The sequence below is a fragment of the Sciurus carolinensis genome, chromosome 8 (assembly GCF_902686445.1).
Source record: "Sciurus carolinensis chromosome 8, mSciCar1.2, whole genome shotgun sequence".
NCBI lineage: Eukaryota > Metazoa > Chordata > Mammalia > Rodentia > Sciuridae > Sciurus > Sciurus carolinensis.
The window spans coordinates 102,405,106-102,543,872 of NC_062220.1; the positions used below are offsets into that span (position 1 = coordinate 102,405,106).

Here is a 138,767-nt window from a genome sequence, read left to right on the forward strand (position 1 = left end):
AGTTGAATGATGGTGTTGAGCTAAATATTTACTCTAAGTCTCAGTTTGCCAACCCATAAAATGGGTGGGTGTGGTGGACCTCAAATTGTGGTCTGAGGACCAGCAGTAAGTGCCTCACTGGGGAGGAAGGTTATAAGAAATATATAATCCCACCTAGACCTCCAGAAAAAGTACCTGTATTTTAAGAAGATTCTTATGTGATTTAGTATATACGGGGATTTTGGGGGAGGGGGTACTGCATCAAGACTCACTCAACAGTAGCATCAGGATGTATTAGAACAGAGTTGGGCTGCTTCAGATATGTTCCACATCAGCACTCAGTGGGCCCTCCAAAGGGCACTTTCCTCCAGTACAGAGGGGTATATGCCATGTGTACTGCCACACTGTGGAAGCAGCTCTTGAGGTTCTCACTTGAAGATCTCTTAATGTGCCTCATTCTCTTGCTCAGTTGTGGCCTGGACACTCTTGGTGGACAGGTTTGTGGACAGACAGGTGGGTGAAGAGACAGGCTGGATCTGTCAAGTTCTGAGGGCATTTTGAGAGGAATAAATAGTGTACACCTGCCCAACTTGGTGGCTGGCACACAGCAGGTCTACTGACCAGGGCACCTCACCCTCTGAAATAAATGACCACTTCTCCCTTAGGTTTGTGAAAAATGACTGTCTTAAGTGGAAATGAAGTCACTCACAGTTCATTTCAAAAGGTGTACACCCCATGGTAATTAACTTTCTTGGGGAAAAGAGGATGACATTTAGCCAGGGCACCTCCCTGCTGAAATTCAACTTTTATCAAAATTGCCTCCTGGGGACACTGCCCCTGAAAGCCAAAGTCCCACAGACAATGAGTTCCCCCAAAGATGAGTCATTTATCCTCAGCAGATGGGGAGAAGAATTAACTGGGATAGGAACACATCAGAGTCTTCTATGTTCTGAGTCCAGAGGTTTCCAGGCACACCCTGTCCTCCCTTCCATTATCACAGTCACCTGGATTGTCAGATCAAGGTGCTTCCCCTTAAAAAGCCCTGTCCTGGGGATTGAACCCAGGGTCTTGCATATGCTAGGCAAGTGCCCTACCACTGGCCTATAGCCCCAACTCTTTTAGATTTTATTCTCATTAGATTGACCAAGATGGCCTCAAACTTGCAATTCTTCTGCCTCAGCCTCCCAATAGCTAGGGTTATAGGTATATACCACCTTGCCCAGTTCCTTTCACTTTCTGTGTAGCAGGGTGTGTGTGTGTGGTCCTGGGAATAGAAGCCAGGAGTACTCTACCACTGAGCTACAGCTCCAGATCTTTAGTTTTTACTTTTTATTTTGAGACAGGGCCTCATCGAGCTATATAGTTTGGCCTTGAATTTACAATCCTCCTGCTTCGGCCTCCTGAGTTGCTGGGGTTACAGGCATCCACCACCATGACTGGTACTTCTTTTACTTTTTTAAATATGTGACTGTGTACTTCCCAAATTAAATCAAGTCACATACTTTGGTGACAACTACTCTGGTCTTTTTATCTTCAAACATGCCAGACTCCCTCCCCCTGGGAATTTGCCCCTTGCCAGAATTACTGCACACCCCCTTACATATGTGCACTGCCTATCATCTGCTTTCCATGGTGGAATGTAGGAGCCCTGAGGGCAACACTACCTTCACTCCTGTTCTCAGCCCAGTACTTGCTCCCAACAGGCTTAAGCGCTGACAGGACAAATGGCATAAGCCTCAGTGTGTGGAGTCAACTGTAGCTCAGGGCCAAGTTGATTCCTCCTCTCCATGAAACTCCTATGTGCACAGACTATGCCTTATCTGCCCAATTCTAGACCCTTGCATGTGGCCAGACATACAGGGGTATGGGTAAAACTGTCAACCCAAGGTGAAAACGACACTGAACTCCAACCTTTCTGCCTGACTGCAGGGCACCCCCAACCTGTACATTGCCTGAGCTTCTCTGCTGCTCAGCAAAGCCTCAAGCTTCAAGCATGCCCTTCCCGCCTCTTCCCTTCCAGGTCCACATGGCCCAGTGCCTTCTGGCCCCGGGACAGCCCCTGGTTCACGCATCCATCTTGTATACACCCTCATCCCATACCTGTCCTGTCCTACTTTGGACATGTTTGTGTGAGGTTAAGGATGCAGCTTCATTGAGAGCTGGAAATGGCTGGGCCTGTAGCTCAGTAGTAGAGTGCTTGCCTAGCACGTGTGAGGCACTAGGCCCGATCCTTGGCCCCACATAAAAATAAATAAAATAAAGGTATTGTGTCAGTTTAGAACTAAAAATATATTTTAAAAAAAGAGATGGAGTGCAACAGGCAGCCAGCCAATCCTGAGCACTTGTTTTCTTTCCCCCTTCTCATTTTTTCCCCATTATTGCACTATAATTATACTTAACAGTGGGATTCCCTTACTAAGCCCGTATTTCTTCATATCATCAGACACAAGGAACTGCTGGCCGTGTGGGTATTGAATGAGCCCTGTACACTTTCCCTTTAGACTCAAGGCTCATGCCTTCCCCTTTCCGTCCTCTCCACTGCCATGATCAATTTGGACCCGACCAAGTGCAGGGCCTATTGCAGCTCAGAGGGGAACACAGCACAAGCACAAGAATTCCTGATGGCACCTGCCCCCTGAGATGGTAAAACACTAAGTAGCACCAGTTACTCTCCCAGGTTGAACAGCCTGGCCAACTGGTCCTACACTGTCAGATAGGAGTCCAAATTTTGCCCATTGACTTCACTTTTACCAGGTAACTTCCTCATCCAGATCATGGAAACAGCCTCCCCAAGGGCTGTTTTGAGTTAGGAGGAAGGAATGTATGCATGGACAGTTACCATGCCTTCACCTCAGACCCTCAGCTATGGTCCAGACCCTGACTGACCCCACTAAAGAACACAGTGGAGGGCTGGGGATATAGCTTAGTTGGTAGAGTGTCTGCCTCGCAAGCACAAGGCCCTGGGTTCAATCCCCAGTACCGCAAAAAAAAAAAAAAAAAAAAAAAAGAAAAAGAAAAAGAACACAGTGGAGTGCCAGCCCCATGCTTGTCCATCTCATCCCCTCAAAAGAATCTGACTAGGGAAACCTTACTCCTCTCCACCAGGGTGGTTCTGGAACACACCCTTAACAGAGTGAATGAAGTGACAGGGTCTGAGAAAAAACCCACAGGAACCAGTTATGTATCATCTTAGAGTACAGAGTAGCTGCCACACCCAAATTTGCCAGAGCGCTTACTGTTTCCAGGGTCCCCAATAAGGCACAGTGGGAAGACTAGGCCAAGGCACTAGAAGCACTCTTTGCCTATCTCCCATTCTGTGATGTGGGCTGTGCAGTTCTGACAGTAATCTACCTCCCATATGAGACTCATGGAGTTGCTCTTATCTGCAGCTCCACTGATTGCTTTTCCTTCTAAATGCACTTGATCTACCTAAGAAAGCTGTGGCGTTGCCCTGGTGGCTCTTGCTCACTCCCACCAATAGCCTGCCACTATGCCATATGCCCTGACTTCTTAGAAATCCCCAGGAGTTAACAGAAGGGCAGGGATCACAGAGATTCCAAATCTCAGATCCTGCTAACCCCATATCACTATACCCTAACCATAACCAAAGCCCCGTCTTCTGGTTTCAGACTTGATACCTCCTTACTTCTTCCAGTTCCCACTCCTTGTCTTCACCTGCCCCAGCAGACTTGTGATGCCTCAGAATAACAAGCAGATAACTGTGAGGGTAACACTGTAAAAAGAGGAGCAATCCAGGGTGCTGAGCCCGGAAGCCAGCAGACAATAGAAATTGAGAGGTCCAACATTCAGGCTGGGAAGGCAGCTGGGTGCTCAGGCTAGGACACAGGAGGAGACACAGTAGGTATGCATGTTACACTACCATTTGTGTACCTGAAATACAGACATGAATGGACACATGAGTTGTCATCTGGGAAGGGAAAGGGAAACAGCTGCCCTGACCCCTCTGAGGGGTGGGCAACATTCTCTATCTAAATGAGCATGTGTTGTGTAAGGAGGAGTGGAAGGCTTATTGTCAGGAAAGTCTATCTCCTGGGTTGCAGGCCCATTTATCAGCCTGAACCACATGGTAGGGTTGCAGCAGTTGGGTAGAGGGCTCTAGGCGGACCCAGCCCCATGTTGAACCAACTGGACCAAGACAGGGTTTTTTTTTTTTTTTTTTTTTGTGGTGCTGGGGATCGAACCCAGGGCCTTATGCATGCAAGGCAAGCACTCTACGGACTGAGCTATCTCCCCAGCCCTAGACAGGATTTTCCTAGCAGTTGGCTTTGCACAACTGACCTCTGCTGGTCATGGGAGGCACTGCATGCAGCAGTAGCCAGGCACCACCACCTTCTGAAGCTTCCCAGTTACTGAGGTTTTGGGAAATAGTCCCTTCCCACATGCCAGAGGCACAGCCTTTATTCTGTTAAGGGGCAAATGGCAGCTTGGCAGAACTGTAGGGTCCCGTGCTGCCTCCGCAGAGTTCAGTCTCTCCAGACAGCAAGCACCAGAGTGTGCCCTTGTGCAGTGTGGGAAGCCCACTCCATCCAGGCGAGGAAGCCCACTCTGCTCTGAACTCAGACCCAGGTGACCTCAGGAGGGCATGGCTGTTGGTTTGGATTTCCTTCCTCTGTGCTTGAAGTTGTGCAGTGGGTTCTGGGTCTTCACTTTCTATATAGGCAAAGTAAATAGGTTAGTTCGAGGAATCAGACCAATCATCCAAATACATAGACACAAAATGGGTGGTGCTGGCACTTGGTAAGGCCTCTGTAGGTCATGAGTCAATAGACCACAAGTTACTATGGATACTGTGAGGAAATAGGACAGCTGAGGACAGAAAGTAGGGCCTGCAACCAGCCAGGGAAGTAACACCAGCCCACACCTCAGTTTTGGGGAGCACTCCCCCACTCCCAAGGGCAAGGCACAGGTATGTTCTAGTAACAAAGGGGCAAGGCGGGGCAACAATCCTGCTGCTGTCCCCAAGCCCTCAGGGGACATACCTTAGCCTTTCTGCAGGAGGACATCTTCTTCCGCTTCTTATGAGGGCGTACAAGGTCACGAAGAGCAGGAGGGACTAGAAGAGATGCTGGTTCTCAGCAGTATCCTCACCCAACCCACAAGCTCCAGCCTCCACAGCCACCCAAACCCCATGAAACCTGGTTCCATTACCCTGAGGGGTTCTTGGCCCTCCCTCCAGCTTCCCTAGTATTATCCCACCCCCTTTCTCAGTATTGCTTCCCCCACCCCAACTCTGTAGCATGTTCTCCAATTCTTTTTTTTTTTTTGCGGTGCTGGGGATTGAACCCAGGGCCTTGTGTTTGCAAGGCAAGCACTCTACCAACTGAGCTATATCCCCAGTCCTGTTCTCCAATTCTGATCCAAATAAAAGCCTATAACATACAGCTATTCATTATTGTATATGCATGGGGTCAGAGAATGTTAGCTCCTTAGACTTTCACTATCTAAATCACTCTTTTGTAATATTTAAATTTATTGCAAAGACTATGTAACAAGAAAGAAAAATAGGGGCTAGGGTATAACTCAGTAGAGTGTGTGCTTAGCATGTAGGAAGGAGAAAGGAAAATAGTTTCAAGAAAAATGGACCCCAAATTACAGTCTATGGATAATTCCTTCACATATGGCCCCTTACTACAAATTCACCAGCCCATACTCCTTCCTCCCCATTCCATCCAAGACTTACCTGACACCTTGGCTCTGCCTCATGCCCCCGACCCCTGCCTCCTCCTGGACTCCCAGGTAGGCCACAACTGATTTCTCCCACCTTCCCCTGGCTCTTGTGAACTCCTGGCCATATCCTCTTGGCAAGTGACTTTGTTCCTACCAGGCCCCTTAGACCAAAGCTCTGGACTCCCCTCCTGGCATTTCAGACCAAGACCACAGGTGGGGTCTCCTCCAGCTCACTGTTCCTTAGAAACCTGGTTTCTCTCCTCTCTCTGGCATTTCCATGCTCCCATCTCTCCTGGACCCTTCCTTTCCCACCACTCAGGTCTTTCTACTTCCAAGGAAGAAACATCACACCTGCCAGTTTGCTTGAGTTCAGGCAGACCAGAGCCCATGCATGGGGAGAGCCTACACTTGCTGCCCATGGCATGTCTCTGCCACTCTTCTTAAACCCAATTTAAGCATATAATACACTCTCATTACCAAAAATACATGCATGAACAATAGAAGAAAAAAGCTGTTAGTTGGAGTCTGTGTGAGATGAGAAGGGTCAACCAGGATGAATGGTTGCTCCCCATTCCTTTTGCCATTTCCTGTTTCTGCCCTGCAGTGTCTATCTCCATCATCTGCTCTTACCTAGAAACTCCACAGGTGTCCATGACTTCAGTGCCTGACAATCCAGAGTCTTCTCTAGCACAGGAAGCTCTGCTTTCCATCCAGGATGTTCCCCAAAACCTGCTCACTCCCTTCAGCACACAGAAAGCCATTCAACCAACTACTAGTTCCTCCTTTTATTCCACCCAGCCCTGCAAGACTGCCTGGCTCAAATCTTAGATGTGCCATCAACTCTGTACTCCCTATTTTCTTTTCTCCACAAAGGAGACAGCACAGCCATGTTCCCCAGTCCACTGCCTCCTAATCCAAGTGACACTCACCCAGGTAGTCAGGCACATTGCCCAGGTGAGGCTTCACGACTGCGGGGTGCAAAGGCAGGTCATGTCGCAGCAGCTGGAGATCCCTAGGGTTGTCTTCAAAGTATGTCTAGCAGTGGGCAGACAGAGTTTGGCAGAGTCAGTATCTCTTTTTTGTAACTTCACAGATTGAGGTTTTGGAAGTTTGTTTTTTAATTTTTCGGGGGGGGGGGAGGGAGTTGAGAATCAGACCCAGAACATTGCACATACTAGGCAGCACTCTACTACCAGTCAATTTTTTGTTGTTCCTGTTGGAGTCTGTGTCTTGTTATATTGCCCAGGCTGCTCTTGAGCTCCTAGGATCAAGTAATCTTCTTATCTCAGACTCCTGAGTAGCTGAGACCACAGGTATGCCACCATACCTGGTCAGATGGAGTTTTTGAAAGGACAAAATAACCCAGATGTTTTAAAATTTATAAGGCACAAGAGATTACCCAGTGAAAAAAGTTTTCCTACCATCTTTGTTTGCATCACCCTCCCTGCCCAGAGGAACTACTGATGCTAGTTCCTTTTATTCACCCGAGTCTTCTCCATGTGGACAAGGACATCCATTACTCGTTCATATTCTTACTTCTCTCTGACCACACAGCAGCACCCCATGCTGCTTTCTTTCACTTAGCATCATCTCACAGAGAATTCCCTAGCTACACACACATTCTTATGTCTGTGTAACCTTCAGCTATGGCTGCACTTTCATTTATTTGGCAAGCCCTCAGTAGTGGACTCTGGGGCTGCTTCCATCTTTTGGCTCCCTAAAAATAATGTGATAAATGGGAACACAGGTGACTGTGAACATTCACTAGTGTGCCCAGGGGACAAGAACTTGAAATGCTGATAAATAAGGAGTGCCCACTATGAGGTTGTGCCAATTGTCTTCCCAACAGAATGGTTGGCTCCTTTCAAAATCTCTTGGCCAGTTTTCCTCTCTCCCTGGCAAAAGCCAGCACACTGCCTAGTTCTGATTCTCACCACTCAGAGCTCAGCATCCAAACACAGCAGTGTCCTAAGCTTGCCCCCGCATCCCCTCACCTTAAGTTTCTCTGAGTGCAGAAGCTCCTCCTTAATCTCCTTCAGTCTTGCTTCCCGAATGGACTGCTTAGTCACTGAGCGCATGGCATCCTGTAGGCAGACACTGGTGATCAGATAGTAATTCTTCCCAAGTCCTTCTTACATATGGATACACATCCATAGGTGTCATCCCTGTATCACAGCTCTATCACAGCCCTGCACCAGTCACTCCCCATCCACTCCCCACAGCGTCCGGCTCACCCTGCAGCGATAACGGAAACCCTCGATCTCCTCCATTCGGAACTGGTAGGGAAGCAGGACCGGGGCCTCGCCTTCTGTGGAGGAGATAGCAATGGGAACTCAGGACAGGGTTCGTTTAAGACCTTCACTGGCAGTTTCCTGTTCCTCCTTCCTGAGGTGAGACTGATCCCTGAGATGCTAAATACACAATTTCATTGTCTCATGGGCAGCCTAGTGATGGTATGGACAGGGGTATATATTCCTAAGCCCTGTATGCCATCACATCAATCAGTCTCAAGACCCACTGCCCACTCTGCCTTCCTCTCCCAAGGCTACTGTGGCCACAAGGCTTCCACAGTGATGGTCATGGAAAGCAGTCCAGGCACAGTTAGCACCTTGGAATAAGATGCTGTTGTGATCTGTCAGAGCAGCATGTCAAATCAGTCAGCAGTTGTAAGGCAGACAGTAAATGTGACTTTGATTGGCCACATTTACTCATCTGTAAAGGGAGACAACATCTGTCACACAGGATTCAAAGAGGATGAAGAGGATGCCTGTTGTCACTATTATGAGTTTTAAGATGTTGTGGTAGAAGCCTGGCTCTGACCCACGCCCACACCAACAAGAGTCAGGGCTCTTACCTCCACGAAGAAGTTCCTCGATCTTGCCCAAGTGTGACTGCTCTGTGGGTAACACAAAGGTCAAAACTATGCCTGGGTTGTTGGCTCGCGCTGTCCTGTAAGGGAAGATGATCTAGACTGCATCTCTGGCATTTAGGCTCTATCCAGCCCACCCTGAGTCCTTCAGCATGTCTATTATCCAGATTCCAGGTTACCACACTCCTCCCTACCTGCCAGCTCGATGGATGTATGCCTCTGGGGCGGAGGGGAGATCAAAATTGAGCACAGCAGACACATGGTGGAAGTCTATGCCCCGCGCCACTCCTGACTCTGGATCAGAGGCCCTGTGAAGATAACCCTGTTAGCCAGACCCTTCTCTAAGAGGGCATTCTCAAGCTTAAGCAATAAAACCTCCTCTAAACAAAGGCTGAAGAGTACAAGACCCTGGGATATGCTGGACAATTCTACATCAGAACTATTTCAGGAGTTGCAGCCTTGTGGATCAATCCAACGCTTTGAAATGTGGCCAAACCCTTGCCCTGACCTCAGCTCTGGGGCAATGACAAAACTCTCTGCCCTATACAGTGACCTGAGAACCACCTCTGGAACAATCATATCTCCAGATGGACAAACTAGGGTACTTTCCTTTCCCTTCAAAAGCATACTCCCGAGCTGGGGATATAGCTCAGTTGGTAGAGTGCTTGCCTTGCAAGCACAAAGCCCTGGGTTCAATCCCCAGTGCTGTTTAAAAAAAAAAAAAAAAAAAAAAAAAAAAAACATACTCCCTGCAAGGCACATGCACTTCAGGATGAGCTGTCTTCCCTGTAGGATAGCACATGCCAATGTCCCAGGTCCAACCAGACCCTTCGTGCCCTTCACTCCTTGTTATGATTTTGATATGAAGTGTCCCCCAAAAGTTCATGTGTGAGACAATGCAAGAAAGTGCAGAGGTGAAATGATTGGGTTATGAGTCTTAACATAATCAGTACATTAATCCCCTGATAGGACTAACTGGGTGGTAACTATAGGCAAATAGGGTATGGCTAGAAGAGGTGGGTCACTGGGGTTGTGCCTTTTGGGTATGCATTTTGTCCCTAAAGAATGAAATTTCTCTGCTTCCTGGGTGCCATGTTCTCAACTGCTTTCATCTACAACACTCTTCTGTCATGAGGTTCTGCCTTACCTTGTGCCCCAAGGAATGGAGCTCTATGGACTGAGATCTCTGAAACCATGAGCCCCATATAAACTTTTCCTCCTCTAAATTTGTTCTTGTTATGCCTTTAAGTCACAGTGGCAAGGAAGCTGACTAAAACAATCCCCTTCTCCATACCTAGGTAGGTAAGCAAGGGCCAGTGGAGCTCTCTGGGCTATGCTACCAAACATGTAGAATGTTTGATACCCTGCTCTATGTACTCTGGCTTCAATCTTCCAAAAAGCTGAAAAACAGGCCTCTCTAGGGAGGGGTCAGAAAAGAAATGCAAACTCACTTGTTTCCTTTGGGCCCTCGTCCTTGTCGCTTGCCCTTGGCTGGGGCTCCCAGGACTTCAGCATCTGTTGCTATGACACAGTCATAGAAGCCTTGGTTGAACTGTGAGATGATGTGGCACCTATAGACCAAGAGGAGGGATCAGCCCAACAGGGTACTCAGAAGCCCACTCCCAACCCTGGTCATCATCATAACTATTGCCCTTTCCTACTTTTTCCTCCTCTCAGTCTCTTTCTCCTTAATCTTTGTACCTCAATTTCCTCAGGTGAAAATGAAGCAGCAATAGGTATTTCAGAGATGTGAGAAATAATTATCAGTCAAGCTCAGAGCCCAGCCCCCATTACCTACTAAAGAAACATGAACATCAATTGGGTCCCTTTTCCATCTGTATCTTCAACTCATCTCCACCAAGACATGGGCCATAACAAACCTGGAGCGCAGGGGAAGTTCTCCATTGAGCACGCAGGTGGGGATGCTGAACTGCTCCAGGAATAGGCGGAGCCGGTAACTTCGCTCTAGAGTATTGACAAAGAGCAGGGACTTGCCTCGAATCAGTGACAACTTGAGGAGAGCATACAGCAGCAGGAATTTGTCTTCCTCTGTCTCACAGACCACCTGAAACTGCTGTAACTGGTCTGGTCCTGGAAGCTGAGACTCCTGTAACTTGAGGGTTATCTAGGGAGAAAACAGGCCTGTGGTAAGGAAAAAAAGCAGATATACTATGGCCACTGACTCGCCAACAAAAGTACCATTTTAGTGCAGGGCATGGATGCCTTTACGGATTTCTGGCACGCTAAGATTCCTGTAGTGTTACAACCTAAAAACTCAAAGTGCCCTAACTGTTCTGGTGTATAGAGAAAACATAAACAATCCATGAAAGACCTGGTGCACAGAACAAAAAAAAACAAATTGGTGAATTATAATAGTGAGTATGAAAGGCCTATAGTAACAGGTTTTCTGAAGGGTAAAATTCAGGTCTTCTGAAAGGTAAAATATAACATTAAGAGCTTTGGTCTTAGAATTTTGGCTCTGCCATTCAAAGCAGATGGTTGGGGGTGGTGGCTAAGGAATGAGCCCTGTTTAGGCTTTCAGGCAAAGTAAAGTATGAACTGGGGACCCTGAAAATATGTAGTGATTTTTATATATTTTAGTTGTTGACAGACCTTTATTTAACTGATTTATATGCAGTGCTGAGAATTAATCCCAATGCCTCACACATGCTACACAAGTGCTCTACCACTGAGCTACAACCCCCACCCAATGTAGTGAGTCGTAGATGACTGTCTTTCAATGCCTCAGAACCAGGGATGACATACCCAATGACAATGGTCCCACCCAAAACACCAAAGGACCTCAGAAGGAGCATCAGATCCTCCAAGAGTTCCCAGGTCTGCAGCTCCAGATACTCCCACAGTATCCCTTACCGGGTTATGTAGTACCAGTTCCTTTAATGCTTGTACATCCTCATTAAATGTAGCTGACATGAGAAAAGCCTGGTAAATCCGGGGCAAGTGACTGAAAGAAGAGAGTCTGGTCAGGCTCCCACTCCAAGGACCTCTAATTGTGGCAAGTCAACTTCTACCACCCTGCTCCTGGTCCAAGTTTCTACTCAGGCATTTCCACTAGGAAACAACCCAACCACCACCACCATCTCTTCCTTACCAGAGAAGACTCTTCAGTTCTTCCTCAAAGCCAAAGGAAAAAAGAAGATCAGCCTCATCCACCACCAACAGCTCCAGGGAGTCACGCAGTTTCAAGTTGTCTTGTTGCAAGTGGCTTAATATACGGGATGGAGTCCCTACCACTACATCTGGTTTCTCCATCAGTACAGCTCTACAGGTGGCAAGACACGGGTATCAAGAAGAACTTAGCAACTGGAACCTTACCCTGGACCTGTGCTCTCTCCTACTACATACAAACCCAATCCCACATTTTTGGGTAACTTCATCCCTTTCACTCACCTCTGAGAAGCTGAGTCTTCAGCAGCTGAGACATTGGCCACCCGCACATCCCGAGCACAGTAGGCAGACAGCTGCTGAATCATGAACTGAGCCTGTCGTGCCAGCTCCTTGGTAGGAACAAGGACAAGGCCCCTCACAGCCTGTTCCACCACAGGACCTGTCTGAAGACCATGAATTACAGGTTATAGCCAGCAGTGAATATCACTGGATCCAACCAGTACTATTATCTATCTTTTCCAGGCAATCTGGTCCAACCACAATCCTGCCCATACAACAACCTGTGTTCTGATCAACCCCTCACTCTGCCCACCTCTGAAAATAGAACGGAGGGCTTTCCCTGGATACTGACAGAAGAAAATAACTTCCTCTATGTGTTATGAAGTTACTTTAAACGTGCTAGGAATGAAGCTGCACTCTCACAATAACACTGTAAGTAGAAGAGGTGCCTGGTCCCTTTTCATTGAAGGAAATAAAGTGATTTATTCAAGATTACACCAAGGCTGGTAGTAGAGGCAGCAGGTCCTGGATTAGGATCCAGGTAACCTACACTCCAACCCAGAGAGTTTACCACAATGGGTCCCGATTCTATGATCCAAGAGAAAACCTCGTACAGACTCTGACCTCCCTTTCCCGCCTCCCATCTAACCTCCGGCTACCCACCGCCTTCCTGTGGAGCAGCAGCTGTAGCATCGGAATAGCATAAGCGGCTGTCTTCCCGGAACCAGTGCGGGCCCGAGCCAGCAGGTCCTTCCCCTCCAGAGCCAGCGGGATGGCCTTTTCCTGAATCAACGTAGGTCGCGACCATCCCAGGTCAGCGACAGCCTAAGAGAGACGAAAAGTGCGGTTCAGGCGGTACAGAGGGCAGTGGCGTGCCCTCAGAGTCCTTAAGCCGGATTCTCGGGTTCCCAGCTCTCCCTGGTACCTGCAAGAGCCGCGGATCCAGGCCCATGTGTTCAAAGCCCAAGGATTCTGGGTCCGCCATGGCGTGGCTAGGTACTGACAGCGAGCAGGCGCAGCAGGAAAAAAAGCGAGGACGTGGGCGGGGCGACTCAAAGCAACAACCAATCAGCTTCGTAGAAATCGCCACTTTCCGGAAGTTCAGGCTCCCAGGTTTCCGGCGTTCGGGTGGAGGTCTGAAGCTAAGCGGCTGGTTGCTGTCTGCTCGGATCTCCGGACGCAGACGCTCACCCGGATTCTTTCTGCACTCTCCGGTTCCCGCGAACCTCAGGAGTAGCATCAGCAGGACATTTTCCGCTTGGGTGCTGTTGGGATCCAGCCGTGGGGTGACTGAGAAAAGAGCAGTGCCACGGGGCGCACGATAGTCACGGAGCCTCTGAGGCCAGTTGATAGGCTGCGTGAAGATCACTGTAGTAGCTGTTCTCAGGGGAATGGTGGTGGTCTGGAGATCCCAGACTTTTCCTGCCAGTCGGGCCCTTAACAGAGATTACAGTTCTATGGATCACTAGCCTACACAAGTTTTACGGGGCTAAAATCAAGGTATCGGACTTGTGACCTTCAGAGATACTAAGATGTTTGTTGTTTTAAGCCAGTTTGGTAACTTGTTACAGCAGCAGTAGGAAACATACAAGAGGTAACTAAATCCTTACCACAAGGGTCCTTTAAAAGTGGAAAAGCAGCCGGGCGTGGCGGCTCAGGCCTGTAATCCCAGCGGCTGGGGAGGCTGAGGCAGGATCAGGAGTTCAAAGCCAAACTCAGCAATTTAGTGGGGTCTTTAAGCAATTTAGTGAGACCATCTCTAAATAAAATATTTATCAAAGGGCTGTGGGGGCTGGGGTTGTAGCTCAGTGGTAGAGCACTTGCCTAGCACGTGTGAGGCATTGGGTTGATCCTCAGCATCACATAAAATATGAATAAAATAAAGGTATTGTGTACATCTACAACTTAAAAAAAAAATTAGTTAAAAAAAAAAAAAAAAAAAAAAAGGTTGAGTGCCCCTGGGCTTAGTCCCCAGTACCAAAAGTAAATAAAAGTGATAGAGGCAAGCTGCAGATAAGATTCTAGGATTCAACCCACTACTGCTGGCTTTGAAAATGGAAAATGGGCCACAAGACAAGGGCAAGGGGATGGATTATTTACATCATCAGACCCTTGTGATCATATTAGGTCCCAGATGGTCCAGGATAATCTTCCTATTTAAAGTCATCTGATTGGTAACCTTAATTGGTATTAATATTCACAGATGTCAAGAACTAGGATATGGACATATTGGGGGGGGGCATTATTCTGCCTACCATTACACCCAAATACAAACCTGCTGAATCAGACTGGATTTTAGTGTTCAGGAGTCTATGTTGATGAGTTTCCAGGGTGATTCTGTGCATCCAGCTGGCTTGACCCAACACCTGAGTACTAGAGGCTAAGCTGTTGGTTGTTAGGTTGAAGAGAATAGCTCATGTATCACAAGTAGTGAGGCTGAGACCAAATGATGCAGATAGGTACTGCCAATTCTAACATACAGGGAACCAGGCTAGGATAATAGTGAATGTTAAGAGTGATTGCTCCCCAACCCACATTTTCTTTTTTCTGGTAAGAAGGGGAGAAGGTCGTTTGGTGAGGATGTTATAAAGTTTAAGAAAGCAAGAATTTTAGAATAAAATCAAGGATCATACTGGGGGAAATCACCAAAACCTTTTTTAGGACATAATGTATTTGTGAGTATGTGACACCTGTATGGAAATCTTTTTGTTTGTTTGGTACTGGGGATTTAAACCAGGGGCACTATACCACTGATCCACTTCCTGGCCCTTTATATGTTTTTTTAATTTTGAGACAGGGTCTTGCTAAGTTGCTTAGGACCTAAGTTGCTAAGGCTGTGGAAATCTTTATTCTCCCTACAGCCACCAGCTGTTGGTCCATTCTCTGGCCATCCCAATTCACCTGTCCCTTCAGTGTAAAGGTGTAGTGAAAACCACCACTGTCCTCTTTCTACTCCCCTTCCTATCAAAAATTAGCAAGAGGAGAAACTCTCTTGACCAGCCTCATAGTTAAAATGGGCACAGTTGTCTATTACTGGACAAACCTGTCAAGGGCCTGGCCCAGCCCTTATCTTTCTTGTCCTCTCAGCCCAAGTTCCAGTTTCTGCTTTGATGGCTACTTTTTTTTCTAGTAACAGCTACAGGGCAGAGATGTGTCCCTAAAAGCCTAAGGCCAGGGATCTACACATCTAACTAGTTCAAGGGAAATCTGGTTTCCCTTGTGTTAATTCTAATATGAAAACTGGAAAGCTATTTGAAATGTTTTCACTGGACTGTTATGTGGCTGCCCAAAATTAGAAACAGATTATGTGGAATTCTTTTTTATTTCTTTGCCTACCTCTTTGCAAACTAGAATTCTTAAAATGAAAAAGCCAATAGAACTAATAATAAATAATAAAAATAACTGTTGAATAGTATGGGACACAAAGAAAAATAACAAGGGAAGAATTTAGTTCTGTAGGTCAGGTAAAGTAATTTAATAAATAATCCAAATATATTTATAATAAAATTATGAAATAAAATATCAAGAACGGGCAACTAATCATAAAGTTTTTATACAGAAGGGCATAAGGTGTTTAAATTTATGATTCAAGAACTAAGAAAACCAAATACTTAAGTTTCCTCACATGTCCATGTTCTCTATTTGGTCAGCCTGAGAATGATTAAACAACCACTTTGTCCCCCCCCCAGTCTCCCAGAAAGAGGTTCATCCAAGCAAATCCTAACACAAGTCCACACTAAAGTCCACACCAGATCACCCACTTGGGCAGACCAAGAATTTTTCCTCTTTCCCTTTTTGCTTCCCTTCTGCCCACAATCTCTTATTTCATCTCAAACACAGCTACTATAAGACATTTTATTTCATTGGAAAAATCTGAATAAAGAACCAAATTTGGTTCCCTTAAAGAAAATATTACCACAGCTTAAATAAATTGGGGTGAAGAGGGAAAGTAAGAGTGCACTGCCCATACTGGATCTACCACTACCTGACCTGACTCTGAGGCCCTATCAGATGGGAATCACAGGTGTCCAAGAGAATTGTGCTAGGCCTTCTAATATGGCCTTGAGAGCAGCTGTTAACATCTGCTCTCTGGCCCACAGACTGCTGAAATCCTGAGAGCTGCCATGGAAGTTATTAAAAATGTCTGAATAAACAGAAAGCACAAGGACTAGATTGGTGTTTTTAGCTAGTTACAGGCAGTAACACTTCAACTAGGAAGGAAAATATATAATTTATCAAAAAATAGTTCTAATATATAGAAAAACATCTCGATCCACTGGGGCCAAGATCTGCCCCTATTTACATTCAGAGAGCCATTGAGTGAACCCAGAACTGGCTAGGGAGCAGTGAGGCAAGGCCTCCTTTGTGGGGTATGCATCACCTACTGTGTAATCAGATGAAGAAAAGACAGAAGGTCATTTGCTCATTTTGTGAAAAGACAGGAATTACTGGAGGCAAAAGAGACAAGACTTAGTCTTGGATTAGTTCCAATTCCTTATAAGCCCTAAAATAGAATTTGAAATCTTGGACCAATGTCCTGTGTCCTTGAGATTCAAGGTTAAACAAGTTACTGATCTGAATGGTTTGTTGCCGTAGTACCAACATATCACATTCTTTTTCATTCCCCCCGCCACCCAAATCCAGGTGGTTAAGGGATTGGTTGGGGAAAGTACCAAAGAACTAAAGTGAACAGGATCATAGGGAGAGGGCACTACACCAGTTTCTTGGCCTCAAAGAAGCTCTTGAGGTGACGCATCTGCCAAATGCCAGTGAGGATAAGGATGACGGTCTGAGCGATGGACCACCACAGGACCCTCTGGTTGGTACTCTCACTGGTCAGACGGAAGCGTTCTTCACGATACTGTATCGGGCAACAGGCACAGGGTTAAAAGGTAGGAGAAATTATCCTGAAAATTGTGAGGTCCCTCCCTGTGAGTGACTGCTTAATTCCAAGACTATATACCTTCTGGAATATCATCTGTGATTCTATTAAGGGTGCCACAGTGGTGCTGGGGATATAGCTCAGTTGGTAGAGTCTTGCCTCACATGCACAAGCCCCTGGGTTCAATCCCCAGCACCACACACACACACACACACACACACACACACACAAAGGGTGCCACAGTCTCCTCATTAAGACTGCCTTAAGGAAGGAACAGTGCTGTCTCCTCCCACAAGCATCTCTGTTGGGACTGAAATCATGCTACTATCATTTCAAATAAGAATCCAAGGAAAACAACTAGGCAATGACTATTACTAGATTGAGATCTGTCCTCTCTTCACTTTATTTTATAGAACTTAAAAATATCTAGCCAGGCACAGGGACCCACACTTGTAATCCCAGCAGCTCAGGAGGCTGAAGCAGGAGGATCTTGAGTTCAAAGCCAGCCTCAGCAACTTAGTGAGGCCCTAAGCTACTCAGCAAGACCTGTCTCTAAATAAAATATATTTTTAAAAAGGACTGGGAACATGGCTCAGTGGTAAAGCTCCCCTGGGTTCAATCCCTGATACAAAAAAAAAAAAAAAAAAAAGGGAGTCAGGCAAGGTGACACACTGTAATCCAAGCTACTCAGAAGACTGAAGCAGGAGGATCACAAACTCAAGGCCTGCATGGGTAACTTTTTGAAAGCCTGTGAAACTAAAAAGGGCTGGAGATGTAACTCAGTAGTAGAGCACTTGTTGAGCATGTGTGAGGCCCTGGTTCAATCCCCAGTACCACAACACCTCCAAAAAAGCAAAATCAGGTCATATATGCAAATGAATATCATTAAAGCTTAAAAAGGAAGGGAATTCTGACAATGCTACAACATAGTTGAACCTTGGAGACATTATAAGACAGTCACAAAAGAATACTCTATGTTTCCACTTATGTGAATTAGAACAATCAGGATCATAGACCAAATGGAACAGGAGCTAGGGGAGGGAAATGGGGAGTTAGCATTTAATAGGTAGAGATTTTCTGTTTTGGAAGGTGAAAAATTCTGGAGATGGATGGTGGTGATGGTTGCACAACAATATGAATCTACTTTATTTTTTGATGGTACAGGGATTGAACCCTGGGGTGCTCTAACACTGAGCTATATCCTCAGCCCTCTTTATTTTTTGAGACAGGGTCTTATGAAGTTGCCTAGACTGTCCATGAACTTCTGAGCCTCTTGCCTTGGCCTCCCAAAGAGCTGGGATTATAGGCATGTGCCACCACACCCAGTCAATGTGCATCTACTTAATGCCATAGAGCTACACACCTAGAAACAGTTAAATGATAAGTTTTACATTATGTGTATTTTATCACAATTAAAAAGTGAAGAGGGTGTAGCTTCATGGCAAAGTGCTTGCCTAGTATGCAAGTGAGGGCCTGGGTTCAAACCCCAGCACTTTAAAAAAAAAAAAAAAAAAAAAAAAAAAGTGAAAAACAACCCCCAACTACCTAGACTGATATCCTCCATTCCATTCTCTGAAAAGTTGACCTCCCAAGTTGAGAAAGCAGAAACTTCAAGTAGGTATAATCTCCAAGTACAAAAAGACAGGCCCTTACCCTCTGGTAATCCTGCTCCTTCTGGATCTGTTCCACTTGATCAAGCAACTGGCGGGCACGGAGCTGCAATTCCGTCAGCTTATCCTTTGCTGCAATCTCGGGGTAGTTGTTGGCATGCTCCCCAACTTGGATGTCCAGGTGCACGCGCTACAAGGGAACACAGGGTATCTGAGTGGTAGACACTCGAGTGTGTTCCAGGCTATGGAACCCACTCTTGTCCATGGCTATGGGACAGAGGGGCAACATCTGTATTCCCAACATTAATGGTGCAACAGTGTCACAAATGACTATGGGAACAGATCAGAAATCCTCTTACCAGTTTGCCACCAGCGAAGAGGGCCATTCTGGTGGAATTAGAGTGCAGACAAATCTGATGTTCACCAGGAGTGTGGGAGGTGAACGTGAAACGACCCTCGGAGCCATACTGTCGGGACAGTACCACCTGCAACATCAGTGAAGTTCCCATCTTTACTGCGACCTTTCAAGGTGCAAGGTCCTTTTCCCTAGGGCCTTGATTCAGAAACAAGGCAGCGCCTTATATCCCCACCGGCACAATGATGAACGACTGACACCGCTAGAGCCCTGCTAGCGGTGACCTTACCTTGCCATCGGGGTCCTTAACCTCCACGTGCATGCCCAAGCCAGGGGTCGAGGGAAGGAAGACCTCTTTCTGCTTGTCCCACATCTGGGTTCGATAGTTGCCTGCGGGGCAGACACACAGTCATAACCCAGACCCCAGACGTGCGGCCCGGGGCGCTGGGCAGGGGGCCTGGCGTCCTCGGGGCACCCACAGGCCAGGTCTGGGGGTATGACCTGGCCAAGCTCGGTAACAGGGGCACTTCCGAGGGCCGGGCGAAAACAAAGGGCCTCTCCACCCTCAGCCCGCCTGACCGATGACCATGGTCTCGTCGGGGATTTCCTCGATGAAGCAACGCTTCTCCGTCTCGCCGATGTGGAAGTAGAGCCCCTGGGCACCGGCAGCACACATCACGAGCAACAGCAACGCCCGTAGACCCATAGCCGGCAGCCCCATACCCGCGACACCTGCCATCGCGCCAGGTACCCGCGCGCGTGCGCACGTTTGCGGATTGCTCTGCGCTTGCGCGCCGCACTGCGAAGAACTTCTGCGCGGTGACGTCTATCCTCCATTTCCCTGTTCCCTCTCTGTCCTCCGTCCCCTTGGTGGCATACCACTCTGCGCCTGTGCAGTTACGCCTAACTGCGTCTGCCTGATACAGTCTGCGCCTGTGCACCGCCCCCGCAACAAGGCGCCTGCGCGATGACACCTGCCCGCCTTATTAGGCGGGGCACTCTTCCCAAACTTTTATTTTTGTTTGCGGGGATTGAACCCACGGGCACCTAACCACTGAGCCACATCCCAGCCCTTTTCTGTATTTTGGGACTGGGTCTTACTGAGTTGCTTAGGGCCTCGCTAAATGCTGAGGCTGGCTTTGAACTCAGGATCCTCCAACCTCAGCCTCCCGAGGCGCTGGGATTAGAGGCCTGCCCCACCTCACCCGGCTTCCCGAACCTCCTCACCTCGCACTACTCTGCGCTTGTGCCAGCGCCCAGCCACAGCAATAAAGTGCCTGGGCAGTGATGCCTGCTGGCTGTCTCCGCGGGGTACCCTCCCTGCACCGCTCGGTTCCTACCTGCTGGTGGAGTGTGAGAGGCGCGTGCCTGGGGTTCTTATGGGTCTTAGAGTTCGGTGGGGATAGTAGGGACAGCGCCCATACTGACCAGGTGACTCCCACGGCTTTTCAGTCGTGCGTGTGACGCTCCCAACGAGGGTTCCCCGTGCCTTCTGTACCAAAAAAGGCAAGGTCTGGAGATGTCTTTCTTGTTGTATCTGTTGTGTTTGGGGCCACCGGTTTACCCCGTAAGAATGAGAATAAGCAGCTGGGAAGTGGCGCACGCCTGTAATCGGAGACTGAGGCAAGAGTATTGCAAATTCAATACTAGCCTCAGCAACCTAGCTAGGTCCTAAGCAATTTAACGAGACGCAGTGTCAAATATTAAATACTGGGGATGTAGCTCAATGGAACCGGTGAGAGAGAGAGAGAGACTGAGCGGACACTGCCTGACTTTTAGATATTAGCATTTAGCTCAGCTTTTGTCTGGTGGAATACACAACAAAGCACGGTGTAAGCCAGCCTTAGGTGTACCATTTGTGGCTTGTTCACATAAGATGGGGAGACTCCAGGCTTAAGCTACTTGACCGCCCTGTGAATTCTTGCCTGCTCATTTCACAGCTAGCTTCTGCCTCATTCTCAAAAAACAAAAAACAAAAAACAAAAAAAAAAAAAAAAAAAAAAATGCAAGATGGCACTGAAAATATGAATTAACAGGAAAAGAGAAGTAATGAGAATGAGTAGGGTCATGTGAAGTGTTTACACACCCTGCTTGTATACAGTGGAAAATGAAAAGCTAGCTAGTTACTTATTGGGCAAGAAGGAAGGTTGGCACTGTTTTACAAATAGGATTTTCAAAAACAATAGTCACAATTAACTTTCATATATTATTAGCTTCAAAAGCAACTTTCTGCCTTTCTTGATTCATCTGTCCTATCTGGGCATTTTCCCCTGAAGTATATTATAGCAAATCATGTATCAGGGGTCCCTTTCTTGTAAGTAGAGTCCACTTCATGCTTTGACTATAAACCTTGCTGCTCAACCACTGGTGGCTTATTTGAAAAATGATTTTTTTTTCTTTCTTCCTCTTTCCCTCCTTAATTAAGGGGGAAGTAAGATTAACATTCTTCCTGTTCTACTCCGAGTTATGTCCTTCTGCTCACAACCCATAAGAATAAGGACTCCAGACGAAACTGGAATAACAGAGCTTTTATGGATATAAGTTGAATATTAATTAGATCTACTAATAAAGATACTTGGAAAACAGCCCTTGTATTTCCCCTTTTAAAACTGTTTCCCCCTAGCAATTAGAATGGCAGGCAGCCTTTGCGATATGAATCCTTTACTTTCTCTTGCTAGCAAATCAATAAAATTTCTTTCTCCTTTTTCTCAAAACCTCATCCTTGTTATTGGATTGACATCAGGGACAAGGACCATATTTCACCTATAAATACTTCAGAATGTGTCTCCAACAGATAAGGACTTTAAAAAAATAACATTAGCACAGCTGGGCATCCGGAAGCATGCCTGTGATCCCAGTGACTTGGACTTTGTCATTGTTGTTCATGCCACTTGCTTATAAAAGAACCTGGGTCTCTGGGTGTGGTGGCATGCACCTGTAATCCCAGCAGCTCAGGAGGATCCCAAGTTCAAAGCTAGCCTCAGCAATTTAATAAGACTCTTATCTCAAAATAAGAAAGAATAAAGGGCTGGGGATGTGGCCCAGTGGTTAAGCACCCCTGGGTTCAATCCCCAATACCAAAAAAAAAAAAAAAAAAAAAAAAGGAAGGAAGGAGGAAGGGAGGGAGGGAGGGAGGGAAACTGAATCATTTGCAGCAGAATTTCCCACATTCTACATTTTGCTGATTATCTCTTATCATATAACATATTTCTCTGTCCCCAGTTCTCCTTGTGTCCTGCACAGCAAGGGAGCTGTTAACTGAAGGAGACCGTGAGCCAGCTGAGAAAATAAATGCCTGAAGTAATAATAAGAAATAAAGACAAAAGACAGGAAAAACAGTTTAACAGTGGGGGCTGGGTGGGTGGGTTAGACCTGATGGGTCTGATCCCTAACAGAGAAAAAGCCCACGAACCTTTATTTTATAGGCAATCACATCAAAGGGATTTACTGTGAGAAAGAGTTCTTCAAGATAAACAAAAAGCAAAGTTGAGCAGGACAGGTTAATCTGCTTGTCCGATATCTTCTCTAGGCTCTGGACAGCTGGTGCCTCAAGGCTATGAGCACCCATATTTCTTTCACCCCAGGGCAGCAGGCACCTGAATTCAAAGTGATCAAACCATAAATTCCATGTCAGGCAAGGAATCTGCCCCATTAACAGCAGTCACCTGCAAATGGGCATGTCTTTCAGCACCATCACACAGAGATTCTCAGAAACAGTTTCACTGTTCAAGGCTATGGAGTTCAAAGCAATGATTTATTTGGTGCTCCAGACACCTGGTATATCCTGTAAACTGGGAGTTCAGTCTAAAACCAAAAAGGGTTAATAGTGAAACCAGTGAAGTTTAATCTTCAGGCCTTTACCTGAATAGACTCCTATTCTTAATTTCATATTTATAATTTTGTTTTTTTCTTAAAGAGGGCCCTGAAATTTGAAGTTTCAAGACCCCCAAAACACTGGATCCACCCCCACGTCACAGACTTGAGTAGGTTCAGGCTTAATTGGGGGCCCTCCTTTTGTTTTTTGCAAGAATCCTTCATGACTGGTGCTGTGTACTCCTATTGTGACACATCAGGAGGTCCATGATGAGTGGTTATCTCCCTCTTAATAGTGTTGGAATTTATCATTCAATTCACAGGTCGTTGGCCTGATCTATCCATCATAAAGTTTACCCTCAGTTTTTCTCTAATGTTGCAACAACCAATGATGATCATCAGATTAGTGATCCTCAAACAGGAGCAGTTTTGCCCTATCCTATCTAGAGGAAGTAGGCAACATATTTTGGATTATCAAAATTGGGGAGTGAGGGTGGTGCTACACAAGAGCACCTGAATTTACCACCATCATCTAGTGAGCAGAGGCCCGGGATGCTGGTAAACTGTGTGTGAAACACAAGCAGTGCCCACACAAGGGAAAGTATTATCCATCCCAAAATGTCAATAGTGCCAAGATCAAGTGCCTAGTCTACATCTGTTTTTTTTTTTTTTAATAAACCACTTTTTTTGTTTTAATTAGCGCTAAAGTAGTAATTTCTAATGTTCTTATTGCAGAGTTGAGAATCTGCAAAGGGGAGCTTGTCCTCATCTGCCATCTATATTCTGAAGTATAATAACTTCAGGAAACAGGATATGTGTATTCTTTCCCCTTTATCAATTTTAAGAATGATGGATTGAAGGACCTGAATTGAGGCAACATGGCGGTCTCCTGCAGGAATAAAAATTGGTGTGCCTAGAAGCAGATTTTAAAGGTGGTTGCTCCTCAGAACATCTTGCATCATATCAGCTGATCATTTTATAACACAACAGCAACAGCATTAAAATGGGTGATATCAAAGAGAATTTTCTTGAAGTATTTATTTCCAGTTCTAGACGGTTTATCTGGTGTTTATCATAAATCTACATTTTCTTCTCTTCCAGATGACTATAATTGCAAAGTAGAGCTTCCTTTGACTTCTGATAGCAGGACAGTAATATGCTACCATATGAACACACACAACCTACCCCTCAACCAGATCATATGCACAATAATGAAGAAACACATGATCAAGTGCTAAAAACCAGATTAGAAGGAAAAGATGAACACTTTGATCAAGGACCCATGATAGAAAAACTTAGCAAAATGTTCTTACTACTAAGCATCATTGGTATCCTCATGGACAATATCACAGGCATTGTAAGAGTTTGAATTCTCCAAAAGATGGATGATATGAGATTCTTGGGAGAATCAAAGAAAAGTGTTATCCAGTATATAATTTGCCATTTGAGAAAATGCAATCTGGTATGTTCACTAATATGTTATATGTAAAGTAATAATAATAATGTCTTTTCATGTGTTAAAAAAAGAATAACGAATTGATGCCGCAGCAACCTCTAATTGTAACCAATGTGAGTGTTTTTTTCCCCAGGAGAAGGTGCAGTATTATCATGAATGTACAGATTTTTAAAATGTCTGATATGTTTTAATCCATCATAGTCATTATTCTTTTTTTTGTCATTATTCTTTTTTAGATGTTTATAATGTTTGTCTCATCCAACATCCAGGTGCTTTGATTCTTTTGACACAATTCTAGTAGATTTAGGACCTTCCTTACTTTCACTTTGTACATTTTCCCTAGACACCAAAATAGCCATTTCTACACGTTAGTGAGAAATGATATTTGTGTCAGTAACTTTAAGAGAACCCTGAAGTAATTTATCCTGATGGAGACACTTCTTCTTTTTTTTTTTTTTGAAACAGGGTCTTACCATATTACTCAGGACCTCACTACACTGCTGAGACTGGCTTAGGATCCTCTTGCCTCAGTCTCCCAAGCCACTGGGATTTCAGGCGTGCACCACTGCACCTGGCTTGATAGCATTCCTTACTATAGAAAATTTACTTTAAGTCAGGCATGGTGACACATACCTGTAATTCCAGTGGCTTGTGAATTCAAAGCCAGCCTCAGCAACTCAGTGAGATTCTGAGCAACTTGGTGAGACCCTGTCTCAAAATAAAATATAGGGCTGGGGATATAGCTCAGTTGGTAGAGTGCTTGTCTTGCATGCACAAGGCCCTGGGTTCAATCCCCAGCACTGCAAATAAATGAATAGGGCTGGGGACTTGGCTCAGTGGTTAAGCATCCCTGGGTTCAATCCCAGTATACAAAAATTTTTTTTAGGTAACCTAAATCCCCAGATCCAGAAGCTTTTCTTCTTAAAAGTGTTAGGGAAATTTCTGCCCATGTTTATCAAGGCTCTTTGTCTCAGCTGGCCATCCCTTTCTTTGCTAGTTCAACTGATATGTGGTGTACAGCCATTTGGTGGCATATACTGTTCTAAGGGGAAAATAATGATAACCAAAACATGAAAATCCTTGTTCTCATGGTTTTTCTGTTATGTCTGCCAATAAGCAAAGTAATTATACAGCAGGTCAACTGGAGATAACTATCAAAGAAAAAATAAGGCAGGGAAGAGAGGGAGGCTGGTGGGTTAAATGGTGTCATCTGCCCCAACAAGATATGTCCATGAATAAATCCCTGGAACCTTCGAAAGTGACTGTACTTGGAAAAAGGGCCCTGCATTAAGCTAAGGATTTTGAAATGTGATAATCCTTAACTGACTAGCTAAACCTTAAATCCCATGACACATATGCTTGCAAAACACACAGAAACACCTCACACCAATTATGATGGCTACTATTTTAAAAATTAAAACAAAAACAGAAAATAAAAAGAATTAGAAAATTAAAAATAAAACTACTATATGATCCAGGAGTCTCACATCTGGGCACATATTTAAAAAATTGAAGTCAGGATCTAGAAGAGATGGGAGTGGCTTTCACAATCTACCATATGGAGGTCCAATAAAATTCACCTGTCTTATTTGGTATTTCACATCTTTGGTCTCTTTTAAGCTTATACATTTCCCTACTTTTTCCGTTTCTCATCTTGCTTTTAGTTTTTGAAGGGTTAAGGCCAATTTATTCCATATTCTGGATTTACCTTTTTGGTTCCTCTAACTTTGTCCTCTGTCTCCTGAATTTCCTATAAACTACAAGATGGGACAAAAGACCTCCTATTTTCATAGCAGCATTACTCACAATAGCCAAGAGGTGCAAGCAACGTAAATGTCCATTGATGGATGAATGGGCAAACAAAATTGTGTGGGAGCATGCGTGTGTATATACATACATTCATACATGGGATTCTTACATGGACGTATTTTGTGGGAGCCACCATTTAAGTAATTACCCACCTTTTCCTTGCCTTATTTTTATCTTTGACAGTCCCCCTATGCCCACCACACACAATGGAATATTATTCACCTATAAAAGGGATAAAGTTCTCATCTATGCTACAATATAGATGAACCCTGAGGACCTTGTGCCAAGTGATGTAAGTTAATCACAGAAAGACAAATACTACTTGTGATTCCATTTATATGAGGTATTTAAAGTAGTCAAAATCAGAGAAGCAGAAAGTAGAATTGTGGTTACCAGGGTTACAAGGTGGTGTTGTTTAATGGATACAGATTTTCAGATTTGCAAGATAATAAAATTCTGGAGATCTGTTTCATAACTGTGAATATACTTAATTATGAACTATATACTTAAAATAGTTGATGATAATTTTTATGTTATGTATTTTTCACTATAATAAAAATTTTAAAGTAAAAGAGAAAAGAAGTCATGGTGACCATGGAGATAGACAGTGGAGTCATATTTCCGCAAGTTAAGGAACATCTGGAGCCACGAGAAACTGGAGGAGACAAGGAACAAAATCTCTCGACCTCTTGGTTTAGGGTCTCTGCCCTATAGAACTACTAGAGAATGTCTGTTGTCTGTTTTAATCTGCCATGTTTGTGGTAATCTGTCACAGCAGTCATAGGAAACTAAAATAGGGAGCATCTGGAGATGAGTCGAGTGGTTTTAGATAAAGTGACCAGGTAAGCTTTGCTGAGAAGGTGCCCTTTGAGAGATCCCTAGGGAGGGGGGCAAGTCACCTGAGCAAAGGCTAGCTTGTGTCTGGTGAGTAGAGGGAAGACAAGGGAGCTACTGCAGCAGGAGAGTTAAGGGACAAAGTTGGAAGAAATAGGTTGTAGATGGCAGTTGGAGGTTTAAAGTGGTCTTTTGCACCATTTTAAGGACTCCTAAAATTATCCTGTCCAGGCAAGACATGATGGCTCTAAAACATAAAAATCATCAAGAGATGCAAAGTACTTTTCACAAATAATGTTTAATGTGAATCTAAGCAGGTCTTTTGTCTCATCTCTCAGCTTATAGGAAATTCAGGAGACAGAAGACATAGTTAGAGGAAACAAGAAGGCAAATCCAGAATGTGAAATAACTGACCTTAACCATTCAAAAACTAAGGCAAGAAGAGAAAGGGGGCCAGGCGTGGTGGTGCATGCCTATAATCCCAGGGGGTCAGGGGGCTGAGGCAGGAGGATCACGAGTTCAAAGCCAGCCTCATCAACTTAGCAAGGTCCTAAACAACTCAGCGAGACCCTGTCTCTAAATCAAATACAAAAAAGGGCTGGGGATGTGACTCAATGGTTAAATGCCCCTGGGTGGTTCAATCTCTGGTGAGAGAGAGAGACAGAGAGAGACAGAGAGAGAGACAGAGACAGAAAGAGAAAGAAAGGAGGACAGTGGGGAAATGAACTAGCTTAAAAGAGACCAAAGATGTGCAATACCAAATAAAACAGGTGAATTTTTATTGAACCTTGATGTGCCAGATTGTGAAGGCTACTTCCATCAATTCCTCCAATTCCTATTAACACACACTGTTCCCCTCACTGAGAAGTGTATTCTGTTCTCCACTTCCATATACATAAATGTGAATTGCTCTGGTAAATTCAATAAAGTTGGTGAGAAGCTGTGTAGCTTCTGGGACCTGGGTCATAAGAAACCTTGCAGGTTCCATTTTCATTCTCTTGGAATCCAGTTGACATGAGGTGTAGACCACCTAATTGGACCAATCATTGGAGTGATACCACTGTGGATTCTCCAGTCCCAGAAGAGTTTCACCCACGCAATACCAAATGGAACACAGATGAACTATCCTCACCGAAAACACAATGAAGTTATTCAGCTGGGAAAAAAAAGTGAGGAAGCTCTCTATGATCTGACATAGAAAAATTTCCAAGAATATTGTGAAATGTAAAAAGCAAGGCACAAGTCAGATGCAATGGCACATGCCTATAATCCCAGCCACTTGGGAGGCTGAGGAAGGAGGATTGCAAGTGTGAGGTCATGAGCCTGGGCAACTTAGTAAGACCCTGTCTCAAAATAAAAAATCAAAAGAACTGGATGTATAGCTCAGTGGTAGAGCACTTGCCCAGCTTGTATGAGGCTCTGGTTTCAATTTCTAGTACTGTAAAATAATATTAACAACATTAATAATACTGTTTTTTAAAAAGCAAGGCACAGACATAGAAAACTGTCTTAGGTGTTTGTATTTGCATGAAAAAACACTGAAAGAATATTTAAGGAACCAAGTGAGTATTTATAGACAACATGAATATTTAACTGATGTGGTTGTGCTGAATTTTTTTTTTTCTGGAGTGGTACTGGGAATTGAACCCAGAAGTGCTCTACTACTGAGCTGTATCTCCAGTCCTTTCTACTTTTTTTTTTTTTAAATCTTGAGACAGGGTCTCATTAAATTGCTGAGGCTGACCTTGAATTTATAATCCTCTTGCCTCAGCCTCCTGTGTTGATGGGATTACAAGTGTGTACCACCATATCCAGCCAGTTGTGCTGATTAAAATGTAGAAACATTCCAGTCTTGGTTAGTAAATGGCCCCTACCCAAGACCCTCAATTCCCTATCCACTTCTGCTCTCACTTCAGGATACCTGATTGCTGCAAGATCCATCAAGTAAAGTCTTAATCTCAGCAGGGAAGAAGTCTATCAGGTCAGCATAGAATGATGCAGGAGGTTACCCAGATGCGAGTCTTTGTAAATAAGATCTTTAAATGTTTCAGAAGGCTGGGGTTGCAGCTCAGTGGAAGAGCACTTGCCTAGCATGTGTGAGGCACTGGGTTTGAGTCTCAGCACCACATATAAACAAAGTCCATCAACAACTAAAAAATATTTTTAAAATGTGTTAGATCTCTGAACCATGTGACTATGTTGCACATTTAATAAAATAAAAATTAAGGACTAAAGCAGTGCTACTGCCATTCTCTATTACAGTACCCTGCTTTATGGACTTTTTTCTTTTTTTTTTAGTCATAGATGGGCACAATGCATTTATTTTTATGTGGTGCTGAGAATATAACTCAGTGCCTCACACATGCTAGGTAAGTGCTTCACCACTGAGCTACAACCCCAACCCTGCTTTATGGATTTCAAATCATCAATTGCCACCTTGTTTATCCTAAGATGTCAGCTCCATTAGAGCACCAACCCTGCCTGTCTCTTGTGTTCACCCCTCTGCCCTCAGCACCTAGAATTAAACTGGTACAAATATCTGTGGAATTAAGTTGGGTGCAGTGGTGCATGCCTAGAATCCTAGCCACTTGTGGGGGCTGAGGCAGGTGGATTTTGAGTTCAGAGCCAGTCTCAATAACTTGGTGAGGCCCTAAGCAACTTAGACAGTCTAAATAAAATATAAAAAAGGGCTGGGGATGTGGCTTAGTGGTAAAGGGCCCTTGGGTTTTAATTCCTGGTACCCTCCCCAAAAGAGATTTTGTGAAATTAATGTAGATTGTACCCTTTTCTTTTTTCTTTCTTTTTTGCAGTGCTAGGAATCAAACCAAGGACCTCATGCATACTAAGCACACCCTGTACCCCCGATCTACACTCCAAGCCAAGAATGTATCCTTATTTATTATTATTATTTTGTGGTGCTAGGGATTGAACCCAAGGCCTTGTGTATATGAGACAAGCACTCTACCAAATGAGCTATATTCCAACCCTATTTTTATATTATTTTTTGAGATGGGGTCTAACTATGTTGCTCAGGCTGACCTCAAACTCCTGGACTCAAAGCAATCTTCCCAGAATGCATACTTAAATGAAAAAGCACAACAAGCAAAAGTTACAGGATGTAAGGAACGTGGTTCTTAGGGAAAATTTAGAGTTGTAATCTACATTTAAAGAAGAAATGTACCAAGTCAATAACTTAAACTTATACCTTGAATAACTAAAAGATAAAAAAATTAAAAAGAACAAACAAAGCCCCCAAATAGCAGAAGAAAGGAAATTGATTAAATAGAGATACAGAGTAGAAAAACAAGCTGGTTCTTTGAAAAGATCAACAAAATTGACAAAATTTTAGCTAGACCAACAAAAAAGAAAACAAAAATAAAATAGAAACAAAAGTAGAAGCATTACCAACCTTATAGAAATAAAAAAGATGGCCAGGTGTGGTGGCACACACCTGGAATCCCAGCTGCTGGGGAGGCTGAGGCAGGAGGATCTCAAGTTCAAACCCAGCCTCAGTAACTTAACAAGACCATCTCAAAAAATAAAAAGGGTTGGGGATGGGCTGGGGATGTAGCTCAGTGGAGTGGTAGAGTACCCCTGGGTTCAATCCCCTGTGCAGGGGGGGGAAAAGAAAAAACAAGGCAGAAAAGAAAAAAGAATAAGAATATACTATGAACAATAGAAACTAACAAATTTACATGAAATACACAAATTTCTAGAAATACATAAATCACCTAATATGACAATAAATAAAAGTCCAGCAACAAATGGTTTCTTTATTAGTCCATTTTTCATTGCTATAAATTTTAAAAAGAGGCTCATTTAGCTAATAGTTCTAGATGTTCAAGGGCATGGCACTGGCCTCTGTCTGGCTCTACTAAGGACATGGATGGTGTCACAACGGTAGGAGCACATGTGAGAGAAATCACATCTTCAAGCAGGAAGCCAGAAAGACTGCTGTCCCAAAATTCTTTCTGAGGGCAATGTCCACAGTTGATCTATGGAACCTTCCACTAGGTCCTACCTCTTAAAGTCCTACCTCCCAACATTGTGACCCACAAAACCAAACTCTGAAACTTTGGGGAACAAACTACATCCATGATGTAAAAGCTTAACTGGCGAATTCTAAAAAACATTTAAAGTGGAATTAAATATCAATCCTTCCACTTTTTCAACAGAGAAGGAACACTTCCTAACTCATTCTTTGTGACCAGCATTACCCTGACACATAAGTCACATAAGGACATCACAAGAAAGGAAAGACCAATATTCTTATGGATGTATATGCAAAAATCCTCAACAAAGTAGTAGTAAATAAAACCCAACAGCATGGTAAGAGAATTACACATGATGATCCTGAGGGATTTATCCCATGGACACAAGGGTGGTTCTGTGGAGTAGACCTATCATGCACTGGTTACCACATCAGCCAACTACATCTTGGGGGGCTCCTTTACTACTTGCCTGAACACAGTGAGGCAGAATAGTACAGAAATAAGTTTCACGAAGCAGGATTATTATTTATAGAGGCACCAAGCAACAACAGAAGCTGTGTCTTTGGGGCAAGCAGGCCCACCAAGGAAAACTGTCTGGGCTAGACTGAATCTTATCTACACTTGCCCCACTTGCATTGTGGCTGAGGAGGCCAGAAAGCAGTCTGCCCCAGGGATTTATATCTTGGGAGCCATGTGACCCACTTGGCTAAGCATTGAAGGACATCCTGTTTCTAGGGAGGACTGGAACACAGCCCAGGTTGTTCCCTCTTATCTCAGGTTGTTGCATTCTCAGCACATTCTACAGTTATTCTTGAGAATTGTGAGAATAGGGAGAGAACTAGGCCAGTTCAAGGTTGCCTGTGTCAAAAATATTTTTTGTGGCTCAAGGGTAGAGTGCTTGTCTAGCATGTGTGAAGCACTGAATTTGATTCTCAGCACCACACACAAATAAATGAATAAAATAAAAGTCTATCTATGATGGGTTGACAGGTCTGGTTCCATGAGAATGTTATAGGCCAAGACAGACTCCATTTTGCTCTGAGACTCCATGTTATGTAGGAAATAAGCTTCTCCCATGGGAACACCCCACCTCTATACCAATCAACAATTGCTTAGCTTCTCCCATGGGAACACCCTGCCTCTGTCCCAATCATCAGTTACTTAGTATGACAAGTTTAGCAATACAAAATGACAATTCCTTTTTTTTTTTTTTTTTTTTGCAGTACTGGGGATCAAACTCAGGGACTTCAAGCACTCTACCAGCTGAACTATCTCCCCAGCCTGACAATTCTTATGTAATGAAAAATTGCTCTTTTGATTCCTATTGCTCCTAAACAATGTGCCATGTGAATCGTGGTTGTGTGGATGTTAGTAACCATTCTTTAGTTTGTACCTAGGTAAGGGTTGTTTTGATCCACTTCCCCCTCTGTTGATGATCTCATGATGTTAGTTTGTAATTTCAAATCATAGCAACAGACACTTATGATTGATGTGATTTTTGATATAAGAGCCCCTGCAACCCTTTGGTCGGGGCTGTTCTCCCAATAGACATTTTTTTGGGCATTGTGTGAGACAGTCAGTCAGCGGGTTTAATAAAGACTCTCAAATTTGGACTTCTCAGTGGTGATCGGTCTGTTCTTAAGTTGTACCCCATAACACTATCAACATCTAAAAAAATTTAAAAAAATAAAATTCTCAAGGCCACCTGGAGACCTGTCCTGTCGACTCAATGGTAAGAAAATTCATCAATGTAATTTACCAACTTAAAAGAAGGAAGAGTGATAGACAAGATTTTCTCAACTAATGAAGAAAAAGCATTTGACAACAAACCGACGCCCATTCTAGTCACCCCACCCCGCCACCCTGGGTTCTGGGGACCAAAGGCACAGCCTTAGACATGCCCGGCAAGCATTTTACCACTAAGCCACACCTCAGGTCCTCCAACACCCTTTCAATACTGAAAAATACTCATAGCTGGGCAAGGGAGTACACACCTAAAATCCCAGCTATTTTTTTTAAAATTGTAGATGGACTCAATACCTTTATTTTATTTATTTTATGTGGTGCTAAGGATTGAGCCCAATGCCTCACATATGCTAGGCAAGTGTTCTACCACTGAGCTATAACCACAGCACCCCAGTTAACTCTTAAAAAATGTATATTATATATATATGTATAGATACACACATATATATATATTTAATTGCAATGGATCTTTTTATTTTATTTATTTATATGCAGTGCTGAGAATCAAACCCAGTGCCTCCCCCATGCTAGGCAAGTACCCTGCCACTAAGCCACAACCCCAGCCTCCCACCCCCACAGCTACTCTTAAAACCAAAGTAAGATGATTACAAATTCAAGGCCAGTCTGAGCAACTTAGCAAGACCTTGTCTCAAAATAATAAATAAAATGGGCTGGGACTGTATGTAGCTCAGTAGTTGAATGTTCATGTGCGAGAGCCTGGGTTCAACCCCTATTCTCACAAAACAAAAAACAAAGAACAGGGGCTGGGGTTGTGGTTCAGTGGTAGAGTGCACACCTAGCATGTATGAGGCACTGGGTTTGATCATAAGCAACACATAAAAATAAATAAATAAAAATAGCAGATGAAGTTAAAAAAAAATCAACAAAAAACAAAAATAAAACCCACTCATAAACCTAGGATTAAAAGGGAATTTTAGCCAGATGCAGAGGTACATATCTATCATCCCAGAAACGTGGGAGGCTGAGGCAGGAGGACCACAGGCTTGAGGCCAGTCTGGGCAATTTAGCAAGAACCTGTCCCGAAATAAAAAGGGCTGGGGATAGTTCAGTGGTAGAGTGCTCCTGCATTCAATCTCCAGTACTGGGGGAAAATAAAAAGGAATTTCCTTTTTTACTCTTTTGCAGTGCTGGGGATTAAACCCAGGGCCTTGCACATGGTAGACAAGTGTTATATCACTGAGCTACACTCTCAGTTCAGAGATTTTCTTAACACGTTAAAGGATATCCATCACTTCAGAGAAAACAGCATATTCTATGGTGAAAGACTGAAAGTTTTCCCCCTATATTTGAGAACAAAATGAGCATGCCCACTTCACCACTGATATTCAACATTGTACTGGATGTTCTAGCCAGAGCAATAAGATAAGAAACAGAAACAAAAGGCATCGAAACTGGAAAGGAAGAACAAAAACTATTTCTATCCACAGATGACATGATCCTATATAAAGAAAATTTAAAGACTCTAAAAATAATCTACTAGAACTAATAAATTAAGTGCAAGGTACAATTTTAATTATTATTTTTTTTAGATGGACACAATCTTTATTCGTTTTTTAATTAAAATTTTTTTATTTTTTACAGACTGCCTTTTGATTCATTGTACACAAATAGGATACAACTTTTCATTTCTATGGTTGTACACAATGTAGATTCACACCATTCATGTAATCATACATATATGTAGGGTAATACTGTCTGTTTCATTCTACTATCTTTCCATCCCCCACCTGCTCCCATCCCATTTTCATCTACACCATCCAAAATTCCTTCACTCTTCCCCCCCCCCCTCCGGTGATATATCGTCATCTACTTATCAGAGAAAATATTCGGGGAAGGTACAATTTTATACCCCTAAATCAATACACTAATGTGATAGTTTGGATTTAGAATATCCTCCAAAGGTTCCTGTGTTCAACATTTGTTTCCTAAGGCAGCAGTGTTCAGAGGAGGGACTTCTGAGAAGCAATTAGATGATAAAGGTTCTCATCTCATCAATGGATTAATCCACTGATGGATTCTTAATTGAATGAACTATTGAGAAGTGGTATAAACTATAGGAGCTAGGGCCTAGTAAGAGAAGTATCTCACTGGAAGTATGACCTGGAAGTGTATACCTTGTTCTGGGTCCCTTCCTCTCTCTTACTTCCTGGCTGGATGCAGTGAGCAGCTGTTCCAACACATGCTTCCCACCATGATATTCTGGGACATGGCCAAGTGACCATGAACGGAAACTTCTGAAATTGTGAGCCAAAATAAATCTTTCCTTCCTTTAAATTGATTTTCCTTCCTTCCTTTCTTCTTTTTCTTTCCCCCCGACCCCCTTGCTGGATTGGCCCAGAGTCTGACACAGGTCAGGCAAGTGCTTCACCATTGACTTACATCTTTAGCCCTTTGTTTATTTTGAGAAGGGGTCTTGCTAAGTTGCCCAGGCTGGACTTGAACTTGCAAGTCTCTTGACTTGGTCTCCCAAGTAGCTGGGATTACAGGGATGTGCCACTTCACTCAGTTTTAAGCTGATTTCTGCTAAAGTATTTTGTCACGATGACAGAGAGCTGACTAAAACAATTAGTGAAGAGTAAAGAGCAACCCAAAAGGGAAATGAAGAGAACAATTCCAACTACAAATGTATTGGAAAGAATAAAATATCTAGGAATAATTTTGAGGGGGGTGTTCTGTGTTCTGGGGATTGAACTCAGGGGTACTTGACCACTGAGACACATGGCCAGCCCTATTTTATCGTTTATTTAGAGTTGTTTATGGCCTTGTTTTTGCTGAGTGTGACTTTGACCTTGTGTTCCTCCTGTCTCAGACTCCTCAGCTGCTAGGATAATAGGCAAGTGCCACTGTGCCCAGCATTTTTGTGTGTGTGTGTGGGGGGGGCTGGGGGGGGGACCAAACCCAGGGCCCAGTGCAAGCTAGACAAGTGCTCTACCACTCAGCTATACAGCCCCAGCCCTACTAGGAATAAGTTTAACCAAATAGGTGAAAGATGTGCCAACTGAAAACTACCAAACATTGCTTAAAAAATGAAAAAAAAAATTGAGAATCTAAACAAATGAAAGTGGAAAGACATGTTCGTGGACTAGAAGACTTAATATTGTTACATATAACCCCTGTCAAAAAAAATTTCTTTGTAGTACTGGAGATTGAACCCAGAGGGGCTCTACTACTGAGCTATATCTTCTTTTTTATTTCTCTAGTTTTTTTCCCCCCTGAGACAGGGTTTCACCAGGTTGCCCAGGCTGATCTTGAATTTGTTATCCTTCTGCCTCAGACTCCAGAATCACTGGGATTATAGCAGTGTATCATTATCCCCAGCTCCTGTCAAAATTCTAACAACTTTTTTGCAAAAATGGAAAAGTTAATCATCAAATTCACAAGGAATTTCAAGGGGCCCTGCATAGCCAAAATAAAATGAAAAAGACTAGTGGAGAACTCATGCTTCCCAATTTCTAAACTTACTATAAAGCTACAGTAATCACAAGAGTATGCTAATGGCAAAAGGACATATAGACCAATTTAATAGCTTCAAGAGTCCAGAAATAAGCTTAATGTCTACGGCCAGTTTATTTTCAAAATGGGTACCAAGTCCATTGAGTAAAAGTAATAGTCACTAAGATGTCTAGAGATGTCACTGAGATGGCTAGAGTCCAAATGCAAAAGAATGAAGTTGGATTCTTACTGCATATCATATAAATAAAAAAAAAAACTTGAAATGGACATAAGCTAGTTGTGGTGCCATGTATCTACTTAGGAGATACATGGTACCAGCTACTTAGGAGACTGAGGCAAAAGGAAAGCTCAAGGTGAGGAGTTCAAAGTCTGCCTGGGCAACATAGCAAAACCTCATCTCAACTAAATTAATAAATAATCTAAGTATGGGGTAAAACTATCAAACTCTTATATGTGGGGTTAGATCTTCATGATTTTGGATTTGGCAATGGATTCTTAGAAATGATATGAGCAATATCAGAATTATAAAACTTTTGGCCTTTTGTGGATGAGATCAAGTGCAGAGAGGCCACAAAAGCTCTAGAGTGAGTAGAAAGAGGTGGATGCTTTCTGTTCACCTCCAAAAGCCACAGACCAATCCTCTACTGTGAATCTTTGCAACTCTGATCTTTATATCTCAACCGAAGATGAATAAGTCTTCCAAGAAAATTGACTCCTGAGGGCAGGTGTCGAAGAGTCTCCTGTGATAAAGAACTTGGGTATCTGGCTGTGCTCTCATGAAGCAGCAGATACAACCCTGCACCTGCAGTCACAGCCCATTGACAGGTGTCTGGTTCAGTCCACCCAGATCATGAAAGACAGAGATCATCATCACTAGTCATGGTTAAACAGTTCCACTACTATACCATTATGTTCCCATTGACCCACTGGTCCTGTGATACCAGCAATGTTATGCTTCACCACCAAGAGAACCATTAGTTTCTTCTAGGTGCAGGGCACTCTTCTTTCTTGGGATGTCCAAATAAACTGCTCAAGAACAAGAGCAAATTAAAAACTAGCTGGGTATGGTGGTGCATGCCTGAAGATCTAGTTACTCAGGAGGATCCAGGAGTTTAACGGCAGCTTAGGCAACAAAGTGAGACCCCACTTCAAAAAAATCCAACAAAACAAAACAAAAAACCACTTTGTTCATCAAAGAACATTAGCAAGAAGGTGAAAAAATAATATATAAAAGGGCTGGGGATGTGGCTCAGTATAGAGCACTTGCCTTTCATGCTTCAAGCCTGGGGTTCAGTCCCTAGCACCAAAAACAAACAAACAAAATAACAAAAACCAAAAAACCCATAACATACAAAATGGGAGAAAACATTTGTAAATCATATATCTGATAAGGTTTGATATTCATAACATGTAAATAACTTCTACAATTCAACAACAAAAGGACAAACAACGCAATTTAAATATATGCAAATGACTTAAAATAGTTCACAGAAAATATACAAATGGTTAAGAAGCCCATGAAAAAATGCTCAATATTTTAGTCATTAGGGAGATGCAAATCAAAACCAAAACAAGATACCCACTTACACTCACTGGGATAGCCATAATAAAATTTTATTCTGATACTCTATTTTTCTTTTTCTTGCAGTGCTGGGGATTGAATCCAGGGGCCTCTCACATCTAGGCACACCCTCAACCACCTCAGCCAGATAGATAAAATAAAAGTTTAAAATGAAAACAAGTGTTGATGAGATTATACAACGATGGGACCTTCATTCTTAGCTGCTCTGTAGACATTTATCACTTCCTCAAAAGTTAGACAGAATTCCCATATGACCTGAAATTCTACTCCTAGATATGCAAAAGCATTATAAACAGGTTCTCAAATATTTATACACCAGTGTTCACTGCAGCATTATTCTCAATAGCCAAAAGGTAAAAATGACCCAATAGATGAATAGATAAAAAGTGGTATGTGTATATATATATATACATACACACACACACACACACATATATATATGAATGCTAACAGCCATAAAAAGAAATAAAGTTCTGATTCATGCTACAACATGGATGAATGCTGACATTATGCTGAATGCAGTTAAGTTAGATGCAAAAGGACAAATACTGCATGATCCCACTTACATGATGTAACTGAAGTATTCAAATTTATAAAAAGTATAAAGAGCTGATAAGGGAGAGAAGGGGGAAAAGGGAAATTTAATTACTTTATGATTACAGAGTGTGTGTATGTTACAGAATGTAATTAATGTCACTGAAATGGATACTTAAAATTAGTTAAAATTCCAATTATCTTCCTAATTCTTAAGGACTGAATCCAGGGTTACTCTACCAGTGAAGTACATCCCCAGCCCTTTTTATTTTTTTATTTTGTGACAGGCTTTCACTAAGATGCTTAGGCTAGCCTGGAAACTTCAGTTCTCTTGCCTTGGTCTCCCAAGTTGCTGGGATTACAGGTATGTGGCTCTATGCCTGGCTAAAGTGCCCAATTTTATATATATATATATATAAAATGCCATGATTTCTTATAAAAATTGGGAAAATAGCACATCGGCGTTTGTTTCTTGGTCCTTTCACATTATCCCAGTTTCCAGATCTTTGATTCACAGATCTTCCCTACTTTGCTCTCACAAGTACTTACACTCCACATTTAAATACATAAAAAAAATTCTTTTCCTTTTAAAAATTGTTCTAAATCTATAACACTAATACATGGTTAGAATACTGGCTCAGAATCAGATATTTGTGTCCTCCATGGAACTATTATGTTGGTCATAGTCCTGCGCTTTAAGATTCCAACATCTGCTACTGTGCCACAGGACACAGTCCTTTAAGTTGTTCATTATCTTGTGGGCAAGTGTACCTAAGCGAACATTCAAGACAGTCTGCAACAGTGTTTTCCCTGTTTGTCATTTGGTTGTGACCTTCCTATACTAATATATTCTTTAAATAGAACCTTTTATTACAAAAGAAAACTTTATAATTGATAAATACCAGTATCATTTGCCACATATATCAAAGATAAATTGTCAAAAATCAAAAGACAAAGCACTTTAAGGTGTAGCTTTATATTATTGTCCTCTACAATCTTGAGCCCAAGGTCTGATCTGTCAAAAAGGAAAGAAGCTTGGAATTAAAGACATAGGCATGAAATGAAGTTTTCCCAGGCTTGTTGTAGTGAAAACGAACTGCAAGGGAAACATTATCGGAAATTCAACATAATTTACTGTATCATCAATTCTGCAACACACTTTTTCCAAACTTCAACACTTTTAAATTGGGAGCATCTTACTATCAACAGATTACAGGTTGCGCTAGATTAATGAGCGAAATTTTCCCTCTCTCGTAGTTGGGTCTGGAACCAGGGCAAACCGGACGGGATCCCAGCACCACCTCTAGTCACGTGCGGACTGCGGCTGTTACACAATAGTGCAGGTTAAGCGCTCGTCACAAAGCTTGACGTAAAATGATGGGTGGACGTATAGATTCTGATATTCAAATTATTTTTGTGCAGTGATAAATTTCACACCTACCTCACTGTCATTTAGCGGGTTCCTAACAGACACTGAAAATATCTTACTTTCATATAACGCTAACCACCAGGGAAGAACTGGAATTCTCTAGGCCAGCAAACAGGTAGGATCCGACGCTGCAGCTTCCTTAAACGCGTCCTCGGCGTCGTGACGCCAGTTTGGTATTGTAGCGTCACGACCACGCCCACAACGAGGGGCGGGCCTCCCCGGAGCCGAGCTGCGTGCTGACGCCATACGCTGGGGCGGGGCCGAGAGTTTGGTGCCCCGGAGCGGGGTGTCGGTGTCTCATTCGGGTGGAGCTGAGCCGGAGACAGGTAACTGTACGCTGCCACTGGGCCCAGTCCCGCGCCGGGGACCAGGCGCTTGCCAACCGTGGGTCGTGGCCGAGGGCGAGGTCGCCGAGACCTTGGAACTGCGGGAGCGAAGGTGCCCGGAGCGGAGCGGACGAAGAGGGCTGACGGAGGGCGGCGGTAGTGGGAGGGGACGGCGCCTGACGGACGGGCGTGGTAGCCAATGACGCGGCGGGGGCGCCCGGCGGGCGGGGATTGGCGGGCCAGCCCGGCGCCGGGGTCGCGCCGGGCGCTGAGTTGCGCGCCATTGGCGGCGGGCGGTGTCCGGGGTGACCTCAAGGTCGCGGCTCAGTCACGTGCCGGTCAGTGTTGGCTGTGTCCCCCAGCGCGCTCTCCTTTGTCCAGAGACGCTGGCTTCGCGGCACTCAGAGTTCTTTGCGGGGCCCACTGGCCGCCAGGTGCTGTGTAGATCTGGCGGAAGTTCGGTTCTGTAGAAACAGCGTTCGCGCTGCTTACCTCGGGAAAGGTGTGCTACGAGAACTGGGGTGTTGCCTGCGGAGAGTTAACGGGACGCCTGCCGCGGTGCCCTCGTCCTGATTGCTGCAGCTCCAGGCCCCTTTTGCCCACCTTGTAGTCTGCCATTACTGAAGTGACACGTTTTTCAAGAGTCTATTCACGTGGCGGCCAAGCTATGATGACAGGAAATCTGGCCTCAAACCTGTTCCTTGGGAATAGGGGTTAGGTACTTATGGAATAAAGAAGCAAGTTGGTTTAAGCGTGGGGCAGTTGGTTAGAGGTAATGGAAGTGCAGTAACCAGCGATTTGCACTGGCGTGATCAAACTTCCTGGCTCTAAGTAGGACGCACATTCAGAAAATGGCGGCGTTAGCCTTATCTGAGGGCGGAGATTTCTTCCCTCTGACGTCAAAAGGTCACTTATCGGACACCTCTAGACTCAAGGGTCGATGCATTTAGCCAGTTTCAGACAAATTCCTGAAAACAGTGTAGGCGTCGTGACCCATATGTCAGGTGTTATCTATAGCAAAGATGATGGGAGTATATTGCTTAGGCTGCATGACCTTTGAAGTTGATGATGAACGCATTAATTAAAAAAATGAAGTAAAGGGTTTGTTCAAGTTTTTGCTTGGTTTCATGATCTTGGCACGCCCCACCTCTGTGGGCCCCTTTACCTTGACACTAGTCAGAGGGAAGAGTTATAGGGGTTTCCTTGTGCCTGGTCTTAAAGTCCTGCACTTGGAGCGTGATCCAGTTGCTTTGCTCTCAGGAGCGCGCATTAGGATGAGTGACACCAGGTGCAATAGTCAAATCCGCTTCTTATGTAAACCCTCTTGACAGGGAAATAGTTAACACTATAGTAGCTTTGCAAATTAGTTCATGACTGGATCTTGGGAAGTTCGGACAGATCAGAGTATCCTCGTTATTTTTTTGATAGTACTTTTAACATTCCCCCTCCCCCTTAAATAACAGCTTTACTGAGGTATTTATTTGAGATGTAATTTACATTTAATACATTTTACCCATTTAAAGCGTACAGTTCAGTAGTTTGTAGTAAATTCAGTTATGCAATCACTGCAACAATTCAGTTATTTTTGTCTTAAAAATTTATGTTTAGTTGTAGATGGATACAGTACCTTTGTTTATTTATATGCAGTGCTGAGAATCAAACTCAGTGCCTCACACATGCTAGGCAAGCACTCTACCCCCGAACTACAACCCAAGCCCCCTTTTAAACCGTTTTGACACAGGGTCTCCTTGGAGTTCACGAGGCTGGCCTCAAACTTGAATCCTCCTGCCTTAGCCTCCCAAGTCGCTGGGGTTACAGGCATGTGCCACCACTCCTGACCTTCGGTTGTTTTTAAAGACTAACTTGAGTCTCAGAAATTCATACTCATATTAATTTTCGTTGGCTGTAAATTTGAATGCACAATTTATTAAATGCCATATGTTTACCATGTTTATATGTCTATTATGTGCCCTTGTTAGGGCACTGAGGGGTGGGATCAGTCAACAGTGGCTCCTTTGAGTACCATTTTACAGTACCATTTTTAGTTTTGAGATAATTGAACCAATTATTGAAAAATTTGAGTACTGTGAAATTTTAAGAAATTATACATACAAATACATCGTACACAGTCATAACATATAGTGCAGAGAGCTTGTGTTCCTTTTCCCACTTTTCTCCAGTGGTAATATTTTGCAGAATATAAAAAATATTTTAAGCTGATTTGACATTAATGAAATTCAAGATACAGAACATACAAAGATTCACCCTGTTCCCTTTTTATAGTCACTTCTACTTTTCTGCTGCCTTCAACTCCTGGTAACTAGTTTACCATTTCTCTAATTTTGGTGTATCAAGAATGCCAAATAAAGGGACTAATAAAGCCTTTTGGGATTCTTTTTTCTCTCAGCATAGTTCCCTGGAGTTTCATCCACATGATTGTGTTATTGGTAACTTCCTTTTTCTGGCATCCAAGCTGTAGTTATACTGCAGTTGGTTTAGCTATTGAAGGACCTATGGGCTGTTTCCATTCCTTAACTAGTACAAATAAATCCACTGTAAACCTTCATGTACAGACATTTGTGAATGTAAGTTGGCATTTTTCTGAGATTAAAGTCCCTGGTTGCAATCACTAGATCTTAGTGCCTGCTTAGTTTTCAAAGAAACAGTTAAATTTTTTCAGAGTGGTTGTACCTACCTTCCTTCTTTTATCTTTCCTTTCCTTTTTTCTTTTCCTTTCTGGAATTGAACCCAGGGGTGCCCTACCATTGAGCTATATCCCCACCCCTTTTTATTTTTATTTTGAGACAAAGTCTCCCTAAATTGCTGAGACTGGCCTGAAATTTGCAATCTCTTTGCCTCAGCTTCCCAGGTACCTGGGATTATAGGTGTGTGCCACTCTGGCGCCATTTTCTATTTCTGGCAGGCATGTATGTATAATCCAGTCCATTTTTTCACAACCTTGCCAACATTTGGTGATATTACTATTTTTTATTTTAGCCATTCTAATATATGTGTAGTAATGTCTCATTTTGGTTTTAATTTGTGTTTCCCTGATGGCTAATGATATTGAACATCTTTTCAGGTGTTTATTTGTCCATCTGTATATCCTTGGTTGAAATGACTGTCTTCTTTTATCTTTTGCCCGTTTTGTGATTGGAATTTTTTTTCAATTTTTAAAATGCTTTTATGAGTTGCATTATAGTTGTATGTAATAGTTGGGTTAATTTTGATATAATCATACATGTATAGAATTTAATTTGCTCCATTTCAGTTCCCTCTCTTCCTTCGAGCTCTCCTCCTATTTCCCCACCTTTATTCTACGGTCTTCCTTCTATTTATTCATTTATTTAATTTTAATTGGTGCTTTAAAGATATACATAAAGGTTGAATTCACTGTGGTGTATTTGTACATGCACATAGAGTAATTTTGTCACATTCATTTTGCATTTCCTCCCCTTTCCTGTCCTTCCTCTCCCACTAAATGTCCTTTTTCTACTCCAACTAATATTCCCTCCAGCCTTATGAGATCTGACCACCTCTCCTCCCTTTCTTTTTTCCCTTACTTTGCTCTAGCTTTTGCATATGAGAGAAAACATTTGACCCTTGATTTTTCTGAATCTAGCTTATTTCACTTAGTATGATGTTCTCCAGTTCCTTCTATTTACTGCAAATGCCATAATTTCATTCTCTTTTTATGACTTAGATCTGTAAATAAGATTTTTTTTGTTTTTTGGGTTTTTTAACATAATACCTTTATTCATTTTTATGTGGATCGAACCAAGTGCCTCACGCTTGCCAGGCAAGCACTCTACCACTGAGCCACAACCCCAGCCCAGATTTTTTTTTAACTGTTAAGTTTCGAGAATTCCTTATAGTCTAGATACTAGACTATATAATGGATAAATGGTTTATAGATGATATTTTCTCCTACTCTGTATGTAGCTTGTATTTTCACCTTAACAGGGCATTTTGCAGAGCAGAAGTTCTTGATTATCTTTGTTTTTGTTTGGTTGGTACTGGAGTTTGAATCCAGGGATGCATGTGACCACTACTGAGCTATATCCTCAGTCCCTTTGTGTGTGTGTGTGTGTGTGTGTGTGAGAGTGTGTGTGGTCTTTGGGGTTGAACCCAGCGGTGCTCTACCACTGAGCTACATTCTTAGCCTTTTTTTTTTTTTTTAAATTTTGAGACAGGGTAGCCTTGAACTTTTGATCCTCATGCTTCCCGGGTTACTGAGATCAAGTGTGTGCCACTGTACCTGGTGTCATAAATTTTGCTTCAACTATCAAACAGCTTAGGAAACTCAAGGATAATATAGTTATCCATGTATTTGTTCTTTTCACTGTTCTTTCTCCCTTCATCAGTGTTCCAACGTGGTTCTTTTTTGTGTATGTGCATGTTTGCTTGTGTGTGGTACTGGGAATTGAACTGAGCTGTTCCTTATCACAACCCGTTTTATTTGTTTGTTTGTTTATTTATTTTGAGAAAGGGTCTCACCAAGTTGCCAAGACTGAAGATTCTTTTATGAATTCCTTTCTGTTTAGAGCTCACTTCAGCCATTCATTTAGAGTAAGTCTGTTGATGACAAATTTTAAGTTTTTCTTCATCTAAGAATGTCTTGATTCCTTTTTCATTGATGAAGGATATTTTGATGGGTACATAATTTCAGGTTGACAGTTCTTTTCCTTTGGCCCTTGAAAAATACTGTGTCAAGCTGGGTGTGGTGGTGCTTGCCTGTCATCCCATGACTTAAGGGCCTGAGGCAGGAGGATCACAAGTTCCAGGCTAGCCTAAGCAATTTAACGAGACTGTCTCAAAATAAAAAGGGCTGGGGATATGGCTCAGTAGTAAAGCATCTCTGGGTTCAATCCCTAGTACAAAGAAAAAAAATTACTGTGTTAGTTCCTCTTGGCCTCCATAGTTTCTAATGAGAATTATAGTCATTCAAGGTTTTTACTTTTTATTTTCTGGTATATAATGCATTCTTTTTCTTAATTCCTACAAGATTTTTCTTTGAGTTTTCAAATTTGGTTATATGTGTCTTAGTGTTTTTTTTTGTTTTTTGTTTTTTTGTTTTGTTTTTATTCTTTTTGGAGTCTGCTTCTTAAAACTCTTAAATATGTGCCTTTTGCCAAATTTGGGGAAATTTTAGCCATTATTTCTTTGAATACTTTTTTAGCTTCTCTTCTGAGACTCTGATGATGCAAATATTAGACGTTCTGTTTTAGTCCCACGTTTTCTGAGACCTTGTTCATATTTTTCCACTCTTTTCACTGATCTGTCCTCTCCATTTTGCTGTTTAACCCATCCATCAAGTATTTTTATTTTCGTTAATTCTGTTTTTTTAAGTTGTGAATTTCCATTTTGTTCTTTATGTCCTCTCTCTCTTTGCTGAAACTATTTTCCCTTTGTTTCAAGCATGTACATAGTTGCTCATGGAAGCACTTTGGTAGTGGCTCATTGAAAATCTTTGCCATATGATTCTAACAGCTTAGTCATCTTGGGGTTGGTGTCTGTAGCTGGTCATTTCTTTAAGTTGAGATTGTTCTGGTTCTTTATTTATTTATTTTTTAGTTGTTGATGGACCTTTAATTTTTAATTTATTCATACGCGATGCTGAGGATTGAACCCAGTTCCTTGCACATGCTAGGCAAATGCTCTACAACTGAGCTACAGCTACAGCCTCAACCCCTTGTTCTGGTTCTTGATGTAAGCTTAGATCTTTGATTGCTGCTGGGACATTTAGAGAGTCAAGTTTTGATTCTCAATCTTATTTAAATCTCCCAGCAGAGAACAGAATCCTCTGCTGTGGGGCAGGAGTGGTGCCTCATTTTTGCTTTATAGGAATATCTGTGAGCAGGCACTCCTTGTTACTGCCCTGGATGAAAGTCCCCCACTGATACCCACCTGCCTGGGAGGGCTGGGTGTGGTCTCATTACTCCTGGGCAGGGTTGGAATCCAGGCTTCACTGATAATATTGTGGGTGCAGGGATGGGGATGAAAGTCTCTGGTTTCTACTTGACATCACCTGAGTGGGTGCAGGTGGGGCTCCAGTGTTTTCTCTGGTGTTGGAGCAGTTAAATTTTCCACCTTGCTATCCCTTTCCTGGTACTTTGGCTAGAGAGAACAGGCTTTTGTTGTGGCCGTTTCTTCACCTGTTGGCATTTCTGGATCGCAGTCTTCTCTAGTACTCAGTGTGGGACATGAAATAAAAAGAAAACTGGGAACTCACTGCTCGGTCCTCCTCTAGGGTCCTACAGTCCTTAACCAATCTGTTTCCTTCTGTCCACCTTCTAGAGTCTTGTTTTGTTTTAAATGTAATATCTCACTCATGTCTTTAGCTGTATTTATCAGGAAGCAACTGTCTTGTATATGCTTTAATAAAAGGTTGACAAATTATCTTACTTTACCCAAAGATTTAAAAATTTGTACTCTTTCAGCACCTTTAAAAATTACCTCTATACCTCCCTCCTCACAAATCAACCTTTTCAGACTCCTGCATCCCTTGGCACCACTAATGCTGCAGGACCATAGACCATACCCAGGTACTGAAACTCACTCAGGGGATTGACTTTGGAGGTCTTCCTGTGATAAAGGAATGTGATTTGGTGATCGAGGTAGGCTTCTGTGCTGAACGATGGAGATAGACTATGAATGTTTCAGAAATTAGAGTAATTGGTACACCAGATTAACTGATAGTTAGGTATCTTAGAACTTTTAACTTTTTATATCACTGATTGGGCCTTTTTTTCTTAGAAATTTATAATTCTTTAGTCACAGAAATCTGTTGAAGCTTGCAAAGTGTTTTCATGTTTGTGTTCTAGTTTCACACATATACACACACACAGTATGAGTTATAAGATTAAAGTAATTGCTGTCTCTACTTGATGACTGAAGACACTGAGCATCCAGGCCATGTGGCTCACACACTGAATTGGTGTCACACTTTTGCCATTAAAAAGTAATCCTTACTATCTCCCTATCCCCCCACTTATCTTTAATAAGAGGTGTTACTAGCAGAAGATGTTAAATTCCTTGAGATTCTTGCTCTGTAAGGGAGAATTGATAGTTATACTCTGACTGTACACATAATATTCTTTGTATCTCTGCTCAAACTATAGTAATTGCAAGCATGGAATAACAGCCACAGGTATGAAGCAGACATTTTGTTCTTGAATCATAATAAGAATGAATCTGAAACAAAAAAGAAAATGGAATGTTTTCAAATTTATCTTTAAAATGGTTGCCAGCCAGTACACATAGGTGGTAAGCTTGCATACTTTTTTCCTCTCAAAGACTCAGATGGTAAGACACTGCCCAAGCTGTTTTTGATAGACATTGCTTTTCCAATTATCCCTCTGCCTAGTCAGTGTTATATTGATAGGCATCAACATATTTTTCTTATTCCCCTATTCTGTAGCAGGGACTTAGAGGTGGCCATTCGGTATAGGGGAAATTCTAGACACAGATCTGGAGGGCTTCATACTTCAAACAAAATTACATTTAAGTATATAATTTCTTAAAGATAAGGCATTTAACACTTAAAAACAAAATTTCCTTTAATTTTTACTTTTTTCTTTTTACATCTTATTTTTTCTGAATGTATAGATTTATTCTTAAATCTTGAAATCAAGAGATTATAGCTTGCATCATTTTGTAGACTTTATTGATATTGATAAGTTCTCTTGGATTTTTTTTCTTAGACATTATTCTTTAAAACAAGTTGATTGAGATATAAGCCACGTACCATACAATTTATCCACTTAAATTTTTTTAATTAAAAAATTTGTTTGGTACTGGGGATTGAACCCAGGGGTGCTTAACCACTGAGCCACATCTCCAGCCCTATTTATTTGTTTATTTTACTTAGAGACAGGGTCTTATCAAGTTGCTTAGGGGTTCAGTGATTTGCTGAGACTGACTTTGAACTTGTGATCCTTCTGTCTTAGTCTCCCAAGCTGCTGGGATTACAGGTGTGCACCTTATAATTTGGGTGCCTGGCTACACACACAAATTATAAGGTCGAGGTTGTGGCTCAGTCGAAGAGCGCTTGCCTAGCACTCATGAGGCACTGGGTTCGATCCCTAGCACCACATTAAACAAACAAAGAAACTAAACAAAATAAAGGTATTTTAAAAAATTGTGTGGTTGAATATTTTTTAGAACATTAGATGGTTGTACAACCATGAACACGATTAGTTTTAGAGCTTTTCATCTCCCCTGGAAAGATACTCTCATATCCAAGAAGAGCCTATCCTCATTCTTATCTCTTTCTCCTGCCCATTTAAGCACTTTCTGTCCCTGTGGATTTGCCTCTTATGGACATTTCATATAAATGGAGTAAAAATATATGGTTTTTACTGAGTGTAATCTTTTCAGAGTTCATCCACATTGTACCATGCATAAAACTCGTTTGTTTTTATTACACAATATTACATTTGTGGATATCCCACATTATGCATTCCTCAGTTAATGGATATTCAGATTGTACTTTTGGCTTTTATGAATAGTGTTGCTATTTATAAAATAGTGTACCAGTTTTCTTGTGGGCATGGAATTGATGGGTCATATGGTAATTTTATGTTTACGCATTTGAGGAACTGCCAGACTTTTCCAAAGTGATTGCACCATTTCAAGTTCTGGCCAGAAATGTAGGAGGGTTCCAATTTCTTATCCTTGTCAAAACTTGTTATTTTCTTTTTAATTATATCCAGTCTAGTGAGTGTAAAGTGGTATCTTGTGGTTTTGATTTTCCTTTCTTTAATGATTCATGATGTTAAGCATGAGTATTTTTTCATGTGCTTATTAGTCATTTGTATATCACTGGAGAAATAGCAATTCCAATCCTTTTGCCTCTTTTTTGATTGGGTTATTTTTCTAATATATTCTGTGTATAAGTTCTATATCAGATAAATGATAAATGATTTTCAAATATTTTCTCTTAGTCTGTATTTTCTTTCTTAATGGGTCTTTTGAAATACAAAGATTTATTTTGAAAAAGTCTATTTTTTTCCTTTGTATTTTTGATGTCATGACTAATCTATTACTAGAAGATTTACTAGAAGATATACTCCATCATAACTTGAAAGTTATAAAACTTGCAAGTTTCTTACACTTTTATCTCTTGCACTTAGGACCTAGATCCATTTTTAATTAATTTTGTATGTGATGTGAGTTAGGGGTCATTCCTTTACACTTGGAACTCCAGTGTCCCAGCACCATTTATTAAAAATATTTTTTCCCATTGGATGGACTTGGTACACTTCTTAAATGGAAGTGTTTTTTTAAGCAGGTGCTCTACCACTGAACTACATCTCCCACCCCTGATGTGTTATCCTTAATGTTGAACCTAGTATTACTCAAAGAATGCTAAAATTGTGACTTAAAACCTAAAGTTGATTGGTAGTTTCCTTTCTTCTTGTAGCTAATGTCTTCTTACCACATTATATAAGAGAGAAAGGTGAAAGTCTGTTTATCAGAATTGTCAGTGTAAGTCAGTCTAGTGTCAGCTCTGTGGGTCTGTCTGTGTAGACAACAAGCAGCTGTTCTGGCCATTTCTGGATAGAGATGGGATATTGCGCCATCTGCTGAAGGGCAACTTTCCGATGAGTCATCGAAAGGGAAGTTGAAGATCTGTAGCTGTCTTGTTGACTGTGCTGGGTAGCACCAAACTGTCAGACTCAATGGCTGCAGATAGCTAGCTGTGCATCATGATTTAGTTACATGTTAAAAAGATAGTTTGGGAAGAAGAGATGAAATTCACATTTTATGCTTGTCAATTCAGTGCCTGTTCATTGGACTATTACAGCTGTATTCTAGGGGAAAAAACCTGCCTCAGAGGCAGTTGGATGTCTCTTGCTGCCTAGATAATAAGGATGTTAGAAGAATGAGTGTTTTCTTCTGCATCTGAGTAATTAAAAAATTAGCATCAAAAGCAGCAACAGTGGTATTTTTGCTGCTAAAATTAGTAGTGCTCTTTGCCTTAAATTTATTTGTTTTTGTTTTGTTTTTTTGCGGTGCTGGGGATCGAACCCAGGGCCTTGTGCTTGTAAGGCAAGCACTCTACCAACTGAGCTATCTCCCCAGCCCTGCCTTAAATTTATTAGAGGGAAAAATTAGAGTATAATTGAAGTAAGAAGAACTACTGAATTAACTTAAAACTTCTGACTTCTAAAGTGAAGGAAAATGCAGGAATTAAAAGTTGCATACTGTAGTTACAGCCAGAAATATATTGCTTATCCACCATTAATTCATGAGGAGCAAATTTCATTTGCTTGTTTAGTTTGTTTTTACACAATCTGTTCTGTTTTCACTTTTACTGACCTTTTTTGTATAAATCTTTTAATTTGTTCTAATTAGTTGTATATGACAGCAGAATGCATTTTGTGACACATTGCACACAAATGGAGTACAACCTCATTCCTCTGGCTGTACACGATGCAGAGTGACATCGGTCATGCAGTCATACATGTACATAGGGTAATAATGTCTGTCTCATTCCACCGTCCTTCCCACCCCCACTGACCTTTCTTTTCTCAACACCGGAGCAACCAGAGAAGAACATGTGATATCAATCATCATTGTCTCTATGCATAGTCTGAGCGTATCTGGGCCAGGAGGAAGGCTCTAATAAAGAATACAATTTTGGGGGTAACATTTATTTCCATGCATTTTATAACATGCTTCAGAACTTGAATTACATCAGGTACATGTGAAATGGGGTATGGGGTATATTTGTTATTGTTTTGATGCTGGGGATCAAACCCAGAGCCATGAGTATGCTAAGTGCATGCTGTACCACTGAACTACACCCCAAACCCTGGACATGGTATGTAATTTCAACTTTACTGCTAGGGCATCTGCTTTGGGGCAGATTCTAAGCAAACAAGCAAGCATTGAGGCCAGTAGGACCACCCCCCCCCCCAAACACACACACCCCTGCTTCCCAGCCCTCTTTGGCAGTGTCTTCATGGAACTTTCCTCTTTGTACATTGATGGTTCAGCCTTTTGACCCTGAGGCCAAAGCTCTCCAGATGCCCTTTTGCCTGAACTGGTTGCTTATTGACAGCTAGAACTCAGAGGAAGAGAAGCAGTCTTCATCCTCCTCCTCTTCTGGAAGAGAGTCACTGGCTAAAGGCAGCAATATTTCTAGGAGTGACTGGAAGAGGTTTTTGAGACCCTCTGGGAACAGTGTAACCTCTCTAAACTCTTTCAAGTTCTGGTGGACATTTAACTACTTTTATAAAATGACTATTTTGATAGAGAATTATAAATTAGATCATGCAAATCAGTAGATGAATCTAAATCTCTACTTCCTCTCTGCTCCTTTCTTCCTAATTCAGACCTCCCTTCCCCTTTGACTCAGCTTCTCCCTCTTTCTAGTCCAGCTGATATAAGAGATTGATGAGTCTGGCAGGTCATTGTAGAGCAGAAGAGGATTTTACTGTTAAGAGGGTTGGCTCGGGATCCTGGTTCTACTTCTGGTAGTCCCATGACCCTGGCAAGACAGAAGGGAACAGACACTTGGCCTATCTGTAAGGCAGAACCTTTTAGAGAGAGTGTGCATTTATGCACAGATTACTTAATTGCTGTATGATTTCAGTCTTTGCAGAGCTGTTGTGCTCGTTTGCTTAGACAGGATGCCCCGGTTTTTTGACAGGCTAAGTGCTATCACAGTCTTGTTTTTCCTCATTCTTCTTTCCTAGCACCACAGATCTGGCTTTTCTCTCAGTCTCTTTCCACTTTTTTACTTGTCTTTCTGCCTGCAAGCCCTGAGTCCTTCCACGGGCAGTACCTCTTCTTCCTTCCTTCTGGTTCACATCCTTCCTGTCTGAGACACTTCTACCTGGAAGGAGCCCACCTCTCAGAGGGTTCTCTTGGCATGTTCTGTACCACTCAAGCACTCAAGGCTTTCTTTTCTTTTTTTTTTTTTTTTTTAGTGTTTTTTTGATGTTGATAGGCCTTTATTTTATTCATTTATTTATATGTGGTGCTAAGAGTTGAATCTAGTTCCTCACACATGCTAGGCAAGTGCTCTACCACTAAGTCACAACCACAGCCTCTCAGGGCTTTTTTTTATGGCATTTTTGTATTTATTTCTTGGGAGTACTCAAGTATAAGCACAATATTTTTCTAATTTCTATGAGTTTTCCAGAGTACTGTGAGCATAGCAAGTATTCAATAATGTCTTGATAGATTAAAAAGTGTCTTTCCCATCTGCAATTAATCCTAATACTAAATTAAGGAATCCTTGTTGCCTTTTTTTTTTTTTTTGTAGCAGGGATTGAACCCAGGGACATCTAACCACTGAACCACATCCCCCAAGCCCTTTTTATTTTTTATTTTATCAAGATAAGGCCTCCTGAAGTTGCTGAGACTGACTTTGAACTTGGTGATCCTCTGGCCTCAGCCTCCCAAGCTGCTAGATTTACAGGTGTACACTGCCACACCCTTCTTGCTTTTTTTGCAATTGTTTTATATAATATATAAACATAGAGAAAACTCATGTTTGTCAAACCCCTCAAACTAGTTTTGAACTTTTTAAATGCAGATGATAATGTCTGCAGCTGTGCACCCACCTCCGTTGGCATCCTAGTAGACATTGCAAGCATGTGTGTCAGTTTGACATAGTCTTGCTCTGTCTAGCTCTCTGGTAGACTCAGGCATTGATTAGGCAGAGTGCTATTGCAAATGCATTTACAGATCAGGATCTTTCTCCAAAGTAGGGTAGGGGTTTTTGTTTGTTTGCTTTTGTAGCCTTATCTTTTACGATGCTGTTTTAAAACTTTCCTTTCTTGCTTTTTTCCTACAGGTAATTGGGAAAGATTTCAGGACAAAAATGTTTCATTTAAGGACTTGTGCTGCTAAGTTGAGGCCATTGACGGCTTCTCAGACTGTTAAGACATTTTCACAAAACAAACCAGCAGCAATTAGGACGTTTCAACACATTCGGTGCTATTCTGCACCTGTCGCTGCTGAACCCTTTCTGAGTGGGACTAGTTCGAACTATGTGGAGGAGATGTACTGTGCTTGGCTGGAGAATCCCAAAAGTGTACATAAGGTAAGGTTTACAGGGTGGTCTTCCATATTGGTATGTTGTTGTGGTGCTGACTGGATGCCCAGGTAAGTGTGTGCATCCTGAGCAGTCTTCAGGCAGACAGGCAGGTACTGGAGCCTGGTACTGACCACCACACCATCCGCATTAAACCAGTGTGGCCTCAACAGAATCAGTTCCCTTGCTTGATGTACAGTACTAAACAAAAGGATCAATCCAGCTAGCACATGAAGAAGCACACGTATGGCCCTGTGAGGGTAAAAGGATGCATATGTGTAGTCCTGCCAGGATGTGAAGAAGCACACATATGGCCCTACAAGGACAAGAGGAAGCATGCCTGAAGCCCTGTGAGGACATGAGGAATTACGTACAGACAGGAATTCTATAAAGACTCGAAGCGTGCATGTGACCTTGCAGGATCTCCCCAATGGCTACTTCAGGATGAAGCCTCTGAGGAAAGAAAGTACATGGGAAAGAATGGGACCTCAGGAAGCTCCTCCATCATAACTGAAGAAGACACTTATGTACGACATGCCTTTAAGTCGCTTTTTGCAATTTCTGTATAAATGACCTTTTAGATCATTGTGTTCCTGTTTCTTTCTAATTTCTATGTTACTTATTTGGGCACTTCCTTCTTAGATCCCTTTCTTTACATGATTACAGATAAAAATCACACCTGAAACAGTTTGTTTATTCAGTTTGTGGCCAGTGAATATTTATAGGTGGCAGTAGCCATCTCTTTGTTTTTGAATAAAACTGCCAACTTGATGGAAGGGTTACAGTGCAGTGTGAATGGAGGTTAGATTCCATAGTTCCTCACCTGTGTCTCATCTGTCTGGTCTGTGGAAGAGTAGAGGAAACGAGGGTTAGGGTGTTCAGCATCTGCATGGAGGGCATGGTCAGCCAGTATTGTTTCACATTGTGAATTGGGCCTTTATCTCACTCTGGAGTCTTGAGGTTATCTTACCAATAGTAAGTGCCCATTGGCATTTGCATATGTTTCACCTTCAGGAGTTAGTGACTTTGAAGAATGAACTGGAAATAGCTGGAGCCACCAGGCCCTGTTTGGCAGCAGGACCGCTTGCTCAGCCCTTTCCCCAGAAAGAAGTGCCCTGTGAAAGTGCCTCTGCTTTAGTTATGTTGAACCCTGGAGGTTCCTGATGATAGCAGGTACAGATTATATTTGGCATAACATAGCCCAGATATTTCAGTCAAAGACTATCATCTTGTGCCAGTCTTTTCTCATACATAACCTTTGCCTTTTCTTAAACAACCTTTTTGTGACCAACCAACTCATTATAAGTTTTGTTCGAATTTAGAGACAGCAGCTCCTGAATAACAGCACCTTGAATGTGGGAGGTAAGGAGCACCTGGCTATGGGCTCCTGATGCCCATTCCTGAATGGCCTCTGGGTGGGAGGACATGCAGTAGCAGTGGCCATAGTGTTCCCCACATGGAACTGATGCTAGTGTAGCTTTTGAACAGGGTTTTTGTGGGGGCATGGTGACTCTGTGTTCCTTGGACGTGTAAGTAACTCTCATTCTCCTTGAAAATTCTTTTTATCACATGGTATTAGAGAAAGCAGAATGTGATGGTTGGAGAGTAAGGGAACCTGCTGTGTCCCTGAGGTAGGGTAAGAGTACCCAGTTTCCACTAACTTGAGCCAAGGGGCCCCCACAGATATAGCTGCTCGGGAAAGGATCACATTCAGGAGAGGTCCACTGTAGGGGTGGTGTGTATAAAGGACTTTGTTCTTTAATCAGAGGTGTGTGCGCACAGGTTGAAGGTCCTTCGCAGATTTTATGACTATGTCTATTACCAGGAGTCTCTGAGGAACTCTTTCAGAATCAGGTGTGTGCTCTGCGCTTCTTAGCCTGGGAGTGGAAGGAGGGCTGATTCAGGGGATCCACCCTCCAGAGATACTGGTTGTGATATGGTGGGATTTCATTTCTCCTCTACTTTGCAAGACAGCAAGGTGGATCCTCTTCAAGTTGAATTAAACCCATATATGGTATGTGCGTATTTTTCAAGCGAGATGGTCCATAATTTCTGTCATATTTTGAAAAGCATCTGTGACCCATAGAAGGTTAAGATTCACAGCCTAGAAATGCTTCAGTTTATCAAGAGTGCTTAATTTGTGTCATTTTATTTTTTTTATTTTTTTATTTTTTGTGGTACTGGGAATCGAACTCAGGGCCTTGTGTTTGCGAGGCAAGCACTCTACCAGCTGAGCTATCTCCCCAGCCCAATTTGTGCCATTTTAGAACATGTAGCTTAGGTAAAGATAATAAAATTAGAAGCGCTATAAGATTTAAATCATCTGTCCCACCTCCACTTCAGAAAAGTCCAGAGGCCAGATTCCATATACATTTTCAGAGAGCTCATGCTGGGATTGAACATTTCACATCCAGTAAAAGCAGAGCAATTTCAGTGGCTCCTCCTTCTGCCCTGCATGCTTTCTTATTACTAATTTTTGAGCTTCATATCACAATGTCTATCATAGGTAATAGAGAGGAGTACAAAGAGAAGCTCCTGAGGAGACCCATCTTCCAACTTTAGTAGCTGCACTCTGTGCTGGTCTGTTAAAACCTAGTCCCTGACCCACTTTCTTTTTGTTGTTTGGTTTGTTTTGGGTGGGGGTCCCACTAGAGTTTTTGTTTGTTTTGTAATAGTGGGGATTGAATCCTGGGTTGGGGCACTTTGCTACTGAACTACATCCCCAGCCCCCTTTTTTTGTTTTGTTTTGTTTTGTTTTGTTTTGTTTTGAGACTGGGTCTCACTAGTTGCTGAGGCTGGCCTCGAACTTGGAATCCTCCTGCCTCAGCTTCCTGAGTAGCTGGGATTATAGGGTGTGTCACTGTGTCTGGCCCACTGGAGCATGTTAAGGCCAATCCCAGACCTGTGTCATTTTTGGCATGAATATATCACTTTAACTGACTGACAGTGAGGTATTTTCATAACCATACCAAATAAAGTTAATAGGATAATTCTCAAATTGAATTTCATCTTTGGTCTGTATTTAAATTATTGTAGTCTTAAAACTGCCCCTACCCCTTGTTTGTTTTTTTTTTTTTTTTTTTTTTTTTTTTTGGTACCAGAGATTGGATCTAGGAATGCTTAACCACTGGCTACATCCCCACCCATTTTTTTTTTTATTTTTTTATTTTAAGGTAGGTTCTCACTAAATTGCCTAGGGTCTCCCTAAATTGCCAAGACTGGCTTTGAATAGGTGATCCTCTCTCCTCAGCCTCTTGAGTCGTTGGGATTACAGATGTATGCCACCATACCTGACTGAAAGCTGCCATTTTCCATTTGGTTTTATACTTTATAGTTGGTTGTTATATCCTTATTTTCTTATATATATGCATATATGTATACATTTTGTTTTAAAATGGAGTCTCACCTATGTTCCCCAGGCTGGCCTCTAACTCTTAGGCTCAAGTCATCCTCCTAGCTCAGCCACTTGAAAAGCTGACAACAGGCATGTATCACCACTCCTGACTTCTATCCCTACCCCCATTTTTATTATTTATTTAATTTTAAATTAAAAAATATTTGGTGCTTAGGATCAAACCTAGGACCTCATACATGCTGGAGAAGTGCTCTACCACTGAACTACTCCCCTAACCCATTCTTATTTTTAAAGAAAACTTATTTTAAAAATATTTAGGGATGGAGATGTAGTTTAGTGGTAGATGTTTACTTAGCATCCTTGAGGCCCTGGGTTTGATCTCCAGACTGCTAAAAGAAATAGGAAGGAAGAAATAAAAAAAGAAAATGTTTACTTGCAAGAATTTTATTTGTGGTAAAGTATTAGAGCAAAACAAAGCTGCACATTCCTTCTTCCTCCTGTTCTGCTCTCTAGACAGTGTGTGCGGTTATCTGACTGAGTCTTCCTCTACACTTGACCCACCATCCTGCCCCTCCTTTTGATTCTGAATTTGGTCCTCTCCAAGACTGTTTTCTCTGTTCTAGGCTGGCATCTACACTTCTTACTGACCCCTCTCTTAAGAACCTTTGGGGGTGACCTGTGCTGTCAGCAGATCAGGTTCTCCTTTTTGAGGGTCTCAGCATATTGAGGACACATAGAATGATGACATTTTGTGTTCATATCTTAAAAACAGTTGAAACTGCCAGGCATTGTGGTACATGCCTATAATCCCAGCTACCTCAGGAGGCTAAGGCAGGAGGATCATAAGTTTGAGGTCAGTCTTGGCAACTTAATGATACCCTATCTGAAAATAAAAAATGGAAAGTGTTCAGGGATAGCTCAGTGGTAGAACATTTGTATTTGTGAGCCCCTGAGTTTGATTCCCAGACTGCAAACCGCTCCCCCCCCCAAAAAAAAGTCAAAATGAAACAGTTAATGTTTAAAATAAACAGTTCAGATACCTTAAATTCCCATTGGTCTGGATATTGGTCTCATTTTGTTTGGTAGAGACAGGGGCCTACTCCCAGGTTTTTTATGGTATCTAGTTATTCCCAGTGCATTGGTCAACAGGTTCTGAACTTTCTAAGGAGGATTGAGGTTTGGTCCTGAGAGAGTGGAAGGAGCTAGGGCAGTTGTCCTCTCTGCTATACTCCAGCACCTGCCTTGAGAATTTCAGCCACTGGCTCCACTTTCCTTCTGTGCCTGATTGTTTGGCTCTCCCATAGCTTTTCCTGAACTGCAAAACTCTTTCCCTGTTCTGTGTCTTCTTGTTGGGAACCATTGCCCACTTCTTAAGGCCTGCCTTCTGGTTCTTGTTAATTGATGCCCATTTTTTGTTGGCTTTTTCTTGTGCCTTTTGCTTGTCCTCTCTTAAAGTGTGGTAAGAACTCTGGTTCGTATGTGGTTGCTGCATGGATGAGGGGCTGTGTGTGTATTCAGGTCATAGCGGCAGGCAGGGCTGTCAGTCTCACGTCAGCTCTTCCTCCTATGCTCATGAAACATAATCCTATATTCTGTGAATGAATCAACTGAAACACACACACACACACACACACACACCCCACTGTCCCCATCATGGAGTGATATGGGTCTTTTCACTCTGTAGTAGTAAAACTGACTTGGCTACACTTAAAATAGGAGCCTGGTATACCCTTTTCTGTGCTGATCTGGGGCTTCTCCCATGGCAGGGTCCTTGCTCCAAGTTACCCTCACAATGACTTTGCCCCTGGTGCACAGTGGTGACTTTGATTTGCTCAACATGACAAGGAGCAGCTGTGTTGAGAAATCTGTGGAACACTTTGGTGCTACTTCAGTGATTTATTTTTGGTAGAAATTCAGAAGGCATTTTTGTTACAGACAGTGTAGTGCTTGGAATACATTTTGGAAAGTTTTTTTTTTTTTTTTTTTTTTTTTTCTTTTGGTGATGTTAGGGATTAAATGCATGAGCACCTGCTCTAACACTGAGCTACATCCCCAGTTCAATTTTGTATATTTTAATCTTTTTAATAGCTGATTTATTTATTTATTTACTTATTTATTTATTTATTTATTTATTTATTTATTTATTTATGTGGTGCTGGGGATTGAACCCAGGGCCTTGTGCTTGCAAGGCAAGCACTCTACCAACTGAGCTATATCCCCAGCCCTATAGCTGATTTATTTTTTTTAAAAATAAAATCCATGGTCAACTTAAATGGAATTTAAATATTTAAGAATTTGAAGTTGCTTTTTTTAAAAAATATTTTTTTAGTTGTAGATGGGTACAATATCTTTATTTTGTTTTTATGTGGTGCTGAGGATCCAACCCAGTGCCTAACATGTTCTAGTCAGGTGCTCTGCCACTGAGCTATACTTCTAGTCTCTGGAGTTGCTTCTTGATGATATTCATTTTCCTGTGTCAGGAGCAGGCTCAGCAATTGTGACTTTTTGTGTTGAACCAACTAAACCAGCCCCAACTTTAGCACAATATTTTACTCTTGATGGGTTTACATTTATGGTTCAAATTAGTGAGATAAATTAAACACTTCGAAAGCAACAGCATGAAGCAGTACATCTACCTTTCTAGTATAGCACTTTGCAGCATTTGACATTTTTGTTTGAGGCCTGCGTTGAGTGGTGACTGTGCACCATTGATGTGCAGTGTGGGAGGGAAAGCAGCTCTGCCTCTGCTCAGGATGGCAGTGAGGAGAGGTTTCTAAAAGAGCCTGCCATGGGGCACAGGGGCAAATGCCTGTAATCCCTGTGACTAGGGAGGCTGAGTCAGGGGGACTACAAGTTCAAGGCCAGCTTGGGCAACTTTGTAACACCACTGCCTCAAAACATAAAGAGGGTTGAGGATGAAGCTCAAGTGGTAGAGCATCTCTCGGTTTAATCCCCAACACCTCAAACAAAACAAAACAAAAAGCCAGTGCCAGTGCTTTAGAAGAATGAAGTCATCACGTTGTAAAGACACCTTGTTTAGCTTCTAGATTCCCTGTTCTCTGCCTCCCTTCTCCACCCTAGGCTGTCTTGAGGGAGATCTTAGGGCCCTTGGAACTCTTGACTAGTGCTGTGCATCTATGCTTTGGCTGTGAGGTGAGATGTTGTGATTGGAAGACCGTGGCATTGTACTTGAAACTCTGAAGCAGCTGCTTTGTGGAGCTGGACTAAGGCTTCCCTTCAAAGGGCTGCTGAATCATTGTAGTGGAGGATAAGAGAAGGTTGATACTTGCTCAGGTGATCCCCAGTCAGATGACCCCAGGTGACTACTGTGGTTCTGCTTGGCTTCCCTGGAGTGTTACCACTCTGAGAATTGGCGAAATGTGCAGATCCGGGCAGAGGTAAGTGCTCTCCTTTCCTGAGGAATGTAACAAGGCTGCTTAAGAGAGTGGTCACGGGGTATCTTGGATGTTTTGTTTTCATACAGGAAAAGCTTGGTTCCTGAGAGTGTTGGTGAAACAATCCACCCCCAAACTTAAAATGGCACCAGTGTGGTGTCTCTATTTCTTTGATTCCTCCTATTGACTCCCAGGGCACCCCTGTACAACTGAGACTTAGCTGGGCAGGGGCTGTGAAGGTCTTTGTTGTGTCTGGCAGTTGGTGCTGGCTGCATAGTTGGCCCTGCCATCCTCTGGGAGATCAGAACTACCCTTGTGCATAATCTCAGGTTAGCTCTAGGAATAAGAAGTGACTGCAGGGCCTCTGAAACCTAGGCCCAGATTGCATGTTGCTGCCTGTTCCATTGGTCAGAGCAGGTTACAAGCTGCCTCCAGACTTTACCCCTGATGGAGAGGCAGGGCATCTGTATGGAGTGGGAGACAGTGTAGAACTGGATGGCACCCCCAACCTCTTCACAGGGATCTGATAGTATGACCACCTTTAGTTTACTGCAGCAGTCCTGATACTAGTGAATTCCATACAGAGGTAAGGCAGGTTTTCTATGCTAATCTTGGGTATTTATGGTTGCAATTTGTATACTCATTCAAAGAGAAGATAGTAGAAATTGTTTAGAAATATCCTCTCACTAATATTGTACTGTGCTTTATAAATGACAGCATTATTGATAAGGGAGCATGCTTTCATTTGGTTTCTTTAATTTAGAAATACCTAAATAACCCCCCAGTTTTAACTGGCTCAGTGTAAATGGGTTCACAGTGACAAAGCAGTGCTTGTGAAGCAAAACCTCAGCTTCATTGGAATGGTACTGGGCAGTGGTCTGACCCAGACCATGAAAAAGCAGGTCTATCTGGGAAGAGTCTGGATAAGGCCTGTGTGGATAGATCCAAAGTCTAGCTCTCCCATCCTAAGCTCTGTCTTTGGAGACTTGTGTTTACCCCTCTAGCAGGAGTTAGTCACTGCAGGCTTTGGAGGCAGGCAGTCCAACCACAGGCCTTCCATGTGGGAGATGATGGAGAAAGCCAGGGCAATCACAGATTCAGACTTGAAATTTATCTCGGGCATTTTTAGGAAGGACTTGGGGCTCACAAGTCAGAACAGGTTTATGGGCAGAATTGGAAGCGGGAGAGAGAGGGTGACCATACTGCTGGCACTGTGTGTGTGCAGGAAAGGAATTGGAAAGCCGTGTGCTGGTTGACTCCCTGCCTTTCAGAGCAGTGCCAGCCTCCCTCCCTCCAGGCAGGGTGGTTCCAAGGTATCAGACTGCTCAGGAAACAACTGCCTTTTCATTAGTTTTGCTGGATCAGAAAGCCTAAAGGAGGACTGTGCTATTTGTTGTTCTTGGTCATTGTCCTGTAGTTCACATTTATAGCAATCATAAAGCATTGTCGGTATCAAAATTTAATAGGTGAGGTAACTTGTGATAGTTCATCATCAGTTTAACAGCTGCTTATGATGGCCTTTGAGCCTGGGGTGTGGCTCCGTGAACTGAGGAGACCAGAACCTTCCCCACCCTGTTCCCTTAGATGATTGTCACATGTCCTTGTTGAGTCCTGGACTAGTTCCAGCTAGAGACAAGGTGGCATTAGCACAATGACCAAGAGTGGCCACATGGGAAGGAGAGGCAGGACAGCTGCAGGATTGGGTCTTTTGAACAAGAAGAGGTGGCCAGTTGATGAGGACCACCATAATCAGAGTCTGGGACCTAGAGTAAACTTTAGTGACACATGACTAAGTTCTGTCACCTCTTCATGTTCACCATCCACTTCTTAAACAGATGTAAGTATAGACTCAGGTGCTTTTTATTTTTTCTTTTTATTTATTTTTTAGTTGTAGAGGGACACAATACCTTTATTTATTTATTTATTTATTTTTGTGGTGCTGAGAATTGAACCCAGTGCCTCACAAGCACTCAACCATTGAGCTACAACCCCAGTCCCCTTTTTATTTTTTAAAATGCTATTTATTTATTTATTTATTTTTGGGTACTAGGGATTGAACCCAGGAATGCTTAACCACTGAGCCACACCCCCAGCCCTTTTTGTCTTTTATTTTGAGACAGGTTCTCACTAAGTTGTTTAAGGCCTTGCTAAATTGCTGAGGTTGACCTTGAACTTGACTCTTGCCTCAACCTGCTGAGTCACTGGGAGTACAGTCACATAACACCACCTGGTGCCAGGTGTTTTTTAAATTTGAGAAGCTGAAAAGATAGATACAGTCTTATTAAACAGCTATGCTCCTTGCTCTTATAGAATAGGAAAAAGGTCAGAGAACTGAAGTGACATCCTGATCTTCATACAACCTGAGGGGAGCAGACCTGGGACCTGCCTGTGACACCTAGTAGAACAATCATCAGGAACTGGAAAGGATCATCCCACAAGGTCTGTGTCAGAGACAGTTGTGGAAAGTTGTCAGATGCTCTGTTGGCTGCCCCTCAGTAGAAAGCCATGAGTGTTGTCTGTTGGAGACTTAACAACTGAAGACTTAAGGGGAGCTTGGCCCTTGAGACTCCCAAATCTTCAGACTTAGACATGCCTTCCTTGAGCTGTGGATTATAGAAACACACAAGTGCCCCTTAGAAGCCTGATGCCTGCTGAGGTCAGTGTCGAGGTGAGAGGGGAATCCCCTGGAATCAGATGTCAGTGGCCCCATTCCTAAGACACATCCTTGCCAGGCTTTTCCTCCAGGAGGAGGTTGGGTCTCATCTAATTTAATTTGGCAAAGATCAGTTGAGCACCTCTTTCATGCAAAGCACCAACATGGCTTCAGTCTTAGAAGAGCATTCTCTATTTGGGAGAAACAGCCCTACCACTGAAAAGAAAGTCAAGGTTAGGGTTTGTGGGAAGCATGGGCAGTAAAAACTTTTGGCAGGAAATGGTTAAAAGCTTCCTGTATTACAGTTAAGTGCTTTTAGTTATTTTCAATTAAGTAGGAGTTCTGATTTCATTTCCATCAGTGTTAAAAGTATTTATGTTTGAAATCTGTTGTTTTGATTGAAGTCATCTGGCAGTAAGATGATGACCTTAAGTCCACTGTGGGAAGTTGGCAGGGGACAACTCCCTATCCGTGAGCCTCCCTCCTCCTGATGCCATTGGGTAATAAAGGTTAACCACTTTTCTGTTTCTGGTCCCCAGGGGGTGGTTAACCAAGTTCTTCCCTGATCCCAGGCTACCTTCCCAATTTGATTCTTACCCATCCTACACATTCTGCTGTAACCACACTATGGTCACTCATCCTGGTGACAGGATGGGCTGGGTGCTCTTCTGTCCTTTACTCCTCTCACTCCTGTCCCACCTGCTCTTGAGATCTCAGGCCGTAGGCCACCTCTTCTGAGTGCCCTTGCCTTCCTTAGCACATGTGTCCATTCTGTGAATTTATTTGTTTTGTTTGTCTTACCCCCCTGGAGAGTAAGAAGCTTATTTTAGTTGCCTTCCTGGTCCCAACCCTTATAAAATGCTATGTATATTTAACCTTTAATAAATTTTTGTTGAATTTAGGCAGATCTGGCTTTTGAGAAATAATGACCTTTATTTTTTCACATGATATATCCTGCTTTCTTGATACTCTTTTAGGAAAAATATTTTATGTTTGGTAAGAACTTCACTGGATTCCCAAAACCCCTTAGCAGGTACAGAAATTGGTGCTCAGGACCCCTCTCTTCCAGGCCCTCCTTCTCTGGCAGCTATCCCTTCAGGGTCATTTGCATCCTTGTTCACCTACTGTAACATTTTAACCTTTTTCCTCTTATCAAGGATTTTATCCTCTGGTGGGCAGAGAATTGAGTGTGTATGCTTGACCTTTTTGCATTCAAGTCTAGGTAAGGAGACAGAGGTTTTCCTCATTAGTTGTGTAACAGAAGCCAATTAAGATGTTGGAGAGGCTAATGACCTTAGTGATGGGTGTGGTGGAACTGGGAACATAGTGTGGGTCACTGTAACTCAGAAATCCTCGCCACCAACCTACTTCCCCCAGAAGTCAAGAGTCCAACTGTGTCTCTGTGCTTCACCAGTGAAAAACTATTCCTATTCCTTAAGATTTTCTAAGGAAACTTTTGTCTCTTGTACTGTTTAGTTTGTTTTTGGTGGTGCTAGGGACGGAATCCAAGTCCTTTCTAGGCAAGTGCTCTACTATTTACTGTATCACAGCCCGTTTAGATTTTATCTTGATACAGGATTTGGCTAGGTTACTCAGGCTGGTCTTGAATTTGGAATTCTCCTGCCTCAACCTCCAGAGTAGTTCGAATTACAGGTGTGTGCCACCATGCCAGGCCCTTTCTATGTTGTTAAATCATCTGTTTCCCCCATGAGCCAGTTCCTGCCCTTTTTCATTCTGCCTTGCCCCTGGAAATATTTCTGTTTCTTTTCTTTTCTTTTTTTTTTTTGGTGGTACTGAGAATCAAACCCAGGACCTCACACATTATATGCAAACAACATTCCCCAGCCCTGGAAACATATCTGGAAGTAGAAGTTGCTGCCCCTGTCCATATTGACCATGGATTCTGGGAGACTCAATAGCAGGGAAGAGTTAGGAGTAAATTTTACTTGGAGAAACAGAAAACTCAGGTTGGCAGCTTAGACAAGCTTATTTCCGCACCCACCAAGAGATTGGGGTTGCTCAGATTCTCAGTCATGCTGCCAGTGCCAGGTGCTACCTTCCTTAATGAGTGGACTGTTGTCTCCCAGGTGTCATCTCACACTTAGCAGGAGCCAGGGAGTTCAGGCACTGGCATTCTTTTTTGAAGCTTTTCTTTCACTTGCTGGGGATTCCCCTTGTGCTGGTTGGTCACTGACTTGTCTTAGCCTAGACACAATTTATCCCCCAGGGTGGGAATGGATGCTTAGTTCTGGTAGTAGGGGAAAGACCAGTGGGGAGTACACAAAATCTCAGCCTGAGATAAGTATAGGAGGAGACAAATAAGCACTGGGATTACAACAGGGGAAACTCTTTCTTAGTGACAAAGCCAAATGGTAACAGTGACAGGGGCTAACCATTTTGGGGTAGGGCAGACAGGCCAAGGGATGAGAAGGGGAAGAAAGGCAGCTGTCAGGCCTTAAGAGGAGGAAGGGGGGGCAGAAGGGAAGAACAGAAGCAGGTGGTCAGGGAGGGCTATTTAGGGTCCAAAGAACTATAAAACCGGAGGGTCAAATGGTGGAAGGCAGACAACTCCCAAGTAGATAGGGCTGCAGGTTGAGAAGCTGGGAGTAGAGATGTTTCCTGGGGAATGGGCCCCAGGAGAGATGCAGGATTGCAGTAAAACAGGAGGAGGGAGAAATTAGGATGGGTTATTGCCCCTTGGCCCTGCCTAGAAAGAAATGGGTTCAGTTCTAGTGGGAAGGCTCAGCCATAGGTGGGGTGGGGCAACTGTTTTTGGCTTCCTGTTATCCATGCTATTGGGAGAAGTTTGCATGCCAAAAAATGATCACTTTTATAGCCCTTTTTTAAAAAAATCATCTTTTGTTTTGAGGTCTTTCATGCATTTAAATTTAATCCACTTCAAGTGTGCAGTATGATGAGTTTTGCCAAATGTGAACAGTTTGCTGGATACAGAACTTTCTATCACCTGTCAGAAAACCTTTTAGTGTGACACCAGATCAGGAGCCACCCAGTCAGCGTGGGCCCTTTTCTGTGCCCTGGGCTGACTCTGGGGTATGTGGGCTAGGGTTAGAGAAGGGGAACACCATGGAGCTGCATTCCCTGCATGTTCCTTCATAGGAAGCTCTTGGTACTGGTACGAACCAGTTTTTTCTGACTGCCTTCAGCACTAGCAGAATTTCCATCTGTGCTGTTGTCCTCAGCCAATTGAAAATCACCTGGAGTTTTATTCCAAGCACAAAAGAAGGTCAGAGAGAGGAGGCCCGATGATCATGATCGCTGCCCACCCTCTCTTCAGGACCTGGACTGAAGAATCTTGCAGCTTTTATACTCTCAGGGCTGGTGGGCTGCCCTTTGCCTTGACCTCAGGCCTGGGCTTCAGTGGGTGCAAATTCCTTTCATTGTCAAGTCCTGAAGTTTACCAGTGTTTTTCCAGCTTGTTTGGGGGGTAGGATAAGAGGTCTGTGGCACCTTTACTTGAGAGACCAGAGTTCTTTATCTAGGAATTGTTCTGCCATTACAACTTAGCCTTGTTAACACTGTCTGGCAATTGCTGCCTGAGTTGAACCTTCTATCCCACGAGAAGTTGGAAATCAGTTAGAAAAGTCTGCCCACAGAGACCATCAGTGCAATTGTCTGATTATTTTATCATTTTTGTTATTCAAAGCGAATTTTATCAGAGAGTGAAAGTTGTGATTTTTTCCCCCCCATGATTTTTTTTGGCTCTAGATCTGTAAGTGCCATTGCTCCCCAGGGTAAGAAATCAATCACTATGGCCCAGAGGAACCCCCCCCCCCGCCCAGTCCAAGGTTTTTATTCTTGGGTGACTTTGTCCTGTGTTTCTGGACACTTTTTAGTGTGTTCATGGTGTTTGAAGAAAGATGAAGCTGAGCACAGTGGCTCACACCTATAATCCCAGCAATTCTGGATGTCGAGACAGGAGGAATGCAAGTTCAAGGCTGTCTTAAGCAACTTAGTGAAACCCTGTCTCAAAATAAAAAGATTGGGATGTGGCTCAATGGTTAAGTGTCCCTGGGATCAATCCCCAATAGCCCCCCTTCCCCCCCCACACACACACACAAAGGAGCAGCAGCAGAAGAAAGATCAATTTTAAGAGTTTAAGAAAGTCTGGGTTGTTTTTCTCCAGGAGTTACTTGGTTTCAGGATCATGCCCTCCCTCTACTCTTTTGTTTGCTTTTTGTTTTGTGCAGTATAGGATATTGAACCTGGGGTGCTTTATCTCTGAGCTACATCCCTAGGCCTTTTTATTTTTTATTTTGAAACAGAGTCTCAGTAAGTTTCCCAAGCTTACCTTGAACTTGTAATCTACCTGCCTTAGCCTCCTGAGTAGCTGTAATTATAGGCGTGTACCACTGCACCTTACATATGCCTTTTTATTTTATTCTGAGACGTTGTCTTGCTTAGTTTCCCAGGCAGACCTCAAACTTGGAATCCTTCTGCCTTGGCCTTATGAATAGCTGGGAATACAGGTGTGTGCCACCATACCCAGCTTCCTGCCTATTTTTTTTTTTAGCTGCAGATGGACACAATATTTTTTTAATTTATTTTTTTTGTTGTGCTGAGGATTGAACCCAGTGCCTCACATGTGCTAGGCAGGCGTTCTACCACTGAGGTACAATTCCAGCTCCTCCCTCTACTCTTTTTTTTTTTTTTTTTTTTTTTTAAATTTTTTTAGTTAGTTGGACATAGTACCTTTATTTATTTTTATTTGGTGCCTAGGATTTAATCCAGTGTTTTACACATCCTAGGCAAACGCTCTACCACTGAGCTACAACCCAGCCCCCTCCTTCCACTCTTGATGCAGTCTTAGAAGCCATGAGTGTCAGGATTAGACTGAATGGGGACGCTAGTGGTAGAGCAAGTTTATCGTAAAGAATCTTAATTTGGGTTTTATGTAGCAGGAGCAGTTTGCTCTTGGTTCTGCTATGTAAGGGTGAGATATGGTTGGGTTGACTCCTGTCTAGTTTGATGGTGTTTTAGAGGAGCTTTTCCCTTCAGGCCAGGCCTTCAAGCACTGGAGATCAGGGAGAGTTTCAAATGCCATGTGTTTGAGAATGGATGGCTAAGATGTATGGTCCCTGGTCACCTCTGCTTCTAAAACAAGAATTGACAGCCAACGCGTGCAGTTCCTGATCCTGTCTGCTTTGGGAACATGGATAGACATCAAGGTGTGCGGTCTTCCATTATCTGTACCTTCAGGAGGATGGACCAAGGTGCGCTGTCCTTGATCAGTGCTGCTTACAGAATGTAGGGAACTCCCTTGAACCTGATGAAAAAGCTCCATGAAATCAAAAGTACCTGGAAACATCAAGTGCATGCACAGACATCTTCTAGATCCTTTGTCCTTGTACCTGTTAGGGACTGAGTGGGAGGGAGGCAGACCTTTCCTAGTATGTCAATACTTAAGGGGTCTTCTGTTTCCTCTCACAAAAGTAGTAGTTTTTTCTCTGGTGAAAATACTGCCATGGGAGGTAGAAGAAGACAACCTCAGATTCCTCTTCTCCTGTCAACTGGCACATTGAAATTTAACCAGAAAGGTTAATGATGGTTAGAACATTTAAAAATTGTCACTGAGATATAATTCACATAATATAAACGTCACTATTTAAAAGTATACAGTTCAGTGATTTTTAGAATATTCACACAGTGCTGGGCAATCATATCCCCAGTGATTTGATTTTTAAAAGCATTTTATTTGAATACAAAAGTTATGTTCTTATTGTAGAACACTTTTAAATTAATACAGAACTCCTTCACAAAGAGTTTTCAGTGAGAGGCCAGACTGCCCTGGATGGAGCTGCGTATGGTTGTAGCTTTCTAGTTTGTGGCTGGCTGCAGCATAGTTTGCAAGAGTTCTCATTCTCCCATGTCATTCCTAACACTCAGTATTCTCAAGTCTATAATTTTAGCCAATTTTAATAGACATGTGGTGGTATCTCATTGTAGCTTTAATTTGTATTTCCTAAATAATTAATGATGTTTCACATGATTATTCACGTGCTTTATATTTGGGGGCAGAATATACCTGTTTGTATCTTTTGCCTAACTTGTTCTTGGGCTTTTGTTTTTTTACTAAGGTTTGAGAGTTCTTTGTGTATTTTTGGATACAAGTTCATCAAATACATGATCTAAAAATATTTATCAAATATATTTTGCAGTTTGTCTTTTCAGTCTCTTAATAGGGTCTTTGAGAGAACAGAAATTTTATATTGTGAAGAAATATAATATGTAAATTTATTGTTTATGGATAGTGCTTTGGGAGTTATGTCTTAAAAAAGCTTTGCCTAATCCAACAAATAGCATTGTAAACAAAAATTTTCTTCTGTTTTTTTCTAGAAATTTTATAATTTGGGATCTTATATCTTGGATTAGTATCCACTTTTAGTTCAATTTTTGTATAAGATGTGAGATATGAATCCATATTCTTTCTTATTCTTTCTTTTTTTTACTTCTTAGGTGTTTATTCAAAAGTTATTTTAAAAACTGCCAGACATATGCCTTTAATCCTAGCTACTGGGAGGCTGGGATAGTAGGACTACAAGCCTAGGACCAGCCTGACCATCTTAGCAAGACCCTGTCTTTAAAAAAAAAAAAAAAAAAAAAAAGGTGGGGCGGGGGGATTGGAGTTAGTAGCTGAGTGAGAAACTGCCCCTGTGTTCAATGCCTCCTTCTAATTCGTCAAGTACACTCTCCAAAATATACTAATCTTCACATATTTTTTAATGAAAATTTGAGAATATACATAAATTTTGAAAGAATTGTACAATGCACACCCATCATTCCACTCAAACTTCATAATTTAAGTAGTGATACGTTCCCCTTATCACATATATTAGTCCACCTAAGTTTTAATGCATTTCAAAATAGATTGCAAACAGTAGTATATCTCACTCCTAAACCTTAGAGAACACATTTATCAGGACGATTTTTTTTTAATTTTTAAAATTTTATTTGTTCTAATTAGTTGTACATACAGTAGAATTCATTAATACTTTTTGATAGATCATACATAAATGGAATGTAATCTTTCATTTTTCTGATTATACATATTGCAGGATCACATTGATCATGCAGTCATACATGTACAGGAGGTAAAGATATCTTTCACTCTACTATCATTCCTTCCCCCAAACCACTTACCTTCCCTTCACTCTCCTCTATCTAATATAAAGTAACTCTGTTCTTCCCTAGCATCCCCCCTATTGTGAATTAACTTCTGCATATCAGAGAAAACATTCAGCTTTTTTTTTTTTTTTTTGGCTTATTTCACTTAGCATGGTATTCTCAAACTCCATTCATTTACCAGCAAATGCCAGAATTTCATTCTTCTTTAAAGCTGAGTAATATTCCATCATATATATATACACTACATTTTCTTTATCCATTCATCTGTAAAAGGGCCTCTAGTTGATTCCATAGTTTAGCTATTGTGAATTGAGCTACTATAAACATTGATGTGGCTATGTCACTGTAGTAGTTGATTTTAAGTTCTTTAGGTATAAACTGAGGAGTGGGACAACTGGGTCAAATGGTGGTTTCATTTCTAGTTTTCCGAGGAATCTGCATACTGCTTTCCATAACAGTTGCCTCAATTTGCATTCCTACCAGCAATGTATGACTGCACCTTTTTCCCCAGGAAAGGCAATCATGAAATTCATTTAGAAATATAAGAAACCCAGGGTAGCCAAAGCAATCCTTAACAAGAAAAGTGAAGCAGGAGGCATCACAAACTGTACTACAGAGCTATAGTGTGCTCTAGTAAAGTTCCTCTGAATTTTTCAAGACAGTCTAATCAGAGTTCATTGATGAAAGAATCTTAGAAACTGAAAAATGTTTCATCTTTCAATTTTTTTTGCAATGTAATAAAATTTTATGTCTTAGTATGTGATCTCAAAATATTAAAATTCATCTTTGAATAAACTTATAATTCACAGTGTCTATGCAACTTATAGATCAAATCATTTAAACATGAAATAACCAAAAATAGAAGAAATTCAAGGAAACTAGTCAGTTTTTAGTGGCACAGAGGAAATTGAAGCAGATAGTAACACCTGGCTTTCCTCAAGTACTTGTTACCTACCAGACTTTGCTTATGGTTTTAATTTATACTGTTTAGTCTGTACAGTACACCTGTGAAGAATATATATTTCTATCCTCATATTATGGGTGAGAAAACTAAGCACAAAATATTAAGTAACTTGTCAAGGTCACAGAGCTTCAATTTGAATTTTAATCTCTGACCCCACATAGGAATGAGATTATTTCTCTGAGGAACTGCCTTTTATAAAGGATCAGATTCTGGTTTGTATCCAGAGGGCGAGAGGGTGTGACCAAGTGACCCTGGACCCCCAAAGTTTATGCTGAGACCCTGGGATATTGAGGGAGGTGCTCAATCCCATTGGTGTTCCTCAGGTGCTATGTTGGTATGTGCGTATCTGGTACCCTTAAAGAAGAACTGGCAGGGTTTGCAGAGTTATAGACAAGTGGGGCAGGAAGCAGGTACCTTCTTTCTGAGTTCTTCTGTCTCCAGGCCTCAGTACCTGGCCCACAAGACCTGTGTGTATCGTGGAGGAGAACTACATGGTTTGGGGCCTTTGCATCGATAGAATGTGCACTCTGAGAGCAAAGTGAAGGGGTAGAAAATTGGGATCCAAACTCAGAATCCACAATTTTGGGGTAGACAGGGATCCAGGCTGTCCAGAGTCGGGGGAGATGAGTTTGGCCAACTTATAGTAAATATGACTAATTTTGGAGGGCAGCTTTCTGGCCACCTAGGGGAGCAGCAAGGTAACTGTACCTTTTTTGTCTTTAGTCATGGGACATTTTTTTCCGCAACACCAATGCTGGAGCTCCCCCGGGCACTGCCTACCAAAGCCCTCTTTCCCTGAGCCGAGGCTCCCTGGCTACTGTGGCCCACGCACAGTCCCTGGTGGATGCACAACCCAACGTGGACAAGCTTGTGGAAGACCACTTGGCAGTACAGTCTCTCATCAGGGCATATCAGGTGAGCAGGATCTGACCATCCATGTGGGAAAGGATGCAGTGTTTCTTAGGCCTTTGAGTGTTTGTTGTCACTTACTTTTACTTCCTCCAGGTTCTAGGTGCTTTCTTCCTGATTTTGGGTCTTAGGGAGGCAAAAGTCAAATATGCAAGGGAAAGGGAACCAAACTAACCATAGTTAAGCAAGTCTGCTGCCACCTTTAATAACTGCCTCATAATAGCTCCTTATTTCTTTTCATAAATTGGCAAGACATTTTTGGGCAGAGAAACCAAGTCAGTACCTGGGCATTGAAAAGAAGTGCTTCTTACTCTGAAGGAGGCATTGGCTTAAAGGGGCAGTGTTGTTGAGTGGGTTGATGCCCCCTCTCAGTTGCTAAAAACTTAATACTATAAGAAAATAAATCTGTAGAGCTTAGAGACACAAAAGGAGGGAGGAATGGGGAAGAGCAGTGGAGCTCTTATCTGGCATGTTGAGCAGAACTAAGCTTTTCCTCCCATATTTTCTCTGAGCACAGTAGCCAAGGTTCTTGCAGCATCCCCCTCATGTCAGGGAAAGCCCATAAAACTTGATCTATGAATAGTTTTAAGGATAGAAAAGAGACTTTTGAGAGCTCCCTTTGGAGCCCAGGCTTCACTGTCTCTTACATGGCTGCAGCATTAGAAACCAGAGAAATCATGCCCTGAACTTTCCTTTCTGCCCTTGTCTCTGTTTTCTGGAGATGGTGACTCAGATGTATCCTGAAGACTGGTCTAAGGTGTATGTGCATAATAAGGCAGAACAGGGAGGACCCTGAGTCTTCAGGTCCTTCTGGCCTGGAGCACATGTGTGCTGCCTCAGTAAGGAGATGGGCAGGATGCTGTTAATGGCATAGCCCCAACCTCTAAGGTACTGTTCACAGCAGACCTGTCCATAGGTAAGAGGCACACCTGGTCCTTCCTGACCATTACCTGCATATAGTTGGCCTCAGTAACATCTTTACCCTGGTCTTTTAGTGACTTCTCAGGATCTGCTTCCTTCTCAGATTGCTAACAAGACATTTGTGAGTAAAATATCCAAAACTGAAAGAAACTTAAAATTGGAATTGCCTTCTTTTTTTTCTTCCTTTTTCTGTGGTGTTGGGTTTTGAACCCAGAACCTCACATGCTAGGAAAGTGCTCTACTAGCTACATCCTGAACTCCTCCTTTTGTTTTTTGAGCAGTTCAGATCAAATGCTTTAAGTCCGTGTTGTGGGCTTTTTTGTTCTGACTACTGTGTGTGTGCTGACCTGTGTACAGCATCAGGGCCAGTGTCCTCACTCCCCGTGTAGATATAATAAAGGCAAACCTCTTAATAAGATGCCTCTTCTGTACCCTTCTCCAGCTTTATCTAACACCTAAGCATTCATTTCCTCTTCAGGGAAATGTTTATCTTCTACCCTAAGGAAACCTTCACTCTGGGTCAACATTTTCTCAATAATTTTTGTTGAAACCACAGGATCCCACAAAATGATCTTTTTCAGACCGTTCAAGTTTATCATAACCTGAGAAGCTTATTCCTCCGCCCCCGCCCCACCCCTTTTTTTTTTTTTACATAAAAGTGAATTTAGGCACAATAGTGCTTTTAAAGTAAGCTATTCTAAGATTGACTTTTTAAAACTAATTTTGTTTTATGGGTTTATTAGTGCTATGTTCTCCTCTGGGAAAGATTTGCATGAAGTGTAACTCTTTTTACCCCTCCTCACAGCTCACTGGATCTGCTTAATGACTTGCTTGTGTTATTATTCCAGGTCAGGGGTCACCACATTGCAAAACTTGATCCTCTCGGAATTAGTTGTGTAAATTTTGATGATGCTCCAGTAACTGTTTCTTCAAACGTGGGTGAGAATTAATCTGTAAATGCTAATTTTAATGTAATTTTACTTTTTTTTACCCCTTCCCTCTTTTTTTTCTCCTGTCCTTTTGTGTATGTCCTTCCCTCTCATCTTTGGCCCACTCATAGATACGAGGGCATCATGTAGCACAGCTGGACCCCCTGGGGATTTTGGATGCTGATCTGGACTCCTCCGTGCCCGCTGACATTATCTCATCCACAGACAAACTTGGTGAGGGTCTGAGAGCAGTCAGCTGCGTTGCTTGAGCTCCTCTCGCTGTGCCACAGCTTGTGGCAGCCAGGACATCCAGGCAGGAGGGAAAGGCTCTTAAGTTTCCTTCGTTCTGATCACTTGAAATTTATCGGTAATGCAGTCTTAGTGTGTTTTGGGCATGCCATTTTTATCCCATTTTTTTAGCCAGATTGTCCATGTCTCAATCTGGAAAATAAAATCTTCAATGAAAAGGGCTATAGCACAGAGAAAAAAAAACTGGCCCACGTGGGGCAGGTGGATTGGAAGCTGCTTCAGAGAATAGCTCTTTCGGCTTCAACTTTCCATATACCTGTGCAGTGCTGTCTTCCACAAGGCCACTGGTGAGCCTTGCAAGGGAGCTGCTATAATGACCATTCTATTCTGATGCACAGAGGGGGCCTGCCTGTGGCCAGAGGCCACTTGCGTCCCATAGAGTGAATTTTAGAGCAAGGTGTATAGTTGGGGTCTCCGAATTCGTAAATGCTGGTGATCACACCGAGGAAACTTTGGAAGGCGTTCCCACAGCGTCCGGAGGCCAGGTCCTTTGGGAGGTGCATGTGTGGAGCACAGTTGGGTTTTTGTCACAGTTACCAGTTGTGCCCGTCTGCACCCTGTCCTCCTCGAGAGGTGAATGGGTGTTGTGACTGGGCACTCACCTGCAGTTGCTTCCAGAGTTAATCTGCTTTACATCACCATGCTGCTAACCTGTACTAAAGAAATGATGATGTGACTAATTGTGAAATGGCCAGGGTGTTCACAATAGGCACTGTGCATGCTAATGAAATTGATGATCACCTATTTCTAATATTGCTTTTGGGGAGGGAATGGAATTAGCCTTCTTGCAGGCACTCTGTAGAGGGGATGCAGAGAAGTCCCTAAGGCCTGTAGTTGTCCCATGCCCTTAAAGGCATTACTAAGTTGTGTTTGGCATTGATCAAGTAAAGTTAGATTCAAGTAAAGTTGATTCTGGAATCAATGTTAGCAGTTTGTAATTGCTCTTAAAAAACACTCCTGGATAATGTAGGGTTTCCTCTACTTTGTAGTACCAGCTCTTTGGCAGATTTAGGAAGTAATTTAGGAAGTATCTAAGGGAAAAAAAATTTCCCCCGCTCTCACACCGAAACAATCAACATAGGAGACTTCTGTGACCCCAAAAGGTGTGGGGATTTCTCTCCACCACAAGCAGTCAATTGCTTATTTAGTGCTGGCTACCCGGTGGATTTCCTCTCATTTAATTCATTTCTGACACAGTCTACTTGGAGATAGCATCAGATTCCTCAGGTTAAGCACTCAGTTCCCAAGACTGCCCCCACTTCAAACCCAGTTGCAAGTGTGGACCTCCAGAGCTACCAACCAATTGACTACAAATTGAGGTTCCTACAACCTTCTCCTTAGTTTTGGCTAATTTGCTAGAGCAACTCATAGAACTCAGGGGTTTACCAGTTTATTTTAAAGGATATTTTAAAGTATACAAATAAGTAGCCAGAAGAGATTTATAGGCCAAGTTCCATGAGGGTCCTGTGCAGGAGCTTCTGTTCCCCTGGAGTTAGAGCCTTCTACCCTCTTTGCACGTGGATGAGTCTTATTCACCTTCCTCTGAGCTTCCACATGTTCAGCTGTCCAGAAGCTCTTAGCACTCCATCCTTGTGAGTTTTTATAGACTTCATTCAGAAGCATGATCAAAGCATGGACATTCATGTAGAAATGTGATTGGACTAAAAGGGTGTGATCTAGTGCTAATAGACCGAATGGAGAAACACAGCAAGGCCTGTCTGTCCACATTCTTTAGCATTCTTTCTTCTTGAGTATGGGGCATGACCCCTTTTGAAATGGGAGTCATATCATCTGTTATCAGACAAGGTAGGTCAAAGAATTTCTTTATGGCCAACTTTAAAACAGAAAATTCTTCTTCCTTGAGGAAGAATTCCAGTTTATATGACTTGCCTTAGGGAGGAAATTATGAAGCAGGAACAATGGTGAAATAAAAAAATATATATGTATATGTATATATCATAATATCAGAAGAAGTCTAGAGAAACCCTTTGAATCTTAAAGGCTGGTTGGCATGAGTTGAATGAACTCCGTTTCATTATTCAATGGTGAAAACTTTGTGCTCCCAAGAAGTGGACCTCTCTTTATTGTGTTCTCAGGAGATCTTGGAGCTTTTTTCCTTTGCCTCATCCTTGGTATAGAAACCCTCCCTTCCCATCCCTCGGTTCCATCATAGCCTGATGACTCCAAGCCTGTCCAACGCCCTATTCTTGCTGTTCCATCAGTACAGTGGCTTCTTCCAGAACATTCCAGATCATTGGGTCTCCTATAGATGCTTAGGACAGAGTGAGTGCCTGACTGCCAGGCATACTGTTTCCTCATGAAGAGGTTGGGAACCTGCCAGGAGCCCATTCTTGTGAGAGGAGCACCTCCCATAGCATCTTTCAGGGTGGAAACCACAAAATGCTAATTTTCCATATGCAGGAAAACTTTTGAACCAGAGTGGAGCAGGTGGGGGGACCCTATCCTCTCTCCAAATTTGCATTGTCTCAGCTAGTGACATCACAAGTTATCAGTTGTTCAGTATTTTTAAATGGACCTTTTTCAGTGGTTTTCACTCTGCACATTAAAGTTACCTAGGGAGCACTAAAACTATTCCCTGTCCTGTTCAGACTAATTAGATCAAGGCAAGCCTGAGGGGACACCCCAAGGGCTTTAGGCAACCCAGCCTCTCAGTTTCATCTGATTAGTGGCTGAGGCAGGGCCAGAATCTGGGTATCCTGTCTCTGTCATTCTTCTAGGCCATCCTGAGGCTTCAGCTTATACTCTACCATGGGATAATGTTCCAGACAGTTGTGCTCCTTTGAGGTTTGTGGTTCCCAATTATGTCAACAAAGAGATGATGAAGGTGATGATCCAGAGGACTTTATAAACCATGAAGGTAAAATGCACAAGGTGGCTCTGAAATCCTTTGAAGGATCCCTCTCTGGTCAGGATCACTTTGGAACCACTAAGGAAGAGTTAAAACACAGTCCCTATTGTAAATTTGAAATACTATGACTTAAAAATAATAAATTCTTTAATACAAAAGATGGGAATAGTATAAACTTGGTAGATGTTTGATTTCATAGGAAAATTGATCTTGAGTGTTTACCCTCTATGAGTGCAGGTCAGTGTGACCACTTGAAAGTTTGTGGAGCACCTCTGCATCAAGTCTTTGCTCAGTGAACCTGGGCTCTGAAGACATAGTCTCTGGGTTGGATTCCCAGCTCTGCCACTCCTGACTTTGTGACCTTGGGCTAGTTGCTTAATTAACCTCTCTGTGCCTTAGTCTCCTCAGAAGGCAGAAGTGATGGTATCACTTCCTAAGGTTGTTTAAAAAATAAACCTTAGAATAGTGCTGGAATTTATTACCAAGCTCTGTGTATGAGCTATCTGTGCTTAGAACAGTCTTTTTAGATGGGTAGCTGCTTAACTCACTGGTAATGAAATGAACTCAGAAACTGAGAGGTCAGGCAAGGAACCTAGGATCACACAGGAGTTAGTAGTGAAGAAGCTGAGCTGCACCTGAATATAAGAAGCAATGGAGCATCTAATGTAGGAACTTAACAACCAAGAAGTGAGGACTCAGGCACCATTGGGGAGTTTTGGGGCCCAGGAAAACTACAGCAAATTCCACCCCCACTGCTCAGAAAGGGGTGGGATAAGGGGCCACACAGTGAATGTGTGTGACTGGGTCAGGGATCACTTAGTGAGTTGTCTTGGGACCATGCAGTGTGCATGACTGATCAGGAACCATGTTGATTGCATCTTGTATCATGAAACCATGTAATGCAGTGAGCATATGTGACTGGGTCAGGGTCTGTGTGAGAGGTGTCACAGGGCCATGTGGTATGACTGATTAAATTAGGGACTGAGTGCAACATGTCCTGCATGCATGCTTTCCCAGAGCTGGATTTACTCCCATTCCTCTTATTAGCTGCCTTTCCCTGCTTCCTTTGCAAAGTTTCTTCTTCTCTTTGGGAAGACTGAGGCTTACAGCAGCAATCACAACCTGCCCTTTTTTGGCGGGGTGTGGTACCAGGGATTGAACTTGGGGACACTACCACTGAGCCACATCCCCAGCCCAATTTTGTGTTTTATTTAGAGACAGGGTCTCACTGAGTTGCTTAGTGCCTCACTTTTGCTGAGACTGACTTTGAACTCACGATCCTCCTGTCTCAGCTTCCTGAGCCACTGGGATTACAAGTGTGTGCCACTGTGCCCCACTCACAATCTGCCTTTGAATGTGGTTCGTTATGCCCCTGTGGAGCATGTTGTGCATGATGAAGAAAGGAGGATTCCACTCCAGAAGCCCCCTTGATCAGTAGAGCATCCAGTAAAGGTGGTACAAACAGGGCTGTGTCCATCCTGAATTTTTTTAATCAAGTGGAATGTGTTTATTTTGAGTTTTTGACATTTTTAAACCAATTTTGAAAAAACTGGGAGAGCTTAGGGCATAGCATCTAACCTCACTTCTCAGAAATTCCCCAAGTTTCCAAAGTAGCAGAATTAACAGTCACTCTTAGAGTTTCAAGAACCTCAGCAGACTTGGGGCAAGATGGCAAGATTCACCATCAGATAATTGTGTGCACACAGAACTCAATAATTTGTGCCAGGTTGTACTGTGGACCATACTTCCCTTGGGAAAGAGGGCTGCATTCTGATATGAGATGCCTTAACTTCACGTTTCCCATCACCCACCAGGGGAAGTTCTGTAGATTCTCCTCCAGTATCCTCTGTGGGCCCTGTTGAGATAAGTATTGGGCAGCTGAAGGTTGTCTGGTAGGAGGGCTCCTCAGGAGGCTTTTGCCAGCTGTCCTTAGAAGGGCCAGGGTGTCAAGTTAAGAGATGAGTGTATATTGCAAAATGCCAGATTTGGAGTGTTAGGAACGAAAGTTCTAGACAGACCCACAGGTTCATTACCATCTTTGCCATGGTACTGCTTGGTTAGAGACAGATTGACTTGTAGACATGATTATATACTGTGTTGCCTTAGGGTTTGCATTCTATGCTAGTCATCTCTTCTTCGCTCAGTTTGAGGCAGAAATGGGTGGTGTCTTATTCCCATTAATTCTTGCTTTCAGTTTTCTTTATCAAGTGAAGCATTTGAATTAAATTTCCACTTTAAAATGCCATAATTTGTGGTTTCTATGTAATTTTTCCCAGTGACAATAAGATTGAGATTTTCTTTTACTGTGAGACTCAGACATAATTAAACAAGAATCCCAGATAACAAATTCTGTAAGTATATGTGAGGAAAATGAATCTTCTCTCTTTCCTAAAACAGTTTTAGGAAATGATTTTTTTTTCTTTTAATCTTTTTGAGATGGGTTCTTGCTATGTTGTCCATGCTGGCCTTAAACTCTTGATTCTCCTTCCTCAGCCTTTGGAATGACTGAGAATACAGGTGTGGGCCACTGTACCCACCCAGTTTCAGGAAGTAAATTTGAATTAAATATTTAAAAGTCAACTTAAAAGTTCAAAAATAAGGCAGAATTTCAGTTACTTAAATGGATTAGTTCCTGCCTCTGTGTCATTACCAGTATGTTGAATAATGACATTTACATATATCTTCTTGACCTTCTAGGGCTCTCTCATTTACTCTTTGATGATCAAAAGTCAGCTAAAAGTGAAGTTTTTTTGTAATTTCAGTGATAGCAGTTCGTAAAGCAAACATTGCCTGCTGCGTGCAGCATGCTGTGCCTTAGAGAACTGGTGAGGAGCACCTGGGGAGCTTTCCTCAGTGTCTTGGGAGACAGGCCAAGCTAAAGTCATACCCAAAGGGGTTGAAATCATAGTGCATGATGGGTATGGTAAACCTCAGGTGAATGAGTCCTGGCCATGAAGACACATGATTTTTTTTTTTTTTTTTTTTTTCTGATTCTGGGGATTGAATGCAGTGGTCCTCTATCACTGTGTACCACCCCATTCTTCATTTTGAGACAAGATCTCTCTGAGTTTTCTACACTGGATTCAAAACTTGACAATCCTCCTAACTCAGCTTCCTGAGTTGCTGGGATTACAGTGTGTGCCATCAAACTCAGTAACTCCTAACATTTAAGAGGATCTTTGACTTAGATGCCAGGAACTGGTAAACCTTGTCACACTAGCTTCAACTTCACTTCCCTGTGCTTCATTTGGAGCTGCCTTACCCACATCCCCAGCAGCTCCGTCTCCTCCAGCTCTTACACACCCATACTTTTCAACTGTTGTTCACCACCAGCGTGAAAGGAAGCATTTAACTGGCCTTTCTCTGCATGCCCAAAGCAGAGAGCATTCACAGTGACAGTGACAGTGACCATGGCTCAGTGCTGAACCATCAGTCCCTTTGTGCATCCATTACCACCTGTGTTCCTGACCCTTAACCACCAAATTCAGGCTATGGGTTAGGTATTTTATGTATCTAGATAAATATCTTGACTTTCACTAATGTTCAGGAAAAGTATGGATAGGGTGGAAATGTACTGAAAAGCTCACAGGTAGAAAGAAAATGTGCAGCTATGTTCAGCTGTGTACAGCTGGGACTCCTGGGATATTCCCAACTCCCAAGCTCTCTGTTCCAGTTTTGCCATCTTGTGAGGCAAGACTAAGGACTGTTCTTTTATTCTTTAGAATCCTTCAGAATCTTAAGGTTTTGCATCTAGACAACTATCTGAATTCTGTTCTGATAAATGGCTACCCTACAAATCAGTCCTTTTCATTTTCTTTTCCTGTTTTTCATCCCACAGTTGCTAGATGGGGGTGTATGTAACTTCCCAGAAGAGCACTGTGTTTGCACCTTCTGCAGGCTAGGAGAGGAGATCAAATGACGCTGCCTGATGGCTTCCCAGTGTTAGGGGAGGGGCTGCCTCTCCTAATTCACCTTATTCCAGCTGTTCTATGAACAAGTCCCACATTTACCAAAACAACTTCCAATGTTTGATCCCCTGACTACATAACCCCTCCTTGTCTCCTTCAGTGTGTGTGTCCATGTGACAGTGTCTGTGCTACCTGTTAACTGTGATAATGGTGTAGGGTTTTGTTGTTTGGGTTTTAAACTAACTTTCACCTGTCTTTTTCCTTCTGCGCTCACCCATGCTACCCCACTCTGCCTCTCAGATCTTGCAGTTTTCAAGGAACGACTTCGAATGCTAACAGTAGGAGGTATGAAAATAATGAGCCTTTCACCTTTCTGGAGTTCAGGACTTCATTTGAATAGGATGTGCAACTTTTCCTAGCATGTCATTTGGGGAAAGTTGACACAACTTCTATCAGCATTTTAAAGTTTGTTAATTGTTTTGAAATACCTTTTTTCCCTTCATTTAGTTATTAACCAATAAGTAGAGCTATGTATCTAGTGTCATTTTATCTCTGTTAAATTTGTGTTTTGAAGAACATCCTTCATCTAAACATGCATTTCTTCATTGCTTCACTATGAACTTCCATCTTCAGCATAGTTCACCTTTAGCTCCTGCTGCAGCCAACTGGAAACCTCAGCCCATATCAGCTCTGCATGGTGGCTTGTCCTGCCCTCCACATTGTGTACTGTGGCTTTGGCTAGACTCTGGATTCTTCCAGATTCTGTTTTCTGGGCATTTTAGACAAGATTTCCAAAATGTCCCATGTTTGAAGGACAAGAGAGTATTAATAAAAAAACTTTCTGGGAACTCTTTATGTCCCCTTGGTTCTGGGCAGAACACCCTTGAGGAATCCAGAGTTGAAGTGCTGGAGCCATCGGCCTCCTGTCATCTCCTCCCATCCCCGCAGCCTGTGGCCAGTTTCTTCCTTCCACTCCGGGCTTTCCTTAAGATGTTCTTTTTTCTTCTGTCTTAGACAAATGTCTGTGAGATGCTACTTTTTAGTTCAACTTTTTATTTTGAGTTAATTGTAGATTAATGTGCAGTTCTAAGAAATAAGAGAGTGATCTTAAGTGCTTTAACCAGTTTCCTCAGTGGTGCCAGCTTGTAAAACTGCAACACATATCGCAGCAGGACTCCACAGATCCCTTCCTTCCCAATCCCATATACCACACTTAACCTGTCACAACCATTGTTGTGTTCTCCATTTCTGTAATTCCATCATTTCAGGACTGCCATATAAATAGAAAAACACAGTATGTAACCTTTTGGGATTGGCATTTTTCAATCAGCATAGTTTTCTAAAGATATCCCCAGATTGTTGGTATGTATCGGTGGTTTGTTCCTTTTTGCTGCTGAGTGGAATTCCATAGAATGGATGTAGTGCGGTTAAGGTTTAACTATTCACACACTGAAGGACCTCTTGATTGTTTCCACTCTGGCGAATAAGGTCTTTGCAGAGCAACAATTTTTAACTTTGATGGCATCCAGATTATCAATTTTTCTCTTAGGTATGGTGTTTTGTTGTCAAGTCTCTTTTCTTAGCCCTAGATCCCAAATATTTTTCATTGAGTTACTTTTGTATCATTGTCAGAAATCAGTAGGACTCATGTAGATCTATTTCTGGGTTTTCTATTTTCTCTTAATCTTGTATCTGTCCTTCCATGGTACCACACAGTTTTAATTACCATAGCTACTGAACTTTTATTTTCCATTTTTAAAGTTGTTTTGACTATCCTAGGACTGTTCTCTTTCTATGTAAATTTTAGAATAAGTGTCTACTTAAAAACTTGTTCACATTTTGATAGGAAGTGTGTTAAACTTATCCATTTAGGAGAAGTTGAGAAGTGTTCCTTGTTTTCTGAAAGACATTATATAGAATTGGTGTTAATTCTTTGAATATATGAATTTTCCTGCAAAACCCTCTGGACTTAGAGATTACTTTTTCAGTAAAAAGTTTTCAGGAAATTTATGAATTAAATTTACTTTTAGTCATATGACTATTGATATCAGGAGATTCTGTGGGCACATCCTCTTTCATTCCTTATGTTAGTTATTATATCTTTTTCTTTGTCAGTCTTGTAAGCAGTTTTTCCATGTTATTTTCAGGGGACTTGCACTTGCTTTCATTTGTGCTTCTGTGTTGCTTTGCTCTTTTCAATTGCATTGATTTCTGCTCTTTATTAGTTTTTAGTTTGAGTCTGTTGATACTTCTTATTTGACTTGGGTTATTTAGAAGTGTGTTCTTTAGTGCCTAAGTATTTGGAGATTTTCTTGTCATCTGTTACTAATTTCTAGTTTGATTTTTGTGGTTGGACAGTGTGCCCTGTATGATTTCAGTTCTGCCACATTTGTTTGTTTGACCCACTATATTGGCTGTTTTGTCATATGTCCATGGCAACTTGAATGTTACTGTTAGTTGGAGTGTTTTATAAATGTCAGAGCTGGTAGTATAGCTCAGGGTAGAACACTTGCCTATTGTGCATGATGCCCTGGGTTTGATTCCCAGTACTGAAAGTAAATAAATGTAGATATGTCAGTCAATCAGATCTGTTTTAAATCTTTTTTTTTTTTTTTGGTTGCGGGGAGCAGTACTGGGTATTAAACACAGGGCCTCAGGCATGCTAGCCAAGTGCTCTACCACTGAGCTAGATCACCTGCCCTTTTTATTTAATTTTGAGACAGGGTCTTGCTAAGTTCCCAACTCTGGTCTCAAACTTGGAATCCTCCCTCCTCAGCGTCTTGAATATTTGGGTTGTGCTCCCTCACCTAGCTGTTAGTTAAAACTTGTTGGTTGACAGTTACTGAGTTTGCCTATATCCTTGCTGCCTTTCTGCATAGTTTTTTTAAACATTTGTTGAGAGTTAGGTATTGAAGTCTTCAACTACAAATGTGTAGTTTGTCTGTTTTTCCTTTTGATCCTATCAGTTTTTGGTTCACATATTTTATAGCTCTCTTATTTGGTGTATGCATATTTTTAGGTTTGCTATGTCTTATTAGATTGATCATTTTCATGATGTAATGTCTCCTATGTCTCTGGTAATTTTTATTTGACATTAATTGTTCTTTCATTTTATTAATGTTTACATAGGATATTTTCTCCATTCTTTTTTTTTTTTTTTTTTTTTTTGGTGGTGCTGGGGATCGAACCCAGGGCCCTGTGTTTGCAAGGCAAGCACTTTACCAACTGAGCTATCTCCCTGGCCCCTATTTTCTCCATTCTTGTATTTTCAAACTGTCATATTTTATAGTTTTATTCTTTGTTATCTTTAATATTTTATTTTTTGTTTTCTTTTTGTTGCTTTTCATTTTTTTGTTTTTATTCCCAGTCCTATGAACTTTCATATTTGTTTTAAAAACATTTCTATTTATTTACAGATAGTGTTTTTTAAAATAACCTCTTCTCTATATTTTCTGGTTGATGTAGGTATTACATTACATAAATATAACTTATCACTGTCTACTGATGTTAGTTTTACCAGCTCAGATTGTGTAGAAACCTCACCTCTTCTTATAGTTCTTTATCTTCCTCCATATAATATTGTCTTAAATAGTTCATCTGCATGCTTTTAGATCCACACCACTCTTTCTACGTTTGCTTCAACCACCAAACATAATTCAGCACTCCCGAGATGAAATTTGTATTTACTCACTTTTTTTTTTTTTTTTTTTTCTTTTTGTGTTCTTTTATCCTTTCTACGGTTCCTTTTATCATTTTCTTTCTGTCTAAGTAATTTCTTTCTATTCTTTTAGGGCAGACCTAACTTTTCTTCATCTAAGAATTTCTTGATTTCTATTTCATTCCTGCAGGATATTTTTGGATATAGGATTCTGAGTAGACAGAATCCTTTTCTTTCATCTATTGAAAAGTGTGCTGCTAGTCTTGTGTGATAGCACACACCTGTGATCTAAGGTGCTGTAGAGACTGAGGCAGGATGATTGCAAGTTCAAGGACAACCTGGGCAATTTAGAGAGACCCTGTCTCAAAATAAAATAAAAAGAGCTGCAGATGTAGCACAGTCGTATAGAGTGCTTTCCTTGAATGTGCAAATCCCTGGATTTAATCCCTAGTACTGCAAAGAAAACAACAACAAAAAAAACCCCACCATATGTAAATAAAAATGGAATTATTAAAAAAAAAAGTTTAATTCACACATGCCTATAAGCACAGCAGCTCATGAGGCTGAGGCAGGAGGATTTCAAGTCAAAACCACCCTCAACAACTTAGTGAGACTGTCTCAAAATAAAAAATAAAGGTGCTGGGGATGTGGTTCAGACGTAAAGCACCCCTGGGTTCAGTCCCTGGTACAAAAAAATAAAAAACAAATGTTTAACCCACCAACATAAGGCAAGAGGAAAAGCATAGAAATGAAAAAATGGAACAAAGAATTAAAAATAAAATGGCATATTTAAGTCCTAACATAGTATCAACTATATTAAATATATAAATCATGTGAATACATTAATTAGAAGGCAGATATAGCGTGTTGAGTGTATTTTAAAACTATATGACCCGGGGGTTGGGGTTATAGCTCAGTTGATAGAGTGCTTGCCTCGCAAGCCATAAGGCCCTGGGTTCAAATCCCCAGCCCCTCAAAGAAAAAAAACCTATATGACCCAGACATATGCTATCTATAGTCTAAAGTCAGTCACTTTATTTATTTTAAGATAGTCACTTTAAAAATAACATGTTAGGGGCTGGGGAGATAGCTCAGTTGGTAGAGTGCTTGCCTTGTACCCTGGGTTCGATCCCCAGCACCCAAAAAAAAAAAAAGAACAAAAAATAACATGTTGAGTGGCTGGGGTTGTGGCTCAGTGGTATAGCACTTGCCTAGCATGTGTGAGGCACTGGGTTTGATTCTCAGCACCATATGTAAATAAATGAATAAAATAAAAAGGTCCATCAACATCTAAAAAAGTATTTTAAAAAATAAAAATAACATTTTGAGGTTGGTGGTATAACTCAGTGATAGAGCACATATTTAGTGTGTATTGGCACTGGGTTCAACCTCCAGTACTGAAAAAAAAAAAAAGAAAAAGAAAAAGAAAAAACTCACCATAGATAAATAAAAATGGAATTATAAAAGATGTTTGACCCATAGGAAGGTGGTGGGGGGACACATATAAATGAAAAATGGAGATCCTTCTCTCCTCCTCACTTTCTCTATCCTCCTGGCTTTCACTCTCTCTCTAGCGCACGCCCTTTCTCATTCTCTTTCTTTTCCTCTCATTTTCTCTCTTACCCCTGCAGGGAGGCACTCTGTTTGCTTAATAAACTCCCTTATGTGGAAAAAAAGAAAAAGAAAAATGGAACAGAAAACAAAAAATAAAATGGCATACCTTAAGCCCTAACATAGGAACAATTATATAAAATATAAATTATCTAAATATTTAATTAAAAGGCAGATATTGGAAGAGTAGATTTTAAAAATATATGACTCAATCACTTGTTGTCTTTAAGACAATCACATTAAAAATAACTTGAGGCAGCAGGTGGTATCACTCAGTGATAGAGCATGTACTTAGCAAGTACAGAGGCACTGAGTTCAGTCCCCAGTATTGCCCCCACAAAAAGGAGAAGTATGCCACTTCCTTTTATCCTTCAAGGTTTCTGATAAATCTTCTATCATTTAAACTGCCTTTTTCTTGTAGTTAAGATATCACTTTATGATGACTGATTTTAAGATTTTTTTCTTTGTTTTTAAGTTTCAGAAGCTTTGACTATGATGTTTTGGCATGGATTTTTGGGGGGTTTGTCCTGTGAATTCACTCGACTTAAAACTATGGATTTAAGCATTTTGCTGGGTCTGGCAAGTTTTCATCCATCATTTTCCAAGCACATATAGCCACCCTTTCTTTCTCTTTTGCTTCTAGAACTTGATCCATATGTGTATGAAATCTTTTATTATAGTGTCTTATTTCTTTGAGACTGTTCATTTTTTGTTTTCTTTTTATTGACTAGTTTCTAATCTTCTGACTTTACATTCACTGTTCTCTAACCCTTCATTTTTCTGTTGAGCTTCTCTAGTGAGTTGTTTTTTATAAAGTTGAAATTTTTCCCAAGACTTTGTTTTGTGATTTGGTATCTTTTTGTCACTATTATGTTTATAAGTTCTCATAGAAGTCATTTTATGATGGCTCCATTAAAATCTTAGGTAATTCTAATATCTTCACCATCATGATGTAGTTGTTTGTTGGTTATCATTTCTCATGCAATCTGAGATGTTCCTGATTCATGTTGTAACTTTTTTTAAAGTCAAAATTAGGATATTTGGGGAGTTACACACATTAGGATCTTATTTAAGTCTTCCATTAATAGTAGTCCTCTGTACATTGCTCTGCTGGGGGAGGAGGAAGGCACTACCTTGTTCCTGTAGGTGTGGTTGGAGCTAGTGCTTTATCTCCTAAGGAGGAAATTTTGGACTAACTCTTGAACCTTCTCTGAAACCCTGGGGTAAAGGTTGGAGGTTGGGCTCATAAGAGCCTGGTGAGTGTAGCTACATAGTGTTTTCTGTGAGGTTTTGACTGGTATAAAGCAGTAATTGTCTAAATGGTTTCTGTATTAGTAGGCTGTCCCACTCTTGGCCCTTTGGCTAGAGAGCAACTTTTTTGGGTGTTGGTTATCTGCCCCTCTGAGAATTTCTGAGATGCTGGTTCTGCTCCATTTCTGGGATATTGGAGCAGAAGGAAACCCAGGGACTTCCCTGGCTATTTTGCCCCTTTCCACCTTTCAGGGGATTGTTTTTTTTTTTACATGTAATATCCAGGGTTTTTAATTGTACTTAAAGAGGGGATAGGGAAAAATATGTCACCTCCACCTTCCCAAAGCAGTTATCTGTAGGTTTGATTTCTCAAATGACTGAAACACTAGAAATTGAACCAGTGGTTCTGAGGCTTAGTAGTGCAGCCCAGAAACTGTGAATTCAGAGTGTTAAAAGAATATTGTCATTTGCTGAGTCCCCTTCTTCATTGTTTGTTTATGCTGAGAGAGTGAGCACATCAAATGCAGTTCTCAAATGCAGTTCTCGTCTGGTGGCATGTGCTCGACAGGTTAATTTCATGATCCAAATATTTTCTCAACAAATTATGCACTATTTTAGCTAGGTGCCATGGGGCATGCCTGTAATCCCATCTGTGGGATTACTGGAGGCTGAGGAATGATGATTGCAAGTTCAAGGTCAGCCCCAGGAACTTCTCAGGACCCTGGTGCAGAATAAAAAAGGCTCAGTAATAGAGTGCTTGTGGGGGCTGGGGAGATAGCTCAGTCGATAGAGTGCCTGCCTTGTAAGCACAAGGCCCTGGGTTCGATCCCCAGCACCGGGAAAAAAAAAAAAAAATAGAGTGCTTGCCTAGCATACAGAAGGCCCTGGGTTAAAACCCAAGAAAACAAAACAAAAAACACTATTTTGATAATCCCTGGCCTGAGTTTTTTTCATCAGCTTGAAGTTTCTCAAAAACAATTTTGATTTTCCTCCATAAATACCATGAGACTCTTCCTGGCAAGCTGGGCTCTAAGTGGTGAGAGGTGTTTGCTTCACACCTCTCACACTCACATTGTTGTGTCCTTATTGTCAGTAGAGTTAACAGGAGGAAACAGGTGGGTAGACTTAACTAAGCCATTTCTGCCATCACCATTCTCCAGGATAAAAAAAGGTAGATTTGCTTTTGTTTTAATTAAGGGGCGAAAAAACTTGAAAAAGAACTTGCTTTTAGGACTTAACATCTGCTGTAAAACTGGGCATGGTGGTGCCCATCTGTATTCCCAGCTACTCAGGAGGCCTGGGCAGGAGGATTGCAAATTTGAGACCAGCTTGGGCAATTTAGCAAGACCCTGTCTCAAAATTTTAAAAAAAGGGCTTTATGTAACTCAGTGGTAAAGCACTTGCTTAACATGCATGATGACCTGTACTTGATCCCCAGTAAGGCAAAAAGAGGAAGAAGGAAAAAAAGGCTGTTCTAATACGTTAAATAAACAAAGGATGTAGTTCCCAAACTCAAATTGAATTGGAATCACCTAGAGAGATTCCTGGGTCATTCTTGATCACCTAAGTCCATACTAGCGTTGGAACCTGGCAACATATATTTTCAGTGCTAGGGCTTGAATCCAGGGCCTTGAGCATGCTAGGCAAGTGCTCTACCACTGAGCTAAATCTCCAGCTCCTGCAACATACATTTTCACAAACTCCCCCCAAAGATTCATGTCCATGGTTATGAATGTTTATGTTTCACAGCAGCTCTTATTTACACTTAATTAAGGAAAAGAAAATTTCATCTCATCTAGTTAGAGGTTGGAGACTCTGCTGAGTATTTATTTACAGGTTCATCTTTCATTTCTTGAACCTCCTGAAGTGCTGGTGTGAGGTATTCAAGTGCTCGTAATCTTATACTGTGTTCTTGCCCTTTTCCAGTCAATAGATTATTTCAGAGTAGGTGTCAAACTGGCAATAGAACCTTCAGTACCCTTTTATATTCTCTTTCAATAATGATTTTGAGATGAAACAAGCTTGGAATGCCAAAAATAGAGCCTTTCATTGTTGTTCTTTATCAGAAAAAAATGTTCTTGGTTGAGGAGGCATCTTCTCTATAGAGAGTGCTGCTGTGAACACTTTCTGCAGAGCACCTTTAGGACTGCAGTTTGGGAATTCCAGGAAGAGGCCTATACTTAATGTGAGGTGGGGACTATTTACCCCTTCACTGATGCCCAGTGTGGCAGCGCCTGGTAGTTCTTCCATAGGCTGTTCAGCCCCTGGTTACTGTTTCCCACTTCTTAGTCCCCCAGCTCTTTGTCTCTCACCACATACACATATTATTGTTATGTAACTCATATATGATCTGCTGTTCTCTATCAAGTCCTCATTTCTACTTTAATTCCCTTTTTAATTCTGCTTTTTGATTGACTTTCACAGTGCCTTCTGATGGCTCTTTCTTCCCACTCCCAAAACTGGTTTTTATTTTGGGGACCTTGAAATAAATTTATCTCTAAATTATAAATAATTGGTACACTAATTATAAATAATTGGACTAATACATGCATAATAGGAGCTTTATTCTGGTTTACCTGTGACACCCAGTAATAATCTCAGCTCCCACTTTCTGCTAAAGTTTGTTTCTGGCTGTAAAATATTATTTACTTTCATATGTATCAGGGGTTTTTTTATGATTTTTTTTCTTCTCTTTTTGCTCCCCTGGGGCATCCCTTCCCCTTCCTTTGTAAACTGTGGTCTCCGCATGGCTGTTCCCTGTCCCTCATCGTCCACAGGGTTCTATGGCCTGGATGAATCTGACCTTGACAAGGTCTTCCACTTGCCTACTACTACGTTCATCGGGGGACAGGAGTCAGCACTTCCTCTGCGGGAGATCATCCGTCGACTGGAGGTAAGAATGCCATACAGTTTCTAGCAGTTTCTAGGAGAATGCAGCAGACTTGCTAAGAGCCTGCATTGACTGGGCGCCCTTAAGACTAGTTCCCCTCCTGTATTTTTAAAAACTGTGAGGGAAAAGGGCCACAGTTTTTTACTATTTTATAGATAGAAACCTATGTGTTTTTGTTTTGTTCTGTTTTTTTGTGTGTGTTTATTTTTTGTTTTTTGGATTAGCTATAGAGGGCAACAAAGTTCTGTGTTTACAAATCCAAATAGGGGTGTATTTCAGATGTGCAGTACTTCCTAGAGCGTCCTTTTCACCCAAGAAACAGGCCTGGAGCCAGAGATTACTTCCCATACTGACTGGTCCTAGGAGAGCAGTTGGTGATTCCCCATTCTCCCCTCACTCCATTTCTCTGGTCCCTCACCCCCAGTCTTTCTGGACTTTGTTGGTATTTTTGCCTGCTCAGGGACTCCTTTAAATGCTCATTATAGACAGCAACTGAGAGTCTGGCTCTGGCATCAGGCTGCCTGTGTCCTGTCCTTCCCACCTGGGCAAGTCATTGCCACTCTCCTGTGTATGAGGGTTAACTGCTGTGCCCATTCGAGAGGGAAGAATGAATTGGATGAGAGGCCCAAGCCTAGTGTTAGCCATTGCTGTTACTTAGTGCTGGCCCTGGTGTTCATAGTTCTGAACACATTTATGGCACCTGATGTCCTTAACATTCCAGTTTGAATCACACTTGCCAGCCTGGCTCCCTGAGGGGCTTCTGCCATGGCTGATATCAGAATCAGCCAGGGTCCCCTCTGTCAGAATTTTTCTACCCCACTGATTAACCCCTGCTCCAGCTATTGAGATTTGATTTAAAATTCTAACCAGAGGTTACACACTTGGCTACAAGAGTTGTGCGTAAGATCTGAATGTCAGATGAGGCACTTAACTGTGGTTTGTGACAAGCTTTTTACAACTGTACAAGCAGCTTAGCGGTGCTTTACTAGCTTCCAAGTTTGTGGGAGAGAAAGGGCTAAAAACTGTACTTCAGTGCCAGCATCAAGAGGGAGTAGTCATCCAGACGGAGTGGTCAACTGGAGGGAGAGGGTAAGGCTTGGCTGAGGTGAACTGACTTTGAGTCCTCCCATTGCCTCTGTACTGTCATCACTGCGCTGACCTTACACTCTGGTCCTGCCCTGTTCAACATGGGTGTCACAAACCACCTGTAACTATTGAGCACTTGGAATATGCAAAATATATGAAGAACTTTTTCAGTATTGAAAAGATAGCCAGGTGTGGTGCATGCCAGCAATTCGGGAGGCTTGAAGCAGAAGGATCTTGAGTTCAAAGCCAGCCTCAGCAAAAGTGAGGCACTGAGCAGCTCAGTGAGACCATGTCTCTAAGTAAAATACAAAATAGGGCTGGGGATGTGACTCAGCGGTTAGGCGTCCCTGAGTTCAATCCCCAATACCAAAAAAAAAAAGAAAGAAAAGATAATATGTTTAATATATTGGGTCAAAAAAAATATTCATCCCTCTTAATTACTAAGGTTTATTATTAAGCAGTATGGCTAATGCTATTGCTAATCTGGAAGTTCTCCTGTTACCTAGACCGCACAGATAGTCCCCCGTACTGACCAGTCATCCTCCAAGTAACCCTGTCCCCCAGTAGCTTGGCTGCACATGTGTCCCACCCTATTTCCTGTTGTCATTCCTGTTGATCTGGTCCTCTCAGGACAGCAGTCAGATGAGAGCCATCTACACCAAGAGTCCCCTTCTCTTCCCAGGAATCTCTGTGAGAAGCCCAGCAACTGCTCCTTAGGTATGCTCTCTTGTTGGAAAACTGTATCCCAATACAAGCCACAGTGTTCCCTTTTCCTTCCAAGGTAAGGAATGGAAGGTTGTAAAGTCCCCTATAGTCATCTTCCACTGCGTCTTGAGTCCTGAGTAGTTCTGATTCCATAGTGTGAAGTGGTGGAGATCAAATAGCATGTTCAAAGAATGCCTTCCAGAACAGCTGATGACAGAATCCTGGTGATAAGCTCTTCCTGCTTGTGGCATTCAGCCTATACTCCAGAAGATCCAAATCCTGTCCCCAGAGTACCCTCAGCGTAGATTATGGATATGTGTGCGTGCGTGCACATGTATGTGTTAGGTTGTGGTATAATTAAATAACTTAAACTGTTGATCATATGATATATATTGGTCATCTTGCGGCTCTTGAAAAAAATTAGAGGAAGTGCTACTTCTTGGCTTCCTAAATTTGTCTTACTAGAGAGTAAAAGTAAGAATTAGCATCCACCACTTGCCACCCTTGTCTCCAGAGGATTGAACCAAGGACAGTGAAAAACATGTGATCCGCTGGCTAGAATCTTTTCTAAGTTAAGAAAAGTGATGCTGATAATGTTGAAGAAAAACCACTTTCTAGAGGTGTTTTTTTCTTTTTCTTGCACAGTATTGGGGATTGAACCCAGCCACATCTACCACTGAGCTGCAGTCCTACCCTTTTTATTTTTTTATTTTGAGAATAGGGGCTTGTAAAGTTGCTGAGGCTAGCCTTGAACTTTCGATCCTCCTGCCTCAGCTTCCCGAGTAGCTGGGATTATAGGCGTGCACTGCTACACTCAGCTAGAGATTTTAAATGAGTAGTTTCCTCTGAACTTCTAATTGTTCAGTAATGGAAATCTTGCATGTCGGGCTTAAGAGGAAGAAAGTAGTAGCTTAAGCAGTACCCCCAGCATGATTCTGTCTTTTCTGTGAGGGTGGATGCAGTAGTGACAAAGGCAAGAGTCCTCCTTCCGCAGCACTCCTCACCACCTGTCCACTCAGGATGAGAAAGTGGACAGGAAGCTACTTGCTAGGTGTGCCACTCACATGGACCACAGCAGAAGAAAGCATGCCTCTGTGACAGTTGGCATTAACAGCCCCTGTGGAACTGGTTTCTACAGAGGCACACTTTCTTCTGCTGGGTCCTCTCATGTCTGCAAAGATTGGATAGTGGATTGATGTCAGCTCTGAGATTAGGGATAGCGTCTCATTCAATCTAGAAGTTTCCAGTTTTATCATCTTAGGTGTCATTAAAAGATATGGTTTGGGATTAATCAAAGTCCCTTAAAAGCTATCCACTATGGTACATACCTATAATCCCAACAACTCATGAGGATGAAGCAGGAGAATTCCAAATTCCAGGTCAGCCTGGGCAATTAGTGAGATTCTGTCTCAAAGTAAAAAGAACTAGGGAACGTGGCTTAGTGGCAGAGCACTTACCTGTCGTGCATAAAGCCCGGGGTCAATTTCCAGTACCAAAACAAACACCTTAAATAACCAGGGTCTTTCCCAACATTTTATTTCTAGGTGTGATTTTCCTTCTTTTGACTTTTGACTAGGATAATGACTTAAGAGTATTGTAGGTGGCCTTACTTGTGAGTTAAGGCCATCTGGGTTTTTTCTGTTTTGTTTTGTTACTGGTACTGGGCATTAAACCCGCAGGCTCTTTACCACTGAGCTACACCCCAGCTCTTTTTATTTTTTATGGCATGACAGGGTCTTGCTAAGTTGCTAAGTCTAGCCTAGAACTTATGATCCTCCTGCCTCAGCCTCCCGAGTCACTGGGATTTATAGGCCTGCACCCCTGCACCCTACCAGGCAGTCTGTTTTGACCTCCACCCTGAAGAGAACAGGTACCTGACCGCCTATCCAGCAAGTCTTTTAGCTGCCTGTGCCAGCCAGTTTCCTTGTCTGTTTAATGAAAACCAAATAGGGTCACAGATGTGAGCCCCTGACCAGGAGTTGGAGCTGTGAGTGCTAGGACCAGAGTCGCTATTATGAAGACAGCCTGGAGTCAGGGGTTCTGTACACTCTCTCTGACCACATTAGAGTCTGTTTCCTTTGCTGCTCAATGGCTACACCCACTCCACCTTTGCTTTCATGATCATACCAGCTCTGGTGCATTGGAGGAGGACGTCTGCTCCTCCCTGACTTTCTGGGTGAGTGGGCTGTTGTTACTCATCATCCAGCTTTGCCTGGTTAAACATGCCTTTGCTAGGGTGTAGGAGGGTACACAGATGACCTATTGCCAGCACAGTGGTGTACAGTTCATGTTCATTAATGCCTGTGTATCCCCTATTTTGGGCGGGACACAGATGGCCTACTGCCAGCATATTGGAGTGGAATTCATGTTCATTAATGACTTGGAGCAATGTCAGTGGATCAGGCAGAAGTTTGAGACCCCTGGGATCATGCAGTTCACCAATGAGGAAAAGCGAACTCTGCTGGCCAGGCTTGTGCGGTCCACCAGGTATAGTATAGAGCATAAGCTCTCAGGGTATCTATGGCCCATCTGTGGGATGTGGGCCTGTGTGGGCCTTTCCACCAGGGTGGGCAGATGTGGGTATAGTAGCCACAGCTGCATGTATGCTGAAAGGAAAGCCAGGCAAGTATAATCAACTTTTGAAGCATTTTCTGATTATTTAGGAAGGTCTGACTTTGGGACTGGGGATGTTGCTCTTCAAGGTGCTTGGTTCCCTGTCCAGGTTTGAGGAATTCTTGCACCGGAAGTGGTCTTCAGAGAAGCGCTTTGGTCTAGAAGGCTGTGAGGTGCTGATCCCTGCCCTCAAGACCATCATCGACAAGTCAAGTGAAAATGGAGTGGACTATGTAATAATGGGAATGCCACACAGGTACTACTGGGCTCCATGGTGTGTTGGAGGCACAGGAGTGGGGAACCTGAATGAGCAGCTGCTCCCTCCTCAAGTGCTTGTCAGTGAGCTGAGGGTGCACAGGGTACATGAGAGTGCCTTGATTTGTAGGGTTCTTCCACCCCTTTGTCAGTATGACTAGAGAATCACTCTCACAGCCAAGGCCACATGTGGTTCAGACTCATGTTGGTTTTTTTGTTGAATTTTTTAAAAATTAGACTCCAGTGCCCTTGTCAGGGTCTAACTTGAAGGAAAGACTGTTCTTTAATATAAGGGTAGAAGGGAAGGTGGCCAGAGGCCAGTGGCATTTGTATACTTCCTGCTGCCCATGTGTTGTGAACTTGCATGCCTAGTAGCCAGGGGCTCAGTGCACATATTGGCTCTGAATCACAACTGTTCTTGGGCTGCAAACCAAGGAGGTGTGGGGTGTTGGTGAAATGAGGAGGTGGAGTAGCTGTGTCCTAAGGATCTGCTCACGTTTCCCTGTGTGCCAGGGGACGGCTGAACGTGCTTGCGAATGTCATCAGGAAGGAGTTGGAGCAGATTTTCTGTCAGTTTGATTCAAAGCTGGAGGCAGCTGATGAGGTGAGATTCCTGTATGACAACACATCCAGCATGGTAGCCTGAGTCCACATGAGATCTCCTAGCTCAGGCTTAGCAGAATCTTAGTTCTTTGGGACAATTTACAGTTTGCCTTTTTCACTGGACCAATGCTGCCAACCCACCTAACCCTCTGACAACCCCACATTCCTCTTGCTGAAGGTGAGAACATCCCCGCTGACTAGGGAACCCTCTCCTTGTGCCCTGGGTGGGATGATCTTGGGAAAATGCTGCCTCATTCTCCTGCATTAGGGTCCAGGTTGTAGAAATGCATCTGAAGGGCTTTCATGACAGGTGACCATCTGGCCAGCATCAGACATATTGTTTGCACCGTCAGGGTTCCGGAGACATGAAGTATCACCTGGGCATGTATCACCGCAGGATCAACCGTGTGACTGACCGAAATATCACCCTATCCCTGGTGGCAAACCCTTCCCACCTGGAGGCTGCTGACCCTGTTGTCATGGGCAAGACCAAAGCTGAGCAGTTCTACTGTGGGGACACTGAAGGGAAAAAGGTAAGGACCCCCTGAGACCTAAGAGGCATGTCCCTTGAGCCCAACATTCTACACACACACAGCTTCACTCACTGCTGCAGCTGGAGACCTGGACATGTCTCACACATGCCCAGGTCTCCAAGAAACACAAGTTTCTGGAGTTTAAAAATACTATAAACCAATTTTAAAAGAGTAGCAATAGTAAATAAAGCACGACTTATAGACCTGCTTTCTTCCAAATTACAAGCATCAAACTTGGCAAGAAGTTGGCTTATGTCTTCACCATGTCTAGAGGAGTCAGTGTTAGTTACCATTGATGGACAAAGACATTTTCACTGAAAAGGAAAGTCTTTGTAAGGGAAAAGTTTGGGTGAGCCTAAAGGAGAAAGCATAAGACTGACAGACATCAGAGTGCTACTGTGATTGGGGCAGGAATTCACAGTGGAGGTGGGCACAGCCCTAAGGGTAGGTGGAGGTCCTGCCTTGGCTTTCCCATGGGTGACAGTGAATACTGAATATTGACTGGCCAACTCTTTTATTTTTTTCTTAAGTTGTAGATAGACACAATATCTTTATCTATTTATTTTTATGTGGTGCTTAGGATCAAACCTAGCGCCTCACATGCGCTAAAAGCAAGCACTTTATCATGAGCCACAACCCCAGCCCTAGCCAACCTACTCTTGTGAATCCTCCACAGATTGCAACTGTTTGCCCTTATTTAAACTCAGGATAAAATTCTTATTTGTAACAAATTGTATAGTTCTTATTACTTAAATGATAAGCTGAAAACCAAGTATGTTAGTCAGCTTTCTGTTGCTGTGACAAAATACCTGAGATACACAACTTATAAAGAGGAAAAGTTTATTTTGGGTCATGATTTCAGTCCATCATCACATGAGGTAGATAGCATGGCAGGAAGCAAAGCATGTTCACGGCAAAGAAAAACTGTCAAATCATGGCAGCTAGGAAACAAAAAGATAAAGGAAGGAACCAGGGTCCTTACATACCCTTAAATAGCACTCCCACAATTACTTCCTACCACTCCTAAAGTTTCTACTGTTTCCCAGTAGCACCATCATCTGAGAACCAAGCCTTTAACATGTGAGCTTTTGGGGAACCTTTAAGATCCAAACCATAACATCAAATAGTCAGAAAAATCAGATATTTGTTATATCTACTGTGTGCTTTTTGGGGATATGTGAAGTAGGTACCACCAACCTGCTGTCAAAGATCTCTTGTATTTTTAGAAAAAGAATGTGTGTTGTGAAGCTAATAGTATGCAGTGTAAACATGCACATATCTCTACACACATACACACATAGATACTCACGTATATGAATCTACTTGCTCTTGGGTGTAGGATAATGGGGTTTTTACTTTCTCATGTATGCCTTTCTGTATTTTAAGAATTGTTCACAGCTTTAATATTGCTTTTTTAATCAGAAATATATATATATATTTATATATATGTATATGTATATGTAATTAATGCTGGGAAAAGAAAAGAATGCAGTGTGAAACAGTGTGAATGAACTGAAAAGAACTTAAGAAGACACAGTCATAGCAGTGGACTCCAGTTGGATAAGGAATAAAAGGCAGTCAAATTCCTTATTGACAGAATAGGTGTTTGTCCTATTTAGTTGAAGCAATGACAGGATTTAGGTAGGAGGGAAGGGCCGAATGTTCTGTTGAGATGGAAGGTGTGAGCAAAACTGAAGGGTATATTGAGCCAGAGCAAGCAGGTCAGTCTCTCAGGGTCCCCAGGAGGGAACACAGGTCTTTTGATACAGTGGAACCAGGATTACTTTCCTAGGTTCTACAATTTAAAATACTGTAAGTCTACTAATGTTAAACTTGGAAGTTTAGAGGATGGAGAATAGAGCAGGCTGAGGTGATTTTGTAGAAGCAATTCCTCATTGATGGTATTTGCTATCACAGGAACTCAGAGGTTATTCCATGGCTTCAAGGTTACTCATGGTCTGAATGAAGCCACAGAAACATGGAGACAGAGAGGCCTCAGCTCTCTGCATGTGGAGACATGCAGCCCCCATATCCACTTTACAACACTGGGGTGTCAGTGAGGGGCTGATCCCAGTAGAGATTTGCGTGGCAGACCAGCATTGCGGTGACCAGTATCATTTCCATGACGTTGCTAAGCATGCTGAGTAGTGGGACAAAGGTTTCAGAAATCCTTGTGTGCTGGAGATATCTTGAAGAGGAGGGCTGGAATTGTAGCTCAGTAGTAGAGCGCTTGGCTTGCACTTATGAGGCACTGGGTTTGATCCTCAGCACCACATAAAAAATAAATAAAATAATAAAAGGTATTGCATCCATCTACAACTAGAAATATTTTTTTTTTAAAGAAAGAAAGAAAAGGAATCAAATAACAGAAGAAGTGACAGGGGATATTTAAAATTGCCCCCTGTGGTCACAGTAATGGTCCTTTTGTGATGCCAGAACAAGGAGGATGGCCAGCCCCCATTCGGTTGCACACCTACATGTACCCAAGTCTGAGCCATCAATATCTGTGTTTTAGGATGTAGTACTTTCTATGTGCATGTTTTGTCATGTTTTCCCTGGCCTCAGTGCAGTTGACCCCAGCCTATTTTCTGAGCTACTGCCACCTTTTCCCAAGCCCTTACATGTCTTCAGTAGCATCAGCAGTCTCACCCTCCTGCCTGTTCTCCTAAACACTAATAATTCAATTTCTGTTAAATCTAGAAGTCAGGAAACTAGTGTGTGTGTGTGTGTGTGTGTTATATAACCCTCAGTGATTGTGAAAAATTGTATACGTTTTGTAAATGGGGCCTAGGTTGTCCCATAACCCTGTGCAATATTATGAAACTTACCTGATATGACTCAATGCTAATGTGACCTTGGAATGTGTATCTGCAGAAGCATTTCTTTAGTGCAATAGTGTGACCTATGCAAAGGGAGAATCCACTCGTGCCAGAAGTATAAGTCAGGCCTCTAGACCCAAGGAGAGTCCTCACCTGTGTACAGGGTGATTCTGTTTGGTTGCTGCTGCACAGTATAACATCACATGCAGGAGACTGACCTCAGGTGCCCTTGTCAGCAGAGGTGGAGTTTATACAGAAAAGTATCTTCAGAAGCAAACAGCACTCTTGGGGACCAGGAGCAAATGAAATTTAATATCAACTGCTTTTCCTCTCAACAAGGCAACAATCTGGGTATTGTGGCAAAGCTACAAGCTCTCAAGGGCCCCCTGAGAAAACCATACACTGTGTGCATTGTCCAGCTATCTTGTAAGCATCCCCCACCTCCACCAAAAGGTAGGACATGTGCCATTTTGCTTAAAAAATTTCTAGATTTTGTCCCTGAAAATCAAACTGTGGACCTTCCCTTCCTGGCATGGAGGACTTGGCACAGTGCAGATGACCAGGGTAGCGATGGAAACTTGGAAGGCACAGATCAGCAGGCCCATAGGCAGAGACACAGCATGAGAGGGTGTGAGGGGCAGTGTCATGTGTCACCTATTGACCATACAGCCATCACTCCCTTCCCATACTCCACAGTGCTAGGGATTGAACTCAGGGGCTCAAGCATGCTAGGCAAGCATTATACCACTGAGCTACATCCCCAGCCCAAGATTCACATTTAAATCACCAAACTTTTAGTGAAGCAGATGATTCTCCACAGTGTAGGTGGGCCTCATCTGCTCAGCTCATAGTCTATGAAGAAAGACTGAAGCTCCAAAGAAGGAATTCTGCCTCTAGCTGGCAGCCTCCAACTGTATCCTCACATGGGTCTGTCCTTCCCGGTAGAGTTTGAATATACCTGCCTAATTCCTTCAAGTCAGTCCGACAATCTCTCCGCCTGCCTACAGCCCCACTGACTATTTTTCTGGAGAACCCTCACTAGTATAAAGGGTTGGGAAAGTCACAGCCTGTGTATCCAAGGAGCAGGGGTTCTCAAGGATACTGAGCACATTTGTTACAGGCAGTGGGAGTTAAGTCCCTGGCAGCTGGAGATGCTGATAATCATGGAGAGAGGCAGCTTAGAAAACTGTTGGAATTTGGAGGTAATGGTATGAACTCCGTTTTGTATTATATATACATACAGATATAGAAAAAAACCCATGTGTGCACACATGCATACACACCCACATACTTTCTAACTCTGTGCTCACAGGACCTAGTGAAAAACACACAAGTATTGGTCCTCAATCCCAAATTCTGATGTAGTAATCAGGACTAGACAGGGACAGCATAGTGTAAGACTGTAGTGCCATTGTTCCAGAAAGCAAGGAGGTACCCTGAAGATGGGCTGTCTAGAGCACACGGAACCAGCTGGAACAACCCAATCATCTGAATAACTAATTGTATTGATCTATTACATCAACCTGTCAAAGTAGGAGCCATCAGTATGTATTAATATAGATAAGTATATGAGAGAGAAGGGTAAACTCTTCCTTACAGAGAATGCCAATACTTGTAGGAGTAGCAGAAATCAGTGGTCACATCTGTCAGCCACCCAAGGAGCTGGCATAAATAGACAGTCAGTGCTGCTGAAGCTGGGGTTCGGAGTATGAGGTGTGAGGAGGACACATCCTGTATCCTGTTTCCTCCTTACAAAGTACTACCACTATACTCACTGCCAAGAAGTTGGTTAGTTAAGGGGAAATGGCAGATAGTGACCTGTTGATAGTGATAGTGACCTGTCAGGTGACCAGGATTAACACACCTGATGCAGATGCTGCTCCAGATTGGAGCAACAAAAGAGATGTAACAACTGAGGTGGCCTATCTCCCATGGGGTCTGAAGTGAGTGGGTGTGGGCAGTGTTGCTCTTGGGAATGGGAGGGTCTAGTGGTGTGTTGGAGAATGTTGTGAGGGGGTGCTGAGGGATGGTGGGTTGGATCTGTGGCTCTTCCCATGTTCAGAATAGGTGATGACAAGATTGAGGGTTCTGTGGATGTGGAATAAATATACCAAGGTGTTAGCAAGCGGGGTAAAGAAGGGACTGGAATCCTTTGTACATTTCTGCAACTTTCTAAGTTTTAAAATATCTCAAAACATTATTTTTGAAAAGCAAATTATGACTAGTATCCTCCACTTGCCTTGTGTCTTATTGGTCAAGATGTGTTACATTTGGTGTCTGCTTTCCAGGTGATGTCCATCCTCCTGCATGGGGATGCTGCCTTTGCTGGCCAGGGCATTGTGTACGAGACCTTCCACCTCAGTGACCTGCCATCCTACACCACCCATGGCACTGTGCATGTGGTCGTCAACAACCAGGTACCTCCCAAGGATCGAATCAGTCTCTCCTGAGGGTTCTCTTGGTTGTTTAGAATATTCACTATTTCTAATTATAAAGATATGTCTGTTGCTAAAAATGGGTAACACAGAAAACAACTTTTTATTTTTAAATTAGAGAAATTTTGTTTAAGATGACATTATTCTTTTAAAATGTTTTGTTTAAGATGGCATTTTTCTTTTAAAATGTTTCCCTTTAGACCTATAGGAACCCAAGTAGCTGTTTTTCTCTTTAAGGAACTGGGATCCTATAATAGCTTATTATCCATTCTTATTTACCGTAGTATATGCTGTCTTATTTCACTAAGTATGATTTTTTCTCAAGATCCACTCATATTGTAGCATGTGTCAAAATTTCCTCCCTTTTTAAGGCTGAATGATATTGTAGTATAAATATACCTTATTTTGCTTATTGAGTCATCCATCAATGGATACTTGGGTTGTTTCTATGATTTAGTATTGAAAATAATGCTACTATGAACATGGGTATACAAACATCTCTTCAATATCCTACGTTCAGTTCTTTTGGTAATACAACCAGAGATGGAATTGCTGTGTCATATGATAGGCCCATTTTTAACTTTTTGAGAAATACTATACTATTTTCCACTGTGACTGTTCCATTTCACATTCCTACTAACAGTGCAGAAGGGTTCCACTTGTCCATATTCTCAACCTTTTTATTTTAATCTGGTTATTTTTTTCTTTGAGTTACAGGACTTTTCTATATTTTCTAGACATTAATCTTTATCAGATATACAATATACAGACCTCTTATTCTGTGAACTTTTTACCCTTTTAGTACCTTTTGTTGCACAAAATTTTTGTCATAAAATCCATTTGGTTATCTCTTTTATTGCCTGTCTTTAACATCGTATCCAAGAAATCATTGCTATATCTAATGTTATGAAGTTTTTGCCCTATTTTCCTCTAAAAGTTTTATAGTTTTAGCACTTAGGATTAAGTCTTTGAACTATTTCCAGTTAATTTGCTTGAGAGCAAATTCCATCCTTTTTAAAAATTTATTTATTTATTTGGTAGTACTGGGAATTGAATCCAGGAGGTCTCTACCACTGAGCTGCACCCCCTACTTTTTTTAAAATTTATTTTGTAAAAGGGTTGTGCTCTCTAAGTTGCCCAGGCTGACATCAATCTTGGGATACCCCTGTCTCAGCCTCCCAGATCACTGGTATATATTATAGGCGTACCTTTCTATTCCAGGCTCAAATTCTATTTATCATGTGGATTTTCATACTTTTTTATATGTGTATTGAACTATATTTTAAAGAAATAAACAAGAATAGAATAGGTAGAGATTGAAATCTTAACAGGAGAATGTTTTAATCTGGAAAAAAATTTTTAAAAAGCCAGACATGGTGGTGCATGATTATAATTCCAGTGACTCATGAGGCTAAGACAGGAGATTGCAGGTTCCAGCTAGTTTGGGCAATTTAGCAAGACCTGTCTCAAAATAAATTAAAAAAAAAAAAATTAAAGGGTTGGAGATGTGCCCCTGGGTTCAATCCCCAGTAGTTAAAAAAAAAAAAAAAGTAGTAGTCAAAGAAGAAAAAAGAAAAGACAATTCAGATGGATTGGAAACCCTAGATAGAAAAGTAAGTACAGCTGAAAAAGAAAGAGTTTTTCATGAGTCTCTAGACTCACATAAATCCCAGCAAAGTATGATAGCAGAATCTGTTCAGTAATCTCTTCAAGTCCAACAAATAGGAGAGGCACCAAAAACTTTAAATACTTATTTTAAGGAATAGGAATATGCATTCAAAGACCAATGAATCAATCCCTGAAAAAGGTTTGAATAAATTCTTGGTCTGGATGAGCAGGTGCCCCGGGGTTAATGTGTAATCCAGGCCTTGGCCATATCCTTATTATACCTTTGGCTTCTACAGTGAAGAAATGTGATTTGGTCATGGTATAGTTATGTGGTTTCTTATATAATTTAAAAATGCCTACTCAGAACTTTGCCTCACAGGATGGTGGTTACAATATGTGGTTCTCCCTGTGGTCCTGTTAACCTCAACAGTTTCGCCAGTGACAGAGGAAAGCACTCAGAAAGCCCCATCTATAGATGACCCAGAGTGTTGCTCAGGTGGTCTTAAACTCCTTGGTCTCAAGAGGTCCTCCTGCTTCAGCCTCCTGAGTAGCTGGGACTGCTGACATGCTAACCATGCCCAGCGTCTTTGGTTTTTGTTTTTGTTTTCATTTTTTGAGAATACTTTGGTATTTTTTATATAGATAATCATATGGTCTCAAATAGTTATATTTCTTATTTCCAGTATAAACTGGAAATAAAAATATGCTCTGTTTTTCTGTTTCATACCTTTTTGCACTGGCTAGGGACCTCAACACATTAAAGTGGGTGAAGAATCAACAATCCTTCCTAGTTCCTAATTTCTGGACAAAGTATTCAGTTTGTATTATGAAATATGGTGATAGCTATAGGATTTTTGTAGATGTCTTTTACTAAGCTTTTCCTAATTTGGACAATATTTATCATGAATGAAAGGTATATATTTTTTAAAATATATTTTTAGTTGTAGATGGACACAATATCTTTATTTATTTTTATGTGGTGCTGAGGAACAAACCCAGTGCCTCACACGTGCAAGGCAAGCACTCTACTACTGAGCTACAGCCCCAGTCCCACGGAATTTATTTTTGTCAGATGCTTTTTGATTTGCATTTCTCTAATGACTAATAATGTTTAACATCTTTTCATGTAGTTTTTGGCCATTTGTATGTGTTCTTTGGGTAATTCTATTCAGATATTTTGCCTTTTTGGAGGGGCATGTCAGGTACTAGGGATTGAACCCAGGAGCACTGTGCCACTGAACTATATCTATATCCTCAGCCCTTTTTATTTTTCATTTTGAGACAGGGCCTCATTAAATTACCAAGCCTGACCTCAAACTGGCAATCCTTCTGGCAATCCCAAAGTGGCTAGGAGTACTAGTATGCACCGCTGCACCCAGTATATGCCCATTTTTAACTTGGATTGTTGTTTTATTGTTGTGTTGTAGGAATATTTTATATAAATTGGGCATGGTGCATGCCTGTTAATCTCAGTGACTTGGGAGGCTGAGGCAGAGAACTGGGGATATAGCTCAGTGGTAGAGCACTCGCCTAATGTGTAAGTTCCTGATTTAATTTCTAGTTCTCCTGGGGGCTGGAGGGGGAAGAATTCTTTATTCTGGATATGATCCCATTATCAGGTATATGATTTGCAAATATTTCCTGCCATTCTTATAAGGGTTTTTAGTGTCCTTTGAAACACAATAGATTTTGTTTTCTAGTACTATGGACTGAATCCAGGGCCTTGTACTCTGCAGTTTTATTTTTTATCAAGCCCAGCTTATCTCTTTTTCCTTTTGGTGTCATGTCTAAAAAAGGTGTTTCTTGACCCACCATCACAAAGATTTACGCTAATGTTTTCTTCTAAGAGCTTTATAGTGTTTATCTGTTACGTCTATCTTCCTTTTTTATTTTTAATTTTTTTTAGTTGTAGATGGACACAATATCTTCATTTATTCCTTTTTTTTTTTTTTTTTAATTTTATTGTGGTGCTGAGGATTGAACCTAGTGCTCCACACATGCAAGGCAAGTGCTGTACCACTGAGTCCCAGCCCTATCTTTCTTTTTAAGTTAGTTTTTGTGTCTGGTACAAGGAAAGGGCCCAACTTTATTCTTTTGTATATGGATACCAGTTGTTCCAACACCATTTGTAGAAAAGACTGTTCCTTCCCCCAGTGAATTGATTTGGCACCAGTCACCTTCTTAAATAATGTAGTTTTAGGTCTTCATAAATGTGGAAAATTTTAGACATTTGTCCCCTCTTTCTAGAACTCTAGTGACTAGAACATTAGGTCTTTCGTTAACAGTCCCACAGGTCTTGCAGTTCTATTCATTTTTCTTTCTTCTAATCTGTAGTTTGATTTTCCATTGCTATGACAAAATACTTGAGGCTGGGTACTTATAGAGATAATAAGTTTATTCAGCTCACAGTTGTTGTGGTTTTTTTTTTTTTTTTGGTAGTGCATTATAGTTATATATAATAGGTTCATTTTGACAGTCATACATGCACAGAATTTGATCTACCTCATTTCAGTACCCAGTGCCCCCCTTTCTCCCTCCCCTTTTCCCTTCCCCCATTCTCCTTTCTCTACTCTACTGGTCTTCCTTTCACTTATTTATTTGTATATTTATTTATTTTTGTGGTACCCAGAGACACTTAACTATTGAGCCATATCCCCAGCTCTTTTTTATATTTTATTTGGAGACAGTGTCTTGCTAAGTTGCTTAAATCCTTGCTAATTTGATGAGACTGGCTTTGACTTTGTAATCCTACTGCCTCAGCCTCCCAAGCAACTGGGATTATAGGCATGCACCACACCTGGCTTTCATTTACTTTTGATTGATTAGATGCACATAAAGATGCTGTTCTCCATGTGGCCTCATTCTGCTAGGCAGTTGTGCAATCTCTCCTCAGCCTACTATAATAACACTCATGCTGTTGAGGGGTCTGGGGACCTAATGACCTGATCACCATTGGTGTAGGCCACAGTTGGCCTTAATTGTCAATGGTAAAACCAATTTGTTGAGGAGGTTTGATGGTTGTGTTTTGTTTTTGTCATGCTTAGTTGAAGCTTGTTTATTGTCTAAACATTCCATGTCTAGACAGGCTGTCTTTTCCCTGGTCCTTTGTTCCTGTTGGTGTTTTCAAGACACCCACTTTTCTAGCACTCAGTGGGAGATAATGAGGCAAAAAGAAAACCCAGGAAACAGATTCCTAATGATCTGTCGTCTTCTGTCCAACATCAGAGTATTATATTTGTTCTCTATATGATGTCCAGGGGTTTTAGCTATACTTAGCAGGAGGGATAGGATAAGTACATCTGCTTCTTCATCTAACAGCCATGAAGGGTCCCTGTGAGAACTTTATAAGTTCAATTTCTATAGTAAATAACAGGATTGTGTAGACTGGCTGTTTCTTTTTCTTCCCCCCCCCCCCCCCCCCCCACTAAACTCTGATGGTTTTTATTTTTTAGGAAGTGTATCCTTTTCCTTTAGGCTGCAGGATTTATGGGCAGAAAGTTTGTATTAGCCTGTTAAGTCTATAGGATCTGTATGTATTAGTATCCCTTCTCACTCCTGATTTGAGACATGTCTTTGTCTTTTCTTTGTTAGTCTGTTTATAGACCCATCTTTTCCCCCAGGAACAATCTTGGTCTCATTGCATTTCCTCCTTTGTTTTCCTGTTTTCTATTTTTTTTATTTCTGCTCTTTGTTATTCTTTTCCTTCTATTAGTTTTGGGTTTGATTTTTGTCTTCTCTGAATAGTTTCTTAGATCATTGATTTGAGACCCTCCTTTTGCAATATTAACAATTAAAGTTTCTGAAGTCAGACTATGCAAATACAGTGGAGGACCTTGGTTTGTCCACCTTTTTATGATAACAAGTCATGTCTTTTAGTTGGGTATAATTGAGACTGCATGTTAGGATGGCATAATGTCCACAAAATATCTGAGTAGGAATGACAGAAGCTGGTCATATGTAGCCTAATTCCTGGGACACACAAAAGCTGTTCTCAAATGCTAATGATTCAAGTAAAGAATATGATGAACAAGGTCATTGCCAGTGAGTGACAGATACTTCAAAGCAGATTTCAGTTGAATGAAAGTAAGAACCTCCAGCAGTCAGACCTGTTCAGCAGGAAAATGTGCTCATCCTCCTTGGAAATGTTTAGTGAACAAGTTGTCAGAGTGAGGTAGGTGGAGCTTCAGCCAGGGTTGAGAGGGTAAGTCATTTGGTTCTAAGGTTCTTTCATGTCCTGAACCAGCAGTTCCACTTAGCAAGGTTTTCCTACCAGCACACCTCAAAAGTATACTAAGAGTTTTTAGTAATGTACTGGTAGTGACAGTCAAGGACAGAGCAGTATTTAGAGGACACTTCCCATTATCTGTGTGTGTGTACCTACCCATAAATATATGCTTGAAAACAGCTCAGAACAGTAGTAGATATTAGAGAGGTGTTCTGGGGACTGTATTCTCACCCTCTCAGAGCTCTTTTCTTTTCTCTTATGCGCCTGATGTAAGTAAGGCATATTGTGACACTAACTCTCCTGTTGTAGGCCCTCCTTTCCCTGAGTACCAAGACCTAGATGAACAATGGTGGCTTTGGTACCATTGACTGAGACTGTTCAGGCTCTCTTACATGTCAGGCTCTTTACATTTCTTAATGTACTTATCAATGTGTGGTTATTGCTAATCTTTTCTTCACTCAGTATGAGAAAGGAGAGTATTTAAAAGCAATTGACATGACTATAGAATTCATAGACCTTTCTAAAGAGTAGTTTTGTTAATATAGCCTTTTTTCTTTTTATGCAGTGCCAGGAATTGAACCCATGGCCTCACACATGGCTAGGCCAGCACTTTACCACTGAGCTATCCCCACTGCCATACCATTTATATTTTCTCTGTCTCTTGCTTTGACTCATTGTTTATGCGATTGTTTGGGGTTAGGAAGATCCATACAGGAGAGGAAGTGACTGCTTTGCTGAGGTTCTTGTTTTTCTAAAATCATACATAGAAATTTTCCTTCTAGAAATCTGTTCAAAGGAAGCTATCAGATACTCAGTATTCTTGTAGAAGACTGTTGGTCAAAACCATAATTGTATTACCACAAATGTGGTACAATAACATTGTTTGTGTTAACCACTATTTTACTATGTGTTAATCACTACTTTACTACTAGGCTATTTTGTTTTTTGTTGGTATTGGGGATGAACCCAGGGGCTGTCAACAACTGAGCCACCTCCCCAGCCCTTTTTTACATTTTATTTAGAGAGAGGGCCTCACTAAATTTTTGAGGCTGACTTTGAACTCATAATCCTCCTGCCTCAACCTCTGGAGCCACTGGGATTACAGGCATGTGCTACCACGCCTGGCACCAGGCTACATTAAAGAATATAGAGCTAAGTTTCAACCTGAATGAAACATAAATACAAATGTTAAGCAAAAATCAAGTTGCAAAGGATTTATACAATATGCAGAATGTGATATCATATATAAGGAACACAGTGTGTATATCTGTATGGTTTTAAAATATGGAACTACTCTTCAGAAATGTCAGTTCTGCGAAAGAACAAAGGCAGCAAAGGAGCCTTTAGCATTTACGTGAAGTAGAGAGATGTGACAACTAAACATCTTTTTTCCTCTAGATTGAGGAAAAGTAGCCAATAATGCAAACATTATTTGAAATGATGGAATGTATGATACCACATGAGACTGGATTACGTAATGATATTATATAACATAAATTGCTTGAGGCTGAGCTTCTGGCTAGGTAAGAGAATGTCCTTATCCTAAATGGTTCAGGGAAAAGGAAGGTGTATGTGTGTGAGAGAGAGAGCATAAATAATAAACAAAGGGCAAAATGTAGACTTTGGTAAATCTAATGAAGAATATATAGGAGTTCTTTGCAGTATCTGTTCAAGTTTTTCATGAGTGAAGCCATAAAAATTTTAGACTTACCAACAAGCCAAAGAAGATGCTATGTACTACTTATGTACATATGAAATATAAAGAGCAGCTCATGGAATGTCCTCCAATTTCAGCAGAGGAAGTCCTGTGGCTCAAGCTCCAGCAGAAAGGTATAAGAAAGGCCCAGAAGCCACTATGGCAAAACTGTTAAGATTTATGTTGAGCAATGAGTTCACTGGTGATCAACATAGTATTATCAACTTTATATTTGAAATAAAATTTTTAAAATGTAGTTACAAAATTATGAATATATAATTAATTTTTAGTATATCTGAGTGGTAGTGAGTATTATGAAGCCTATATGTGTTCTTTTTAAAGAAAAAAATGTTCATAGTATTAAATGAATCAAGTACAAAATTATGGAAACAAGATTCAAAACTTTAAAAAGTGTGTGGGTGTATATGTGTGTGTGTGTTTACTTACATAATTATGCATTCAGAGAAAATAATCTGGAAAGGACAATGTCCTCTAACCTACAGAATTATAGGTAACTTTAAGATTTTACACTACCTTCCAAATTCTTTATGTTGAACATATATGAATTTTGTCATCCAAATAGGGAAAAACAAACAACTTAAAGTCAATGGCCATTTGGTCTCACTCAAACTTACCAAGCAGGAAATGCAGGCCATGCCCAGCACTATCTGTCACCCATGCCAGATGTCCTCTTGACAGGCCATGTGTTTCTTACAGATTGGCTTCACCACAGACCCTCGGATGGCCCGCTCCTCCCCATACCCCACTGATGTAGCACGTGTGGTGAATGCTCCCATTTTCCATGTGAATGCCGATGACCCCGAAGCTGTCATGTATGTGTGCAAGGTGGCAGCTGAGTGGAGAAGTACCTTCCACAAGGATGTGGTTGTCGATCTGGTAAGTGATGCCAGTGTGAGAATGTCTAAGGAAAGCATCACCTACCCACTTTCTATTAGTACCTGAGTCACCTCAGGGCTCTCTAGTACCAGGCCTCATATGGGATCCTTCTAGCACCAGAGTGTTCGTGCCAAGCCCCATACCCAAATACTCTCCAGGTAGGAGCTTTGGGGGTGAAGAGGACCATTAATGGGCCCATCTGGTCCTTTCAGGGGACTGCATGGTGAATAAAGAGTTCACACTCCCAATCATTCTCCTTTTATGTCATTTGATAGTCAAAGAAACTCTACTGTGTGAAGAAAAGGCTCCTAATTCTAGAGGAAACAAACTGAGGGAGCAGACACTTGGCTTATTGGTATCACATAGTAAGATAGGGCAATTGCCCCTCTAGTGCTTCTTCCTGAGTCTAGCCCTGATATCTCAAGTCTTCTCTTTCTACTTTAACCAGGTATGTTACCGACGCAATGGCCACAACGAGATGGATGAGCCCATGTTCACACAGCCTCTTATGTACAAGCAGATCCGCAAGCAGAAACCTGTGCTACAGAAGTACGCAGAGCTGCTAGTGTCCCAGGGTGTGGTCAACCAGCCTGAATATGAGGTGTGTCCTGGCAGGCCAAGGCAGTCCCTACTTTAGGACCCAAGTGAAAGCATGTGAAATATATTACCACTGTAGATTTCAGTGCATAACTTCTTGGAAGGTCTAGAGAACCAAAATGCTTTACAAAGGAGATGGGCCTTCAAAGGAGTGTTTTGAGGGTAGAGAAGGGTGTTCTGGAGATGAGGTAGTGGCTGCCCAGTAAGTTTTCTCAGTTGATACAAATTATGTGGGGCGAGATGTAAGTAAAGGGTTCACTTTGGTGAAGGGCCCACTGAGATCTAGACAGGAATTCTGGCAAAGTAAGTGCAGGCCATATGAGAAACTGTGAGATGATGGAGCAGACCAGGGCCCATAGAGGACAGTTGCCAGCAACATAGATCAGGAGCCCAGTCCTACCAGGGCAATGTAGGAACTGTGTGAATTAGACCAGTTCTTAAGAATGTGGGTGTCAGAGCTGGGTGTAGTGGTACACACCTGTAATCCCATCTGCTCAGTAGGCTGAGGCAGGAGGATCATAGGTTTGATCATTCACAGCCTGGGAATTTAGCATGACCCTATTTCAAAATTGAAAATATAAAAAGGACTTGGGATATAGCTCAGTGCTAACACATCCTGGGTACAATCCCTAGTACTCAAAAACAGCAGCAAACAATGTAGAGTCGGGGGCTTAGAGTCAGCAGGATCTTCAGCCAGCAAATACAGGGAAGAAACTATCAGGAATGAGAAGAACAGAATGTTGTAGGTTGCCCACAGATCTTAGAAAGGCTGTGCATTTTGTGGAGGAGCAGGCTTGGCAACTGGTGAGTATGAGGATATGCAAGGGTGTGTGGACAAGGTGCAGGGGTGCAATGGGCATGTCAGACTGAGATGTGGTGGGCCCGTGCAGTGGGTGTGTGCTGTGCTCTTGTGACTTCCTGTGCCTGACTCTCCAGGAGGAAATCTCCAAGTACGATAAGATTTGTGAGGAAGCATTTACCAGATCCAAAGATGAGAAGATACTGCACATCAAGCACTGGCTTGACTCCCCCTGGCCTGGTGAGTGAGGAAACAACCCCCACAGATAGACTCCTTTGAGAATCTGATGGGACCATTAAACCTCTTCCCAGCAAAAAATAACTCCCACTCTCCCTGTGACTGTAACACACAGTGTATGTACCATTGCCACAAAGCCCCCTGTGCGCCCCAGGGTACTCTCTGGGGAACATGGTCCAGTCTTCACTGTCTCTCACTCTGGGTCTCTCAGTAGTCTTGTGCTTGCCATAATTTATTTCCTGGAAAGGAGCAGCACTTCCTCTGATCTGTTCTACAGATGTTCCTTCCAAAGCAGGTGTTGTGCCTCAGCCTGTCCTTGCTCTCCTAGGCTTCTTCACCCTGGATGGGCAGCCTAGGAGCATGTCCTGCCCCTCCACCGGCCTGGAGGAAGATGTTCTGACCCACATCGGGAATGTGGCCAGCTCTGTGCCTGTAGAGAACTTCACCATCCATGGAGGTAAACAGTGCTACACTTGGCCCAGGCAGCACCTCTCATGCCCTACAGAGACCCACCGCATGCAAGGCCTGCATGATATAATTTACCCACTGCTCTCAGCAAGGTCCTGCACTTGCTAAGTAGCAAGGTAGAGACTGTGAAGTCACCAGCAAATCAGGAAACCTTGACACTGCAGGTGAAAAAGGTTCTGTGCTTATTGGAGCATAGAAAGTGAGGTGGCCACATGGCCTGGGCCTGACGTTCTGTGAATACTATATCTCGCCAGGGCTGAGTCGGATCTTGAAGACTCGCAAGGAGCTGGTGACAAACCGGACTGTGGATTGGGCTCTGGCAGAGTATATGGCATTCGGTTCACTCCTGAAGGAGGGCATCCATGTCCGGCTGAGTGGCCAGGATGTGGAGCGGGGCACCTTCAGGTACCATTTAGAGGCTTTTTTACCTTTCAGTGTGAGAGATGGAATGGAGGGGCTCTGGTGTTTATTCTCCAGAAGAAACTTTTTTCCAGTAAAGTTACTGAGTCCTGGATATTTAGTCTGCCTTACCTTTTCCCTGATGTGTTATGGATACTCCTGTTAAGTACTAGGAGGGGTGCCACTCTGCAATAACCAGCAGACACCAGGTTGTCACTGATGGGTCTGTTAGTGCTGCATCTGTCAGTTGGCTGACAGAACAGTGTTCCTGCATATTAATCCTACTGTTCTGTTTCAGCCACCGCCACCATGTGCTCCATGACCAGAATGTAGATAAGAGAACCTGCATCCCCATGAACCACCTCTGGCCCAATCAGGCACCATACACTGTGTGCAATAGCTCACTGTCTGAGTATGGTGTCCTGGGTGAGTGCCCACCACCCGCCTCTTCCACAGTCCCCCTTGCCTGGTGGCTGATGTCTAAGTCATGTCTTTCTTTTGTCTCTGCATTACAGGCTTTGAACTGGGCTTTGCCATGGCTAGCCCTAATGCCCTGGTCCTCTGGGAGGCCCAGTTTGGTGACTTCAACAACATGGCCCAGTGCATCATTGACCAGTTCATCTGCCCAGGGCAGGCCAAGTGGGTACGACAGAATGGCATTGTGTTGCTCCTGCCTCATGGCATGGAGGGCATGGTAAGTCCCAACTCCTTCTCACCAGACCCAGAACCTGGGAGGGTCATGCTTAGGACCCCCTAGACTCAAGTGCTCTTCTGGCATTTTCCACCCATCTTAGTTGAAAATGCCACTTTGGAAGGCAAGAGTGTCTCATCTGGATGCGAGCAGTATATGTGTCCATAGATGAGCAAGACCCTTCCCTGCAAGACATGCAGGCATCCAAGGGGTGCTTGGGTTCCTCCCCATCCCCACACCTGTGCTTTACCAGTAGGAGGGAGAGGAATTGAATGAACTCTGCCCTCAGGAGAGGAAAGAATCAGAAATAAGCTGATGAAGGAAGAGAAACAACAAGTACAGCAGATGTCAGCATATGAGAGCTCCCAAACTCACTTGTGTGTCTGGTTCCAGGGTCCAGAACATTCCTCCGCCCGCCCAGAGCGGTTCCTGCAGATGTGCAATGATGATCCAGATGTCCTGCCAGTGAGTATAGTAGGGCCTATTGCTCTGGGGAATTTGGTGGGGACCTTGGGAAGGAAAGTTAATCTGGTTGTCCTGAGGTGTCAGACCTTGGTTTGGTTGTCCCTTTTCTGAGTTTAAGTAGGTGAACCAGTGTGGCCTCATGCCTGCATGTCTCCCTGAAATGAGAAGCTTTCTCAAGGCACAGAAAATAAAGGTGCAAGGGCAACTTTCCATTTGCCTCCTTCTATTGCTGAAAGCACAGAAATTGCCATGCAGATAGACTTCAAAGGAGAAAACTTCAGGAGAGCATTTTAAAAAGCTCAAAGAAAGGGCTGGGAGTGTACTCAGTGGTAGAGTGCTTGTCTAATTTTCATGATATCCTGGGTTCAATCCCCAGTACCACCACCCCCAAAAAAAGGTGCTCAAAGAAAATTATTGGAAGTCAGTTGTCAGGAATATTAGAATTGTCTCCTAAAATACCATCAGTTCCATGCTTGGCCTTCAGATGGCTACAGTTAAATGGGGCTAAGACTTAGGGTGTGGAGATAGTCCTGCTGAGCTTGCTCCACTGTGCTCATTAGTGTCTCCTTGAGCCTCCAGGTGAGTTAGGTACCTGAGAGTGGAACTGTGAGGCCTCCTTGCCCCCATGAGACCCCAATCCCCACAAGTGAATATGCAGTGCTATTACCTGACCTCTGACCATTCCATCCACTCTGCAGGACCTTACAGAATCCAACTTTGACATCAATCAGCTATATGACTGCAACTGGGTCGTTGTCAACTGCTCCACTCCTGGCAACTTCTTCCATGTGCTGCGACGGCAGATCCTGTTGCCCTTCCGGAAGCCGGTCAGTAGCGGAGTTGCCCTCCTTTAACCAGGTCTGGCCTCAGAATGACCCAGGGCCCTAGCCCAGCTGTATTGGCATATTACTCTGGGTTGGTTAGGTGGTGCCTATAAAGGGAGCATGAACGTGATGTGGTGTCAGGGACCCAGACCCCCTTGTTACTTTCTCTCTCTCTCTCTCTCTCTCTCTCTCTCTCTCTCTCTCTCTCTCTCTCTCCCTCTGACCCAGGCCCCCCCTTGTTATTGCAACCCAGAAGAAAAACTCTCTCTCTCCCTCTCTCTCTCTCTCTCTCTCTCTCTCTCTCACACACACACACACACACACACACACACACACAGAGCTGATTCCTCACATGCTGCTGAGCACAACATGCAGAGAAATCAGAGCAGGGTATAAGGCCCAATGCATTGGGGAGAAGAGATGTGTGAGCAGGTCTCATAGGTATATCTTGAGTGCTGAAGAGAAGTGAGCTCCTGTAGGGTCCAAGGGAATAGAGGGGCCCCAGGAAGCAGTTCCGAAGCTGGATGTCAAGGGTGAGTAGGAACTACATGGGGGCCAGTGGAAAAACTGATCTAGGAGGAGAAAAGAGTGTGAAGAAAGGTCCAGGGAGAACCCTGCCGTCCTAAGATACTGTAAGGGTGAGGAGTGCAGGTCTGAGGCTTGCAACTCAAGTGTCACCAGCAGCCTGCAGAACAAGGGATAGGACAGCCTGATGCTGGGCCTCTCACAACCTTAAATGAACTGAGGTACATTTGTTCTGTGATTACTAAGCAGAGGCTCAGAGCTTTTTCCTAGAGTCCTGGGGGCTCAGGACAGGCTCAGTACTGCCCTGGAGAGAATGAACACCCATTGAGGGGAGGTGAACAGCAGAGAAATGGGTTGTCTGTTTTTCTCTCCTCTGCCTCTTCTAAGTGAGGCTCCGTTTAGAACTGGGAGACAGATTGTCCTGTGGATCCTGAAGGTCATAGCTTAGGTGGCCTTTGTTTTTTACTTTCCTTCTAGAATTTTTTGGAGGCCAGGAGACATTGCTGGGAATTGAATCCAGGGGAACTTTACCACTGAGCTACATCCCCAGCCTATCTTTTATTTTTATTTTGAGAGAAGGTCTTGCTAAGTTGCTTAGGGCCTCACTAAGTTGCTGAGGCTGGCCTTGAACTCGTGATCCTCTTGCCTCAGCCTCTGAAGTTGCTAGGATTACAGGTGTACACCACCATTCCCAGCTTGCTTCTAGAATCTTTACGACCCAGTGCATCATGAGCCTATTCTGTCTTTCAGTTAATCATCTTTACACCCAAATCCCTGCTACGTCACCCCGAGGCCAGAACCAACTTTGATGAGATGCTTCCAGGTAGGTGTGAGGGGAATGGGCATTTTCGGGGAAGGTTCTTTGCTGTTCTATTGGACTTGCGGAGCTTTTATTTATGAAGCTCCTTGAGGTTCTTGATGCAGTTTTGGTCAAGGGGTGAAGACTTAGTGCCCCAGGACTGCACTTAAGTGAGTCTAAGATTATAAGTTAGGGCTGCTGTGCATGGCCTCCTCCATCAGCTCAGCCCAACTCAGAGGTCCAGATCTCAAAGCAAGCCCTGTCAAACAGGAAAAGACATGGGAGGTGGGTCTGTGAGTAACACACCAGCAGTTCTGGGATTGAACTCGGGCACTGGACCACTGAGCCACATCCCCAGCCCCATTTTTTATTTTATTTTATGACAAGGTCTCACTGAGTTGCTTAGCACCTCACTTTTGCTAAGGCTGACTTTGAACTTATTATCCTCCTGCCTCAACCTCCTGAGCTGATGGATGGGTTTACAGAAGTGTGCCACCATACCCAGCCCAAGTCTGTCTTTTTTTTTTTTTTTTTGAAGTATGTGTGTGTGTTTATATAAATATGTGTATATATATATATGTAAATATATATATATATATACACACTTTTAAAAAATTTTTGTAGTTATAGGTGGATAGGTGGACACAATACCTTTATTTTATTTCTACGTGGTGCTGAGGATGGAACCCAGGACCTCACGTGTGCTACGAGAGCGCTCTACCACTGAGCCACAACCCCAGCCCCTAAGTCCAAGTCCTTTTTTATTAAATTTTTATTGCAAGACAAGATCTTGCTAAGTTGCCTAGCCCTCAAATTTGCCATCCTCCTCCCTTGCCTCCCTAGTAACTAGGGATATGGGCATGCACAATTCCTTTTCTATTTAAGGGTAAACACTATTCCATTCTATGGATATATCACATTTTGTTTATCTATTATTGATCAATGAATACTTGGGTTGCTTTCATATTTTAGCTCTTGGGAATAATGCTGCTTTGAACATGAGTATACAAATATTTCTTCAAGACTCTGCTTTCAGTTCTTTTGGGTACATACCCAGAAGTGGCATTGCTGGACCATATGGTAATTCTATTTGAGGAAATGCCAAACTGTTCCACTGTGGCTATGCCATTTAGCGTTTCCACCAGTAGTGTATAAGGAGTCCAATTTCTCCACATCCTCCCCAATATTTCTGTTGTATATGGTTAATTTTTGGTTTATTTGTTCATTTGTTGTTTGATTTTTTTTTTCCCCCCAGTGTGCTATATACTTGTTACACACAGTGTGCTTTGCAAAGTACTTATGGTCTGAGCAGATCACAGGTATCAGAGGCTGGTGAAGTGGAAGCATCTCTAACTCTCAGAAACCATCTGGGCATCACAAGCATAGCCCTATCTCATATACATATGGCTCATATGAATCTCTCTTCATATACAGTTGGACATGCCCTGGAGAGGGGACCAACCTGTCCATGGGAATTCTCTTACAGGAACCCACTTTCAGAGGGTGATCCCAGAAGATGGCCCTGCAGCTCAGGCCCCAGACAAAGTCAAGAGGCTTCTCTTCTGCACTGGCAAGGTGTACTACGACCTTACCCGAGAGCGCAAGGCAAGGGACATGGCAGAGCAGGTGGCCATTACAAGAATTGAGCAGGTGAGGGCAGGGGACATGGCATCTGGGTGCTATTGTCGGTCCTCTGGGCTATCAGGGATCTGGTGCCTTCACAGAACATTATTTAGTGAGATGGGGAATCCTTGGTCCTTGACCTTGCTCACCTAGAACACTGACTGCCCCTTCTGAACATCCAGCCTCCCCTTGCCTGACCCTGCCTGCTCTCTGAACATCCCTTTTTTTCTTTCTTTTCTTTTCTTTTCTCTTTTTTTTTTTTTTTTTTTTTGGTACCAGGGATTGAACCCATGGGCGCTTAACCACTAAGCCACATCCCCAGTCCTTTTTTATATTTTATTTAGAGATAGGGTCTCAGTGAGTTGCTTAGGGCCTTGTTAAGTTACTGAGGCCAGCTTTGAACTTGCCATTTTCCTGCCTCATCCTCCGGAGCCACTGGGATTATAGGCATGTGCCACCATGCACAGCTGAACATCCCTTTCTTGATCTACCTTGCTCTCTCCCAGCTGTCACCATTCCCCTTTGACCTCCTGCTGAAGGAGGTGCAGAAGTACCCCAATGCTGAGCTGGCCTGGTGCCAGGAAGAACACAAGAACCAAGGCTACTACGACTATGTGAAGCCGAGACTTCGGACCACCATCGATCGCGCCAAGCCTGTCTGGTGAGCAGGAAAGCCTATAGGACCTTCCCTCAGGCTGGTGGGCAGTTAGCCTGGGAGCATGCTGGAGAGGGAAAAGTGGGAGGGACCCACTGGTGGCCACTTCCTTACTGCTCCCTATCTCTCAGGTATGCTGGCCGGGATCCAGCAGCTGCTCCAGCCACTGGCAACAAGAAAACCCATCTGACAGAGCTACAGCGCTTCCTAGACACAGCCTTTGATCTGGATGCCTTCAAAAAATTCTCTTAGACGCTCCAGGGGCTTCTTGGGCCACAGACCCCCCCACATCCATGATGCCCATTGCTTCTCAACTAAAGAATAGTGCCTCAGCGCTGCCCACACCTCTGCCCCTCTCGCTGTGCCGCACACCACCACCCCTGCCCTGCTCTCATAGGAATTAGGCTGTTGTCCCCCTTGAGTGCTTTGCTACCCCCCACGCCAGTTGCTGTCCAGCCTGTGCTAACCTCTCAAGCTGAGCAGCTTTCGTGGAGGCAAGGGGAACAGGAGAAGGAAAGGGAACCCCCCAGGATGTCTTAGGGAGGGTCAACTCTAATCATGCCCCTCCCTACCATATCACCTCCCAGGGCAAAAGCAGGACCTCAGGTGACTTCCCAGGGTGCTGGCAGTCTTGGTCACCCAGCAAGGCACAGATCCTACACTGGAACTTGGAGTTGCTTTGCTTGCTGGGGCCTGGCCTAAGAAGTCACAGAGAAACCATAGCTGGCAGAGTTTTTCAGGGTGGGCCTCAGCTGTGAGATGAGGATAACAGGGCAGTGGGGGAGGCCTCAACCTGACCTGGCACAGTGGGGTTCAGTTGAGCTGTGCAGTGACCATCTCAGCTGCCCTTCCTTTCAAAGGTCATGGGCTGTGCATGGGGGCCATGTCCTACCCACCCTACCTGGGGCCAGGCAGCCCCTGGAGCCCACAGACTCAGTGTAAGCCCCAGAAACCCTCTTGGGTCCCACAGTCAGGGCGCTGGCTGCTGCTGCTGGTCTTGCTGACTCCCAACTTCCTCATCTGACCCCCTACCCAAGCCACTCCACTTTCTTTGTGCTGTTTCCCTTAAACACAATGGAGACTTTCAGTGCATCTTTTTCTTTGCTGTGCCAAAGCAGGTCCGAGGCAGGAGAAGGGGGATGGGTGAGGGCAGGGCAGGCCAAGAGGCCAGCTGCCCTTTGTCCCTCACTTTGACCTTCACAGGGACAGATCTGATTTATTTATTTTGGTTAAAAAAATAATAACTTTGCATTGCATTGGCTTGACCCATAAACTAAGTTATCCATTGACTGTCTGCTGTTGTTTTATACACTCCGACTTCTCCCCAGGGAACAGGTTCAGCCAGACCTCTCCTAACCTGCCTGGGTAGCAGCCCCTCCTTAATGGATGGGGACTGCCAGTCACCACCTGCCCTGCTTCACAGTGTGCCAGTAGCCCTGCACAGTCCCTCACAGGCATCTGTGGCCATTGTCATGAGCAAGGTGTGGATAGTTGCAGCCTCTCTGAGCCTTCTTTTCCTTGGATCCATGTAACTTACTCCACCTAAACAAAAAGTACTCTGGGCATCTGTTTCAGCCAGCATGCCTAGGAGGCTTATCTTAATGATAGTTGCTAGGCCAAGCAGCTCATCCTACTTGGAAGTGAGACCTCACACCAACAAAGTTCAGTGTTCCCTGCAAAGAGCCCACTATCTCTAGCCCATACCAAGCAAGCCAGTCAGTCACTGGCCTACCATGGCATCCTGGATCCAGCACCCTGCTCTCTGGGTAGTACGTTCCCTGACCCTTGGCCCTCACACCTCTTCAGAATCTTTTCATATTTCTCCTGCTGTCCTCTTGCAGCATGACTCAAGGATCTTCCAGTCACTACATGACTGGCAACTGTACCAGGCAAAGCAAGTCCCTTGTATGGGAACAGCTACCCTATCCCCAAAGCTGCAAAGATCAGGGTACTCCTGTGCATCTGGCTGTGGTCATCATACACTCCTTGTACCTGTCAGGGTCCACAGGCAAGGGTGGATCAACTGTACAGAGGGTGCCCTGGACCTTGAAAGATTTCTGACCTGAGTCCTATACAAGATCATGACATTCACCAGACTCCATTTCTCCATCCCGTCTGGGTGTTGGGCCTAGGGTGGCTGTGGCAGGCAGGCTGGGGCTTGCCTTTCAGGCTGGCAGGGATGCAGATGAGCAGAGCCTAGACTGATTCTGAGGGCCTGAGAACATTTTTCAGAAAGGGGCTCAGGTTAGTTCCTGAAGCAGCTCAGTTTGGTGACCCTTAAGTCACTGGCCACAGGCCCTTCCAGTGGGAGTTCTTGGGGTAGGCCGGGAATCTCAATGAGTTCTCCACATGTGCATCTGTAACCTTAAATACCCTGCAAGAAGAGAGCTGTGTAAGAGCTCTGGAAAGACTAGGGACAATCAGGCCATAGGGGGCCAGATGCCACCACTGATGGGTTTTACTGCTGAGTGACCAGGCATTCAACATTATTGTTTTAGTCAGCTTTTTCACTGCTATGACTAAAAGGTTCTGACCAGCACAATTTTAGAGGAGCAAAGGTTTATTTGAGGGCTCACGGTTTCAGAGGTCTTAGCCCATAGAAGGCCGACTCCCTTTGCAGGCTCGAGGTGAGGCAGAACATCATGGCAGAAGAGTGTGGCAGAGGGAAGCAGCTCACATCATCAGGAAGCAAAGCAACTCCACTCTCCAGATACAAAATAGGTCTTATAGCCACACCCCAATTTTCCTTCAGGCACACCCTACCACATCAATCCCATCAAGGATTAATGCACTGATTGGGTTAAGACTCTTAGAACCCAATCATTTCTCCTCTGAACCTTCCTGCATTGTCTCACATGTGAGCTTTTAGGGGACACTTCACATCCAAACCATAACAATTAGCAATCGGGTGGTTACCCAGTTGGTTTTGTTCTGCTTCACTTTTTTGCCATTCTGGATCAAACAGGTACATACATTAGGCAAGCACTCTACCATGGAACTGCACCCCCAGTCCTCTGCTTCAGTTTTTAATTGTCCTCTTCCCAAAAATGGGAAAAAAAATAGTTGTTGGAAGGAAGAAACTCCCTGTAGTCTTGGAAGCATTCTGCATGTTAGATGAGACTAGTGGGCTGGGATCAGTTTTTGTGTGTGCAAGTGTACTATGAATAGAACAGCAGTGGCACAAAGCAAGGCCAGGGGCGCAAAAGCTAGGGTTGGGTATGTGTGAGGGGCGGTATGGGCTGGAGCCACAGACATACTGCCTGAATATGGCTCCCACTTCCTCAAGTCCAATCCTGTCACCCACCCTTTGCTTGAACTGAAAGTACAGAGAGGCCTCATCTTGGTCTCCAAGGCTTTCTCAAGGCTCTTGAATTGTTGCCAGTGGGGCAGGGCAGATGGGGACAGTGAAAACCTGCCCTCCTGTGCCACTGTTAGGAACAGAGTCCAGACCTGATGTGACTTCCTTGTTCTTTCTGGATACAAAGGTCCCTGAGTACCTGAGCCAGATACCGGTCAGAGATTACCAGCTTGCTTTGCCAGTCAAGGGGTTTCTGAACAGGCCAGAGATCTTGTAGCGCCCCATAGGGTGACACTGCTGATGCCCTAGCAGTTGGGATGGGATCAGGGCCAGGGCCAAAGGCTAGCACCTTGCTGAAGAAGAGCACCACCTGTTATGAACTCATTGTGGTCCAAGCCCCAAGTGCTGCCTGGGGGTGGCCAAGTGATGGACTGAGGCTTCTCTCTATCCCTGGTGAGGAAGAAGGATGCTGGTACCACTGGGTTGACTGGGAGACCCAGCACCCTAATTCCCTGCCCTCCAGTGAAAAAGTGAATTGCAATGAATATTCAGTAATCCTTAGTCCTAACTTTTTGGTAGTATACTAAATTCCCCATTGGAATAGAAGTCAATCAGGATTGAATTGAACAGAGACAACAGAAAATTTCCCTGTTGAGGATCCTGTGGGGGGTTATCATGGCTCAGTGGTAGAGTGCTTGCTTGCCTAGCATGTGTGAGTCACTGCGTTCGATTTTCAGCACCACATATAAATAAATAAATAAATATCCATTGACAATTAAAATATATTTTTAAAATATTGATTCCATAAGCCTTGTGCAGTGACCCACGCCTATAATCCCAGTGGCTCAGGAGGCTGAGGCAGGAGGATCCAAAGTTCAAAGTCAGCCTCAGCAAAAGCAAGGTGCTAAGCAACTTAGTGAGACCCTGTCTCTAAATAAAATGCAAAATAGGACTGGGGATGTGACTCAGTGACTGAGTGCTCCTGAGTTCAATCCCCAGCACTCCTCCCACCCCAGAAATACACAGAATACCCAGGTAAGTCTAGACCCCTGGCCAGTGTTCTTCCCTTGTCCACTGAGGTGGAGGAGCTTGTAGCCTTGGGACCTGCAGAGACCCTGTCTCCTTACCAACCCTCCCAACCCAGAGCTGGATCTCTACTGGACCAGGTCTGTCCTTAGGGGCCTTTGGCCCAGCTGAGTCCCTGCCCTGCCCTGCCCTCTGTCCTGGCCATCTAGAGAACCAGCCCTGGTAGGAAAAAGCAGAGAAGCCCAGGCAGTCAGGCATTCAGGTGTGGCCACCCGAGGGAGACCCAGTGATTGGAGCTGTTCCTTTCTTGCTGGTCCTTTACCTCATTTTCTTGGGGCCACCTCTACTGTCCCCAGTTCTGAAGCTTAGCCTCAAGAACAGGGTTTAAGCATTTAAGTTCACTGAAAGGTCTGGGTTGTGGATCAAGGGACAATACATATATACATACATATATATTTTTATGTGGTGCTAAAGATCGAACCCAGTGCCTCACCTGTGCTAGGTGTACCACTGAGGCACAGCTCCAGCCCAACAATTATTCTTAATTCTGGAATTAGCAAAACTCAGGAACTGAGTAGGAAGGTAAATAGGAAGCTCTGTGACCATCTTGGTGCAATCAAAGTCCCTGAGGTCTCAGGGAGCAGATGCCACCTGCACCCAAGGTGTTGGAGAGGAGTGAATAGAGACTTCAAGATTCAGGGTAAGAAAGAGCCAGATGCAGGGGAGACAAGTGTCAAGAAGACTGACTCACCCTGTTGCAAGAAACCAAAAGGACAGATCAGAGGTGGTGGCAGAAAAGGAGGAAGGAGTATCAGGGAGGCTATTGGACGTCAAATCGGAGCCAGGTGTGCTCTGGGCCCTGAGTCATCTGTGGATGGGAGATTGACCTGGAGACTGGGTTAGACAGTCAGAAAAGGGGGCTGGGGAGATAGCTCAGCTGGTAGAGTGCTTGCCTCACAAGCACAAGGCCCTGAGTTCGATCCCCAGCACCACCAAAAAAAAAAAAAAAAAAAGACAGAAAAGGGTCAGGGATAGGTACTATCCACTTCTCAGATTTTCCTTGTTAGCCAGACCAATAGCCTAGCAGTACCCCTCAGTACCTTGCATCCCTCATTGTCCCTTCTGCTGGTCTCTCCAGGGCCATATGGAATCAGATCAGATCCTGTGTCCTCTGTAGAAAGCCAGCACTCACCTCCCCAGCAGTGGGTCACACAAGGAGCCTTCCCTCCCCTCACTCCTCCCTTCTCACAGGGTTTCAGACTGCCCAGCATTCTGCAGGTCTAGAAAGGAGTGGTCACCACTTCCTGGCCTCTTCACATCCTCTGCCTGGATTCCTCCCTTCCCCCTTCTGCAGAGTCTGTTCCCTCCCACCTCTAGCTTGGCTGGTGTCCCCCACATAGGCAGCATGCCTAGCATATGGCAGGGACTCCTTCGGGCCTCCAGGATGAAGGGGAAATTGCTTGTCTATTGAATTTCCAGTTACAGGGGTGAAACAGACCAGCAGAGAGGCCAACAGTGTGTGCAGAAAGGGAAGAGGGTTCTAGCATCACATTTGCAAGTTGCCCTGTGCTTCCAAGATGCAGGACCACAGCGAGCCTGGACCTGCTTAGATTTCCCTAAGCTGGGATAGGCCCCTTCAGTACCCTCTCAACACCTCATCAGGACATATTCACTAAGCCTGCCTCCTCACTAAATTCTGGGTACAAAAATGAGTGTTGGTGACATGAGCAAAGGGAGGCCTGACTACTGGAGGACCAAGGAGCCAGACACCCACTCTTGGGACTCAAGACACCACATTCATTTTCAATTTCTAAGAACCTTTTCCTTCAAACTCCCTCACCCAGGGGCTGGTCACTTCCATTTCCCTACAGAGACTCCCAGTGCCTGAATGCAGTGTTCACTCCCCAAGGCTTGGGTGCTCTTGATGGTTTTCTCTCCTCTATCATCCTGTGGACCCCTCTGCCCATTTGTCACTCTGCCGCAGGAAGATGACATTGTTTTTCCTTGCTTTGTTTTAGAGCCCCTTATGATGGCCCAGCCAGGACTCAGGACTGAGATGTTGCATTTCAGTTACTAAACAGGCCTTAGTTACTCACTGATTAGCAGAGTTAACTGGTCATCTTCTTTACAAGGGTGCTGGTAGATGTTAGGCAATGGGGATGTACCAAGTAGGGAGAGTAACATCCTTGCCTTTGGAAACCTCACAGAGAGTCCAGGCAAAGCAGCACATGCACATCTATCCCTATGTGTACACCTGCTGGACAGGCATGACCTGGCCTCCCAGGAAGCCCCACCTGACTGCAGCACAGACAAGTTAGTTAGGATGGGGGTCATAGTTGATGACTCAGCCCAGGTGACTTGGGTTAACCTGAGGTGGGTTTTCAGATCTTTCCATGCAGCAGGCAAGGAACACAAGGAGCACTGCAGGCCATGAGCAGACATGTGGATGCTGCATGTCATCAGACATGGGGGCAATTAGGGGACCCAGGATGGAACATATAGGCGGAAGTTCACATTTGGATCACATAACTGCCAGCAGCCATTGTGCATAGCCACAGAAATGGAGAAGAAAGATCAAAGAGTGGAAGGGAAGGAAAGGGGACAGTCAGAGAGTGTTCCAGAGAAACTAGGTTGGAAGCAGCATCCAGTGCTATCCTGGGAGTGGTGTGGGCTCCAACTGGACATGGCCATAACCAGGTCCTCTTCACTGGGCCAGGACCCAGGACTGAAGCCCCATTCAGCATTGCCCATAGACCCCGTGGAAAGAGGTTTGCCTGGGATCATTTTTGTTTTTGTTGTTCTAATTAGTTATACATGACAGTTGATTGCATTTTGACACATCATACATAAATGGAGTATTACTTCTCATTCTTCTGGTTGTACATGGAGTAGAGTTATACCGGTTGTGTATCTTAACGTACATAGAGCAATGTCTGATTCATTCTACTATCCTTCCTATCCCCAAATCCCCTCCACTTCCTTCACTCCCCTCTGTCTAATACAAAGTACCTCTATTCATCCCTAGATGTCCCCCTTATTGTGAATTAGCATCCACATATCAGAGAAAATATTCGACCTTTGGTTCTTTGAGATTGACTTATTTCACTTAGCATGATATGCTCCTGTTCCATCCATTTACTGAAAAATGCCATAATTTCATTCTTCTTTATGGCTTAGTAATAGCCCACTGTGTATATATACCACATTTTCTTGATCCACTCATCTGTTGAAGGGCATCTACGTTGGTTCCACAGTTTAGCTATTGTGAATTGAGCTGCTATAAACATTGATGTGGCCACATCACTGTAGTAGGTTGATTTTAAGTCCTTTGGATATATGCTGAGGAGTGGGATAACTGGGTCAAATGGTGGTTCCATTCCAAGTTTTCTGAGGAATCTCCATACTGCTTTCCATAGTGGTTGCCCCAATTTGCAGTCCCACCAGCAATGTGTGAGTGTACATTTTCTCCCACATCCTCCCCAACATTTATTGCTAATTGTATTCTTGATAATTTCCATTCTGAATGGGGTGAGATGAAATCTCATTGTAGTTTTGATTTTCATTTCTCTGATTGCCAAGGATGTTGAACATTTTTTCATATTTTTGTTGGTCATTTGTATTTCTTCTTTTGAGAGATTCTCTTTAGGCCATTTGCCCATTCAATCAGTGGGTCATTAGTTGTTTGTGTTTGTGTGTTAGATTTCTTGAGTTCTTTACATATTGTGGTTATTAATCCCCTATCAGAAGAGTAGCTGGCAAAGATTTTCTCCCATTCTGTAGATTCTCTTCACACTGTTCCCTTTGTTGTTCAGATTTTTTAATTTAATGCCATCTTACTAATTCTTGGTTTTGTTTCTCATTAAGGAAGTTGGTGCCTGCACCAATGTGGTTGAAGTGTTGCCCTTATATTTTCTTCTAGCAGTTTCACTGTTTCTGATTTTTAAAAAACTTAAATTTGACAAATGCTTTGTATGCATTGAATGATAGAATCATGTGGGATTTTTTTTTTCTTCATTAGCCTGTTATACTGGTTTTCAAACATTAAACCAAACTTGGATTCCTGGAATAAATCTTATTTGGTTATGGCACATAATTTTCCTATGTTGCTAAATTCTTTTTATTTTATTTCATTTGTTTTTTTAGTTGTAGATGGACATAATACCTTTATTTTATTTATTTATTTTTCTGTGGTGTTGAGGACCAAACCCAGTGCCTCACATGTGCTAAGCAAGTGCTCCACAACTGAACCACAATCCCAGCCTATATGTTGCTGAATTCTAACTGGTTATATCTTGCTAAGGATTTTTGCCTAATCACTCATAAGAGATATTGCTCTGTAGTTTTCTTTCTTTTTCTTTTGTGCTCTCTTTTTGCTTTGATATCAGGGTATTTCTGACTTTATATAATGAATTGAGACATGTTCCCTCCTCTTCTATTTTCTAGAATTTTGTGTAGGATTAGTATTAATTCTTTTTTTTTTTTTTTTTTTTTTTTTTTTTTTTTTTTTTTTTGGGTGCTGGGGATCGAACCCAGGGCCTTGTGCTTGCAAGGCAAGCACTCTACCAACTGAGCTATCTCCCCAGCCCCTGGATTAGTATTAATTCTTTAAAATTTTTGATGGTAACAGCCAGAGAAATCGTCTGGGCATAGAGATTTTTTTTTCAGGACTTTTCAAATTATGAATTTAGTTTTGTTAATAGTTACAGAACTATAAAATAACTATTTCATGTTGGGTGGCTTATGGTAGCTTGTCCTTTTCAGGAATTGGTTCATTTTATCTAAATGGTTGAATTTATGTGTACAAAGTTGATCATAGTATAATTACCTTTTTGATGTCTGTAGAGTTTGTAGTAATGTGCCCTCTCTCATTTATGACACTGGTGATTTGTGTTTTCTTTTTGTATTAGTTGGCATTTTCTTTTTTTTTAAAAATTGTTTGGGTTGTAGATGAACACAGTACCTTTATTTTATTTGTTTATTTTTATGTGGTGCTGAGGATTGAACCCAGTACTTCACACATGGTAGGCAAGTGCTCTACCAGGGAACCACAACCCCAGCCTTAGTTGGCATTTTCTAGAGGAATAGAACCAATGAAGTCTGTATATATGTATAATTATAAAGGGGGATTTATTAGATTAACTTGATTAGGCAGTAACTAGATAGTCCCACAATGGTCATCTGTATGTCAGAGAGTCAGAAGAAACAGTAGCTGATCAGTCCAAGAAGCTGGAAGCCTTCAAGAGGGGCTAAAGATGGACCCTCAGTCCAAGACGAAGCCTGGAAACTCCCTATAGAATCACTGGTGAGAGTCTGCTTTACAAGAGTGAAGCAGCCAGAGTCTGATGTCCACCAGTGATTGCAGTAGCAATAGATGCACCCACTCAAGAAGAATCAAGCTTGCATCTGCTGCAGTGTCCTCCTGCTTTTTGTTTCACCCAGAAGACCCAGCCTGTTGGGCAGTGTGGCCCACATTCAGACAGGTTGTCCCCATCAGTTTGCTGCCCCACATTCCAGTTTCTCTGGAAGCACCCTCACAGACACACCCAGAAGTCCCTTAATCCCAGGCATTTCCTAGGTATCTCTCAATCGAATCAAGTTGAAAAGTCAATCATCACTTTCTTAGATAGTAGTGCCAAAGTTTGTCAATGTTAGTGATCTTTTCAAAGAACCCACCACTACCCCCCCACACACACTGCCCAGTACAGGGAATTGAACAAAGGTCTTCCATATGCTAGGCAAGCGCTTTGGACTGGCCTTGAATTTGTAAACCTCCTGCCTCAGTTTGCTGAGCAGCTGGGATTACAAGTGTGCCTCACTATGCTATTTGGTTTTCTCTACTTTTTTCTGTTTTCAATTTCATTGATATTTCTTCTTTATTAATCTATTTCCTTCTGCTTACTGTGGGTTTATTTTGCTTTTCTTTACTTAGGTTATTGATTTGAGACTTTTCCTTCTTCTCTAATGTTTGCATTTTCTGCTATAAATTTCCCTCTCAGCACTGCTTTAGCTGTGTCTCACAAATTTTTGCTATATTGCATTTTGATTTTTATTAACTTTTGAAATATTTTATTTTATTTATCTTAAGACTTCCTCTTTAACCCAGGTATTAATTACAAGTGTGTTGTTTCCTGTTGTATTTCCAAGACTGATACCATTTGAGATTTTAGAATGCACGCTGTATAAATTTTTTTGTTGTTACCGGGAATTGAACTTGGGGCACTCGACCACTGAGCCACATCCTCAGCCCTATTTTTTATTTTATTTAGAGACAGGGTTTCACTGAGTTGCTTAGCATCTTGTGGTTGCTGAGGCTGGCTTTGAACTCGAGATCCTCCTGTCTCAGCCTCCCGAGTCGCTGGGATTACAGGTGTGTGTGTACCCGACAGTGTTTTCGTAATAGGAAATTCTCTCTGATATCAATGGACATGCTGCTCTTTAGTTTTATTTTTTTTTATTTGAATTATAAACCTTAATCAATTACATGATTGAATTTTTATAACATACAAGGATATCTTTTTTTATTTTTACACACCGCATTTTTGATTCATTGTACACAAATGGGGTACAACTTTTCATTTCTATGGTTGTGCACAATGTAGATTCACACCATTCGTGTAGTCATACGTGTACCTAGGTGATGATGGCCGTCCCATTCCACCATTTTTCGTACCACGCCCCCTCCCCCATCTCATTTCCCTCTACATAATCCAAAGTGCTCTTTAGTTTTAGATATTTGCTTAGGATGTTTCTTTTTTTTTTTCATGTAACTTTATTTTATTTATTTTGGGGGGAGGGTACTGGATATTGAACTCAGAGCACATGACCACCCAGCCACACCCCCAGCCCTATTTTTTATTTTATTTAGAGAGAGAGTCTCACTGAGTTGCTTAGCACCTCCCTTTTGCTGAGGCTGGCTTTGAACTTGAGATCCTCCTGCCTCAGCCTCCCGAGCTACTGGGATGACAGGCATGCACCACCGTGCCTGGCTTTATTTTACTTTTTACACACTTAATTTTAAAGTGTCTAGTACATTATGAAAGGCAAAGATGAACAGGTGCAAATCATTCTCATATTGCATTTCAAACATGATGTATTTAAAATATCATTTCAATACATAATTACATCAAAATTATAAGAAACTTTATTCCTTTTTAACAAATCTTGACATATTTCACACCAATAGCACATCTCCATTTAACGCTTTAAGTTAAAGTGAAATAGAGTTCTAGGAAAAACAGAGTTGTATTTAAGGGCAACACGTTCTGTATCCTTCGGCTTTAAAATGTAAATTAATTAGAATTAAATAAAATAAGAAATGCAGACACTTTGTCCCTCCCTCTAGCCACATTCCAGTCATTTCATGTACCAGACAGGTAAGGGCATTTCCACCTGTCCAGAAAGGACAGGAACCTCTCCCCTATTTCCAGGTTCCTTCCTCCAGACTCAGGCACCATTTTCTGGTTTCTATTATTGCAGGCTTCACATAATGGGATTGTATGGAATATACTCTTTTATGCCTTTTTTTTTAATGTTGATTTTTTTTAAAATTTATTTTTCTTGTAAACAAAAGGGATACATGTTGTTTCTGTTTGTACATGGAGTAACAGCATACCATTTGTGTAATCATACATTTACATAGGGTAATGATGTTTGATTCATTCTGTTATTTTTTCCTTCCCCCCCACCCCTCCCACCCCTCTTTTCCCTCTATACAGTCCCTCCTTCCTCCATTCTTGCCCCCCTCCAACTCCCCATTATGTGTCATCATCCGCTTATCAGTGAGATCATTTGCCTTTTGGATTTTTGAGATTGGCTTATCTCACTTAGCATGATATTCTCCAATTTCATCCATTTGCCTACAAATGCCATAATTTTATTATTCTTTATAGCTGAGTAATATTCCATTGTGTGTGTATATATATATATATCCCACAGTTTCTTTATCCATTCATCAATTGAAGGGCATCTTGGTTGGTTCCACAGTCAGGATGTTTCTTAACATTGATGTATTTGGATTTATTCTCTTTGGAATTTGTTTCATTTCTTGAATCTGTAGGTTCATATCTTGTCATGTTTGGAAAGTTTTGAATAGTTTTTTCAGCTGCCCTTTCTCCTTTCCTTCCAAAACTCTCATGACGCAAATATTAGATGTTTTATTATAATCTCATATGTCCCTGAGGCTCTGTTTTTGTTTCTGTTTTCTTTCTGTTGTTCATTTTGGAGACTTTCTACTGTTCTGTCTTCCAACTTCCTGGTCTTCTGTTCCCTCTATTCTTTTAAATTCTAGTTATTGTAATTTTTAGTTCTAAAATTTCCATTTGACTCTTCTTTTAGGGAGGGTACTGGAAACTGAAACTAGGAGTACCCTACCACTGAGCCACATCACCAGATATTTTTTTTTTCCCCCAGTTTTTAAGACAGGGTCTCACTAAATTGTTAAGACTGGCCTCAAACATGCAATCCTCCGCCTCAGCCTCACATCTTGCTGGGATTACAGACTTGTGCCACCACACCAGGCCCATTGGGTTCTTCTTTAGATTTCCTATTTCTTTATTGAGACTTTTTCTTTAATTTTTTTTAAGAGTGTTCATAATTGCTTGTTGAAGCATTTATATGATGGCTAATTAAAATCTTCATCAGATAATTCTAGTATCTCTGTCATCATGGTGTTGCTATCTTTTGATGGTCTTCTTAAATTTAGTTTGAGATCTTCCTGGATTTGGGTATAACAAGTGATTCTTGATTGAAGACCCAATATTTTAAGTATTTTGCTATGATACTCTGGATGTTACTTAAACTATGTATTTTAAATGGATGTCGTGCCATCACTTCAAAAGGATATGGAGGGGGTGCCTCCTAAGTACTGCCAGGTGGATATTCCTCACTAGCCTTTGGTGACAATCTATGGACGTGGTCTTTGTTGCAGATAGCTGGGTGGGAGTTCCTGCTTCACTCTAAGCCTCCACTTAACATCTTCCTGACTGGATATGAGCATCTTGCTATTGTACTGAGGGAGATAGAGAAGGGCTTAGACAGTCAGGGCAAAATGGTGAGGGAGGAGGTTGGGGACAAGGCCAGAACAAAGGAGCATGAGAGGGTCTTCTGATAAGGTCAACTTCCTGCTTGACAAAAGTGTTCATGGACAAAAGTTGGGGACCCAATCAAACAGACACTTTTGTACTCATGCTCCTAAGTAGGGCATCCAATAGAAAAAAACCCAACTCTGGTGCTTCCCCTTGTGACCTGGCATGACGTGCTATGCTCACATTTCTAGAAAACAGTAATATTACTTTTTTCTTTCAATTGCTTTCACCTCTCTGTGTTGTCACTCAGTTGCCCCCATAAATCAAGATATGAAACAAGATATCATATAGAAATCCAGGAAAGGATTAACACTGGGAAGAGAATAGGATGTAGAAAGATAGGTAGAATGCGGAAGCTAGGAGTAAACAAGTCAATCAGTGTGGCTGCCCAGTGAGCATAGGGAACCAGTGTGGAGAACCTATAAAGATTTGGGCTTCATCTTACCAGGAGCACAATGGGAAACCATTACAATGTTTTTGTTGTTGTTGTTATTGTTGTTTGTGGTAGTGGGTATTGAACCCAGGAGCACTTTACCACTCAGCTACATCCCAGCCATTCTTTATCTTATTTTGAAATAAGGCCTTGCTAAGTTGCCCAGACTGGTCTCAAACTTGTGATTTCCTGCTTCAGCCTCCCAAGTCGGTATGATAAGCATGTGCCTCCACACCCAGCTCACTACACTGACTGTGATCACACTCTTGTTCTTGAAAGGGCTCCTTCTGGTTGCTGAATTTAAGGTAAGGGCCAATCCCAATTCATTACTTCTATTCAACATTGTACTAGAGATGCTAGTCAGGGCAATTAAACAAGAAAATGAAATAAAAGGCATCCAGACTGTAAAGAAAGAACTAAAACTAACTCTGTCTACAGATGACATAATATTTTATATAGAAAATGCTAAGGAACCCACTACAAAATCCCTTAGAATTAATAATTTATATCAGCTAGGTTGCAGGATATAAGAACAATATACAAGAATCAATTGTATTTCTGTATAATGGCAATGAACAAACTGAAAAGAAAATTAAGAAAAAATTTTGTTCACAATAACATAAAAAGGAATAAAATGCTCAGGAATAAGTTTATCCCAAAAGTGCAAAATTTGTACTTGGAAAACTCTATTTTTATTATTTAAAAAAATAAATATCTAAATAAATGAAAAGATACCCATTTCATAGGTCAGAAGACTTGATATCATTAAGATGAAATTACTGGCTTGGGCTATATAGCTCAGTAGAACTCAAACAACTCAATAACAAGAAAACAGATAATCTTATTTTAAAATGGGAACTGAATCTGAATATACATGTCTCAAAAGAAGACATACAGGGACTGGGGTTATGACTCAGTGGTAGAACACTTGCCTAGTATGTGAGAGGCACTGGGTTTGATCCTCAGCACCACATATAAATAAATCAATAAAATAAAAGCCTATCAACATCTAAAAAAATTTTAATAAAAGAAGACATACAATTGGTCAATGATATAAAAGTGTTCAATATTATTAATCACCAGGAAAAAGACAATTAAAGCCAAAATGATATATCACCTCACACCTTTCAGAATGAACATTATCAAAAAGATGAAAGTTAATTGTTTCCAATGATGTGGAGAAAAGGGAACCCTTGTACACTGTTGGTGTACATATGTATATAAACTATATCACATATATTATATCACATACTATATTGTATCACATATATACATATATATACACACACAATGGAATATTATTCACCCTTTACAAAAAGGGAAAACTGTCATTTGTGGCAACATAGATGATTCTGGATGACATTATGCTAAATGAAATAAGCCAGGCACAGAAAGGCAAACACTGTATGATCTCTTTATATGTAGAATTCAAAAAAATAAAATTTACAGCAGCAGAGAGTAGAATGGAGGGTACCAGAGTCTGGGGTGTAGAGTTGGTAGACAGGCAACCCTTTCCACTTGAACCCTTTGATCGATGTCTTATTCCTCAGACAGAAGAAATAAGTTGCATTGTGACCAAAGTTAACATAATATAATGTATATTTCAAAAGTACTAAGAGTAGATTTTAAGTGTTCTTAACATAAAAAAATAATAAGTGTATGAGTTGATGGATGTTTGGTTAAATCATTCCAAAATATATACATATATCATGAGATGACATTGTACCCCAAATATATACAATTATTATGTATCAATTAAAAATAAAGTTGTTTTAAAAAATCCAAGCAACTCAGAATAGCCAAAATGATCTTGAAGAAAGAGAACAAAGAGTCATGTAGGAACAAGGCACAGTGGCTCATGCCTATAATCCCAGCTACTTGGGAAGCTGAGGCAGGAGGATCACAAGCTTGAGGTCAGTTTGAGCTATTTTAGCAAGACCCTTTTTCAAAACTAAAATTAGAAAAAAGATCTTGGGCTATATTTCAGTACTGGGAGTGGGGAAGGGACATAGCATGGAGAAAAGTGGAAAACCTTCTACGCTGCTGGTGGGAATGTAAAATACAACTGAGATGGGTCTGGCAGTTGCTCCAAAGGTTAATAAACACATGGTTACTGTGATCCAGCAATGTCACTTATAGGTATATGCTCTCAGAGAAATGAAAACATGTTCACACAGAAACTTGTGTACAAATGTTCATGACAGCACTATTCACAATAGCTAGAAAGTAGAAATACCCCAAGTGTCCACCAAATGATGAATGAATAAACAGAGGTGGTGTATTCATATAATTATTCAACTATAAAAAAGAATAAAGCATTGACCCATGTTACAAAATGGAAGAAACCTGAGATATTATGCTCAGTAAAGAAGCCAGATTCAAATGAGCACATATTATTCAAGTATGTTGGTACACACCTGTAATCCCAGCTACTCAGGAGGCCTAGGAAACTAAGGAAGACCCTGTTGCCGGGGATGTAGCTTAGTGGTACAGCACCCCTGGGTTCAATTCCAAGTACTGAAACAAAACAAAACAAAAAAACAACGAAAAGCTACCCATATATTGTATGATTCCATATACAATAGATGAAATAGGCACATCCACAGAAAAAGTAGGTTATGGTTTGTCAAGGGTAAGGGCAGAGAGACCAACAAGTGACCCTTAATGGGTATTGCATTTTGTTTGTTTGTTTGTTTTCTTGTGGTGCTGGGTTGAACTCAGGGCCTTGTGCATGCGAGACAAGCACTCTACCAACTGAACTATATCACCAGCCCCTGGATTCTTCTTGGAGGTCATGAAAATACTCTAAAATTGTACAACTCTGTGAATATATGTAATATTACTTTATATAGGTGAATTGCATGGAATGTGAATTCTATCTCAATTCAGCTGTCAGAATAAAAAGAGCTGGGCATGGTGGCACACACTGTAATCACAGTGACTCAGGAGACTGAGGCAGGAAGAGGGCAAGTTTGAGGTCAACTTAGTGGGACCCTGTCTGGAAATAAAAAATTTAAACAAGACTGGGGAATAACTCAGTGGTAGAGTGCCCCTGGCTTCAATAACTGGTACTCCAAACACATTTTTTTAAAGAGCATAAAGAGCAAGCTGATGAGAGCTAAGGCCAGGGCAGCAGGATGGGATGGTGATAGGTGTTGGGATTTGGATTAGCAATGGGGGAGGGAGGAGAGCAATATCCTGTTGTCATCCTAGCAACTTCAAGGACAGACTTTTAGCTGGCTTTGTGGGGAGACATCAAAGGAGCTGGCGTAGCAGGACCTAGGTGAACTGCCAGAGTTCCATTCTGGACATGCTGAGATTTGCTTCAGAATAGAGAGGACAGGTCTGGTAAGCAGCTGGACAAACAGGCTGGACCTTCAGGAGAGGTAGGCTGACCCTTGTGCAAGTCATTTTCATGATGTGTGTAAACCACGGGACCATAGGAGTCCCTGGGAACAAATGTGGAGAAGAGGCCACCTCTAAGAACAGAGCCTGGGGTCTCCACGTCTCATGGAGATGGTGAGGAGAAGCACAGGGTGGAGCCTGGAGTTGGGCTGTAGGTCTCTGGTATGATGGCCACAATCTGTCCTTGTTGCCCTCGACAAGTGTAGGCTGACTGGAGATGTTTGGGGGATGCAGGAAAAGAGACAGTGATAGACAACTCCTGAGGGGACAGGGAAATGAGAAGGTGGACCAAAGGAGAAGTAGGTTTGTATGAGAGATGCTGATGACGTGTCACAAGAAAAGAAACCTTTGATGTCACAGGAACCAGATGGAGAGATTGTAGGAGTGTATCAGAGTCCTGTGGCCACTCTAACAAATGACCACAACCCGATGTGGCTTCAACAATAGACATTTATTTTCTTCCAGTTCTGGAAGCCAAAAGATTGAAATCAAAGTGTGGGCAGGGCAAGCTCCTGTGGGGCCTGCAGTACCCTCCTGCCCCTTTGGCCTCTGGGTGGCTCCACCCACCATATGATTGTGGCTACATACCTCCAGTCTCTGCCCGGAATTCACATGATCTCTCCCTGTCTCTGTCTCTAAACTCCCTCACCCACACTCTTATAATGATATATGTGGTTGCAATAGGGGCCACCTGGATCATCCAGGACAAGCTCCTCCTCTCTGAATCCTTCACTTAGTCACATCTTTTGCTGTTTAATTGATATTCACAAGTTCTGGGAATTAGATGTGGACGTACCTTTTGGAGGTGACCATTTAGCTTACTACCTGGAGCAACATCTGGGAGTGGGAGCTGTAGCACAGTGGGTGAAGCACCTTGGTGCAGAGGCAGCTGGGGGTGGGGGAAGGGGGTGACTGTGGGTGGGGCACCTGGAGACATTCTCTGCATCGCCTGTATATCTCCATGAAATTAGGGGCAAGGTGATCTATGAAGTGGGCAAAGGAGGTGAGAGGATGAGAGTTGTGGTCTCTGCCCAGGGTGCAGAGCAAACTGTGAAGGAATTAATTCACCCAATCATGGCAGATGGGGCTCCCTTGAGTCCAGTCAGGAAGGTAAGCAGAGATCAAGGAGCAGAACCAAGTGCTTGTCTCAATGCAACCATGTGCTACTGGTATCTATTATGGAGAGGGAGGAGTTAATAGGGTTTAGAAGTAAATGTAGAAAATAACACAAATTTTAATTGGCAAACAGGAACACATCTTCCACCCTGTGACCTCACCTTGCAGGTGTGTTACAGGCATGTTTAGGAACTAAGCTGCATGCACATGACCTCTTCTCCCCTCTCCTGCCCAATTACACTGACTGTGTACACGAGAGCAAGAACATGCATTTTGCACCAGGAAGGGTTAGGGTAGAAGGCCATGGGTCATGGGCATGGGAGCCCCAGTGGTTAGAAGGTGTTGATGGCTGTTGAAGAGCCATCAACATGAAATTTCTTCATACCTCTGTGACCAGTCATCAGGGTTTGGGGCATAACTAATTTTTGTCCTCATCTTGCATCTTGCCTAACCTGGGTTTCAAAAGGTTTGGGAGCACATGATGATGGTGCTTATGGTATGGATACATCAGTTTGGGGCCACACTGATTGGATCTGCTGGTGGAGAGAAACGTGAAGGGTACCATGGGTGGAGTAGGTAAGTGGCTCAGATGGAGCATGTGGTTGATGGTGCTGACCCAGTTCCATTTGTATAAACACAGGAAATGGGTCCTAGTGCTGTGGGAATGTTCTCCATGAAATACCAAAAGAGCACAGAAATACAGTCAAAATAGCAAGGAGACAGTGTAGTAAATGCTATTTTATATTACATACTTGTTTTTTTATGGTGAACATGTATTATTTTTTGTCAAAGAAAAAAATAAGTTGTGTATGTGTTGGGGATTAAATCCAGGGATGCTTTACCACTGAGCTACACTTCCTTTATCTGTTTTTTTTTTTTTTTTTTAAGTTTGAGACAGGGTTTCATTCAGTTGCTTATGGCCTTGCTAAGTTGCTGAGGTTGGCCTTCAACTTGTGATCCTGCCTCAGCCTCCAGAGAGGCTGGATTGCAGACCTATGCCTTGGTGCAACTAATAAAGGCTATTTTAATAATTCTGATACCATTAGCTTACACTGGAGGTGCCTGGGTTGAAACCCTGTGCCTAGCCTGGGTAGGAGCCTGGACAGGGCCTGAGCAAGACTGGGGTGGGTTGAGCAGGGCTGCCTGAGACCTTGATGTGGGGACTGGATGAGACCTGGAGGAGAGGCTTGGTACAGGACCTGGGTGGGGCCTGGATGGGAAGCTGGTAGGGCTTGAGAGCCTGAGTGGGGCCTGGGTAGGATAGGTTTTGGGGCAGAGCTTGGCTGGGTGTGCTGGATAAAGCTCGAAGCAGGACCTGGGTGGGACTTGAAGAGACTAGGGGTACCCTGGGTGGAACTGGGGTCATGCCTGGGTGGGGAATGAGTGGAGCCCATGAAGGGAGGTCTAGGAAGTTCCTTGGAGGGAGCCTAGGTGGGACCTGGGTGACACTTAGGGCAGGTCCTCCAAAGAGCCTGGGGTCCCAGTGGACCCATGGAGGCAATGAGTGACATTGTGGCAGGCAACTAGGTCTTTAGCCATCTGTGCAGGAAGTAAGTGTAGAGGGAGGGAGGCAGCAGGAGGCCAGCGAGGAGCTACTTCATTGGCCCCAAATTTAGGTGACAAGGTGAATGAGACAAACCATTCCAAATGCATCTCCAGCTTTCCTTCCTGACCCTGTACCATTGGGGTGCATGTTGTCTACCCCCAAGTCACTATCTGCTCTCTGCCTCTCCTCTCCTCATCACTGGCTGTGGGTGACAACAGTGTAGTTGAAATCAGTTAACCACTGATTCTCTCAGAACTTTGTAAAGCATGGAAAGATTGAACCAGTTAGCAGGAGAGAAGGAAGGTGGGAAAGGCTTGAATAGAATATAACCTTGGCCTCCAGGGGAGGTAGAGCAAAACTACAGGGGGGCAGAAGAGAGAAAGGGTGCAGAAACTTTTAGAAGACAGATATCTGAGGAGTTAAAATGAGGACTGCTTTCCATAAACAACTTTGAGAAAATATCCACAATCCTTGCAAAAAAGAAAACAAAACTATGACCAGGCATCTCTGGTGTGGTACCCAGCACCTCCCTGGCTGCACCACACCGCACCTATTCTATGGCAAGTTACTGTAACAGTGGGCCATTCTATGCTTTGAATATAACCCTGGTTGCTCTGTCACTGCAATTTTTAAAATGGACATGTTTCTTTCTCTTCCTCTCTCTGCTCCTCCCAATCTCTCCCCCTCCTCCTCCTCAATCTCTCCTCTTCCCTAAACTCTCCCCCTCCCTCATCTCAGGGGAAACAGGATTACCTTTCTTCCCCATCCTAGGCAGAGTTATCTGTCCTTGAGCACACATTCATCATAGGAAGGAAGTGATCAAGTCTTTGGGGATGGTACCAGAAGATCTCAGAAATGACTATCTCCCAAACTAACAAGCAAATTACAACTCCAAGAGAGAACACATGGAATGTAGTCCTTGAATCACCTCTTTAAAAGCCCCATTCCTGTGGATGGGCAGAATCACAGCCTTTGGGACAGGAGTCCCCTGTGTTTCTCCTTCACTAGTAAAGTAATAAACCTTCTTTTTCCCTTTTTCTCAAAACCGTGTCCTCATTATTGGATTGGCATCAGGGACAGTGACCGAGCTTTCGGCAACACTCTCTTTATACTCCTCTCATCTGGACCGGTACCCCAGGGCTGATGTTCTCAGTAGAGAGTCTGGGCCATTTCTGGGACTAAGCCTCTTTTAGGATTTGTCTGATTGTTTCCTCATGATCGGATTCAGGTGGGATATTTCTGGTTGGAATTTCCATTTGGGGGCTTCTGTATCTTCTCTGAGCATTACATTGTTACCCTGCTCTAATCTTGCTTATCTTTGAAGATTGGATGCCTGAAGGTCAGAAGTTCATCTTCACGACGGCTCACTGAAACTGGTTGGACCTAAAATGACTGCCAGAATGACCCAGAAACTTCTGCCTTTGTTAGAATCCCATCTATGTGCTAAATGACACACCCCAATGCCATGAAAGTTCACAATTGCCATGACTATGACAAGAAAGAACCATAAAAGGAGCAAAAAGAGAGGGCATGCCTGTTATCCCAGTGACTGAGGAGGCTGAGGCAGGAGGATAGAGAGTTCAAAGCCAGCCTCAGCAATAGCGAGGTGCTAAGCAATTCAGTGAGATCCTATCTCTAAATAAAATACAAAATAGGGCTGGGGATGTGGTTCAGTGGTTGAATGTCCTGAGTTCAATCCCT

At 42.6% G+C, this 138,767-nt stretch overlaps 3 protein-coding genes, 2 non-coding genes and 1 pseudogene across 12 annotated transcripts; 3 read left to right on the forward strand and 3 right to left on the reverse strand.

Moving 5' to 3' along the window:
* Positions 1-2,890: 2,890 nt before the first annotated feature.
* Trnaa-cgc (transfer RNA alanine (anticodon CGC)) lies at positions 2,891-2,964 on the forward strand. The gene has a single exon. It is a non-coding gene; the product is annotated as a tRNA-Ala (tRNA).
* Positions 2,965-4,382: 1,418 nt separating this feature from the next.
* On the reverse strand, positions 4,383-13,380 carry Ddx56 (DEAD-box helicase 56). Its single transcript, XM_047559841.1, has 14 exons — positions 12,870-13,380; positions 12,608-12,769; positions 11,948-12,108; positions 11,649-11,819; positions 11,411-11,501; positions 10,417-10,661; positions 9,988-10,107; positions 8,731-8,844; positions 8,522-8,616; positions 7,902-7,975; positions 7,662-7,751; positions 6,597-6,702; positions 4,980-5,053; positions 4,383-4,650 (listed from the first exon to the last, which is right to left on the reverse strand). The coding sequence occupies exons 1-14, from the start codon at positions 13,182-13,184 to the stop codon at positions 4,573-4,575; spliced, it is 1,896 nt and encodes a 631-aa protein (XP_047415797.1). The 5' UTR covers positions 13,185-13,380; the 3' UTR covers positions 4,383-4,572.
* A 2,024-nt stretch (positions 13,381-15,404) lies between these two features.
* Positions 15,405-39,708, reverse strand: Tmed4 (transmembrane p24 trafficking protein 4). 4 transcript variants are annotated; one of them, XM_047561683.1, is made up of 5 exons: positions 39,473-39,708; positions 19,081-19,181; positions 18,796-18,921; positions 18,480-18,626; positions 15,405-16,805 (listed from the first exon to the last, which is right to left on the reverse strand). In XM_047561683.1, the coding sequence occupies exons 2-5, from the start codon at positions 19,162-19,164 to the stop codon at positions 16,656-16,658; spliced, it is 507 nt and encodes a 168-aa protein (XP_047417639.1). In that variant the 5' UTR covers positions 19,165-19,181; positions 39,473-39,708; the 3' UTR covers positions 15,405-16,655. The 4 variants fall into 4 exon arrangements, with proteins under 4 accessions (XP_047417639.1, XP_047417638.1, XP_047417636.1 ...); XM_047561682.1 differs by lacking the exon at positions 39,473-39,708 and adding an exon at positions 20,132-20,238; XM_047561680.1 differs by lacking the exon at positions 39,473-39,708 and adding an exon at positions 19,371-19,579.
* On the forward strand, positions 23,576-23,993 carry LOC124991374 (39S ribosomal protein L42, mitochondrial-like; annotated as a pseudogene).
* Ogdh (oxoglutarate dehydrogenase) lies at positions 39,675-118,449 on the forward strand. 5 transcript variants are annotated; one of them, XM_047561675.1, is made up of 24 exons: positions 39,675-39,786; positions 52,598-52,846; positions 71,071-71,262; positions 73,026-73,116; positions 80,493-80,537; positions 89,490-89,605; positions 93,726-93,880; positions 94,116-94,262; positions 94,775-94,865; positions 95,218-95,397; positions 100,505-100,633; positions 108,898-109,077; positions 109,526-109,678; positions 110,611-110,713; positions 111,039-111,167; positions 111,433-111,583; positions 111,876-112,003; positions 112,093-112,271; positions 112,662-112,733; positions 113,432-113,560; positions 114,833-114,905; positions 116,368-116,531; positions 117,011-117,165; positions 117,291-118,449. In XM_047561675.1, exons 2-24 carry the CDS (start codon positions 52,625-52,627, stop codon positions 117,409-117,411), a joined length of 3,105 nt encoding a protein of 1,034 aa, XP_047417631.1. In that variant the 5' UTR covers positions 39,675-39,786; positions 52,598-52,624; the 3' UTR covers positions 117,412-118,449. The 5 variants fall into 5 exon arrangements, with proteins under 5 accessions (XP_047417631.1, XP_047417635.1, XP_047417634.1 ...); XM_047561679.1 differs by lacking the exon at positions 73,026-73,116 and adding an exon at positions 73,238-73,340; XM_047561676.1 differs by having other exon boundaries at positions 39,764-39,898.
* On the reverse strand, positions 49,798-49,871 carry Trnav-uac (transfer RNA valine (anticodon UAC)). The gene has a single exon. It is a non-coding gene; the product is annotated as a tRNA-Val (tRNA).
* Positions 118,450-138,767: the final 20,318 nt, after the last annotated feature.

Coding starts and splice junctions, on each gene's coding strand:
- Ddx56 (XM_047559841.1), bottom strand. CDS start 13,184: ATGCTACTCCTGAGGTTCGCGGGAACCGGAGAGTGCAGAAAGAATCCG. Junction 12,770..12,869: donor TGGATCCGCGGCTCTTGCAG/GTACCAGGGAGA, acceptor CGTCTCTCTTAG/GCTGTCGCTGACCTGGGATG. Junction 8,845..9,987: donor CGAGGGCCCAAAGGAAACAA/GTGAGTTTGCAT, acceptor TTATCTTCACAG/GGCCTCTGATCCAGAGTCAG.
- Tmed4 (XM_047561680.1), bottom strand. CDS start 19,530: ATGGCAGGTGTCGCGGGTATGGGGCTGCCGGCTATGGGTCTACGGGCG. Junction 19,182..19,370: donor CGACGAGACCATGGTCATCG/GTCAGGCGGGCT, acceptor TCTGCCCCGCAG/GCAACTATCGAACCCAGATG. Junction 16,806..18,479: donor AGGAGCAGGATTACCAGAGG/GTAAGGGCCTGT, acceptor TGCCCGATACAG/TATCGTGAAGAACGCTTCCG.
- Ogdh (XM_047561679.1), top strand. CDS start 52,625: ATGTTTCATTTAAGGACTTGTGCTGCTAAGTTGAGGCCATTGACGGCT. Junction 93,881..94,115: donor AGGCTTGTGCGGTCCACCAG/GTATAGTATAGA, acceptor TTCCCTGTCCAG/GTTTGAGGAATTCTTGCACC. Junction 94,866..95,217: donor AGCTGGAGGCAGCTGATGAG/GTGAGATTCCTG, acceptor TTGCACCGTCAG/GGTTCCGGAGACATGAAGTA.